This window comes from Dryas octopetala, chromosome 2, assembly GCF_963921425.1.
Source record: "Dryas octopetala chromosome 2, drDryOcto1.1, whole genome shotgun sequence".
In the NCBI taxonomy this organism is placed as follows: domain Eukaryota; kingdom Viridiplantae; phylum Streptophyta; class Magnoliopsida; order Rosales; family Rosaceae; genus Dryas; species Dryas octopetala.
The window spans coordinates 692,391-836,569 of NC_141367.1; the positions used below are offsets into that span (position 1 = coordinate 692,391).

General features: G+C 36.1%; 6 protein-coding genes, 3 long non-coding RNA genes and 5 pseudogenes across 20 annotated transcripts; 9 read left to right on the top strand and 5 right to left on the bottom strand.

Annotated features, from left to right (window-relative positions):
• Positions 1-2,736: 2,736 nt before the first annotated feature.
• On the bottom strand, positions 2,737-8,562 carry LOC147292321 (uncharacterized; annotated as a pseudogene). The gene is made up of 8 exons (XR_015120839.1): positions 8,430-8,562; positions 7,995-8,054; positions 7,698-7,879; positions 7,464-7,589; positions 4,697-6,967; positions 4,447-4,599; positions 4,093-4,180; positions 2,737-3,243 (listed from the first exon to the last, which is right to left on the bottom strand). The product of XR_015120839.1 is annotated as an uncharacterized LOC147292321 (transcript).
• A 10,280-nt stretch (positions 8,563-18,842) lies between these two features.
• LOC147292322 (uncharacterized) lies at positions 18,843-19,817 on the top strand (annotated as a pseudogene).
• Positions 19,818-20,255: 438 nt separating this feature from the next.
• Positions 20,256-21,410, top strand: LOC147292323 (uncharacterized; annotated as a pseudogene).
• Positions 21,411-38,380: 16,970 nt separating this feature from the next.
• Positions 38,381-49,929, top strand: LOC147292324 (Protein kinase superfamily protein). The gene is made up of 13 exons (XM_086231907.1): positions 38,381-38,785; positions 39,413-39,562; positions 40,250-40,420; positions 40,730-40,873; positions 42,390-42,495; positions 42,630-42,778; positions 42,925-43,050; positions 44,013-44,156; positions 45,102-45,189; positions 47,554-47,927; positions 48,343-48,654; positions 49,257-49,484; positions 49,606-49,929. The coding sequence occupies exons 1-13, from the start codon at positions 38,477-38,479 to the stop codon at positions 49,738-49,740; spliced, it is 2,436 nt and encodes an 811-aa protein (XP_086088033.1). The 5' UTR covers positions 38,381-38,476; the 3' UTR covers positions 49,741-49,929.
• A 5,951-nt stretch (positions 49,930-55,880) lies between these two features.
• LOC147292325 (Ankyrin repeat family protein) lies at positions 55,881-62,739 on the bottom strand. Its single transcript, XM_086232970.1, has 2 exons — positions 60,176-62,739; positions 55,881-56,608 (listed from the first exon to the last, which is right to left on the bottom strand). The coding sequence occupies exons 1-2, from the start codon at positions 61,790-61,792 to the stop codon at positions 56,267-56,269; spliced, it is 1,959 nt and encodes a 652-aa protein (XP_086089096.1). The 5' UTR covers positions 61,793-62,739; the 3' UTR covers positions 55,881-56,266.
• Positions 62,740-64,684: 1,945 nt separating this feature from the next.
• LOC147292326 (uncharacterized) lies at positions 64,685-67,609 on the top strand. Of its 2 annotated transcripts, XR_015120616.1 has the most exons (4): positions 64,685-65,029; positions 65,126-67,001; positions 67,131-67,270; positions 67,351-67,609. It is a non-coding gene; the product is annotated as an uncharacterized LOC147292326 (long non-coding RNA). The 2 variants fall into 2 exon arrangements; XR_015120615.1 differs by having other exon boundaries at positions 65,126-67,270.
• Positions 67,610-68,262: 653 nt separating this feature from the next.
• Positions 68,263-78,940, top strand: LOC147292327 (uncharacterized). Of its 2 annotated transcripts, XR_015120346.1 has the most exons (8): positions 68,263-68,843; positions 69,978-70,066; positions 70,150-70,251; positions 70,629-70,684; positions 70,873-70,932; positions 71,036-71,138; positions 78,137-78,360; positions 78,492-78,940. It is a non-coding gene; the product is annotated as an uncharacterized LOC147292327 (long non-coding RNA). The 2 variants fall into 2 exon arrangements; XR_015120345.1 differs by lacking the exon at positions 71,036-71,138 and having other exon boundaries at positions 68,267-68,843; positions 78,318-78,360.
• LOC147292328 (uncharacterized) lies at positions 71,870-77,361 on the top strand. The gene is made up of 15 exons (XM_086234465.1): positions 71,870-71,886; positions 72,292-72,321; positions 72,735-72,840; positions 72,942-73,012; positions 73,360-73,429; positions 73,840-73,902; positions 74,130-74,151; positions 74,376-74,399; positions 74,607-74,633; positions 75,053-75,304; positions 75,399-75,469; positions 75,668-75,742; positions 76,147-76,254; positions 76,590-76,706; positions 76,845-77,361. Exons 1-15 carry the CDS (start codon positions 71,870-71,872, stop codon positions 76,911-76,913), a joined length of 1,122 nt encoding a protein of 373 aa, XP_086090591.1. The 3' UTR covers positions 76,914-77,361.
• Positions 78,941-85,273: 6,333 nt separating the features above from the next.
• On the bottom strand, positions 85,274-88,087 carry LOC147292329 (polyketide synthase 5). The gene is made up of 2 exons (XM_086233675.1): positions 87,807-88,087; positions 85,274-86,468 (listed from the first exon to the last, which is right to left on the bottom strand). The coding sequence occupies exons 1-2, from the start codon at positions 87,982-87,984 to the stop codon at positions 85,471-85,473; spliced, it is 1,176 nt and encodes a 391-aa protein (XP_086089801.1). The 5' UTR covers positions 87,985-88,087; the 3' UTR covers positions 85,274-85,470.
• Positions 88,088-108,306: 20,219 nt separating this feature from the next.
• On the top strand, positions 108,307-115,907 carry LOC147292330 (uncharacterized). Its single transcript, XR_015120183.1, has 3 exons — positions 108,307-108,380; positions 108,532-108,658; positions 115,800-115,907. It is a non-coding gene; the product is annotated as an uncharacterized LOC147292330 (long non-coding RNA).
• Positions 109,754-114,393, top strand: LOC147292331 (uncharacterized). Of its 9 annotated transcripts, none has more exons than XM_086233736.1 (8): positions 109,754-110,129; positions 110,217-110,245; positions 111,023-111,101; positions 111,464-111,513; positions 111,636-111,728; positions 112,533-112,594; positions 112,709-112,825; positions 114,219-114,393. In XM_086233736.1, exons 5-8 carry the CDS (start codon positions 111,714-111,716, stop codon positions 114,337-114,339), a joined length of 315 nt encoding a protein of 104 aa, XP_086089862.1. In that variant the 5' UTR covers positions 109,754-110,129; positions 110,217-110,245; positions 111,023-111,101; positions 111,464-111,513; positions 111,636-111,713; the 3' UTR covers positions 114,340-114,393. The 9 variants fall into 9 exon arrangements, 8 of the variants coding, with proteins under 8 accessions (XP_086089862.1, XP_086089864.1, XP_086089863.1 ...); XM_086233738.1 differs by having other exon boundaries at positions 109,754-110,077; positions 111,023-111,106; XM_086233737.1 differs by having other exon boundaries at positions 109,754-110,077.
• Positions 115,908-116,229: 322 nt separating the features above from the next.
• Positions 116,230-123,881, bottom strand: LOC147292332 (uncharacterized; annotated as a pseudogene).
• A 3,257-nt stretch (positions 123,882-127,138) lies between these two features.
• LOC147292333 (uncharacterized) lies at positions 127,139-129,593 on the top strand (annotated as a pseudogene).
• A 1,148-nt stretch (positions 129,594-130,741) lies between these two features.
• On the bottom strand, positions 130,742-133,733 carry LOC147292334 (putative helicase MAGATAMA 3). Its single transcript, XM_086234360.1, has 6 exons — positions 133,559-133,733; positions 133,303-133,386; positions 133,039-133,213; positions 132,803-132,935; positions 131,591-131,733; positions 130,742-131,150 (listed from the first exon to the last, which is right to left on the bottom strand). The coding sequence occupies exons 3-6, from the start codon at positions 133,192-133,194 to the stop codon at positions 130,887-130,889; spliced, it is 696 nt and encodes a 231-aa protein (XP_086090486.1). The 5' UTR covers positions 133,195-133,213; positions 133,303-133,386; positions 133,559-133,733; the 3' UTR covers positions 130,742-130,886.
• Positions 133,734-144,179: the final 10,446 nt, after the last annotated feature.

A 144,179-nucleotide genomic window follows, 5' to 3' on the forward strand; every position in this document is an offset into this window, starting at 1 on the left:
AACACTAGACACTTCTGCTGAGTACTCGGCGGATGTTTTTGTCCTGAAAAGTAAGTACTTGAGCTGGTTGTCCTTGTACTTATTATTAGTGATCGAACGCTATAAACTAACGCACCCATTTAATTATCCTTCGAAATTCTACCCCTAAACTATAATTAAATTTAATCGTAAACCTACCCTTAAGTACCATAAACGTCTATCCCCTAAACTAAAACATTACGTCAATTAGTTATCTAATACTAAGTCGAATTCCATACAACATATCCGAATAAAAAAAACCATTCCATACAACATATAATATTATGTCAATTTTGGTTACTAGTATTTGTGAAACATTTTATTAATTTGCAGTGTTCTGCACATCTCTGAAGGTCAAAAGAATATATACGTACCATACGAACTTTGTAAATTTTCTTCCTTTTCTATTTCTAATTAACTAACCTTATATTTTATACATTGGAAGTGCCTTAATGTTTTCAAGTCAAGCTTTGGTTTTATTTTCTCCTCATTCATTTAAGAACAACAAGTTCTGACCTATTTTAACTTTACCATCAAATCAAAGTACAATAGTAAATATAACTAAATCAACACATATTATGCACACAAATCACTTTATCATATTGTTAATGATCATTTTAGTTTAGTGAATGATACCTAATTTTTCTTTGTCGAAGAAGTCCAATTCAATCTCATGAATGACAGTTAATTAATAAATGAAAAATCACATTTTCATAAGATCAGTTGACAAATTAATAAAGACTGAATCCAGCATGGCCTTTTTAGCCTTAATTAATACATACTTTCAGTAAAGTCAAGTGAGGTTCTTATCAGCATATTCTTTGTTGCCGGCGGCACCTCCGTGATAAATCCATTTGTCTACTAAGGACTCATTCCAAGTTTGATTATTTACAAGTCTTGATGATGATCACCAAAAATGAAAAAGAAACAAAATAAAACAAAAGGCACACTGCACACTCAAAGAATTTAAACATATTTACCACCCATATATGCAAATTAATCATGTAGAATTTTTAATGGCTCCGTTTAGTTCATATATATGTATGAGATTTTTACCTTCAAGTAAGAGAGATACAATGATAGGGGTTATTGTGGTCGAATGACGGTAATTGTCCATTTGTCAGAATTCTTTTAAGAATCATTCTTAACAAAAAAAAAAAAAAGATTAGAAATTATTTAACTGCTTGATTATCATTATAGTCATTGTACTGCTTATCGAAAATATTGTGTGGATTATTAAATTATGTAGCAAGATACACTCCACAATACTTATCTTGTTTTAAAGTAAGGGATCACTTACTTGAAGCCCCCTATGTAAGACTAAGGTTTGGACATTAGTTAGCATCAAAGTCTAGCAATATGGTTAATAAGTCGAAATGCAATTTGGTGGGCTGTGGAATTTGAATTGAGAAAGATGTGATAGTTGCCATTATATATTATAAAGTAGTCTCATTATTTTATATTCTTTATGCAATTCAAAATGTACTCCCATAGTGTATGTTGTAATATGGTGAGTGGGTCAATATTGACGCATTACATATAAATATTCCTTTTGTAATTGCTAAAGAAATATTCTTTTGTCAGGTATGCCGTATGCTAAATATCTAGCATTTTAGGCTTAATTATTGATTTACTACCTAAAACTGTAACTCATTCTCATTTTACCACTTGAAAGTTTTTTTGTCCCAGATTACCACCTGTAACTTACATCCATGTCCCATTTTACCTTGTTCCGTCAACAATTCCGTTAATGCTAACGATCTGGCCGTTAATGCTGACGTGGCGCGCTAGATGTGCGCCACGTGTCGCATCCTTTTTTTTTTCGCATTTTTTTTATTTTTATAAACTTTGAAGATTAATTAAAAATAGCTCTGAACTCAGAAAAATATACGAAAAATTCCTACGGACTCGTCTTGACTAGCACTAATTTACTATAAGGTTAAATTACCAATTTTCCCTCTAAAAATTTCCAAAAAAAATTAGAAAGTCCAAATTCATTTCTAAAAAAATTAAAATAAATTTTCCTCTATTAAATAAATTCTAGAAAAAATTCTAGAATTTTCGTAAATCCTTGGAAAAATTCTCAAAAATATTTTGAAAAATTACCAAAAGCCTGTTTTAGAGAATTATTTCGAGACTTTACAGAAATTCTAGAATTTTTCTAGAATTTATTTTATAGGGAATTTTATTTTTCTCTAAGACCAAGAGGTCTTTTGGGTAGCAAGTGTTCACGAGAAAGGTATTGTTAGTTTTTAGAAGACTAACAGTGCAGACCTCATATTTTTTGGAGTTCGGGAGATTATTCTATGAATTTCCAAAGAGTCTAGAGTATTTTAATTTTTTAGAAATAAATTTGGACTTTCCAAATTTTTTGGAAATTATTAGAGGGAAAATTGGCATTTTGACCCCATAGTAAATTAGTACTAGTTAAGACAAGTCAGTAGGAATTTTCCGTGTATTTTTCTAAGTTCGGAGCTATTTTTAATTAATTTTCAAAGTTTATAAAAATAAAAAAATACAAAAATACAAAAAAAGATGTGACACGTGGCGCACATCCAGCGCGCCACGTCAGCATTAACAGAATTGTTGACGGAACAAGGTAAAATGGGACACGGATGTAAGTTACAGGTGGTAATCTGGGACAAAAAAACTTTCAGGTGGTAAAGTGGGAATGAGTTACAATTTTGGGTGGTAAATCGATAAGTAAGCCAACATTTTATATAGTCATCGCAATAGCAAAATAAAAAGACTTCCCTCATTCTATTTAATCCCTCGAGATGATTTTGCCTTATATCAAAGTCACTTTTTGTTAAGCAAAGCATCTGCCAATGAACTGGATCAAAAAATACAAAAAATCCTAAAATGAAGAAACCGATTTTGGTCCTTTGCTGAAGTGGATCTTCACCCAAAAAAGAGTATGTTTGGTTGGGGCTGGCAAGCGGCCGATGCTGTCAGCTTTGTCCCTTTGTTTTTTGGGAGGTCTAGCTGCTTTTGGAAATAACCTGCCTTTCTTGTCAAACCACTCAGGTTGTAACACACTCTTTGAACAGACCCACCTGCAGCTTCAACTGCTTCCTTTGCCCTTATAATCTCATTTGCGAGTCCAGTTTTGTGTTTCCATGCATGCAGAAAAGAGGAAGATCATGTCCTTTGCATGTAATTGACAACAATGACATACAGTGCACTAGGTTTTACTCCACTCAATATTTAGGTCTTGGACATTACCTGACAAACCAGCACAAAAAATAAATTGTGGTGATAAATCCCAAAGTCTGATTGACATGCATCATTGCATATATATGTCTAAAGTAATGAGCATTTTAAAGTATTCACCAGCCCAATACGTTAATCAATCAATAGTCTAGCTGCAAACTACTTTAATATATAAATTTTAGATCAAAGTTAATTGTCTAATTTTCATTCAAATATGTTCATGTAAAACAAATAACTTTTCGAGTCATCCCAAAATTGCCACTTCTGAATATGAACAATAAACATTTCCCATTCATTTCATGGTCCTGTGGTATCAAAGTGAAGTTTGAACTGCTATCATTTTTAGAGTTTGATGCAATTTATTAAGGGTAAAATCAAGAAACACACACTCATTTGTTTTAAATGATCATGTACACCTGTGCAGTCCTCAAAAATCAGGAAACACTCAAAAGGATCAACATAGATTACAATGACATCATCACACTATTGGATTAGCAGTAACAGCATCATATAAAATTTAACTGGCATCACCATTCCTTGGTTCAAAAATCATTCCTGGGATCCCATCTTACCAGGTTGACATGAAATTAATCATGTCATCCAAAAGTGCAAAGGCATACCAAAAACATTCCTGAGCAACATAATAAATAAGTCAATGCCATGTAGAAATCCCAGATGAACATATACGTCCAGATGAATTGGCCACTTGATATGTTCAGTACCAATGTACCACATCCTATCTTACTCCATCTTTTATCTGCATTCCTATAGCCCCTGTATCCTATTCTAATGATAATTACGAGATTGAGCCAAAGTCGATGAAGAAAATGGTTCAGTAGTCCAAGACGGAGTTTACTGTACCTTAAGTGTTGTCATTGTAATCAATTAAGGAGGAGTTTGCTTACTCTCACACTCATGGACAGAGTTTGATTGTCGCCTGCCCCTTCTCCTGAATTAAAAAAAAACACTCATTCTTGCTAAATGGATAAATGTATTAAGAGATAAAAAGGCATAGCATAATAATAGAATTGCAATGAAGTGTTGGATGACATGAAGGCATAATGAAACGAAGGAAAAAGACACTAGCAGAATGGAAGACCGCATATATTATTGAAACAAATATGCAAGTCATGTATGAAACTAGAACTGTGCATATGAATACTTTGCAACTCTTACACGCTGTAGATTAATTATATATGCAAAGCTGTATTATACCTAGTCATGATTGAATTCCAGGTGACTTGCCAACAAAGCTTTCTTCTCCAGCTAGGGGTGGGCCAGGTGTCCCAGTGTACTGTGTACGAGGCTCCCACCAATGCGGGCTCTGGGGAGGGCTAGATGTATACATATCACAGGACACCCTTCCAGCTGTGGAATCAAATTTCATCCATCAAAACGAAACAACAAAAGCTGTTCATTATGCAAGCCAAACAAATTACCTACATTATTTAATAGCAAAAGTTACCATTGGAGACTTCATTGATTCACAGATCATGGGTTAATTAATCCTTATCCAGGCACTGGTAATCAACAGAGTTTCTTACTTCCGAAACTGCACCTTCTTGGCTTTTAGGATTCCACAGTGTAGAGCCAAGCGTGTGCGGGTATCTGGAAATATTCCCCTAAAAGACATATCATTAAAGAGGGTTTCAGCCCTATCCCAATCTCCCCTATTACAACAGATGGACAGAAGAGCTGTGTACGTCACTGTATCAGGCTCTAAACCTCTGTCAATCATTTGATCAAAGAGTGCAATAGCATCCTCAAGGTTGTCTGTCTTACAATGCCTGTCTATCAAAACAGTATAACAAATTACATCAGGTCTTATTTTCATTTCCTTCATCTCAGTCCAAATAGTGGAAGCATCCACTGCTTCTTCCTTATTTTCCCTTGCATCTGGAGGGGAGCGAATCCTTCTGAGATTTTTTTCAAATAACCATCAAGCAATACTGTGTAAGTGATGATATGAGGTTGAATCCCCTTATTTTATATCATAGAAGAGCTCATGGGCTTCCCAAAAACAATTCGCCCTGCAGTAGCTATTTATCATCATTGTGTGCTTAATGACATCAGGAGTTAACTCTCTCTCAACTAAACTATCAAAAAACCACCAGGCCTTTTTCACACCTCCAGCCTTGTGGAGAGAAGCTATGAATTCATTGTACAAAATTTTTCTAGGTTCTACATTTAAGGCCAACATTCTGTCAAGCAACAAAATAGCTCTGACATTATCACCTTCCATACAGAGATTACTAAACACTTTAAACCAGGCACCTTTTTAACTAAAGTTGGTAGCTTTTACAGCCTAGAATTTCATAGGCCTCTCCTGTATGGTTGGCTTGGCAGTACCCAGTGGTCATGGCAGAATAGGTATCACCACTCTTATATTCCAATCTATTTTGAAATTCTTCAGCTTCTTTGATCTTTCCTCTTATGCATAAACTTTCAATCACCATGTTGTAAGTAGTAATGTCTGGCTTCAGACCCTTTTCTTTCATTTCCTCCAAAATATTTAAGGCATCATCAACATTCCCTTGGACAAAAGTAGCCTTTAATCAATGTAGTGTAATGAATAATATCTAAGATCATGTGCTTATGCTTCATCTCTTCAAGCAATTCTAAGGCTTGTTCCATTTTCCCCAATTTGCACAAAGCATCCACTGCAATATTGTAGGAAACCTCATCAACATAGATCCCCAAGCTCTTAAATTCTCTAAATTGATCCACCGCTTCAGAACGCATGCCCATCTTACACATGCAATGAAGTATCAAACTAACAATCACGCAATTTTTTTTTTATACCACATCATATCATAATGGAGAGCCAAAGCTTTTACCAAATTGCAATTCTTGCAGTAGCCACGGATCATTGCTCCATAGGTACATGAATCAGGGACTGCCCCTTTCTTTTCCATGTCAAGAAAGATGCTTTCAGCTTCATCAAATTTCATCTCATCACAGAACCCATGAAGGACAGTGGTATAAGCATAAACATCAATAAGGACATTTTTTCCATTGCATGCTTGGAGGACTTCGTATCCTAAAGCCGACATCCCATGGGTGCAAAGCCCTTCGATATATACTGTGTATGTAAAGCGAGGGGCTACCCCGGCTTGCTCCATCTCTTGAAAGAATTCCACGGCCTCTTCCAAGCTACCTTTCTTGCAGAGTCTCATTATAACAAATGTATAGGTGTGACCATTAGGGCACAAACCAATCCTCTTCAACTGCTTGTATATAGCCACAGCCATATCCACTTTATCATGCTCGAGTGGTTCATTAGAAAATTACTAGTAAAGATATGAGGAACAAATCCACACCTTTTTGTTTGGAACAAAACATCAATAGCCTCATCAAGCATGCTAATAATGGCAAAAGACTTGATCAATGCATCAAAGCTCGAACCATTAATGGGGAAACCTCAATTCCCTACGCTAGCATTTCCAACAAATTCGAGAGTTGAAATCCAAGATCTTTAGAGTCATCAATAAGGTCTAAGAAGAGATAATATAACTTCCTATTCAAACCACACGAGCATTAGATTCTAATAAGCCCACAATAGGTGGAGACAATGTGTTGGAACCCATCTCCCTTCAACTGGTGTAAGAAGGAAAATGCCAAATTGGGTGCACTTTTTAAACTGTTGAGGATGTTAACAGCCACCAATGTATCTAAGTCAGAGAACAGATCACACAACTCCAAGCTTTGCCTGGATGGTATCACACAAATACTGTAACTGTCATCAACATAAACCCTTTGATTATCAATCACAGTCAACAAAACCACAGGAATATTGGATCCCTTTGCACATATAGCGCTGCCATACATCTTTAAACAAACATAAATCTACTAAATTTGGATATTATCAAGCCATCTATAACCAGAACCACTTTGGTTTTAGATTCCTCTAAAAAAAGAGAACAAGGGAATAATCCCAAACACTGCTCTCTTTATATCCACAAGAATGAATACATTGGACCCTGATTCACTTTCTCAATTTGGATATCAACACTACTCTTTAGAATAATCTGTATGAAAACGCATAACTTCCAGTAAAAGCACACTAATGTAAATTGGAGAATATTATTATTAATTAAGAAATAATTAACTAAAAGTTTTTTTTGGGTTTACCATGCAGCTCCGAAAGATTAATAGCTTTTAAGTGCACATATCAACTGTAGTATATTCCATACTATAACAGTTTTCAGAGGGGAAAAGAAAAAAGAACTCACAGTTTTTCCAACAGCATATCAGTCATTTCAATCCGATAGGGGCCGTTTGCGTTCAATTGCTTCAAGATGTTCACCAGCTGCTGCACCATCCGGCACACAACCGAATATCTATTTTCCAATTTTAATCTATAAAAAAAAAAAAAAAAAAAAAAAAAAAAAAAAAAAATCAGTATTAGTAGATTGAATGACAAATAAAACACTAAAAATGACATAAAATTCAGAAAATATACTTACTTTATGTAATCGTCCCAAACGGTGACCTGGTAACCTTGCAGAACCTGAGCTTCTCTGTGACCTCCCTCTCTCTTCCAATCCAAGAAGATTACTTTCTTCAACAGCTTATTCTCATGGAATTTGAGCTTCCTCATGGTTTGGTGATGAGATGTTTCTAAAAACATTCCTAACCAGATTTTTACCTAGCATTGCAGATATGTTTCTCTTCACCAAGAACACATTACCCCAAGTAACGAAAACTATTAAACATGAACTGCAGTTTGGAATGAAACATAAAACTGAAGAAGGCAAACTTACTGAGGCAAAGGAAAAACAGATCAAAATTTGGAAATTTGAATCCAGCATTATTCATCATGGCTTTACAAGACAAATAGGCTTGCAAGTCAATTGCTCCACCAATCTAAAATCACAATTCAACATTTTGAAAGGCAAAGGAACATGTAAGATAAAAAAAAAGTATCCAAATTAAATTTTCAACTTTCTTCAAGCTGCTGAAGTTGTTGCAGCAACTAAAACAGAGAGGCACTGCTCAAACTTCCAACTTGAATCTTAAAAGAAGAAAAGGTATTGATATCAAAACGGATACAAAAACAACAAACCCAACAATCATGGTTTAATTGCTTCTACATCTTTCATTTTTTTTTTTTCTCTGACTTGTAATTCTAACTTTTAGCCATTATCAAACAAAAAATCATGCAATAAACCAAACACAGCAAAAATAAGAGATAATACGATATTAGGAAGCGAGCTTAGCAGGTGTAGCACGAGTTGGGAGACGCAGAAGGTGCAGCAGCTAAGGCAAAGATTCAAGAACATGAGGCGCCAGGCTGCCAGAGTGAGAGAGGCCCGTCGTGGCCTACCTGAGCTCGGGTCGGGTCAAGTAAGCCTAAGTTATTCTGTGCTACTGTGTCCAAGTATGAGTCCAGTCCACAATTGTTGTAAGCCCACAAAACATGGACTATGACACTTATCCGTTTTAATAGTAATAAATCACAAATTTACAACTATATTGTTAAAAAAAAATAACATGGGAATCTTTATGAAATAAGCATATTTGATGTCACTTTTACTTTTTAAATCCTTCACTTTTACTTTTATTTTTCTAAACATAAAAAAAATATAAAAAATTATTTCTAACTCTGACCAAAAACACAATCTAGTAACAATAAATGCAATATTTTTTTGGGTTTTTTTTTTTAATTTTTTAAACTCAGTTGAAAAATAAGGGTGATAACCTAGCCCACGCGCTATAGTGCGCTCCCAGTCTAGCCCACTTTAATGAAAGGCATGCAATACGGAACCTACTGAACTCTTCGTACTGTTTACCAATTGTTTGACAATTACCATTGTGCAACAGTAACTAGCTGAAACTGCATAAAAATAATACTTATATATATACCTTATGTCTTTTATTACATAAACTTGTCAAAAGCTAATGAAACCAATATAAAACACAAAATTCAAGCTTATAGAGTCACATTCACCCGCATTATAACGTAAAAATCACTGTTACTAATTGTCGTTACGTTGTTTGACAATGAATAATTGCTATTATTTGACAGTGGCAATCGGCCCAATTTCAAAAAAAAAAAAAAAAAAAAAAAAACATGTCGAGCGCTTAGCAGAGTGGCGAGCGCTCGGCACAAAAAACACAGAACCTGTTATAATGTGAGTTTATTTGTCAAAAAGTGGAAAGAGTTATCCTCCTGTTCCTCATCGAAACTCCCCTTATCCAGGCTTCAAGTTTCAATGCGAGCTACTCGATCTGAAAGTTATTGAATCATCCTCTTAATTTCCTCCATGTCGTTGTCCTTGTCACGACCCTCCATTCGAAAACCTCCTTGACCACGCCTATTGTGAGCCATGGAAATCACCTTGACTCCACCACACATCAACTGTGCTCTGATACTAATTTGATGGGTGAGGTATCCGAACACAAGCTGAACAGCAAAGATCACAAGACACCAGAAAACAAAAGAACCAGTGCACCAACTCTCAAGTTTAAATAACATTCAATCGTTAGAAAAGTCCTTAATACAATTACAAACCTTGCTTAAATAACATCTCAACCCTAACAGAAATAGGAAAATATATAAAAGAGTAACTAACAAGAAATCAGAAAATAAATTGCAGAAAATTAGGAAAATAGGATAGCTAGGATTATTTGCTGACATAATCCTTAAGATGGCTTGGGGCTTCCGACTTTCTCTTGGGCTTGCTTGACTCTTTGGATGCACCTGCATCAGACTCCCCAGGTTGGAAAGGAATCGCCCTCGAGTCTAAACTAGTAACCCGTTTTCTGTATGATAAATTTGCAAGTCAGAAACATTGAATGTTGTTGAAACCCCAATATCATTAGGGATCATTTTTTTTATCTCTTCCTTGTCATCATTAGAATTGTTACAATTGCAAGCCTTCATACGATCGTATAAGAAAAAAGTCAATTGGCGATCGACAAACTATTTCGTCTTTAAAAATTGATATTTCATCGCCAAACCATATAGGTCACAAAAATATTTCGTCGCTAGTTTTGTTGCCTATAGGGCGTCGCTCATGAAAATTGGCCATGAAAGACAGATTTCATCGCGGTTTACTTATTGAGATGATATTATGTCGCCGAATAACATTATTTTGTCGCCAATGTGTCCATAAGAATTGCGCGAGATTTGAATTTTGGCACCAAACTTTGTCGCCTATTGTATAAATTTCATCTCCAAGTTTCTCGGGGAATGGCGCGAACTACACGTATTTGGCGCAAAATTTTGTCACCCATTATGTTCATTTTGCTGCAAAATGATGGATGTGTCAAAGGCAAGGAAATCAACTTTTGACGCTTATTCCTTTTTTTTCATTACTATTTTTCTTTTGGTATTATTTAATTTTCTTTAATTTTTGGATTCATTCAATTATGTTTTAATTTATAAATTAATAGGCATTTTTTATTCACATTATAAACTATAAATGTAATTTATGTAAAAAATTATATGAAATAAACATAAGATAATTTTAGTTCAGTTTTTTTACAAATCACCCACCTGAACTATACCTCGATTTGCAAACTACCACCTAAATTAAAAATTGAATCAATCTGCCATTTGAATTAAAAAAAAAATTTACAATGTTACGCCTCCGTCCTATTCCGTCAATATATTCGTTAAAAATAAGGGTATATTGGTCTTTTCAAGTAAATTTTAAGGGATATTTGGTCTTTTAATTTGAATCTCCATGAGATATGTTTAAGAGTGATACTATTCATACCCTAAAATATTCTTCTCATACCCAAAATTTTACTTAGTATATATACCCACAAATAAAATTTTATAAACTAAAAATATAATTTAAACAAAAAAAATTACAAAATAAAACAATCACATCCCACCCACCGATCCCTATCACCCAAACCTATCCCAACTTCATCCATACACTAGCACTTCTTTTCTCTCTCTCTCTCTCTCTCTCTCTCTCTCTCTCTCTCTCTCTCTCTCTCTCTTTCTCTCTCTCTCTCTCTCTCTCTCTCTTTCTCTTTTCCCCTCAGTCTATAATCTGATAGGTAACTTAAGGGTTTGATTCATGTTTGCAGTGAATGACCCATTTGTGATGAAGGCATGGGCTAAAACATACCTTGAGAACAATGTCATTTTCCTTGCAGGGGCGGGGATGGGCTGGGTTTGCGGGGGTCCGGGGGAGAGAGGCGGGGAACAGAGGGTGCAGAGGGTGGCTGGTCAGTGGTGGTGGGGTCAGAGGGAAGAGATGAGTGGGGGGAGGGGGTGGCGGTGGTGAGTGGGGAGTTATTGGGTTAATTTTTTCTGTTTTTTCATTTTTTATTTAATTATTTATATATTTAATAATAAAAAAACTAATTTAAAAAGACCAAAATACCGTTATTTTTAATATAAATATTGATGGACTTAGACGGAGGCGGTACATTGCAAATTTTTTTAAATTCAAGTGGCAGATTGATTCAATTTTTAATTTAGGTAGTGACTTGCAAATCAAAGTATAATTCAATTTTTAATTTGGGTGATTTGTAAAAAAGCCTTTTAGTTCAAATGTAACATATATACAAACTACACAAGCACAAGTGTTTGAACACTTCAAAAGGACCAAAGGATCTAAATATATACATGCCTAGGTGATGTGGAAAGAGAGAGTCAATCAAAAGAAATGAGGTTTTTTTTCTTTTGGGGAAAAGTGAAAAAATAAGAAAAACTTATGGAAAGAGGCCTCGTTTTTCAGCTTTTAAGAAATCCCTGCCTAATAATCTATAGGCAAATAACTATTATGTGGCCAAATTTTATTAGTTTCTTTACCAATGAGTTTACAAATTAGTTTTCCAAACATAAAATCATAGACAACGAAATAGATATTTGGTCGTCAATTGCAACTATAGGCGATGCAATTTACGTCGATCACCCAAAAAGTCATTGCTAAAATGTGGTTTTTTTGAGGATGAGAAAGAGTGATGTAGTTATGGAGTTCATTGTTCAAACCACGCATGGTGTCAGTTATAGAGTTCATTGTTCGAACGCCGGCCACCCAACATCAATTGTGCTCTGATACCAAATATTGATGTGCTCTGACACAAGAGTAAAGGATAAGACACTCTAACCAATGCCTAAAATAGCTGCTGTATTTTTCAATTAATTATTAATAATATGTAAAAGACATGCTTAAATAGCCTAAGGTGTAGCAACCCGAATTTTTCATCTTATCTTGTGTTGACACATGTTTTTCAAAATCTTTTGCAAGTTATAGTTTGAGTTTTCTTTAAACGAAATGGTGTTCCATTTTTCTTTTGTGAAGTTAACTTGTAACAACAAATTATAAGATTTATTAATTTACTATCATAATAAGTAAATATTTTGCGATGGCATACCATCACCATCATAAGATTTATTACATTGCGACAACATACTATCACCGTCGTATGTCCTTATGCCAATTGACATTATCATATGAATTTTCAACCAAGCTTCATGAAGGTGAAGCACGTTGTTATGAAAATGAATTACTAAATTTTCTAATTGATAGATGTTGAAACAAAAAGATACAATTGCTAGTTTTTGAAGACCTAAATTATAAGTTGAGGAAAATGGTACCTTATAAAAGGCTTTGTAAATGTCTTTAGATGAAGACAAAGGTGAATACTAGTCACTATAAAAAAAAAATAACAATTGTATCAGAATTTTGTAACCACAATTTACCGTCATAATAAGTGAATATTTTGTGATGACATACTATTACCATCGTAATATTGAATACATTGCGACATCATACTATCACCGTCGTATGTCCTTATGTCATGCTACAAAATGTTTAATAGATATAAATATTAGTTTAAATGTAACTGATGTGGTAAATTTTATAATATCATTTTTTTTTTCAAAAACTATTATGTAAACTATTATGTAAACTATTATTCATATCGCTAGGATTTCCAATAAGATATCTTAAATTTGACAATTTAACTAACCAATCTTTAAAACCGATATATAATATACCAATTGATGTGTAAGTTAATGACACGGAAAAAACACGCTAAAGTTCACTAACTTAAAAAATATTTAGGAACTTGAGATTAGAAGTGGAATCGATTAATTCGGTGACCGAAGCGAAAGCCCACAACCGAACATCTTCCGATTTTGATCAGAATGCCAAATTTGACACTGATATCGATTTAAAGCAGTCGATTTATCGACGATCGATTGTACCGACCACTCGATTGATATCGTCGTACCACAAATAATAAACCATTTGGTCCATTTCACAAAGAAACATATAACAAAAACAATAAAGCCATAATAGATGGCCATGTTGTTCGTCTCCCCCATAAGTTCCTACACTACAATTTCTGCATCCAACACAAAATGAGCAGACCTCTTGCCTTTGAGGTAGAAAGCCTTTACACATGCAGTTTCCATACTTACTGAAAAATAAAGAACATTTTTTTAGAAGAAAAAAATTGGGTAATCGTGATAGAGTTAAAGAACTTAATAAAGAACAGAGAGAGAGAGAGAGCACCTGCGGCGGCGGAAAACTAAAGAAAAATAAAGAAGAAAATGAGAGAGATAAGTTGAGAGTAACCTAAAATATTAAATTTATCAGCTAATTTTGGTATAAATATATTTATTGGGACAAAACTAACAAGAGCTTACTGGTCCCGTGGATAAGGCATTGCTTTTGAATCATAGGAATGACACTTGTTTACCTTCTTTTTTTTATTGAGAACACATTATTTCATTTATGGTCGGTTCGGTTCGGTTGTATCGGCAAAATGAAAGCTTCAAACCGCTGCCGAACCAGACATCACTGGTTCGATTTCTTATCCATTAACTCATATAAATTGAAAATAACCAGATCGATCGGTCCATTTCGAAAATCGATTTGCGATTTAAAAATTCCACCCCTAGTCGTGATATTTCTATAACTCCTATTCTCTCTATATTCTTTTTATTGATTTTTGAACTTTTTTTTTATTATATCATTTTAATTACAATTGTACCCTTATTTTATTAGATTTTTTTGTTTAACAAAAGTAATTTTTGCGAAGGTTGGAACCCTAAATTATATAAGCGCATCTTGGACGCAGATTGGCTCAGTCGACTTAGTGCGTGAAACTACCTATCAAGTTTAGATTATTCAACATCGTCTTCTCACTACTCAAAGCCGTCAAAAAATTCAGTTATGCTGATAGAAGGATAACACATTAACATGTGAGGAAGACAATCATTTATTCCTTAGAGTTATGCCATACTACAGTGTTAGGGGATATGGTCGGAAGTGCAATTTGTCACCTCGCTACATTGGACCATTTGAGATTTTGGAAAGAGTTGGTGAAGTGGCTTACCACTTAACACTCCCTCTCCAACTCACTTGAGTTCATAATATTTTTCATGTGTCTATGCTTCACAAATAAAAGCCTAACCCATCACATCTATTAAATTAAGAGGATTTGGATATCTTAGAAAAAGTTTCATTTGATGATGGAGCGATACAAATTTTTGACTCACGAGGCCAAGTACTTTGTGGAAAATCCGTTATAGTCAAAGTGTTAAGGAGGTATTGTGGAGTAGTAGAGGCTACTTGGAAGAAATAGGTTATCATGCAGAATACATACCTTGATTCGCTTCTTGTCATGGAAAAAATTAAGAAGTACTCTTGAGATATTCTTTTATTGTGGAACTAATTCTTTGAGTACTATTTGTACATGGGTTGAGAGATTGGTTTTATTACAATAAATCATGTATAGCTATCTAAAAAATTAGTTGAATTAACTTTGATTTGAAGTAGAGTAATTGATGAAAATATTATTGAGAGGGAAAATACAAAAAGATGTGGATCATGATTTTGATTGAGAAGAGGTTATATATGCCCGGTGAATTATTTAAGAAGGGATTGTATCTCCCAAAGGCGAAAGATCCAAATTAAATATGTTTAGAGTCTGCTTGTGCAGTGTACTCGGTGGCTAAAATCTGAGGCGGTTGCCATGACCAATGAATAGAGCTCGTGAATACGACAATGGGCACTAACCAAGGAAATGAAAATATCGCTTATATGCTTACAATGACTTGAAAAATGCATTAGTGTGGAAAGGAAAATTTTATTTACTTAAAATTTGAATTTTCTAGAAAAAAAAGGTGTTTGGAGTTCAAGTTATTTTAGTTGTGGTTAACTTAAGTATCTTTTTTAGATCAGTGTATTGTATTTGATTCAAACACTTGAAATTATTTCCTAACTCTTTAAAAGGGAAGGATCCCTGACACCTTGTTTTAACGAAATTTTTGGCACAACTTTCGAACCCTCAGATTATATGGTTTGCTTAGATTTAGTTTGATGTGGCAAATTATTTTCTTTCTCTTAAACTACTTACATATTGACAATGAGAAAAACTTACCTATCACTGGTGCATACACTTATGTGTCTATCTTTCTCATCACATGCTAGTTGACAGGTCACGTGAAAGTTGTACTCCATTAAAAATTATAATCTAACAAATTTTTAATTAAAATGTTCATTCTCTCTCCTCTCTCTTCCCTTTGAGGATGATAGCACTTGAATCCTTTATGAGATGGAGAGTCTCCCACAAATACACACTTTAATGCACGCTTGTTGTTGGACATAAAACATATCTTCTTTTTATACACTAACTCTTTAACTTAGCTTGCAAGAACTTGAAATTTTTGTATGTTTTTATGTGTCTTTCTGTTTTTTAGGTTTATGAAGCAAAAGTGAGGAATTGAGCTAAATGGATCTAATTTGGAGAATAAACAAGCTATAAAAATAAGGATAAAATAAAATTGGGCCTAGACAGCAACATAAGCCTTGAATCCAAGCTTATGTCGTTGCCTAGAGTCTCACAAAGGCCACAAGAGGGTGCAGCCCATCAAAAGAGGCGTAAACCATTAGGAGGCCGCACCCTTGAAGCACACCTAATCCACCATGCAAGGCCCTTGCGTGCACTCAAGCAGCAAGCACAAGGCTTGTGTTGCCGGCCCAAACTCACACTTGCATTTGCTATATTTTCCACTATGTATAGTTGAAAATATAGTTTTAGCATAACAAATGCTAAATATATTCATGTCATTGTAGTGAGTTTTTTTTTTTATCAATTCCACCATATATGGCTTTTAGCATAACATTTAGCCATATCATTGTACATGCTATTAGTACAATCCAATTTATCAAGACTAATTGGCGAAGAGATATCATGATTCAAGAATGGTGGAAGAGAAGAATCATGCAGCCACAACCCTCCACTTAATTCTTAGACTAGTACCTACCCATCATCGAAAGAGCCGCCCATGCATGATGAAAGACTAAGGAAAAACAAGCAACATAACCCACAAACACGAACTAGTATAGTACCAAGCGCTCGCTAGGCACTGGTATATGATGGGTGATAGAGAAAATTGATGACCTCTTGTAGCACAACGGAAAAACAAATGCCAAGAGCAATGCAAGATACATAATTTTCAGAAAAAAATTCTTTAAAACCAAAGGTAATTAGGGTAGGGTAAAAGTATGTAGGGTACTCCAAAAACCAAGATCAAAGGCCGAAGGTTAAAAACCTAAGTTCTAATACGAAGTCAAAATCTAGGTTTAGGAAAAATAATTCAATCACTTTCTTCTTCCCAAAATGGGCTATATATAGAGTTTACAACAGTATATCCTTATGTGACAAGGAATACAATAACGAAACAGAATACATACAATAACGAAATAGAATACATACAACAACGAAACAGAATACTAAACAGTATATCCTTATATTTTTTCACTAATCTTTCATGCTATTTAATCTTAGAGTTTTATATTTTATCTTCTGTTCTCTTCAAAATCACTTGTTCTGTTCTTATTTTCTCTCACAAACCCATTGCACTAATCGTTCCTCAAATTCTGAATTTGGAAATCCTATTACTAATTTTGTATTTTGTTTGGATTTAATTTTTGTGTTCTTGAGTGGTTTTTTTTATGCAATCGTTTGTTTGGTTCACAAGCTGAAAATCAGTAATTCAGATTATCTATTATTCTATTTGGATATGAAGCTTTCCTTATATTTGAAAATCTTGGCATTTTGTTTTTTCCACACACACCACATACGCTTCAGGATATTCTCAATTATAGGAACTTCTGAAGAGTAGCACAAGCCCAACATATCAAAGTAGCTTTTATGCAACTTTTTGGCTTCCTTGTTTTTGTCTTTTTGGGCAGCAGTCCTTAATAATTATCTCTCAAATTTGTGTGTGTGTGTGTCTGTGAGTGAGAGAGAGAGAGAGAGAGAGAGAGAGAGAGAGAGAGAGAGAGAGAGAGACATACAAACCATCAACAAAGAGGAGGACAGAGAGCTAGGCTTGTGAAAGTCAGGAGGTGTATGTTTTAAGTTGTAGATCGAGATATAAGTGTTGATTAGTCTATTGGGTAAAACTCAGATTTAAATGAATTGTAGACAACACTATATATCTTAATCATTAGTGGTGGACATGGTGATTCCTCATCTTCCACTTTCTTTTTCTCTGTTAGTTTATTGTTTGATTTGATTGAAGTTTGATTGAATTCATTGAGAATTCTAAGAGAGAGAATCACTGGTGCGATACTCACTGGTGGTAAAAACAAAAGTAATGACAAGCTTACTAAATTACTGTAATATAAAGAAGTAAAATGTCAATGGAAAAATTGCATAAATTATATTTCAATTATGAATTTTTTCCTCGGTAACAACTAGATATGTATGATTATCCCAAAACTAAAATGTTAATTAAGCATATATGTTAAACTAAGTGATAAGTTGGACGCCACATAAATTGTAGCAAGTTTGATTTTGGCCTATTCCTGGTACAGTAGTTTCCAGCCTTCATGCACAAAGTACAGGCTTAAGTATTCAGACTAGCCAATTTATATGAGAAATGCCAAAGAATATGAGTGGATGATATTTACCACTACTGTTTACTGAGGCCCTTATGACAATTATGCATCTTAATCAAATCTCTTTAGGAAAGTCATGATATTTTATACAACCAAAAATATATATATATTTAAAATTTGGTTGTAGGATAATCAAAGATTGAAATTCTTAATCTTGCTTGAAAGATATTTGATCAGTTTAATTTCTTAAAGACCTTAGACAGGGTTCGAACTGAAGGGTCAACTGAAATTTTAGCATACAGACATGTAAGAATGTGTCTAAAGTCGAAAGTAAACAATTCATGTGACTAGTAACATTATGCCCTTGAAATGCTTAAAATTAGTTGTCTAGTATGTATCTTAGATTGTAGTACATAATTCAAAATTTGGAAACAAAAGAAAAATTAATCTTTAGTTGTTTATTTGTATTTTCTTAGGAGTATAATTGTTGTTTATTTTTAAGAAACATTCATCTTACGTTCCTCAAGAATAATAATGTGATTTGTATTCAAATAGTGCATCCATAAATTTTTGGTCCTCTTGAGTCTTGATGCATGATTTCTAATTTTTTTTGGTTTTGTTCTTTGGCTTTATTGAGTTTTGTTGGTTTTTGTTTTGGTGTAATTATTTAATGGGTTTATGGTGTTGACTTTTGGCAAATCTAGTGCTATACCAACAAAAATGTTCCTACTTCCTACCAATAATTATAATTAGTTATCAATACTATATTATATACACACACAAATGGGAAAGAATGATAATAATAGCAACACTACTACAAATGTGAGAAGTGGATCCCGAACTTCGGCAATATGGAATGCTCAAACTATAATTAGATTCTGTGATCTGTGTATCAAGGAGGTGGATGTAAGAAATCGTCCTGGTACTCATTTTAATAAAATTGGATTGGAAAGGTTGGTTGCAAATATTAATAAAGAGACAAGAAGACAATATGATAGATCACAATTGAAAAATAAGTGGGATGCACTCAAAATTGAATGGAAACTGTGGAAAGAACTAATTGGGAAAGAAACCGGTCTCGGGTGGAATTCGACTAGTAATATTGTTGATGCATCTGATGAATGGTGGCAAAACAAAATTCAGGTGTGTAAACTTATTACTTTTTAATGATTTTTTTTACTATAGTATGAAATATGAATATGCAAAATTTCGAAAGGAGGACATTAATTCTGAGATGATAGAGAAGTTAGATAGGATGTTCATGAACACCACTGCCACTGGTAAGCACGCTTTCCCAAGGATGATGTCTTTGCAGTTGAAGATAGTGGTGATTCATCAGATGAATTCATCAAAATTGAAATTCACGATCAAGCTGTGAAAAGTATTGAAGAAAGGGGGGAAAAGAGATCAACCAATCCAAATGATACACAAGCTAAGAATGGAAGGAAAGGTAAAGGAGTTGTTGTAGGAGGAGGGAAGGTGGGAGGTGCTGCAAAATTATCTCAGCAAATTGATTGACTTGTTTATGTAGTTGAAGGTAGAAGTGCTCCAGTCTCATTGAATACAGGTTTACATGGCAGTACTATTCCTGAAGTGATGCAAGTAGTTGAAACTCTACCTGGAGCAGAGCCTGGTAGCAAGTTGTGGTAGTTTGCAACTCAGTTATTCATATCTCAAGAGAAGAGAGAGATGTTTTCTTTCATGAAAGATTCTGACCTCAAGCTACAGTATCTTAATCATGAATTAGCTAAAATATAAGTAGGAGAGATCGACTATTTTATTTTCAGGGCCCTTATTTTGTGTTTATTTTATATTAGGTTATTGACATTATTGTTTGAATTGGCGATTTTTATTTGGATTGCTAACTTATTATATTTGACTATTATTTAGATAATTTTTTTTTTGTTTTGCTATTATCTGTATGATCATTTTTTATATTTCTGTATTTAATATTTGTATTCATGGTGGAATGATGTTTCATGAAAACATATACAACTTGCAGGTTTATTTTAGGGTATGAACATTCCTGAAGATGAAGTGACAAACCAAATTATATGCGTATGTGCCCGAGCTATTGAACTTTATTATCTAAAATGTCTTTATAAAAATCCTTGTATGGATTCTTCTCAAACAGGTAATATTTGGTTGATGGGAGTGTTAGAAGGAAATGATAGTCGTTGTCATAATCTATTTAGGATGGACAAAGATGTCTTTATAAGATTATGTGATGACTTGCAAATCAATTGCGGGTTGAAGGGTAGCAGGAGAATGGGTGCTGCTGAGATTTTGTGAATGTTTTTACACATTTTAGGACATGGTGCAAGAAATAGACTAGCACAAGAATGATTTCAACATTCTGGTGAAACTGTGAGTAGATATTTTGGTATTTTACTAGATATTGTATGTCGTATGGCTATAGATGTCATAAAACCATTGGATCCCGAGTTTAAAACAATCCCACTAGAAATAATGAGAGATTCCAGATATATGCCTCATTTTAAGGTAATTATTATACTTTTTTTTTTCATGTAAATTAGGGTTTATAATTTTATTTGAAGCCTTTCTTATTATCATTTGTAGGATTGCATTGGTGCTATTGATGGAGTACATGTGCATGCCTCAATATCTCCCTGTGATCAAGTACCATATATTGGAAAGAAGGGAGTACTGACACAAAATATAATGGCCGCATGCAATTCATATTTGCATGTGCAGGTTGGGAAGGCACTGCTCACGATACAAGGGTATTCCTTTCGATTCTACGAGATCATACTTTGAATTTTCCTAAACCTCCAAATGGTAATTTTTTAAGAAAAAAAATGTGTACATAATTTAATTTCTTGTTCAATTTATAATTAAACATTTTATTATAAACCAAATATATCTTGTATTTTCAGGAAAATATTATCTAATGGATGCAGGATACCCACAAATGAAAGGTTATTTAAGACCATATAAAGGTGAAAGGTATCATCTTCCTGATTTCCGTAGGGGTACTCAACCAATTGGCTATAAAGAAGTATTCAACTAAGCACATTCTTCTCTTAGAAGCGTTATTGAACTCACTTTTGGAGTGTGGAAAAAAAGATGGAATATATTACGAGACATGCCTAGTATCCATTCAAGAAGCAAGTGAAAATAGTTATTGCAACCATGACACTTCATAACTATATAAGAAAGCATGCCCAACGTGATTATCATTTTGAAGAAAGTGGAGATGACCCAAATGACTTCCTAAGTGAAGAGATAGGAAGGGAAGCTCATGCACAAGAAGATGGTAGGGTAGCACAAGAAATGGAGGCATTGAGGAATAATATTGCTGCAAGTTTAATGAGTGCATCATCTATTTAGATATTTTAATATATATATATATTTATATAGGAGTAGTTTAGTTATTTTTATAAACCAAAATTATTTAATATTTATGTTGTATGTAGGATTTAACAGTCAACATTGGTTAGTATTCAAGTTTCATTACTTATTCAATTAAAATTATGGTACTTCAATGTGCCATTGAAATTATGGCACCGTATTTGTATTAATAAATTTTAATGTTTTTTTTTTTGAGAAATAAAATTATAATGGTTTGCAATTTTTTTCCAAATGTAATTTTGAAACGATGCCAAACATAATAAGTTTATTTGTCTATGGTTGGTATATATTTATAAATATATATATATTTTTTGCAAATTGGAAATTATGAAAAAACTTAGAACAAAAAAAATGTATAAACGTAAGTAGAAGTTGTTTTTTAACCAAGTAACTATAAAACACTTTCAGCCTCATGTCCATGTTATTCATTATATACAGTCAAAGCACTTTTAACACTAATATTTATCAAACATATAAGAATCGTTTTTTGTACCTACAACACTTTTCATAATACAGTTGAACAAACACTCAATTGTTTTATTTCACAGCTGATTATAATCACAACACATTTGACAGTGATTATTTTCACAGCATAGCAATACCAAACTAGCCCTTGCTTACTATCAGCATGAATGGCTGCCATCTTTTCTACCAAATGGTTAGCGGCTGCAATAACTCCAGGTAGTTTGGGAAAAGGTACCAAGTCAAGAGTGTGCTGAGGGGTTCTGCCAAACACTATTTCAAATGGTGTTTAATTTCCCAGTAGAACAGTTCACCATATTGTTATAGGCAAACTCAACTTGAGCAATAGCAAAATCTCACTGCTTGGGTCGATCACCAGAAATATAATTAATAAAATTGCCCAACGTCCTATTCACCACCTATGTCTGACCATTAGTTTGTGGGTGACAAGTGCTGTTGTACTGGAGTATAATGTCAAAACGTCTCCATAAAGTGCGCCAAAAGTGGTTGAGAAACTTACTGTCATGATCAGAAGTGATGGTTTTAGGTATGCCATGGAGACGAGCAATCTCACGGAAGAATAAATTAGAAATATTTGTGGCATCCATGGTCTTTTTACAAGGGATGAAGTGCGCCAATTTTGAAGAGCAGTCAACTACCACAAAGACATAATTCATGCCTCGTTGGGTTCGAGGAAGACCCAAAACAAAATCCATTAATAAATCCTTGATCCCATGGTGCATTAGGTACTAGTAAAGGAGTATAAAGGCCAGTATTTTGAGATTGGCCTTTGGCTGCTTGACAAGTGTAGCACGGATGAACATAACGACCAAAATTAGTCTTCAACTACGGCCAGTAATACCGCAGCTCCACCAGAGTTATACTTCTATCTTTTCCCAAGTGACCAACCAATCCTCCCCCATGTAATTCTTTGATGATGTGCTCCCAAAGAGAACCTTTAGAAATGCAAAGACGAGTTCTTGTAAAGAGGAAACCATCATGTAGCTGAAATTCTCCATTATTTCGCTGATTAGTGGTGCATTTCAACAACTCATCCGTGAAATCTTCATCATCTGCATATAAATCCTTCAAATAATCAAACCCAGCCACCTCTTATTTTAGAGTGACCAAGAAAGAAACTCTCCTACTCAAGGCATCTACAACTTTATTCTGCTGCCCGACTAAATTTGTGTTTTAAGACAAAAGTAAATTCTTAGAGAGTTGATATCCATCGAGCATGCATACGATTTGTCGTGGTGGAGCTGTTGATAAATTTCAATGCTTGATGGTCTGTGAATAGAATAAATTCTCATTGCACTAAATAATGCTTCCAGTGTCGCAAAGCACGAACCACAACATACAATTCCAGCTCATATACAAACCATCTCTTTCTGGTTTCATTGAGCTTCTCATTATAAAAGGCAATTAGCCTCCCTTCTTAAGACAGAACAACTCATATGCCAACATAAGAGGTTTCACAATCAACTTGAAATAATTTTTCAAAGCTGGGAAGAGCTAACACTGGGGCAGAAGTCAACTTTTCCTTGATGAGCTAAAAATTTTCTTTAGCCTCCTTGGACCATGTGAATTGTTATTACTTCAGACAGTTTGTAAGAAGAGCTGCAATTAATACTACTAAGATTCTTGACAAAACGCCTATAGAATGTTTCCAATCCATGAAAGCTACAGCGCACCTCATGGACTGATTGAGGTGTAGGCCACTCCAGGATCGCTTTAACTTTCTCTTCATCTATTTTGATGCCAGAATTGGTCACCACATAACCCAAGAATACAAGGCTATCTTTTAGGAAGCTGCATTTCTTTGGTTAATAAACAAACTATTTTCACTCAATATAGTGAAAACTTCCCAAAGATGTTTGAGGTGTTCTTCTTCAGTTTTGTTGAAGTTTTGTTGAAAATATCGTCAAAATAGACAACAACAAATTGACCAATAAATGATTTAAGTATCTAATTCATTAACCTCATGAATGTACTTGGCATATCCAAAAGTCTAAAAGGCATCACTAGCCAGTCGTACATCTTTTCCTTTGTTTTGAAGGCAGTTTTCCACTCATCTCCTGGTCTGATGCGGATTTGGTGGTATCCGCTCTTCAAGTCTAGTTTAGAAAAGACTTGTGAACCTTCTAACATGTCAAGCATATCATCCAATCTTGGAATTGGAAATCTATATTTAACTGTAATTTTGTTGATTGCCCTACTGTCGATGCACATCCTCCAACTCTCGTCTTTCTTTGGAGTTAACAAGGCTGGACTACACAAGGGCTCATGCTAGCCCTTACAACACCTTTGTTGATCAATTCTTCTACTTACCCCTGCAAAATCTCATGCTCCTTAAGACTCATTCGACAATCGAGCAAATTGGGTAGGGTAGCTCCTGGAAAAAGGTCTATATGGTGCTGGATGTCTCGCATGGGTGACAGTCCATCTAGTAAATCATAGGGCATGATCTTTTGAAATTCTGCCAGCAATGGTTTCAACTTCTCTGGCACAAGCTCGGTGTTGACATCAGCTCCTTTCACCACCAAGGCATACAACTTCTTCTTTATAAAATTTCTCAATTAAAAAAGAAATGCAACACCTTTTAGTTACTTTAGTTTCACCAACCTGTTTGATCCAGCCAATGGTGTAAGGGGCATGGTGTTTCCTCATCTTCAATTGAAGTTAACCATAGTCTTAAAGACAATGTTCTCCCTTATGCCGCCATCTATGATTAAAGTACAAACTTTCTGGTTGAAAGTGGACCTTGTCTGAAAAAATTTATGGCGTTGAGAATTGAGGTCTTGCTTTGGGATGTATAACAACTTGCACACCACTAGTGAAACACCTTCATCTTTGTAAATCACCTCAGTGTCACTTTGATAATCATCTCCATACTCTTGCAGCGCCTCATTATCAACATCTTCATGAGTGACCAGATTTACTTTACGTTAAGGAGAAGTATTTGAACGATGACTTGGTTGTCCACATTAGTAACATTTGATTGGCGGTGGTGGGGCATAAGCTAGGGTTTGTTGATGCATTCCTTGGATTGGCTCCTCCGAAAACCTTGGTATGGCTAGTTCCAAACTCTAGATTTGTATTAGGTGGTGGATTGCTACTTTTGGTGACTGCTTTACCATTGCCTTGGTCTTGGGTAGGAAGACTGTCTTTTCCAGAATATTGTTGTCATGTATTTGGACGGTCAAGCTGAGCTTCAACCTTTGTGGCTAGCTGAACTGCATCTTTGAGAAAATAGATAGGTTGTAGAGCAACACAATCATGTATAGTTGGCCTTAATCCCCCAATAAACCTTGCAACTTGTTGTATTTCTATTTCTGCCAAATTATTTCGAGCAGAAAGACGATAAAATTATGTAGCATATATAGTACGTCCCGTACTATTTAATTGCCTTGACAACAATTCTGGTAGTGCTTAAATAACACCTAATCATAATCTGTTGGAAGAAAGTGAGAATAAAGCAATTGCCTCATACGTGGTCAGGTCCTTATTGCCTTTTTTCCCTAATGCATTCTTGTGAGTTGCAATTGTTTCCACCAAACTGAAGCTCCACCTTTCAACTTATAAGCCACAAGCTTAACTTTTTTGTCCTCTTAAAGTTCCATATAATGAAAGAAACGTTCTACTTCCGACAGCCAATCAAGAAAGTCTTCTATGTGAAAATTACCATTGAAAGAAGGAAGGTCTACCTTGATTCGATAGTCACGGTCTTGGCCATCCTTTTGGTTTTCGGGCAGTAGATGGATATTGTCTACTTCTTCATCGCTAGAATCATAATCATATACTGCTTTGTGATGGTTTCAACTTGAGGCTTGCGATTCAAGGCTTGAGTGATCTATGCAAGAGCGTTTTGCATCTCTTGTTGAAAGGCTTCAAATGTAGCTTGAGTAACTGGTGCGTTGTCAGCCCTAGAAACAAGGATAGGCCATGCTCTAATACCAACTTAACGTAGGGTGAACAACAAGGGAAAAATCACTGTCTCAACCTTAATGAGAAATAAGTAGGGAACATAAATAGGGAGTAAGAAGTGAAGGTAAACTTGAATTCATTCTGATATCTTAGCAGAGTATAAGACTTTACTTATAGGAATATAGATTCATTCCCCTTGACTTAAGACTTAAATATAATTACTACGCTTAAACAATGAATTCTATAAATCATCAAATTACAATGAATCATTATTAATTATACTTATCCAGTCATAAGTTCTACATCACTCACCCTGATTCTCTCTCTCATTCATATTAATATGTTCATTGATGCCATGTTTACTCAAAAGGAATGAGAGTGAAATGAATAGGAGTCATTCTCAGTCCACTCCAATCATGTGTTTACTTACATTTAGGAATCAAAAAGTAAATGGGCCCCACTCCAAAGTAAGAATCACACTCCTCTTTTTAAAGAAATCACAATCTTTGGGGGGACTAGGTATTGATTCTCATTCCACTTGGAGAATGTTTACTAAACTGAAATCAGAATAAGCATAAATCAAGATAAGTATAAATCAGAATGAGTCAAAATCAGTAATTACCATTAACGTATTTACTAACTGTTATGAATCAGAATAAAAATAAATTTGATTCTCATAAACATGTTTACTAATTGGCAGGAATCGAAATCAAAATCTGTTTGATTACTAAAATGCCCCCATACAAAATTAATAATATTTATGTCAATTATTAAATAATCATAATTTTTATACTTTTAATTATAAGTTATAATATTTTAGAAATATTGATATGGTGTAAAAAGAAAAACTATTGAGCATGGTGACATCTTATGATTTTTTTATTTCATCTATAGAGGGTATTTTTAGATTATCAAAAAATATGTGAGGGTGTTTTGGACATAAAATTTTCATTTTCATTCCGGACCCCCTATGGAATCCAATTCCTCCAAATTCATGAATCACATTCCTAATTTCATGTGGGCCCCACATCCATTCACGTTCCCGTATATGTTAATGTTTACACTGTAATTTGGTATTAAGCCAAAGGCATGACCAAGCTTAAATTCACTAAGGCCCAATGACCAGGCCCAGCTCATGTTCAAATGTTGGCCTAACTCATGAGTCCAACTCTTGAAGAAGTCGCTATGTGTTGTCCAAATAGAGGTGCCACGTGAACAAAGATCATGGTAAGTGTTTTCAAGCAAATCAAACAGTTCCTGGCAAAATCTCTCTCGCCGAAAGAGCAACATTTCAAAAATTACCAAGTGTTTTTTCTTTTGGACCGGAATAACTTCATCAACTCTTCGACGAACAGCAAAACAAAGAAGCATCTTTTGTCAGAAGTCAGAGCTATCAACGAATGTCATGCGATAGATTGAGCATAAAGTATTAACACAGATCCCAAGAAGCAAAATGACGGCCCCAGATGATGGAAAGTGACATTTTAGTTAGGAACAAGTTTCAAAAAGAATATATGTGAGACTGACACTGTTTGAACAAGTTTCAAAGACAACTTCCATTGTTGGACATGCAGAGTTGGTCAGGAACAAGTTCTCATGACAGGCGGCACAATTGGAGCGTTCACACTTAGAAAATACAAGTATAAAAAGGGGAAAAATCTAACATAAAAGGGATCCACGATCAACACAAAAACACAAATCTTGAAAACAAGACCCAACCCCTCAGCTTTTCAAGTTCATCAACCTTTCTTCAAATTCTTAAGATCTTCAACTTCTCAACCTCTCAACTTCTCAGCCTCTCAGTCAAATACTCAGAAATTTTAAGTATTTGATTAATTTCAAGTTCTTGAGTTTTTAGCATTTCTTTTTTGTAGTTTTGCTGAGGTTTCCTCCTTGGTATTGATTTTCCTTTAAGTTTCGATAGTTAAGTTTTATGTATTTATCATAAGGTTCATTGTTAGAACTACCATTGTATCTTATTTCCAAGAAAACCAGATTGTGCATATTTTTTTTATTAAGGTCTATTATTGCATTATGCATCCAATCACCCAGCAAAATATCTATCGCACTTATGAGTTTGAAGCTATAGTCATAGAAACTTTTGATGATTAAAAAGTCCTTAAGGATCAAGACAGTTTGAACCTTTGGTAAGTCCATGTTTCTTGCTTGCCATACAATTACTTGATTAAAAAAGAAAGATCTGCTGCAACTCATACAAACTAATCAAACAAACAATTTTTGTTACTGCCATCTCGGCTGAGGACAGTGGCACGCCTTCGCAACTACTACGAATGCAGTGCTACCTGTCAGGATTCCCAGTGGAATCTCGCCGTAGGTTTTGAGGATAACAGACCTTTTGTTTTCCCTTGGCTAAAATCGAAGATCCAAAACCTATACCCTTGATTTTTTCCCAACCTCAGATCAAACCTCTCTCCCTAAAGTCCATAACCACTTTAATCTCAAAAATTGCAAAATCCCTAATCGATTCAAGAGTTTAGTGAAAAAAATTGGGAAGATTACGTACTCGGGTTACGACGACATCGAGGCAATATGCATTGGAAGATTCGCACCGACGACGACTACAATATTCCCATATATGGTAAGAACCATTTTTCTAGGTACAATAGAAGGATTTTTCTGGGTATATGATAGATACATTTTTTGGGTATATGATAGATGTATTTTTCTTGGTTTACGATATCTCTAATTGAATTTTCTGTTGTGTGTGATGGGTTGTGTGTTTGGAAGGAAAATTTGTATTTTGTGGGCGATTTATACTAGTTTAGTGTCTGGGGCTTTTGGTCTGGGAACAAGTGCATGTGTGGTTGAATAGTTGTTGTGTATTACTAATCTACTACTTTGTTTAGTAGTGTAATACTTTATTGGGAAACTTTTTGGATGATTGTTGGTGGAATATTAAAGTGGTCGTTCGGTGTTTGGTGGTCTTGGAAAATATATGCATTTTAGTAGGTTAGTGGTCCTACTTGCTCCCTGTGAATACAAATTAACAAGTTGTTGACAATGTCAAGGCTATTGCTTAATATTTAAGTGCATGTGTGTGGTCATAGAAGGAATTTCACCATTGCTTTACAGTGTGTGCATGCCTTATCTTTACGTGTGATCTTTTACTATTTTGTACAAATATTCCTGAAAGATTCTCAATACGTTTGCATCATGGTGGACAATTAACAAGTCAAGACTATAAATGTGGGAAGGTAACATGGGTTGATCAGTGTGATAAAGAATTGATGACTTTAGCTGAAATAGATGAAATTGCATATGTTTTGGGATATAGTGGAACCTTTGTGTTTTACTATTACAAAGAGCCTGGGGTTGACTTTGAACAAGGAATTAGGTGGCTGGAGTGGGAGAGGGATGTATTGAGGATGTGTGCTTATGTGCATGAAGAAACAACAATTATTGACATGTTATTTGAGCATTTGTGCCCTCTGGATGCATATACCAGACACTAGGAATATGTTGAAAGTTTGTATTAGGTGATTTATCTACTTAATTAACTTGATTAAAACCACAGTCAGTAATCGAATCCCAATTTTTGTTTACATGATGACTCATCAAATAGACTTAAATCTGAAGTCACAGATTGACACTTGTAAATCAAAATACAACTTTTGTAACAAACACAAATCAAAACACACCAAAGGATCAAGTGACAACCTATACACTCAAATGACCCATCAAAGTAGACATTCCAGTGTTATCCACAACTACAGTGGTGTGTGATTAACAAGACAGTTTCATATGACATATAACAATATCAATCATATATATTCAATGCAATGTGTTTAAAAGTTGAGTGAGTCAGTAAACATAACAACACAAAATAGAGACGAAGACACTCAAGATGTTCACCCAAAAAAACCACAGATGGTAAAAATGGGGGTCTTCTTCAGCTGACCGGGCAATCCACTATACAGGAGATTTAATACAAATGGAGCATACAGCACACAAGCTCAATCACTAAGTCCTAAATTAAGTGGCAGCTTCTTACCCCTTTATGCAACTTCCAAAAGCATGGTAATCAGTCAATCATGAAGAAGACAGCTCAATCTCCAAGCTCATCAACCTATAACACCGATTCATACCAAACACAACAGATTCTTCAATATATGAACATGATATGCAGATTTGGATTCTTTAAAAATCAACTTTCTCAAGCAAGAGACATGAAAAAGCTAATGGAGAATCTTAGATCTAAAATCTAAATGATAGTGTTTATAAATTTGTGAAAAACTTTAGAACACACTCAAACACATTCAGATTTTAGATGATGAAAAACAAGTTAAGAAAATCATTTAGTTTTCAACTTCAAAAAACCAGTTTCTTACTTGAAAAGATGAGCACTCACGCAAATAACCCAAGCAAACACTCAGCAAGAATATGCAAGGAAAAATGCTCATCAACCCACAAAGAAAATGTAGACCATTACACCCATATACCCCGTACAACACACACATACACCAACCATGTTTTCTCGTGCCACATGAAAACCAATCAATAGCTGTCCGCAAGAGATAAATAAAGGGCATATTCTTTTTGTCCTAAAAAGGTATCCTAGTATAGCTGTGGATAAGAATATGGAGCTGTAAAATCAATTATTTCTTTATTTTGCAAAATTTAGAAAAAAAAAAAAAGGAAGAAGATGAATAGTGTTAAGGAGTGTGTGAGTGCGTGAAGACTAGCTGAAATGATAAAGCACATGTCTTGAACAGATTGATTCAATGAAAGAACCAGTTCATGTGCTGTGCACATGCATGTTTAGAAAACAGGAAATGAGCTTTAAATGGAATGGGCTTTAATAACAAATCACGAAATGACCCACTAAAGTGACACAATCATTTAAGTGTTAAAACTGCATGTGCATTGCACGTATGAAGAAAATTGTCCTTATGTTCAATGAGTTACTAGTCAAATAGACACAATGAGAGTCTACAGAGCATTTAAGCAGGCTCAAAACATCATAGAGGATACTCATGATGAGCAATACATAAAACTGTGGGACTATTGTGTTGAAATTAGGAGGACAAACCCGGGCAGTACGTACTACCAAGATACAGTTGAAATGTGACAATTTTCTAAGGATGTATATGTGCTTAGGTGCTTGTAAAGAGGGGTTCAAGAGAGGATGCAAACCATTGGTAGGTTTGGATGGATGTCACTTGAAGAGTGTGTTTCGTGGACAATTACTCTCTGCAGTTGGAGTAGATGCAAATGAAGAGACATGAGTCATCGCATATGCAGTATGTGAGATCGAGAACAAGGATTCCTAGATGTGGTTCCTGTGTTTGCTAGCTGATGACAATGACATTGTGAATCAAAATGGATTCACTTTTATTTATGATCAACAAAAAGGCCTCATGCCAGCTTTGCAGACTGTTCTTCCCAATTCTCACCATCGATTATGTGTCAAGCACATGAACACAAATATCAACATGTCATACAAGGGATTGGCTTTAAAGAATGCAATGTGGAAGTGTGCAAGATCAACCACACCTGCATATTTTAGGTTTGCTATGGAAGAGTTGCAAAAAATGCATGACAATGCACATAATTGGTTACTCGAGAGGCCAGTTGAACATTGGAGTAGGGCTTTCTTTAGCACCTTCCCTAAGTGTGATATGCTGCTTAACAATCTTTGCGAGTCATTTAACTCTATGATACTCAAGGCTAGGGGGAAGCCAATTCTTACAATGCTGGAGATGATAAGAACTATGTTGATGAAGAGAATTCAGGTGAGGAGAGATAAGATGAGGGCATATGTGGGAGTCATATGCCCAAAGATTAAAATGAAATTAGAGTAAAATAAGGTGGCTAGTGCTGAGTGTCTTATCACTTGGAATGGAGATAATAGTTACCAAGTGTGTGTTGGAAGGATTAATCAGTTCACAGTTGACTTAGATAATTATACATGCACCTATAGAAAATTTCAGTTGACTGGCATCCCATGTGTTCATGCATGTGCAGCTCTCAGATTCACTAGGAAGCAGCATGAAAAGTTTGTAGATCCATGTTACACAAGAACTAAATATTTTGAGGTTTATAATTGTCTGATAAACCTAGTGAGTGACATGATGCTTTGGGAGCCTACTAGTGGACCAGAAATTTCTCCTCCCTAGTATAATAGACAGCCTGGGAGGCCAAGAATGAAGAGGAAAAAATGAGTTTATGAGGTAACAACTAGAGCACAATCAACAAAGGATGAAAACCTTGGGAGAAAAAAACAGGCCACTGTGAAAGGTAGCCATTGCAAAAAAACTGGACATAATGCTAAGACATGTCACAAACACAAGCCCCTAAGGGAAAGGTCAGCAAAAACAAGAGTGCAAAGTGCCACTACTGAGGTATATGAAATAATTTTATGACTTAGTTGTTGCAATGTATTAATGAGATATTTTTTGCATCATAAATTAACTTTGTCCCTTCATCTCATGTAGACAAGCACATTTGCCCCACCAAGCACCACTGCCCGACCAAAAACCACTACAAGGCCAAAGGCATATGTGTGATTTAAACATGTTGCTGATAAATTTGACTTATATTTAAGTTTGTTAGAAAGAGAGTATGTGATATCAAATATATTGAAAACTTGGATTAATATGCAGGCAAGTAAGAATTCTCAATCAAACACCATTTATGCACCAGCAGCTACACCCTCCTCCCAAGCAACCATCTCATCCGCACCAGTACCCACTCAATCTTCACAAGAAACTACAAGCAACACAAGGAAGAATTATACAAATCAGTGATGAAGGCCTCAGCTATGACATATTTTGGAAATACCCTGGACTTATTTTGGTTTTGAGTCATATGCATTGTTGACAACTTTGAATTATGGGATAGGTCATAGATATGTATTTTGGATAGACCTTTGCATTTTGGGCAGACTATTGTTAGTTGGACTGACATGAAAGGCTTCTTAGATAGTTAGATATGTATTTTGGACAGTTGTGAAATGTTTATTTTGGTAAACTATATGTAACATTGGCGGGTTAGACGTCGTAGGCTTTTATTGGCCTTGTTATTTTGTATTATATTGGCCTTGTTATTTTGGCTGGATATGACTCAATTATATGGATAAGTTTCATTATTTTGTCTGCCACCAAACTTTTAGATATTGCACATGATGTTATTGGAATTATTTTGGAATTATTATGGATTATATTGGCCTTGACATGTTGGCTAATTTTTTTTTCCCTCTTTTACCTCTTATATTGATTAATTTGTTATTCCAGGTTAAAGGATACCACAATTGTATCGACTAAAACAAAAAAATGATATTGTCACTTCATTCATTAGGATACCACAATGTGGTTGAAGATGTCATACAGCCAACCTTCAAACACCAGGACTAGGGAGTTTCAAAACATACAAAGCCTACAAGAGCATATTTCCCAAGTTCACTACTAACACTAGTACAAACCCATAATTTCCAACCCCCCAACGCGAAAGCTTCAACCTTTTCAAACTAACAAAATTTGGCATAAAAAGAAGAAGAAGAAAGAAATCAATCAAGAAACACCATCGAAGCCCAAACACTTTCTTTGTCATTTGAGTCTTCATTAGATCATCTTCGACCTTTGTCAACTTCTTCAACAGCCTTGGAATGATAACCTTTGAACAATCACACATGGGGGGGTCAATCTAATCGAAGAACTGACAACTTCCTTTTTGCTGCATGGTAAAGAGTACATAGTAAAGAGAAAAATGGTGAGATTACTAATTAAAGAGGAGAGAACTTCCATTCAAACATCAAACACCCAAAGCATCGCATACCCCATATCTGGGACAATGAAGGATACGTCTCATTGGGTTCAAGTCTGTCCAAGAGGTCAACATGACAGCTCTACTACCGCATCCACATGATACCCAGTCCATTTTAGCCACTGTCGAGTTGAAACAAAGCGTGAGTGAGTGTGTGTGTGTGTGTGTGTGTGTGTGTGTGTGTGTGTGAGAGAGAGAGAGAGAGAGAGAGAGAGAGAGAGAGAGAGAGAGAGAGAGAGAGAAAGAAAAGGAAGGACTAGAACCCTAGATCTAGATTGGGGCTTCACATTTTCAAAGTAACCAAACGACCATAGATCTTCATCTATTTTGGAGAGTAGTGGAGAAGATAGACCTAGTGTATGCTCTTATAGTGGTTGATTGGGATTGATGGGTCAAGCATGTTTCAATGGCGTATAGTTTCGAGAGAGGGAGAGAAGAAGTAAAAAGGCGATATGCAGCGTTATTTCAAATCAAATTTCTGTTTTTGCAACTTTTTTTATTTTTTGTTTAAATTATTTTTTTATAACATGTGGTGGTGTGTCAGTCCATGTGGCAGTCAGTCGTGGCCAAGTATATAGTCCGCGTGGACTACGTCAGCACCACGTCCTCAGATAACGGGCTTCTTAACAGTCTGAGTAACAGAGGTGCTAACTTGACACGGAAATGAAGTTGAGGTACATATTTGCAACTTTTTGAACTAGATGTATGAACTTGAAAAACAAAGTATAATTGAGGTATGAAATTGTAATTTAGCCTAAATATTTTTAGTAATTAAATTAGTTTTTATTCCGATTTATGATCATTCATAAACACATGAGTGAGAATAAACTTCATTTTTGATTCCATATTATTAGTAAGCAACTTAATGAGAATGACTCATTCTCTCCCCCATTCCTTCTCACTCTCATTCTTCTTCTCTCTCATTTTTTTTTTGCCATCTTCTTCTCTCTCATTAAATATTAATAAACTTCACCTGAGTGTAGTATAGTTAGGGGTCACTAAAAATCCCAAGGCCCGAAGTCCACCCGAAGCTCGCCCGACCCATTGGGCCCGAAGCCCGATCTGGCTCGAAATTTGGGCCGGCCCGGCCCGAATAGTCATTGGGCTGGGCTTGGGCCATCCCCTTGAAGCCCACTGGCCGCACAAAGCCCGACCCGCTTAGGCCCAGCCCAAAGCTCATTTACACACAATATATCTTTAATAAAAAAATATAGGATTTTGGCTATGTTGTGAATCGAACATAAGATCTCAAGGAACAAACTTCAACTATCAACTAACTGAGCTGATTTATTTGTCTAATTGGTGAATCAAAACATATTTAATAGGTTTTTCGTTTGTATACTCTAATAAATTATTAATATGCTTATTAAGTTATTATATAATACTATAATCATATAATGTTAGTAAATAATAATAATATAAACTGTGTAATACCATAAATAATAAACTTTTAAAATTATATACAACATTACAAATTTACAATTATAGTTATTAAGGTCCATTGATTTTAACTACTAAATTTCAATAATTTTTTAGTTTAGGTACCAAAATTAAATAGCATTTTAGATTAAGTACTAGTTGAAAAGTCAAATAAAATAATAAAGTAAAAGGTATTACAATTTACAAATATTACATCACATGCCACTACAATAAAAAAATAAAAATAATATTACATCACAAATATTACATTAATTTATACTATATTGTATTTTAAAAAAAAATCAATTCAGTCACAACTTAACTGTGACTGTCTTGGTAAATTGAAAGCGACAACTCACACCACTATACTATGTATTATTTTGAGTAAAAATATTGTTTGGACCTCTATTTATACTATATTATAGTATAATTTCTCTAAAAAAAATTCAATTAAGTCACAACTTAATTGTGACTGTCTCACAACTTAGATGTGACTGTCGTTCAGTCACAACTAAATTTGAAGTTGTGAGTGTCGTACAGTCACAACTAAATATGAAATTGAGACTACATTAGCAAATTTTCAAGATAATATAAAAGCCTCAAGGGCAATTTTGTCAAACCTTATAAATTTTAACTAACATCCATCATATGTGGGGTAAAGGACAAAAATGTCAAATGGAAAAGGCTCAAATCAAAGGGCCAATATGTTTGTGATCCAATCTAAAAAACTAGATTTAAATTTAGTAGTTCAATTGAAATATTATATGGTCTTCATGCTATACCAAAAAATTATTAGGATTTGGTATTTAATCCTAATTTTCTATAGTTATTAAAGTTATTATAATAAACTTTTATAATACAACTATAATTAAAGTTATTAAACCACGATCGTTCATTGATTCAACGATCTAAACCGTTCATTTTATATGTTGATAGTCAAAGATCATCCTTAAAAAAAATCGGCCAAATAGGAATTCATCTACCCGTTCGAATGTTCGATTATCATTAGAAAAACCACGATCATTCATTAATTCGATCACCGTTACGTCACTTTTACATTTCCGATTGAGCTAATTTTTTGTAAGGATTCTCTTTGAGTGGGGAACTAAAGTTTGAACGGTTCGGATCGTTGAAAACGCGATCGATATGTGAGCTTCTACATATAAATACACTTTAAGAGTATAATTCTAATAACTTTCCCGTTGAAATCTTGTCGTTTCCATAATTATGAAGACCATAATGTGATTTCAACAATCTGACCCGTTCATTTTCTATGTTCATAGTCAAAGATTATCCTTACAAAAAATCGGCCAAATTGAAATTCATCTATCTATTCAATTATCATTAGAAAAACCACAATCGTTCATTAATTCGACCACTGTTATGTCACTTTTACATCTATGATTGAGCTAATTTTTTGCACGAATTATCTTTGAGTGAGGAACTAAAATTTGAACGGTTTGGATCGTTGAAAACACAATTGCATCATTTGTTTATAAAAATATGTAATAAAATATATAATAAAACATATGTACATTTATGTTTTATTATAGTTGTAATGTTGTATATTATTTTAAAAGTTTATTATTTATGGTATTATACTATTACTAACATAATAGCATTATATAATAACTTAATAAGCATATTAATAATTTATTGAAGTAAACAAACGAAAGAGCTATTAAATATATTATAATTCACAAACTTGACAAATAAACTGGTCAGTTAATTGGTTGAGAGTTGAAGCTTGTTATGTGAGGTCTCATGTTCAAATTACAACATAGCCAAAATCCTATATTTTTTTATTGAAGATATATATGTGTCTAAACAGGCTTTGGGCCCATTCAGGCCTAGCCCGGCCTGGCCCTCCAAGCTCGCAAGCCAAAGCCCGATGGGCGGACCTTGGGCTTGTGTATTAAAGCCCAAGCCCAGCCTGACCTGGACCGAAAATCCTATTGGGCTCCTATAATTCAAGCTCGAGCCCGGCCCAAACCCAAAAAATTTAGGCTGGGCATTGCCGATCCCTGAGTATGGTCGTAAAGGTGCCCTAAATTTCGAACAAAAAAAAAGAGTGTTGCTGTTTGCATACCTTTTTTTTTTTTTTTCTTTTTGCACACCCCTATTAAAAAAAAATTAAACAAAAAAAAGAAGACTAAACAGCCCCTCCCCTCCTTGTTTCCCTTTTTTTTTTTTTCTCTCGTTCAGACCCCTTCCTAGCTCTGTTTTTTTTTTTTTTCCTTCCAAGCCCGGCAGCCCCTCCTCGGCTCCTCCCTTTCTCCTTTCCACTCGCCTAATCACCACCTTCCTCGCACCACCACCACGCGCAGGACCACCCGAGCCACCACTAACCACCATCTTCCTCTCTCTCCGCATGCACCATCACCACACCACCCCCAAAACAGCCACCACAACCAGCTCGGCAGCCCCTCCTCGGCTCCTCTCTCTCTCTCTCTCTTCTCTCTCTCTCTCTCTCTCTCTCTCTCTCTCTCTCTCTCTCTCTCTCCTTCCCTCTCTCCTCTCTCCCTTCTCTCTTCCCTCCCTTTCTCTGTCACTGCGGTTGGTTCGGTAGACAGCCACCGAACGAAACTAACGGCTTCGGTAGATGACTGCCGAAAGAACCCACCGGTTTCGACGGATGGCTGCCGAACGAACCCGCCGGTTTCGGCGGATGACTGCTGAACGGCCTGCGAAGCTCATCCTCTTGGCTGGCACTGCAGCGTGGTCGTGCGAGCTGGGCAGAGTTGTCGGGCGCGAAGGAGAGAGAGAAAGGAGCTGGGCAGTGCTGTCGGGTAGAGCAGTAGGGAGGAGAGAGATAAAGGTGTAGAAGGTAGTGCTGCGCACGGTGGTGGTACGAGGAAGGTGGTGCTGTGCGCGGTGATAATGCTGCGAGGAAGGTCCGGTGGTGGTGCTGCGAGAAGGGTGGTGGGGAAGCTGGTGCTGCGCGGGTGTGTGTTGACAGAGAAAGAAAGAGAGGGAAGGAGAGAGTGTGAGAAAGAGAAAAATGGGGTGTGTGAGTGTGTAATGAAATGATGGTATTTTGGTAATGGGTTAGGTGTGTATTGAGAGATTTTGAATTTGAGATGAGTGTGTGAGATGTGTAGAAGAAAAAAAGAGTGAAAAGGTGCGAAAAAAAAAAAAAAAACGTGCAAATAGCAGCACTAAAAAAAAAAAAAAAAGGTGCCCTAAATTCCTTGATGCGGATTCCGCACTTGGCATTCCCACCCGAACGAGGATAAACGGGTGGAAGAGTTAAAACTTAAAACAAGACAAGACACTACTAACTACTTCACTTGCTCCGCATCGTGCCACGCGTTCCTCCAACGGCCAGTAAGCTTCAAAGCTCAGAGACATCTTCTGAGCCAGGGCCTGTCTCTTAACTCCACCCACACACACTCTGTCTCTCTCTCTAAACTTGCTTATTTTCTCTCTCTAAAGGAGTCTTACGGCTCCGTCCAATGGACGCAGCGCCACAGCTCGCCTGCTGCGGAATCGAAGCCCTTCGTCTTCGTCGCACCTCCGTCATAACCAAATATTCATTTCCAAGCACTAGAATTCGGGTCTCCAGACGAATCAACCGGGTTTTGGCGGTTGCCACCGAGCCCAAACCCGCTTCCTCCGGTTCGCCAACCACCGTCAATGGCTCTTCACGGACTCCGCACTCAAAATCCGTCAATGGAGTTCCTAACGAACCTAAACCAGCTCGGACCGCCGTCAATGGCTCCTCGAGGTCTCCGCCATCAAAACCTATCAATGGAGTTTCCACGGTGAATTGGATAATTAAATTAATCTTCAAACTAGCTATTGAATCTTGTTGTTGGTTTTTTTGTGAATTTTTTCTTAGCTTGGATTGGTGTTTTCGTGTGGGGAAATTTGATCATTCAAATGTCTGCTTTTATAGTGCTGGGTATTCAAATGTCTGTTCGGTTTCTTAGAAACTGGAAGAGAAAATGAACTGGCAAGAAAAAAACGTCAAAGAATGTTTTCTAACATGAATAGAATAGTTGAGTCAGCGGAGGCATATAGTTGAATTCAGTTTAAGAGAGTCGAATTTCATGTTTTCTTCAGGAAAATATGGTTTCAATTTGCAAATAGATTGAATTCAAAACTTTCATTTTTTATTTATTCATATCTTTTGATGAAATTAATTATCGATATATTATTAGTAACTAAAAAAACTGGTTGCATAGCAAGTTGTTGGTGCTTGAAACTCATTTAAGTTTCGTGGTTATGTTGGAGTCTATAATCTACTACCTCTTTCTGTCCCTTACGAACTAATCTAAGGTAGGTTTAATGGCTTAACTAACCGAGCCATCAATAATTTCAATATTAATAGATTGGTTCATGCAATTTTATTCCTTTACTCATACATGATTGGTTTTGGATATTGGCAGAGAATTGGAGATGTTTCAAAGGAAATTAAAAGAGTGAGGGCACAGATGGAAGAAAACGAAGACTTGGCAATACTCATGAAAGGTCTTCGGGGACAAAATTTAAAGGATTCACAGTTTGCTGAGGATGATGTTGAGCTTCGCCTTGTTGAGGTATATATGATAGCTATTCAGTGTGTACTCTATTGGCTAAATGATATTGAAGTTTCTTTTTCTGCGAAGTCTTGTGAAATGGTTTCAAAATATAATCATTGAAAATCCTTCGTGTGCTAATATATCAGACTCTAGAAATGATGCTGAATTTTTTTAAAGAAGAATGCAGCAATTGGGTACTTAGTGGGAAAAAACGCAAGTTGTTATGACTTGTGAGTTATGAGGTGTTACTTTCTAGGAAATAGGCTAATTAGTAATTGCTTATATTGCTATTTGATAACTAATAATCTTACAAGTCCTGGAGCCATGTGCTACACTTTTTCTCTTGGGTGTGGATGAGATTGGAACTACATGAATGTGAAGCTCTGGTAAAATGGAATACAAAAACCAGTTCCGAATGAGTGTTAACATTTCTAAGTCTTCTAAGGGGTTATTGAGCTTTTATTGTGGATGACATTGCTTAGTTAAATGAGACAATGATAAGCTGCAATTCATTGGGAGCTACATCCTTCCAGTATAAATTAAGTGCCCACATTTTACTATGAATGGATGTATATCACTTTGGTGTTCCTTAATGCTCCCTACAACTGAAGCCATAAATGACCAAAGCTTTCTATTTGGTAACCTTGTATAGCTTTCGTATTGCTCTATATTGGTTTTGATGTTATGTAATTTTTTGATACATAGGTAGACGAAAGCAGTGAATTTTTGCCTTTGGCATATGATCCTGCTACTATCTCTGCTTATTGGGGAAAACGGCCACGAGCTGTTGTGACACGTGTAATCCAATTACTCTCTGTTGCTGGTGGCTTTCTCTCCCGACTTGTGTGGGATATTATAAACAAGAAGGTCAAAGAGGTGAGTGTTTGTTGCCCTGCTGTTGAGATATTGTTGGTTGCCTACGATCATTTGAGAGAATTAAACAATTTAAGGACAGTAACTGTTCCATATGGTTTTAGAATTTATTTGAGTTATTAATCTCTAAAAGTGGTACTTCCTTTTTTTCTTTAAATCTTTAATTTATTGGACTTGCTTGTTCCTTGTCCTGTTGAAATGATTTTCCACATTCAACCTATACTGGAACTGTGTTTTGCACATTCAACCTATACATGCACTCATCATTGCTTCCATCTGATATATTGATTTATCCATGTTTTTTTTAATCAGAATGAAGTTGCTAGAGCCATTGAATTAAGGGAAATTGTAACCTCTTTGGGTCCAGCATATATCAAACTTGGGCAAGCATTGAGTATTCGACCAGATATACTGTCACCGGCTGCAATGACTGAGCTGCAAAAGCTTTGTGATAAGGTAAAGTCATTGGTTCTTATACCTTTTTGATACTTTGGGTTGGCATTATTGTTTTTAACAAAGTTGCTCTGCAATAGCTGTATAAGCCCCGGGGAGGGAGAGAGAGAGAGAGAATGGCCCATAGTACAGTGTTAACATAGTAGGGCCATTGTCATGTGATATATTAGGTGTTATATTTATAGTATCATGTGAGATATGTCAGTGAGGATATTTTATTAAATGCAGTGGAAAATTTTGGGCGTAAGAGCTATATAAATAGAAGCTAAACCTCCAAGGGCAAGAAGATGATCAAAGATAACATGTTTTTTTGTTTTTAGAGATAAAATGTAAATTGAAAGTTGTCATTGTAATACTGTCCTTCTTTAGTTTCTTACATTGTGAGGTTAGAGTAGGAAATTATGTTTCCTTTCATTTGAAACTTTTTGGATAACATAATGATTGTAATTTTCTTTGCAACGAAACTTCTTGACCTAACTTTGAAAGCAACATTCATGTAGTACTTTGGTATGCCCACATAGCATGTGAAAATTTGGTGTGTATTGATGAATGCTGCAAAGATTTAAGAGTGAAAGTTTAGGAATTGGCATATGTTCTATCATCGATATGAAGCTGTTAAATTCAATCTTTATTACTTCACCATGCCCTTCTATATCCTTTTCATATAACTTTATCCTGCAATTCTGTCCTTGAAGTCTGTCATAATCGCACAGCAGAATTAATGTTGGATAATTATTCTTAGATTTATCATATATTAAGAACCAAACGTAGTATGTATAATTATGATTTCAAGATTTAGTCATTCAATCTTTTATTGGTTTTCTATTGCATGAGGCCTTAATTTTCCCATTAATTTGAAAGATACATACAAGACTCTTTTAAAATGTGACAACATGATATGATTTTTTTTCATGTACTGTATGGGTGGAAAGCCATTACTTCATTTATGTATTGGTATTTAGCAATATGAGGGGGAAAAAAATTTATTCTGATGTATTCCTTTTCTTCTTCTTCTTCTTGGGGGAGGTTTAGGTCGTGTCTACAAACCTTTGATTGCATGAATCTAAAATGTTGGTGTATGCGGCTTAAGTATAACCTTCTGCAGCCTTTGAAAATACAGTTGCAAAATCTCACTGTTTGGATATTCATTGATATAATATAGAATGATCCAAGGCCGGTTTAAAAGCTTCACCAACTTTTCATTGCAGCCACCCTGGTTAGGTTCATCTTCATGAACTTTCGACATCACTTCTAAAACTTCGTTATTTTATTAACTTTTACCGTACTCCCAAACTTTAATATATCAATCTTGATACGGAAGAACCTCTTTGATATGGTGCTGCTAACCTACCTCACAAGCTTGAGTGGATATTTGGACCATTTTATGTTAAAGTAGAAACAGCACCTAGATATATGTACGTGAAGTAGATTCAGGTTGGTTATTGCTAGTCATGTCATCATATATATAGTTGATGTTATCTCTGTCATAGCTGATATTTCCATTTGATGATATGTGAAGGTTCCTTCATTTCCAGATAATGTAGCTATGGCTCTCATTGAGGAGGAACTTGGTCAGCCATGGACTAACATCTATTCTGAGCTTTCTTCTTCTCCAATTGCTGCTGGTAAGAACCATGATAACTATTTAAACATAAGACTAGACACTTTTTTACTTTCCAGTCATTTTATCAACAGCATCTAGCTTCCGAATTTCTGTGCTCTTATAGAATTTAGCCTTCTCTTGCAAAATGTATGGCAGCATCTCTTGGGCAAGTATATAAGGGCCGGCTAAAAGAAAACGAAGATCGTGTGGCTGTTAAAGTGCAGAGGCCTTTTGTTCTTGAAACAGTAACTGTTGATTTGTTCGTCATACGGAACTTGGGTTTGGTTCTCCGGAGGTTTCCTCAGGTACATCACTATCACAGACTTATGGTTTTGTTCTTTATTCTTAAGATTACCTAGCTTTCTTTCTAAGCGGTGAATATCATGGCACTAAGTGATTTTACCTCCTTCCCTCTCTTCCTCTTCCTCTCGCTCTTCCCTTATCTTTCCAGATCTCTATAGATGTGGTTGGATTAGTTGATGAATGGGCAGCTCGTTTTTTTGAAGAGCTTGATTATGTTAATGAGGGTGAAAATGGAATACTCTTTGCTGAAATGATGAGGAAGGACCTTCCACAGGTGAGTCTGATGAGTTCTAGCATCGCTTTTGTTATATCTGGAGAAGTTCTTGTTGATTTTTGCCTACCAAGTTTGGTTTTAAATCATTGTTTTTAAATTATAATCACCAGGAGGTTAGATGGTCGAAGGTTCAACCCAGACTATGCAATAGCTAGAGAAGTTGCAGTTACACACACTCACACAACATAAAATCTTTATTCTAATTTCAAACCAAACTCTAGGTGTATATTTCACATACCATCTTGACTAACAAAGTAGTACACTTTCTCCCTATATGGATGGAATTGTTGTCTCAGTATATTTTTTGCAGCCTCTATTTTGAAATGTTAACATGATTATGAAGCTTGTTGGATTTTTAAGTAGCTCCATTCAAGCGCTGGTCTTTTTAGTATTAATTGATAGTCTAGATGGCAAGCAGCTCAAAGTCTCCAATGTCAGGCATCATATTGAATGCAGGGTATGGCATTGGGCGTTGCCTTCAAAGGCATTTGTGCTTGGTCTGATGAGGTGTTGAGGCAGGGTTGGGCTCACTTGTGGGTTAACCTAGGAATGGATGCTGGAAAGATGCTGATCTTTTTGTTACTCTGTTGGTGTTTTACTTAATTTTTCTTTTAACCTTTCCCTATTCCAGGAAGCAACAATGTTGGAGACTGGAACCCTTTAAAATTTGACAAAATGTCTGATATTGCTTGTGGATGCGATTTGACTGAAATAATTGTGCCTCAGCACCTCGCTTATACAGCATCTATTCTCTTCAAGGCCCCCATATTTCAAACATAACATTGAAAAATTATAACTAATCGGACTGGCGATAGGCTCTTTTTCTTTTTGTTAAATTTTTCTGATTCAATCATACAATTGCCCAAACAGAACTGTTCTCCCTCTAGTTGTAATTTGTTTAATATGTAGTAGTATATGCATGAGAACATGTGTGATAGTCAGTATGGATTCATGTTATTCAGGTAGTTGTACCAAAAACCTACCCGAAATATACTTCAAGAAAGGTTCTTACTACATCATGGATAGATGGAGAAAAGCTGTCACAAAGTACTGAAAGTGATGTTGGAGAACTGGTTAATGTTGGAGTCATATGCTACCTGAAGCAGGTAAAATACTACATTAACAAAATTTGTAGTCTTGTAATTTCTAGAGGCATATAAAAAATAGACTTTTCTTCACAGAAGGTTTTCTCTTTTGGTGATTTTTTTCTTCTTCTATGTAAAATATGATCATGAAATAGTTGCTTCCTTTTTTTCTTATTGCAATTTTAGCAATATTTTGCCTACTGTTTTTTTCTCTGTACCTGCAATTAACTACTGTAATTGGTTATATGATTAATTGATGTTTTCTCTCTGGCTTGCTAGGACTAGAACTCATGATTCTTTAATTTGCACCTAACCAATTCCACGACCCTAAATGATTGTCTATATCAAATGGAAAAATGTCCTCTGCCAATAAGTTTTTGATATGTTTTAATGTTCTCATAATTGGCTTCTATGGAAAATAGTGAAAGATGAGTAGTCTTAACTAGAGAATAACCATTCCTGGCAAAAAAAAGAAGGAACAAACAAGAGAATGACAATTTTATTCTTCATTGGTTTTACTTAATCATGTTCTATGCTGTGGATGATGTGGATATGATTTGGGGTTTTGGAATACAGTATTACATGAGCACACTCCTCGTGCCCTTTCAAACTATTGGAGATTTATTGGTACTAATCTTTATCTATGGTTGATTGTACTTGTTTTTTTTTTATATGTGAAAGTTCACGTTATCTTGTTGTTGCTCACTGAGATGATTTTAAGTAGATTAATTTTTTAGAAATACCATTGATTACTAGAACATGATAAAGGATATTATTGGTGTGGTCTTGTGATCGCTTTTCTACTTTTTTGATTGGTTTGTGCACATGTATTGCAAAGGCTACTTTTGTTTCTTTGCCAATTCAATGTACAGGCTACTTAGCAGTTATCACCCTTGTATTGATAGGTTTTAGTCTGACAAGCGCCTAGTGAATGCTAACCAACTTTATTAACTACATTATTCACAGTTGCTTGATACTGGCTTGTTTCATGCTGATCCTCATCCTGGGAATTTAATTCGCACTCCAGATGGGAGGCTTGCCATACTTGATTTTGGTAATATTCTACTCCTTCAGATTATTTGCTGAAAGCTCATTTTTTTCACCTGGTTATAACCATTGTATACATACTCTATTAAATTACTTAGTGCAAACTTGGTTCTGCATTCTTCTATTTACTATGTTTAACTTTTATAAACAGAAAAAATGATTAAAGAGTATCTTATGTCATATATCAAAAAATAGAAAAACACATTAATATGATAAAAGAGTATACACAAAGTAGACGAAACCCTATTATTGTTAACCTTAAACTGTGTGTCCTATTACTATAAACTTCCGAGCTCAGCTCATAACCACTTATCTAAATGGCTTAATTATCGATAGGGGTGGGCATAATAACCGACGCACCGAAACACCGAACCAAACCAACCGTAAAAAAACCGAAAAAACACCGAGTTGACCAAAAAGTCAACACCGTAAGAGAAAACCGAACCACACCGTATATAGACGGTTCCGGTTCCGGTTTCATGCTCATATTACCCGAACCAAACCGAACCAAACCGTGTAATTTTTTAAAAATATAATTATATATTTTTATGCATATTTTATACATTTTTATACACATTTTATACATTTTTATTTTAGACCCTAAAATATATTTTATATAACCCTATGAGTTTAATATTATATATATAATAATGTTTTAGTATATAATTTTAGTTATATCTTATATAATAAAATTAGTATACTCTATAGTCTATATAATAATGTTTTATGCATATAGAGTTATATATAAATTTAGTATATAACTATATAGTTAGTAACTTAGTATAGTTAGTTATATAGCGGAATTTAACGGAACAAGGTAAAATGGGACACGGATGTAAGTTACCACCCAAAACTGTAACTCATTCCCACTTTACCACCTGAAAGTTTTTTTGTCCCAGATTACCACCTGTAACTTACATCCGTGTCCCATTTTACCTTGTTCCGTCAACAATTCCGTTAAATTCCGTTAATGCTGACGTGGCGCGCTGGATGTGCGCCACGTGTCACATTTTTTTTTTTTTTCGCATTTTTTTATTTTTTTATTTTTATAAATTTTGAAAATTAATTAAAAATAGCTCCGAACTCAGAAAAATACACGAAAAATTCCTACGGACTCGTCTTGACTAGCACTAATTTACTATAAGGTTAAATTACCAATTTGCCCTCTAAAAATTTTCAAAAAAAAATTAGAAAGTCCAAATTTATTTCTAAAAAATTAAAATAAATTTTCCTCTATCAAATAAATTCTAGAATTTTTGTAAACTCTTAGACAAATTCTCAAAAATATTTTGAAAAATTACCAAAAGCTTGTTTTAGAGAATTATTTCGAGACTTTACAGAAATTTTAGAATTTTTCTAGAATTTATTTTATAGGGAATTTTATTTTTCTCTAAGACCGAGAGGTCTTTTGGGTAGCATGTGTTCACGAGAAAGGTTTTGTTAGTTTTTAGAAGACTAACGGTGCAGACCTCATATTTTTTGGAGTTCGGGAGATTATTCTATGAATTTTCAAAGAGTCTAGAGTATTTTAATTTTTTAGAAATAAATTTGGACTTTCTAATTTTTTTTGAAAATTTTTAGGGGGCAAATTGGTAATTTAACCTTATAGTAAATTAGTGCTAGTCAAGACGAGTCCGTAGGAATTTTTCGTGTATTTTTCTGAGTTCAGAGCTATTTTTAATTAATTTTCAAAGTTTATAAAAATAAAAAAATGCGAAAAAAAAAAAAAATGTGACACGTGGCGCACATCCAGCGCGCCACGTCAGCATTAACGGAATTGTTGACGGAATAAGGTAAAATGGGACACGGATGTAAGTTACAGGTGGTAATGTGGGACAAAAAAACTTTCAGGTGGTAAAGTGGGAATGAGTTACAATTTTGGGTGGTAAATTGATAATTAAGCCTATCTAAATACATGAGAAATATTAAAGCATTCAAAGTGAAATTCTCAAGTCAGGATCATTTTTTTTTTTCAAATTGGAAGTCTTGAACTATTATAAAAGTAGACATGCCACAATCAAAACCAAATTTGAAAGGATTCAGAATTACCATTGGCATGTATAAGTATCCCTAATATGAACATATGTTTCCTTAACAAGATGCCTTCCAATTTGTCACAGTGATTTGGTATGCTTTTTCTTCAGCTCATCATCAGTGATTAGGTATCCCAAAGTTAGAAATAGCACTCCAAATGTGCTGGCAGTCTGACACATTTTCTGTCTTTTGAGCACAACTCTAAGGATCTCCTGTTGGCTCCTTGACATTGTCCTAGCTTGAACACTAAAGAAAATTTTGTACTGATATGTGTAATAATTTCTTCTAGCTGTTGAGCACAATTCATGTTTACTAAAGTATACTTTTGTTTTAATAGGTCTTGTCACTAAACTAACTGATGATCAGAAGTATGGAATGATTGAGGCAATTGCTCACCTTATCCATCGTGACTATGGAGCCATTGTCAAAGACTTTGTTAAGCTAGGATTTATTTCAGAGGGGGTTAATCTAGAACCTATTTTGCCTGTTCTGGCCAAGGTTTTTGATCAGGCTCTTGAAGGTGGAGGAGCAAAAAATCTCAACTTCCAGGAGTTGGCAGCAGATTTGGCTCAAATCACATTTGACTATCCATTCAGGATACCCCCTTATTTTGCTCTTATAATTAGGGCAATTGGGGTCCTGGAAGGCATAGCTTTAGTTGGAAATCCCGATTTTGCAATTGTGGATGAGGCCTATCCGTATATTGCCCAGGTATTGATATTCTCTGGTGTATACAAAATTGGTGATAACATGTGACTGGCAAAGTAAATAAGCAAAACATAAAGAACCTCTTGGGATACCTGGATTCACTAGTTTGTGCACCCTTTTTTTACCTCAAGGTTTGAGTATTTTCTAAAAGTTATAAATTGATTTTGTAAGCTAACAGATTTTAATGATTAAAATTTTCCTATGCCACCAACCACAATGTGCCGTGCTACTTCGTGATAGCTAGTGAATGTGTTTAGATAACAGTAATGAATCAGTTATTCTTGAGTCAAATTTGCAGCAAGAATCCTAAATGGTTATACAACTTAGCTGCAACATATTTGTTGTTTCTTATGGTGTTTTTTTTTTTTTTTTTTTTTTCTCATATCTTTGTCTAAATTGAAATTCCTGGCACTCTTAGAGGCTCCTGACTGATGAATCCCCACGGCTGAGGAAGGCTTTACGTTACACAATATATGGGAAATCTGGAGTTTTTGATGCAGAGAGATTTATTGATGTCATGCAAGCCTTTGAAAGTTTCATAACTGCAGCTAAAAGTGGAGGTGGAGAAGAACTGAATGGTGATATGGCTGAACTTGGCATTTTGCAAAGTCAAACAGAGTATAACTTTCCCGGATTTCTATCAAATGCGCAGCCAGTTCAAACAAGGGCAGCTTTAGCATTTTTACTGTCTGATAAAGGGAACTTTTTCAGAGAATTTCTTCTAGATGAGGTATTTCTAGAAATTAATTATAGAAATAATGAGCATATCATTTGATTTGCTTCATATCCTTCAAGTGCAAAGGCTGTCGTTCCCTGTTGGAAGTTGATTGGAGAGTTATTTCCCTTTTGCAACAATACATAATGGGAAAGGTTATAAATTATTGAAGGGGATAGTTCATGTACACACCCATTATTTGTTAGCAAATCAAGGTGGGCATAGGCATTTTTTAAAGATTGACAATCTCTTGAAATTTGTTATGTATAACACCTGATAGTTGAGTAAAATTTTATTGGTATTGAGAAAAAGGATTAGATTAAAACTTTTGACTGGGGAAAAAAGCAGAACCTTTTTCTTCTCCTCTACCTCGATTTGTTTGTCTTCTCGCCTTTAAGGATATGGGATTTCTCTATTCTTTCTAACTCCATGGATTTGCCTTTAGTTAACAGCGTTCTTGTCCGATACCCGAACAAACTAGAGGTCTATAGCTATGGTGTCTTAGTATAACATATCTAGTGAGCACTGTGCTTGGTTTGAGTTGGAATTCAGATTGCATTAGAATGTTTGTAAAGCACAAACAATGTCTTAACCTTTGTCTTTTACATGCAAAACAGATTGTGAAGGGCATTGATGCAGTTACAAGGGAACAATTGGTTCGTATAATGGCACCTCTTGGATTTGGGAATGCTGCCCCTGTTTTCAGCATGGCTCCTGCTTTTGGGTCATTCAAGCCAGCAGGACTTGTACCAACAATAACCGAGGAGGATAGAGTTATATTGAACAATGTCCAAACAGTAGTTGAGTTCCTGGCTCCAGGAAGTTCAATATCAAGATCAAATCAGGTAAAGACGTAAAGTACAAGCCTTATGCTCAACCTTTTAATTTTATACTTCTTGGAAGCATGTGGCATATGGTGCTCCTTCAAGATGCTAATTTTTTATCTGTTGTTGTGGGCATCTACAGGGTTTAAATGTGCCTCAGGTTTTCCAAGAGCTTCTTCCAGTTTTGCCGAGCATCTCTTCCACAGTGCTCCCTGAAGTGCTCAGTCGATTATCTTCGCGGGTATTAGCACGTGTGATTCGAGATACATTTTTGTAATAAACATGTTATAGCCTACCTGCTTGAACCCCTCGATTGTGCATATATTAAGAAGCATCAGATACAAGTCAAATATGTCTAGCCTAACCTTGTCTTAGGTGCATTTGTTATCCTCAACAGCTGCCAAGAACCCAAATTGTTGTATATAATATTGTTAAAGAAATGAACACAAACTAATAGTTGGGTTCCTTTCCATAAGGCAAAGGCTATGTTTTTACTTGAAAGTAGAAAAGAAAAGGGTAAAAGTTGAATTCCATTAAATTGAAGATATAGTTGAAGCAACTTTGCATTTAACTGTTCAATTATTGTTGGATCTGAAGTATAAGTTATATCGATGGGAATAGTTATATTGATGCCTATGATTTGGTTAGAATTATGCCCAGTCTTGTCCAGACTCCAAGAGGATGGTAGGATACCGCAGGTTGGCCATCCTAGCGAAATATTTTTGGGTGTGATGCAACATTCATATGGCATATTGATATAGTGTTACTAATTCATTTACATTATAACACATGTATAATTATTAAGAATATTGTTTAGACAAAAATGCTCTAAAGATAATCAGTTAGCAAATTAATAAAAAGTTAATCATCATTTTGGGTCTACTGCATCATGTAATTTTATAATATAAACCCTTTATTTTTTAGGTCTTATTTTAAAGATTATCTTTGTAAAACATCTTCAAAATTAAAAGTCATTTAACCATTTGATTATAATAATAATTATTTATATGCATTTATCGAAAACAATGTTCGTCTATTTATTTGATCATAGTTAGATGACTAAATGATTCCTAGTCTAGTTAATTATTTGCAATGATGATCTTTGAAGTAGAACCTAAAAATGAACTATTCAGATTATGAGAATAGTTTTTTTGTGAGCCCAAAAGGATTGTTAGCTTCATATTAACTTGTTAACTGGTTAACTTTAAAGCGTTCATTTTGTTTAGAGTTTTATATATTAATTATTGCACATGTTAAATTTGAGTGGGTTTGTTTGGTTTGGGGCCTACGAAAATGGAGGGAGGTCATTGATTGTGAGGTTGGTTTGTTTGTTTGGTTGTGTTGTCAAATGTACTAACTCATGATGATCTTTGAAGTAGAACCTAAAAATGAACTATTCAGATTATGAGAATAGTTTTTTTGTGAGCCCAAAAGGATTGTTAGCTTCATATTAACTTGTTAACTGGTTAGCTTTAAAGCGTTCATTTTGTTTAGAGTTTTATATATTAATTATTGCACATGTTAAATTTGAGTGGGTTTGTTTGGTTTGGGGCCTACGAAAATGGAGGGAGGTCATTGATTGTGAGGTTGGTTTGTTTGTTTGGTTGTGTTGTCAAATGTACTAACTCATGTATTGGTACAAAGTTACAAACAAATGTACCAATCCACGTATTGTTTCATACGAGTATTGGTACATTTAAAATTTACAAACTTGCGTATTGGTAAATTTAAAATGTATCAATCTGCGTCTTTGGTACAACTAAAATGTACCAACCCAAAAACTGGTATAAAAAAAAGTACCAAATGACATATTGGTCCAAAAGAAATGCACCCAAGACTTTTGAAGGGGATAAGGTTCGGGTTTATGAATTAGGGTGTAGGATGCGCCTTTTGGAGCTTCTAATTTAGGCTTTAAAGTCTCAGGTTTTGGGTTGTAGGTTTTAAGCACAATCAAGTATACATTTAGGATTAAGGATATTGGTTTCAACTTTAGGGTTTAGAATTTAAGGTTTAGGGTTTAAGTTTTAGAGTTTAGTGTTTAGAATTTAGAGTTTAGAGTTTACAAATTAGGGTTTAGGGTTTAGAGTTGAAATCTCAAAAATATCATAATTTGTGAGATTTATACAATTTGAATTTCATAAATGGTAGGATTTAAATCCCTTAAATTGTGGGATTTAAATATATACCTCCAAATTGTGAGTTTTAAATATCATAAATTATCAATTTAAAATATATTAAATAATGAAATGGGCAATTGAAAAGGATTTAAGGCTATAACCTAAAACATTTTGTCTAAGAAGGGTTCATATTTTCCCAAATTAAGTATTTATATTAAAAAATTAAATTTTGTTCATTGTTTAGTACAGTCCAGTGCTGCACCAAAGTCGTGTCTTAACAAGTCTTGTCACGCCCTATCTTGTCCCGCCTTCTAAACGAGGTTTGGGGCCAACCGAGTTGGTGAAATGTAGGGAAAATTATGGACGCAAGACAGTAGACAATATGGGGCCTACAACACTATGGTCTCATAATTAACATTGCAAATACCAACTCCTTTGGCATCAAATTTGTTGATAATAATTATGAAACCATTGCTATGCCTTTGTGCACAAGTCCACTTTGACCGATGCATCCGGACTCTTGAACACCTGTATATAAAACATTTATTATTTTTAAACCGATATACATAATTCATAAGTTAACAATATAAAGTGCACGTTTATTTACCTCGTTAATTGGTTATGAACTCATTAGTATAGTCCAAAACACATTATGTCCCAACACCACTACTTCGGATGGAAGCACCTTCTTGTTGCTGAAAAAGAATGTAGGAAGGTCAAAAGTTCTAGTGTTCGGTGGGCGAGGGATGAACATAAAGTGGGAAGGGAGTGTTGTGAGTAAAGGGTGTATAGTTTTTTTTTTTTTGGCCACGTAAAGGGTGTATAGTTGAAATATTAGGGTGTGTAGATTTTTTGTTTTGGTCAATATTAGGATATGTAGATAGAAACATTCTTTTTTATGGGTGCTTTAATTAGGACAAAAATCATAATGTTATTAATCACAAGGACAGTTTGTTACGATATTAAACTCTAGGACAAAAATTATGGCTGAGCATTTGCAGTTACAACATTGCAGCTACATTATATATTTTCAATAAAAAAAAACCTTAATTTTAAATCTTCAACTAATAACTCTTCTAAAACACACTATAACAAAATTTAATAAACCCTACTAATATTAAGATTTAAGTAGAAAATCAAGAAAGAAAAATTGAGCGGAAAATACAGATGTAGATACAGATGCAGCTGTCGAGCGCTTGATAATCTATTTTACGTTGACGGATGAGCTTAACACATACAAATTGTCATTTAGCTTAATTAAATTATGTTATGGGCTGTATCCAAGAAATTAAATTTTGGATTTTGAAGAAATTTCTATGGAAATTTCGACGAAAATTTTGAAGATTTTTAAATTTCGACAAAAATTAGACATAAATTGCTATCAAAATATGAAAATTTTTAATGAAACTTTACCATATGTTTATTTAACATATTCTCTACTAAATTGATAAAAAACATTAAAGAAATCAAATTATATAATAGGTTTCATGTGATATAAGTTGAATATAATACGCGCTGGAGCAAATACTGCATGTTAAATAAAATTAGTATAATGAATAAGCAAAATTAGTATATTCTTTATACTGTATAATTTAATTATACACTAAAATCTAAACCTTAATACTCTATATATTCTATATACCCTAATACTCTTTATACTCTATAATCTATACATTAAACCTTATATATTCTTTAGGATATTAGGTTTTAGGTCATTTAGGATACTTTTAATTTTTTTTATATAGAAATATATTAAAGTTTAAGGTTTAAAATAACTAAACGAAATCCCAAATCTTTTTTTTCTTTCCAATTGCCCAAAGGCCCCAAACCCCCCCCCCCCTCCTTTTTTCTCTTTTTTTTTTTCCTTTTTTTTTTTTAATCTTTCCTTCCTTTTTTTTCCCGTGCCTCTCACCTAGCCAAGCTTTGTCTTCATTTAGTGTAACAATCCAAATTTTGGCTTATGGTAATTTTGTTACTTAAATTTTTCAAATTTGTTTTAAGGTTTGTTTAAATGAATTAGAAATTTCTTTAAATTTATTTTAACTAACTTCGACCTTTGGTTGTAGTTCTAGAGCTTAGTTGTGTAGAAATGAATTTTAGAAAATGAAAAATCAAAAGTTAGGCGATTATTATTTTTTTCAGAATTAAATTATAAGAGAAGGATTTTTCATAATTTGTTTGAAAGCAATTTGACTATTTTTAGGTTATAGAAAATTAGTACTCATCAATACGAGTCTGTAGAATTTTTCGGTGAATTATTTGGAGTTTCGATCGATTTTTGGTAAATTTCTGAAGTTGAAAAAAATAGAAAATATGAAAATTTCGATAATTTCAATAAATTTTGGTAAATTTCGCCGAAATTTCGAAAATTTTGAAAATTTCGGTGAAATTTTCCCGAAAAATTATTAAACATGTGTTTTGATTTCAAAACCCTAAAAAAACGAAATTTTTATACCTTGGCTGTATCTATGGTTAATATAAGAGTTTTTTTTTAGTAATGAATTCTTTTTTCTCTAAAGCATTGGGCTAACCGGCTAAGAATAAATAAGTTGGGCTAAAATCTGCACTCGTTTTTAAATTAAAGCGGGATGGCTATCAGCACTCGTTGTTGTTGTTGTTTGTACTCTGAAATCGAATCCAATTCCAATTAGAAGTAACTCGTAAGTAATCATTCCTTATTATTCTTTTTATAAGAGGCTGAAGGGTCGTCAGAGTTAATTAATTTGCAAAAGTTGTTTTCTTTTTGTGTTTTTCTTTGTGTCCTTCCTTTCCCTTCCCTTCTCTTAAAGGTTGGAACTTGGATCGAACTTGTTCGTTAGTTATGTTCTGTTAGTTGCTAGTGGTTTGTTTGTCAACCAGTCTCTTTTCCGAGAGACTGCTTTGCTTTGGTTAGTTGCAGATCCGTATTTAAATTTTGATTTATTGAATCTTTTGTTTAACACTGGTATTATCAACCAACCAACCGAAAAAAAATCAGTTTAAAAATTTGTTTTACGTTTTACCTAACCAATTGTTGCATCACTTACCCACATGCTACACCTTTGGTGTCATCCAATACTGACAAGGCCCAATCTTGAATTTGACATTCCAAACATTTTTGGGAGCAGATATGTCGGACCCAAGTTATCTCCTTTTTATGCAGCCATTCATCCTGAGTTGGAAAGATAATTAACAAGACAAGACTTTTTATGTACCCCAAAGTGTACCAGCATTTAGAAACCTCATAAACTGGAGTTGACTACCCAGACATTTGAATCATTCTGGATTGACAATGATCTCGTGTGGGTTCTGAATCTCCTTTTGGAACAACTTGTAATATCGGTTAGTAATAAACATCTTGCTTGCTGTTATTCCTAGTCTATATCGAATGTGCGGACAAATCAATTATTTTAACATGCATTTTATACATCCAACAATATATAACTAGACAAGATCTTTTTGATGATGTTATTGTAGGTAAGTGGCCGGACTAGGGTTCCATGAGAATCAACGAGAGATAAAAAATCTTTCTGGATTCACATTTGATCATTTGAAAAGAGTTAAGATTCAGAGATTCCAAAGTCATTCGTTCGAGATAGAATTTGCTATTTGTATTTTGAAAATTGCAACAGAGCTTAAGACGATGGTAATTGACCCGTTTGGAAAAATCTATATATATGGAGAGTGGGAGGAGGTTGTCTACATAAATGGTTCAAATCCATATTGGGAAGAAAAACGTAGGGCTTTTGTCCAAGAAAAACTAGGGAAGTAACGACTGATGCTCGAGTTATAATTCTATAAAGTTGGTAGTTCAAGAATGCCAATCTAATTAGCTTAGGCCAATAGCTTTGATGTCTATCTATGATGTAACCATAATTATAAAAGCAACCATATAAGTAGGGCAGTTGCTTTGTCTGTCATCTTTTTATTGCTTTGCTGTCAGCCTGTCACTTGGTAGCCTTTTATACCATACGCTTAATGTTCATTTCTCTTTGTTTAGATATACTTGGGGTTTTAACTGATTATTGGAAGGTGGTTGGATAAATTTTGATTGACCAAAGATGTTTGTCATTTGAAGGAATTCAAAAAACGAATTGGCGCACTCTCTCTCTTTTCTTCTTCTTCAACCCCCATCATCTTGTTGGATAATATGAAGGTAGTCATTGAACAAAGTCCTCGGGGTTAATTTTCCCAAATGTTGTTCATGGTTCAATTTTTTTCAAACTTAATTTAAATATCATAACTTTGGCATGCCTAAGAAATAAGCATGTAAGTTTGGCTAACAATGCAGTGAAGAAAACCAAAAAGAAAAAAATAAAATAAAATAAAAATCAATCAGCAGCTGAATACAAGGCACAGTAGCCACTTAACTGTTAAAACTTAAATGACAAGTCCCATATATGCAAGTGATCAAATGAATTAAGTAATCAAATGGTGTAAGCATCCACCAAATGTCACTAGAATCACAATATTTTTCTAATTTTTTTTTTCCCACCCCCACAATGATTCAGTAGAATTTTCCTTGATAAAGGATGATTCACTTCTATACCAATGCCTTCTCTAATTATCAATCTTTTTTCTCCTTACAGTGTATCACCAATTCATGGATTAATGAAATACTATTCTCTATCTGGTATCTGCTGAGTTCCTTTTGTGAGCTAAATCCTCTCTTTACATTCGGGTCTTCGGTCTCAACCTTGACTGACCTCATTTGTGGTGAAATTTCCCTTTCCTTGATTTGTTCTTCTCCTGCATTTTCTTTTTCTTCGCTTCAACTGTAACCCACGTATAATCTGGGGGGATTGCAAATGGGTCTTGAATAGTTTCTATCCTACTGCTAGAACCAGTGGCGGACGAGCCAAGGCGTTGGTAAGGAGCTTTTACCCACTGAAACCAAGATGAACTTGAGGAATTCGTCATAGCTGGGCTCTCCCTGCCTGAGGCAGGGGGGCTCGATGGGGGTGTTGCAAATTCATCCATTGGCGGTAACTCTTCAACCTTTGTGAAAGTGACAATTACTCTGATAGTAGGAACCACTGGGATGGCAACCTAGATGTAACCAAATGGAGACTATTCAGAAAATAGATTAAAAAGAAAAAGAAATGATTAGAGTGAAAACAGCAACAAAAAGAAAGTGCTACCAAACAATCACCATGTCTAATGAATTTCTTATATTGGGGGAAAAGGAAACTAAAATAAAGGAACCATAAGAGCAACAAATTAATAAGTTGTGCATCAAAATTTCTATATTCTCTCAAAAAATAAAGATGAGTGCAGAGAGTTGAAAAGAGATTTTGGCAACAAAGAGGGCTACCATGGTCTTCCCATCATCTTACCATACGCTGAAAAAAACTGCAATCATATTTTTCTCAACAAAGCATGCTAAATAAATATCTTTCTTCCATCACACAGAAGACTACAATAAGATAAAGCAACATGCAATGGCACAACCAGAAGCAGTAATCAGACTATGTCACTTGCTCTTCTACACGTACAACAGGAGTGTTCAGGCACATACCATTAAGTGGTTTAATAACACACCTACCATGCTCTAACTTTGGATGAAAATTCAACAGTTGATAGAACAAAGGCTTATATGTAAGTAAAACGACATGTTTTCTATTTATTCATCCAGTAGCTTAGAACATAGTATGTATCTAAACACACACATATATATATATATATATTGGGATCCATATATATTATATGGAAACCTTGTAATTTAGAAGTTTGAATGATTAGAATTTAGAAGCAAAAAACAATTAAGTGAATATTTAAAAATTCAACCGACTCAAGGACTTTAGATAACTCAATACTATTAAAGTTGGATAATACTATCAGCACTTCATAACATTAGGAGTGCACTTCAAAATGATTATTTTATAACGTTTCTGCATTCACAAGATGGAGGAGCAAGAAGCCATAATAGAGGGCCCATAAAGTTGGCATTAAAATTAGCAAACTTCAAAGAAAGTCAAAAAGCCTGTTTACATCTTTTACTCAATAGTCATTCCTAATTTATCCAGCATAAAATTCTTGGCATGAGAATCTTTTACATCTCTATATAGAATCATGTACTTTCAACATTCTATAATCCTTTGATTCCAGAATAAAAGAGTTGATGGAGCACAAGCGCACACACATTTTTTTACAATATTAGCATTATGTTATCGATAGATGTTTGTATATCTTTATAGCTTGAGCTCAGTCCAACAACAATACATGCACAAACAAAGTCACCCTCAAGCTTACATGCACATAAATTGAACTGTGGAAAAAATAATTGAAGAGAGGGAAGAAAGAAGGTAACAATCACTTATGAAAAAAAAAAAAAAATGGTAACATTCCCAATCATGAAAAAATGACCAAAAGAACCCACCAGTGCCATTACTGGAAATAAACAACAGAAACAAACAGAGAGGAAAAAGAGAAGGAAGGGAGGGGAAGATTTATTGATGCCCATTATATTTGATTTCAAACTCCAAAACTCGGATGCCCATTAACTGTTAAGAATGGCCAAAAATTATAACACAAAAGTCCAAGCCCTAGAAGAATGTAAAGGTGCATAAGAGTTCACGTCAAAGGAGCAAAACTGAATATTTCAAATCAAAGAGCCATTAATGCAAAGGAAATCAAAGGTCAAATCCAAGGGATAAATTAGCCTACAACCAAGTAAGGAAGTTCACACGCCCTAATTCCTAAAATTGAAGAAAGTACAACCAGAGCAAAAAAGGCAGAAACCAAAAAGATTTCATGTGGATCCTAACATGGTATTAAATGTCAGTGCACAACAACCTACTATGCTAAATGAAAAGTCCAGTTCAAGCTTTGCTCATTAGCTGCAAAACTTGGAATAGGCTAGCTGTCAAGTTCAAACTATTGACGACGGGTCAGTTCAAGTTGTTCAATGAACCCTAAATCCTAAAATTGAAGATAGTAGAATTAGAGCTCAAAGGGAAGAAACCAGACAGATTTCATGTGAAAATCCCCACATATTATTAAATTCCAATGTCAATAACCCACTATGCTAGTGAGTAGTCCAGTTCAAGATTTTGCTAATTAGCTGAAAAACTTGAAAAAGGCTTCCTATAATGTTCAAAGTGATATATCCCTCAATTTTGAGTTCTACCAAGTCTAATCTCTAATCACTATCATAAGAGGGAGGCAATTGAAAAACTCACCTATTAAACCATCATGGTACTTTTTACAAGTGCTAATTGCTCAATGCTTTCCTTCTAAGAAAAAAGAAACAGATCCATTACATTGACATTCACGAAATCATGACTCAAGTGAACATAACACAATACAAGTATTGACAGGTTCATTGATGCTTCATTGTTTCGATATAATTGATTGATTTTAAAAGGACTCTCACTGAGATGGAAGTGGAGGAGTTTGCTGTGCTTTTGCTGTTATTGGAGGCAGTGCGTCTGCATCCATCTAGACCTGATGTGAGGGCTTGCAGACTAGAAGGTTCAGGGCTTTTCGTGTAAATCATATAGCAGTTTCCTTTGTGACAAACCAGATATTTGTTCTTTTCAACCTTTCAACCAGATCTGGAAAGAATTCTGGCATGGTTAGTGGCTAACAGGAGGATAAAAAATTGTGTTCCAAGTCCAAAGGAGAAGGCTGTATTTATGTTTTTCCCCACATTGATGTATCCTAATATAAGAATGGGCAGGAAAGTGTTGATCATGTATTACTCACTGCCCTTTTGCTTTACAATTGTCGTGAAAGTTTTTTGGGGAAGATAAAGCAGCCTGGGTTCTTCCAACGAATCTTTATGATCTTCTGTGCAGTATAAGGTTTTGGGAAGGGGAAAGAAAGAAAAAGTGCTGGGGGTTTCCATGGTGTTAGCAATAATTTGGGTTACTTGGCTGGAGTGAAATAGAAGAATGTTTTAAAACTACAAGAACTTTGGGAGCGTATCAGATTTTGGTCAGCTCTTTGGGCTTCAGTTGCAATAGAATTTTGGGAGCTTTCTTTCTATTCTATAATGTTCAACTGGAAAGCTAATGTGCACTGATGTTGTGGTTGTCTGTTTTAGGGAAGTGTTTTAGCTATACTGTACAGGATAGATTTTGATCCTCAACTTAGTAGAAGCTGAATGATGTAGTGCACTTCTTGTCCACAGATTCTAATATATTTTCTTAGTCAATTAAATTTTGTTCTCTTCGTTCATGTGGAAAATATCAGGTGGTAATCAGACAATCAGATTCCATATTCTACGACTATATATAGATTGTAGATAACTACAGTTTTTATATGAAAAAAATTTTACTTTGCAAGACCCTATAGTAATAGTCCTCATTTCTTAAGAAGTTAACATGCCATCCACAGTTAGACTCACTAAGAAGGTCAAATTATGGCACATTTGCACAGCGTTTCAGACTCAAAATCCAAACCCCTACAAAAACAAATGATTCCTTCAAGAGAGGGCACATCCTACTCTTAAGACAGAATCAGGCAGGCAGATAAAAAATAGATAAATCTAAGTGCAATAAAAAAATCTGAATAAATTGGAAAAGCAAAAACAGTGCATCTATGGAAATAACATAATGCACCAACTAAAACCAAAACAGGGTAACAAAATGATGGGGTGGGGGGGACGCATACCTTGACTGGAAATGTTCCCATTGGAAGTTTGGTCGTAAGCAGCTCCCTCAGACGACGGATTGCCTTAACCTTGTTCGCTAAAATATCAAGCAATGGCAACAGTTCCTCTGTTTGTAGTGGAAAGTTTGGGGAAAGCCAGAGGATAGGCCTTAACCCTTTCTTATACTCATTCTCCTTGCTTGCATCCTTGTGACGATTTCTGTTATCAGAACTCGTAGAGGAAGATGCTTTCATTTCCCTTCCTCTTCGAGAATCATCCCCCCTCACAGCAATCTCCACATTTTGTCTTCCAGGTCTGCTTTGATTTCTGGAAGGAGAATCCCCAAGCAGATCACTCACCTTCTCATCTACACAGAGAGAATTTCTTGGGGGAACAATCTTCTTCTGCCCTTCAACTTTAGTATCCCGTTTCCTCCATCCACCAAACCATCCTTTCTTTTCCTGCTTATTCTCTCCATTTCTACAATTGCTTACATCTTCAATAGGAATCTCCCTATGCTCATAACAACTATGACGATGCTCAATAACCCCATCACCATTCTCATTGGACAATTCTGATGAATCCAATTTAAGTGCATTTTCTAGTTGCCTCCTCTCATCCTCTGTCAAAATGTCATCAAGTTCCTCACTTTCAGTTTCATTTTCATTGCAAGTTGAGAAAAACTCATCATCTGTCATAGCCCCAGGGACCCTCCTAGATTTGATACTCACAACCACATTATGCATATCATATACCTTAGCCTTCCATGGGCCAACCATTTCTGTTTTCTCCTGTCGCCTCCAAGTCAACTGAGGTAAGAGAACTGCCTGAGTCACATCAATCCCAGGCCTGAATATATTAGTCTGAGACATTGCAACCACCTCTTGTCGGACTTCTTCATCAGTTGCTTGAGAACCAGCACCATCCAAAGCATTCATCACCTCCTTATCCTTGTGCGAGATCATGCAAAGTGACCCCGGAGGCACTTTACCATCCTCAGACCCATCACCAAGAAAAAGAACACTCTGATCAGAACGCTGAATTCTAAAACCATCAAAACCGGCCAACGTCATATCTGCTCTCAAATTTGCACCCCTTTTCCAGATCTTGTAAGTATCTGATGGGGCAATCCTTGAAATGAAAGGAATCACAGAACTCTCAAAGTGGAATGTAATTTCCATGTAGAAGTCCCTCATCCTCCGCATAGTTCCAATTAAACGAGGCAACCTTCTGCACCATTTTGCCCAAGCCAGTGGCTGGTAGTGCCTAACTATAATCATGGAAATTGCTTCTTCTCTGTTGCAAATTGCTTCCTGGAGTGCACTCCACCCCTGTTCATTCTGCAAGCTCCAATCCACCCCAGCAACCATAAGCATTTCAGTTGCTGTCTGGTCACCAAGTTTTACAGCCAAGTGAAGAGGGGTGTCACGGTTTGGGACATCTCGTCGATCAATCACAGCAGCGATGGCATCAGCCTTCTCTTCCTCAGCTAATGAAGCTGATTCAGTGCAAATCTCAGCGGGGTTGCACAGCCGCGGGAGACCTGCAAGAATCCTCCTGAGACTGGCATAATCCCTCATGACTATGGCCTTGTGCACTGGGCTATGAGCATACTTCACAGCATCAATTCCAGCCATGACTCAGGAGAATATAACACCAATCGAACTAATATACACAACCAATAACCGAAACAATTACCCAATACTGGAACACGGTCAGATAACGCAGATGATTACTGTCCCAGAATACAACTCAAACATAGCCCCAAATTTGAACTAAAAGCCATATATATAGAGTACAATCAGAACCCAAAAACTAATTGTCGATCCTGAGCAGTAAATCCAACAAACGAAACAGAACCAGTTCACAATTGTTCAAGATATTGATTAAATTCCTTGCAATCTTTCCCAGAAACGAATCAGACCCAATTCAAGCTACAGACAGATAGCACAAGAAACAGCAAGAAAGAGACAGTTGCCGCCTCTGCCCGAGACCCAAGAAAAGAATCTGGGGTGGGGGCCAAGGCAAGGACCAAAGAGGCCAAGAAATCTCACCTTCTTCTTCTGCTTCTTCTTCTGTGACCCCCCAGAGAGACCAAGATTGCACCAAAAGAGACTCAGCCACTAAACCCCACCACAATTCTCTCTCTCTCTCTCTCTCTCTCTCTCTCTCTCTAACTATCTCCTCTGCAAGTTAAAAGAAAAAAGAACAAGATACCCTTGTGATCCAATCCAGATCAGACAAACCCAAGAACATGCATGTGGGTGAGTGAAACAAAAAAAATGCTATTATTTTTTTTTTTAGAGGTAATTAAGAAGAATAAAAGGAAGAGAAGGAATCTGAAAAACAAAACAAAAAAAAATAGAATCAAGAAAGGAATACAAGAAAGCAACAAAACCCCACCACCCAAGCAAATGAAACAAACTGTTTATGTTGAAAAGGAATAAGAAAAGAGGAATCAAAGTGAAGCACACAAGGAAGAACCCATTTTATGGAAAGAGAGTTGAAAGAGTTTACCACTTTACCTCAAAAAGTAAACAAGGAATGGGAAGGAGGAAGGTCTAAAATCAAGAGGAGAGCTGGAGAGGTGTCATATTTTAATTTTAATTTTTCTTATTATTATTATTATTATTATTTATGGAGACAAAGGGGGATGTCCCCAACTTAGATTTCATTGGATTTTAAAAGTCTAATGAAATTTAGGTGTCTCCAATTTAGATTTTAATGGATTCCAATGAAATTTAGGTGTCCTCAATTCAGATTTTAATGGATTCCAATGAAATCCAGGTGTCCTCAAAAAGTCATGGATTTCATTAAGTGAAGGATTTAGATGGATTTGGTTAGATTTGAATGCATTTTTTACACATAACAAATTCCATAAGAATTCCACCCAATTCCATAAGAATTCCACCCAATTCCTTTGGATTTTGATAGATTCTATGGATTTTAAAATCCATTAAACTCTTTTAAAATCTGAGTTGGGGACACCCCCCAAAGAAAGATAATGGATGAAAATTATAAAGGTGAGTGAGTCAGAGAAAGCCAGAGAGGGTCCGAAACAGGAAGGCAGCATGTGAGTGACGAGAAACAAGGAAGGCGAGGGAACTTGCTTTCCTATTTCCTCTTATTATTTTTTTCCTTTTTTGGGAAAGATTTAATATTTATTAATGAAATGCTCATTTATTATCATCTAAATAATGTTATAAAATATAAAAACTCCAAAATCTGGGTATTTATTTAATATTAATTGAATTGAATAGGATTTTTAAACGGTAGAATACTGTAATGGACTAGTAATAGGGGAGTAATAGCCATCTAGGTAGGCCTTCTGCCACTCACTCAACTCAAGACGGCCAACTGCCGACTACTAAGGCAATGGACCCATGATCATGAGAGAGACAAAAGGACTTTTGGTTTCGGGCCGATGTTTCGACCCGGTTCTTAAGCCCATCTCAATTTTTCAGTTTTGAATTTAGTATTTTGTTTCTTGAGATAATGAATAAAGATTATAATAAATTTTATGGTTCGATTTCCTCCTATTCCTATATAACAAAGAAAGGGATACAAACCTATTACTACCTCGTACCCCTATCAAAACCAAGACCCACAAACAAAGTTAGCAAATGGTTTGATCACATGAACAAGATTGGTTCATCATGTTATATATTGCTTTAGGTTTACATACAACTATATTGATCTTAATACTTTCTACAAGCGCTTTACCTTTCATTATCAGAACTAACGTTATCACAAACTTTCAAGTTTTTAAAAGAAGATAAATTTGGACTAAGCTTTAACAATACTAAAAACACTAGATTGAGCTTAATTTTTGGTAACCGAGAGTATCTTAGGCCAGCTTTCACGCACCAGACTAATCTCTTGGGCCGGTTAAAGGTAAACAATCTACACCGAGCCTAAGGGATTCACAAGGGATTTTACCTCCTTTACTGCCTGGTTCCAAGGGTCGAACAGGAGACTCGAACTCGGGTGCTTGGGTTTATAGCTACACCTCCGAACCAACTCTTCCAACACCTGGGAGTTAGACTGAGCTTAATTTAACCAAACCATCAAAATTAAAATTGACCTAATGATCCTAAGAGTAGGAGTAGTAGGAAGCTATGACGTCTCTTATAGGGCTGTAAATCGGCTCGATACAGCTCGAGTTCGGCTCGGGCTTGATTCGTTTAAGCTCGGCTCGTAAAAAAAAAAAAAAAAAAGCCAAGCCGAAGCTCACTCGTTTAAGAAACAAGCCAAACTTAAGCTTTGGTATGTTCGGCTTAGAAAGCTCGTGAGCAACTCGTATTTTCCTATGAGACAGCTCGTGAACAAAGCTCGGCTCATTCGTTCGAATTATAAAGCTTAGATATTATATTGAATAATTATATATTAAAAATTAAATATATATTGTCCAAATTACCAAAAGCAACAAAAAAAAAGGCCCAAAGAACAAAAGCCCAAAAGAAAAAAATAATATCTGACCATTATTTGGTCCAGTACAACCATGTACATGAGTTATCCAAACCAAACGACACCCTCAGCCTTCAGAAGACAGTCAGACTCTCAGTCTCTTAAACAGTTAAACTCTCACCTGCTGATGGCGTTTGGTTTTCCCTTTTGTGCGTGTATCAATCTAAATTGCTCCACCCAACTATCAATTTAATACCTAGATTCAAGCCAAGCAACAATTCCCCACACAATATTTACAACTAAAGAACAATTGAGTTTTCGATTGTAATATCAGATGTCTCACCTCTATTTATATACAACTCCTCATTTCATATATGTACTCTGCTTTCTCCTTACGCTCTACCTTCAAGTAAGATTTGTTGAGTTGTTGGGGGTTTTGAATCTACTACACCATCTCAATTCTCAAGGTATTTTCTCAAGTTTTTTCTCTACAATTAATTTTTTTAGTTTTTTTATTTAATTTTTATTTTATAGTGACCTATTTGAAATTTATGTAATTTTAGGTCTAGAGCGAAAGTTCTATTCTCTCTTATGGAGTCGATTGTAGGTACTCAATTTTATTTAATTTCTTAAATTTGATTCGCGTTTATTATATTTCTTATATTTTTCATATGAATTAATTGACTATCTTTTAACAAAGACACAAAACGCTAAGATTACACATGTCCTGAGCAAAGAGATTTTGAACAACCTAATTCAAGAATTGCTCAAGTTGATGGCAAAAGCAATTGTGCAGAAGAAAATGAAAATGATTAACCTCAAGAGGAAAGTAAAGGTAAGAAGAGAAAATCGAAAGTTTGGAATGATTTTACGATTTTAACAATTGATGGGAAAAAAAAAAAAAAAGCTCAATGTAATCATTGCAAAAATAAGCTTTCTGTGGTTGCTGGTGGTTGCACAACTCATCTTCTTAGACATTTATCTAATTGCATGGCACGACAAATTGGTGGTAAAAAGCAAAAGGAATTAGCTTTTGAGTCTTTTGGTCTTGAACTTGGAGCTGTCAATAATCTTACAACTTACAAGTATGATAAAGATAAGGTCAGAGAAATTATGGCAAAGATGGTTTTAGTCCATGAATACCCATTTCGTTTGGTTGAACATGAATTGTTCAATGTGTTGCTTAAATCACTTAATCCCCGGTTTGAAAAGATTTCTCGTGTCACAATGAAAAATGATTGTATGAAGATTTTTGCTGCAGAGAAGAAGAAAATTAAACAGTTGCTTGCAGGTGTTGACAGGGTGAGTTTAACTTCAGATTTGTGGACATCTAACCAAACAATTGGTTAGATGTGTCTTACTGGACACTTTTTGGATTCTGACTGGAATTTACAAAAGAGGGTACTCAATTTTTGTGGTTTGGCACCTCCTCATACTGGAGTCGCTATTGCTGATTCTATTTTAATTGCCTTGTTGATTGGGGTATTGAAAATAAAGTGTCTACGATAACTTTTGACAATGCTTCTGCAAATGATTTAGTAATTAGGAATTTGACAGATAATTTTGCATTGAAGGAAAAATTATTTTTCAAGGGAAAGATATTCCATGTGAGGTGTGCTGCACATATTTTAAATCTTATGGTTCAGGATGGTTTGAATGAAATTCAAAGCATTATCTCAAATATTCGGCATAGTGTAAAATATTTTAAAATGTCACCATCACGACTTCATAAGTTTGTGGAGATAGTGAAACAGTTGCAGCTGCCAACATCAAGACATTTGATTATGAATGTTCCTACACGTTGGAATTCAACATATGCAATGCTAGAAGCTGCTTTGGTGTTTAAAGATGTTTTTCCAAGATACAAAGAACGAGATACATACTACAAGTGGCTCCCATTTGTAGAAGATTGGATAAAAGCTAAGAAGGTATGTAAGTTTCTAGAAATTTTCAATTAAGCTACTATTATATTTTATGGCTGTGATTATCCAACTGCAAATTTACTTCTTCCTGAAATCTGGAAAATAAAACAACTTTTGAAAGAGGCAGCATTGGAAGAATGTGATTACATGTGTGAGATGTCTAAGAAGATGAGTGTGAAGTTTGATAAGTATTGGGGATATTGCAATCTGTTAATGGCTATGGCAGTGGTTTTAGATCCTCGATACAAGATGAAGTTTATTGAATTTTGATTTCCCAAAATTTATGTGATTTATGATGCTGAGAAAAATATCAAACTTGTGTGTGACTCTCTTTATGAGCTTTTTGAAGAATATGTTGTTGTTCATGGTTCTAAAGAAGTTTGCAATTCTTCAAGTGTTATTGGTGCTGGTGGGAGAAAAAGCATCACAAAAAGTAGAGTTGAGTTTGATCTTTGGGCTCAACAAATGGATACAATTAATCCTATTAAATCTGACTTGGATGTTTATCTTGAAGAAGGTCGGTATGTATGTCCAAGTCTAATGGATTTGAAATTTAATGTTTTGGATTGGTGGAAGGCAAGTACCCTTAAGTTTCGAATTCTTTCAAAGTTGGCACGTGACATATTATCTATTCCCATCATCACAGTTGCATATGAAGCTACATTTAGTGCTGGAGGGAGAGTTATTGATCAGTATAGGAGTTCTTTGAAGCCAACTATATTAGAAGATTTGGTTTGCACTGCAGATTGGCTACGCTATGATTTTGGAATTTCCAAGCTACTAGAGGTAAAACAATTATTTTCATTATGTTTTCAGTTTCTTTTTGCATATAAATTTTATTTTCTAAATTTATTTTTTCCTTGTAGGTTGATGAATAATCTATGCAAGAAGTTTGCTTGAATGAAGGATCTTTTGAATGATAAGTTCAAAAAGTTGTTGGGAATAAAGTATCAATGTTTTTTTTTATTTAGCAATTGACAATTGCTTTTTTATGATTATTTGCTACAAACTTGTTTGTGTTTGGAAGTGTTCTATTTTGTATCTTTTGCTTGTCCCTCCTTTTCCATAGCTTATATGAGGGCTTGCTATTTTTATTTCCTAGTTTGTTTTTATATTGTTTGGTTATGAGACTTCTACTACCTTATGTCTCTTTGTCTCTTTTTTAATGAGAATTTTTACAAGTATTATGTTATGAATGTTTAGATGGAAATTAGATTTTTTTTAATATTTTTTTAAAATGGTAGCCAATAAAATACCTAAGATAAAATTATATAAAAAAGCTCAATATAGCTCGAGTTCGTATCAAGTTCGATTGTTTTTTAGCTCGTTCGAGCTCGGCTCGTATAAGAACCAAGCCAAGCTAAGCTCAAGCTTGAAAAAATTATAACAAGCCAAGCTTGAGCACAATGGTATTCAGCTCGGCTCGGCTCATGTCGTTTACACCCCTAGTCTCTTACTGTTAATTGCCACCAAATTATGTCCTTGGTCAACTCCATTAGTTCTTCATCCACTACTACAAAAAAGTTCATACATATCACTATAATAATATCAGTTTTAAAGGTATTCGATATAATATGATTTTTAATATCATTTAAAAGTTTTTTTTTAAAAAAACTGATATATAAAGTATTTTACATATCATTAGAATTTTGAATGTGATATATTATGTTGGACAAATTTATTAACTCTGCTTTAAAAGTGATATCTATACAAATAAATGATGCGAAAATTTAAGAATTGAAAAAACGCGGTACTGTTCACCACTTAAAATTTTTTGACAACCCGTGTTTACACACACCTACACTCGCACACCCACACTCACATCCAAACTGAACCACGCCCAGACCAAACCGACACCGACACCCACACCCACACCCATACCCACACCCTAACTCATCATCTTCTTCATTGATCTCTGACGAAGATATATGGATTGAGCTCGAAGATTAAGCTAGCTAGCTGGGCTTCCAATCCACCCAGCCTTAAGATGTTGAGAGCGAAGGCTTATAGATCGAGATCGATGGGTTGAGCACTCGCGAAGGCTTGCAGAGCTCATACTTCCCGATCTGCGAGTCGTGCCTCGGCGACAACCCCTACGTCGGCTTGACGCGCACTGATTACGGCAAGGAGTGCAAGATCTGCACGAGCCCCTTCACCGTCTTCCAGTGGCGGCTCGGCCCCGATGCCCTGTTCAGGAAGGCTGAGATTTTCCAGGCCTACAACAAGTTTAAGAACCTCCTGTACCTCGAATAAGGCCTCTCAGTCTAGGTTCGTGACACCGCCTTCGCCATCGACTCCAACAACTCCATTCCCAAGAGCGATGTGAACTGAGTTCTTCGCCAAGGAGCATGACTGCAAGGTTAGTTTAGCGTAATCTAATTTTTGTTTTGGATTAATTAAGGTTTTGGATTTTGGGGGATTTGGTTTTGGGGAGTGCAGGCTAGGGCGGAGTTTGATTATGAGTCTTGGACTAGGAGCCTTCAGATACTTCACAATGGACAAATATGCTTGTGTTTGGTATCTCTCGTACAAATTTATCTTTTACTTCTTTAAGCCAGTATCCTTGCTGTAGGCAGCGGCAACAAAGTTGTCGAACTAGTAGGAAGTGATAGTAAGATATTAATTTGTTGCTTATTCTACTGTCGGTCTAAATTTTGATTCATTATGGAGTAGGCTAATAAATTATAAGCTAGGAGATCAACTTTGTTTCTTTGGATATGAAAGAGCACACTAGATGGTTAGCATCACATTGTAGAGCTTTTTTTTTTTTTTTTTTTTTTTTTTTTAATCTGAGATTAGGCTTAGAGGATATAATTGTATTTCGATCAATTCTTTTAATTTTAGAAATTAAGGATATAGGACTTATTGATATATGTTTGTGTTAGAGAGGTTATAGAGGTGTTGGTTTAGATATAGGATTCTCCATGAAGGTGATTGTTGTGCTAAATTTTTCTTGCCTTTTCAAGCATCAGTGCTTCTTCGATCTCCATAAATATTTGTTCTCTTTCTCTTTATTTGTTTCATTTAAAAGTATTAAATTTACTTCTTTCTGTAGCTATTTATTAGTTAATCAAATTAGTTTATTTTAATGGTTAAGCTTGTATGTAATGTGTAAAGTAGCAAAGTTATGGACTTGACTGAGATCTGATTGAAATTACTTATGTTTCTTAAATTCTTTGTTTGCATGAGACTTACAAGTCTGCATTTTTTTTTAGTAATTTGTGAATTCTGTAGAGTTGAGTTCCTCAGTTGTTTAGGGTCTTAAGCATTCATACAAACTATTAAACACTTAACGAGGAATTGATAAAGTGGAACTGGAATTGGTCATTGAAGCAGACACATATACTACATGTGATTGAGATTTGTTATGGGGATGTATTTAATAGCTTTATTCATACCACTGACAGTGCTGGTATTTCATTTCTCCAATAGCTCTTATAATTGTTATTCGCACCACTGCAACTATACTGATTTTTTTTTTTTTTTTTTTCAGTGCTATAGGTTTTGGTGCTTATTATTGATGAATTACATGTGGTGCTATGGACCTATTTTCAGTCTAAAGATGGTGTAGTAGATTGCCAGGTTGGATGCATGGCTATGTGTAAAGATGTTTTCAAGAATGATCTTGCAATGATTAGGCTATCTTATTCTTTGGTCTGTTGCAGAGTCCGTATTCAGAGGCACTTGCTAGTTGCTGATTTCAACTCATCAAGCCTGTCTTGTTTTCTACCTTGTTGCCCTTCAAGGCAAGCTACAAAACAACTTAGGTATGAGCTTCAGATTTATTTATTTATACATATTTATTTATTTATTTGTAGATTTATGCACTGTCATTGGTCATCAAATACACTGTCAGAATAGCTTTGTTATATCTATATTATACATATACTACATGTGATTGATATTTCTGATTTGCCTGGATGGTTAATTTGTTTGGGGATTGTGAGTTATGGTATGCCTATGTAATATGATTTATAATATTACATACTAGCTAGCTAGTGGAGTTGTAAAACTCAGTCAACTTACAAGTTAGTGAGTTTTGAAGAAGCTAAAGGAACTAAGTAACTGGTGGTAAGAAAAGACCATATTTAAGATAGAGAAATCACCTTACTCAATTAAATGGACTTACACTTAACTTTGGCAGGGAAGAGAAACAAACTCAAACTCTTGTGTTGTTGCTGCACTCAATGCTATAGAAAGGTATTTAACTTGCTGTGAAATTAAATGTCTAAATGGAAAAATGCTGAAATTTATTGTTTATCTAGCTTAGTATTACTTGTGTTGTTTGTGAAAGGGAAATGACACTCTTGGCTGGTATGAGATGCTTGAATCTGTTGCTTGATTGTGTGAATATGGAAATGTATCTTATGAGTAATTTGTGCTTACAGTCTGACCTTCTAGTTGCGAAGAAGGAAAACAAGCGTTGCTGCCCATTATATTTCACTAAGGTGGGTACGTTTGATGCCTTGAACTCTTATATATTGGTGCATTCTCTAGAGCATCCAGAAGACCAGGGGTTTTTCAACATATTATGGTATTATAAAATGGCAGTAGTACTCTTTTGAACTTAGCCTCCAGTCCAGTGTCTGCTATCATAGCCATGGCAGTACGTGTGGTTCTTTTGTTCGGGGTCTTACTATTCTGCTTTACTCAGGTACACATTGGTTAATTTTTATGATTTTGTAACTTTGTTTTTTGCTCTACACTACTAGGAAATACCCCATTAGATATCACTAAAAATATATCGGTTTTAAACAAATTGATATTGTCAAAGTTTTTTATATCAGTTGGATTTTTAGTTTTCTAAAAATGATGTCTAAATACATTTATATATCGCCAAGTTTTCAAATTCGATATCTAAATTTTTGGGTAAAAATTAAAATTCTACAATAACCGATATCTAAACCATAAACTGATATTAATTGTTTCAACTCAAAATCAAATATAAAAATTTTTGTTACAACTTAAGTGTTTTGACTTAAGTTAGACCCGACACTCCCCCCCTCTATAGCTCAGACACTCCTCTCACACTCCTCTCACCCTGAGCTTTCTCTCTCTCTCTCTCTCTCTCTCTCTCTCTCTCTCTCTCTCTCACCCACGCCCTCATCGTGGCGTCGCCGTTCTCACAGTCCGGCCTTGTCATCGTCGCGTAGTTGACCTTAGCCATATCGTCGGCCCTCAAGAGCTTTCTCTGCCACACTCATCATCCTGGGTTGCAGCCAAAAGGTAAGATTAGTCATCGTCCTAGGTTCTCTCTTTCTCTCTGTCCTCGATCTTCTCTCTATCTCATCTTGGGTTCTCTCTTTCCCTCTGTCCTCTTCTCTCTTTACTGAAATTAGGGTTTCAAAATTGGGCTTTTCTATTGTTTAGGTTTTTCTTCAAATTATGGATTTCTTAGCTAGGTTCGTATGCTTCATGAAATTAGGGATCTGGGAAGATCGCCCTCACCATAATTTATTGCCTATAACGACCTTTCAACATTCTTTGGCAGGTTCTGGAGTAGATTCCCATTTTTTCTTGTTTCTTTCAATTCAATGAGTTCATTCGTTTGGTGGGTTTCTCTGTATGCTGGAATTAGTGTAGGGTTTTGTCTTTACTATATTTCTTCAGTAGCTGTTAGTTAATAGCCCAGATCTTGCATAACTGTTTTCTGTGGTTTTCTTGGCATGATTGATTATGTGAATTAACTTAGGAATTTTGGGTTTTTATTTGTGCTGATTCTGGCTTTTGGTTTCAGCACCACAGGAGCTTTGGTAGGTGTACAGTTTCTGTCGACTTGGGAGCTTGTGAGCCTGAGCGAGCTGCAGCGAGTGTATTGTGATAACGAGCTATATAAGGTTTGCCTTTTCTCTATATAGCTGTATTGTGATAACGAGCTTGTGTATTGTGTTTCTCTAGTAGCTCATTTCATTTTCTCTGCAAGTAATTCCACAGATAGAGTACTACAGTATCAGCAAGATCTCTGCTTTCATGGTTATACCCTTGACACATAATAATTAATAAATTATAATTTAATTCATTACCCTACAGTGAAGAAGTTGAGTGTATGAAATTCCTTTTCACCATTCAGCCCTACCTAACACCATATTCTTTATCAAATAATTAATGATCATGTATGTGTGTGCATGCGCGTGCATGCGTGTGTGTTGCTGCATTAGCATATCATAATGGCTGATTGGGTGGTTCCCTATTCATATATTGTTTTTGGTATTATTTCCAATAAATATCATCCCTTATGCACAAAATTCAGTTCAGCACTTGAGCAGAAGAAAGCAGAGGTAAAAAAGGAATTTGGGGCAATTGACTATGATGCACCTGTTGAATCAGAGAAGAAAACAATTGGACTTGGTACACAGGTACACTTTTTCTTCTTTTTCTTTTGGAACCACATAAATAATGCTACGAATGATTTTTCACAGTACACATATCACTAATTCAAAGTTTTTCATGGAATTAGATTGGAGTAGGTGTAGCTGTAGTGGTCTGTGGTTTAGTTTTTGCTTTTGGAGACTTTTTTCCTTCCGGAAGGTATGACATAGTAGATTAAAGGGCTTTTAAGATTGGAATATTCTTATGTTTCTATTTTTCTTGTGTCTGGCCATGACCACATGATTTATCATATTGCTTCAATTTAGTTACAGGTCATAAAACTGAACCTCTATCTCATGTGTGTGTGCATGTTTGTAAATCACAACTTCTGAAATTTTCTCTAAGAAGGCAAAATTAGTTTCTGGGAACAAACCTGTACTACTTTAAGGGTTGAATCAATTGGTATTTTATTATTGATTTTCTTTTCTTCTTATTCGATCTAGCAGTTGATTGTTGAGTAATTTCTGAGGAATGATTTCATTTTGATATGGTCTTCAAGTTTTCAGTTTCAGTTCTACTGAGGATGCTGCAGTAACCAATAATAAACTTTCTGAAGAAGAGAAAGTGTCCCTTCAGGTGATGCTCATAGGAAATATGTTTTTCCCTTTTTGTTTAGTTTAGATTTTTTGCATAAAAATGATCCTGACTTCAGTATAGATCATTTCTGAAAGATGTGTAAAAGTACCGAAGGCATTAAGCTAACTCTAGATCTAGAGAACTGCTTTTGTTTATGGGATTGTCTATGTGCAATGGTAGCATACTTTAGTATACATGTCATGTAGTAATTCCAAATTTTCTATCACTTGTGTCATCATACTATTTTTGTATCACTTCTGCATTTCTCCACTATTGCTTACTCTATTTTGTTTTCTTTTGCCCAATCCTAATAAACTATAGATTCTTACTGTGTGTTTGAAAGAATCATGAGAAGATCATTAACACTTATTATTGTTGATAAGAACATTTTTACTTTTGATTTGTGGCAGGCAAGGCTGAAAGAATACGAAGCAACACTTAGTAACTCCCCAAAAGATCCAACTGCTCTTGAGGTGAGTCATAGTGTGTTACACAACATAGTATTGTGCATCCTTTGTTACTGAATCCTTCTACTGCTTTTATTGAGGTTTTACTTTGTTTCTCTATTTAGTTATTGTCTATATGATGAAGCTCCTTAGTTTGTTGCCATTCTTACAAATACTTCTTCGTATTCTTACATTATGTTGGGAGATGGAGTGGGGAATCTTCACGGTTGTCCTAATTTGTCCATCATTCTTAGCATGTTAGAAGAAACTGGGGAGGTCCCTCCATTTTCTTTCATCCGTGAGCAGTTGAAAAGGGGTTTTCTTCTTTCATTTGAGAATTATCTCTCCCTCGAGTACTGCTACAGTCGGTCCCAATCCTTCTATTGTGAGTATTGTTTTGATCAGTTTGACACACTAATTCAGTATGTGAAGGTTGATTTTATTATTTTAGAATGTATATTTCTTCTTGAATCTCTTACTGACACTATTGTACTTTGCAGGTTTTCGTGATTACTTGAAACGTGGTAAGTTTGACTAGCTCCATTTTGTGTACTCTAGTATTAGAATAAAGCAAATTGTAATTAATCATGTGAGTTGCACCTTATTACTTTCAATTTGCCCAAACTTGATGTTGGGCTTGTTCTATATATAGCTATCTCACTAAGATTGATTTCTGAGTTCCTTTCCTTCCTTGAACCTAAATCATTTCTCCGTTGATTCTGTTTTCACAGATTTCATAAAGGCCGCCAAGATCACTGGTAAGTCCTTCTAAACAATATATCATGTTCTTTACAAAAAGGTGAAATTAAATTGAAAAGAACATGCAAGAAAAAGAAACAATCTTTTTTTTTTCTTAAAAGTAAAAGTTTGGAATAATTTGATTCCACAGCAGGTTCCGTGGATCAAAACTTTGAATACATTTAGGCAAATATCAATCCAGATTGAACTTCTAATACCTGCATGTACTCTTATGGCAGGATGGACTCTGATCGCACGAATGATACCCGGCATTATTATTTTGTCAATTTTCTTGAGCTACAAACTGTATTGGAAAAAGTTCTTAAAGGATGATGCAGTTGAGAAATTCTCAAATGCATGCAATAATCTTGTGCGAAGAAGGTATTCATATTCAGAATTTAAGAAGATGACAGTTGATTTCAAAGATAAACTGATCCAGGGAGTCTATTGGAAATTTGGAAGATGTTTCTAAAGGCTGTTGAAGAATTCTTAAAAGCATGCAAGAATCTTATGCAAGGAAGGTATTCATTTTCAGATATTAAGACGATGACAATTGATTTCAAAGATAAACTCGGTCAGGGATGTGTTTGGAAAAAGTTTCTAAAGGATGATACAGTGGAAGAATTCTTGAACGCGTACAAGAATCTTATGCCGAGAAGGTATTCACATTTAGATATTAAGAAGATGACAGGTTATTTCAAAGATAAACTCGGTCAAGGAGGTTATGGCTCTGTTTTCAAAGGAGAGCTGTCGAATGGGCATCCTGTTGCAGTAAAGATGTTGAGTGGTTCCAAAGGAGAGCATTCGAATGGGCAACCGTGAAGGGAGTGCTGCTGCATATAAGGTTTCTTCAAAGGTCAGTCTTCTGACAACTGTGCACACTAATAGCTAACTTCATGTAGAAAGCAATCGAAAGAGCTTGGTAGAAGTAGAAATCGAATCATTTATATCATGGAAGATGCATTGATGTTATTAGTTAGTTGATAATATGCATGACTATTACTAACATAAGTTCAATAATGTCGTACATGAATGTTCTGTTGTTCTGTGACAGGTTTCTAAAGATCTCGAATTTGACGTTCTGCGCGGCCTTACAAATGCATTACTTGCTGCTAAAAAACCAGATGAGGTTTTCTATTATTCTTGTGGATTGAAATAAAAATGGCACTAGCCTTCATTTTAAAATATATCTGTGGTAGCATTCTTAACGAGGTCCTTAGGGTCCAAATAATTTAGCATGGTGATGATAATTCTTATGGTAATAAACATGTCTTATAACTTATAAGATGATTTTACCTGTTCTAGATTATGCTATATCATTTTATGAACTCGTCCAATCTGTTGAACTGTGGCTTGACTCTGGGTAATCAAAGAAATCTGGTTGGCACACTGGCACCAACCATGATTTATTTGTCTGATCCCTTATTTAATTATATGTTGTGAAATTCTGAATCAATTGTCTCCTACTTTAATCTGTTTCTTACAACTAGTAAATCAAACTTGTTCCCCCCTCCCCCTCATTTTGGTTTGCAGGCTGTTAAATTTCTTCTTGCTTCTCGAGAACGTATAAATGCAGACAATTCAGATCCGAAGGCTGGAAGCAGTACAACTGGAACAGATTTGCAAGTGGACCCTATTCAAGTGAGTCATGGTTTTCTATAATATAAATATTACATATTTTGGCATCACTGAAATGGCTACTGAACCGTTATTGCACTTTTGTTTTTAAGGTGATAAAAAACTAAACCAAACCAAAAAGATTTGCCAAGTTTAAACAAATCTGTGATATTCCAAATTTATCCCTGCACCACTCTCGCTGTTTCTTCTTTCTAAGTTTAAAATTTTTTTGTTCAATTGTTTTCTTACCATGAGATGTTATTTTTTGGGTTCAAATGCTTCAAGCTATGCAATTTCTGATTCTTTTCTTTTTTTTTTTTTATCGTTTTTTCTTTTTTGGTTATACCATGAATAATCAGGTCGAATTACTTCTTGGAAAAGCCTTTTCAGATTGGGGCCATATCAGTGATGCTGTATCTGTTTATGATCGGCTAATCTCTAGTCATCCAAATGACTTCCGTGGTTATTTGGCTAAGGTTTCATTTTGCTTTCTTGCCTTTAAAAAAAAAAAATTGTTATTAGTCTGTTTTCCGCTTTGTGTACATGTATGTAAATACATATAATCAAAGTCAGCTAATCAAGTTTCTTGGCTAAGTTCTTTAATGCTTATGCAGGGAATTATTTTGAGAGAAAATGGTAAAGTTGGAGATGCAGAGAGGATGTTTATCCAGGTAAATATATGAATGTCTATTGCAAGATGAAGGTATATTCCTGTAGATACACATGCATTATTGATGAAGTCCGAATTGATGAAGTCCGAGTTGAGTGGGGAGACTATGTCACCGAGCATTATTTTTAGACATGCATGTTGGTATACTGTTTTGACGTACATTTTGTGGATATGGTATTAGTGCTGCCATTCCAATCTTTTGTAAAGGAAAAGGCAGAATTTAGAACTAGCTAGCTAGCTAACTAGTGTGCATAATTTAGAACTAGCCATGCCTTATATTTTGTGCAGATTTTTGAAGTTTCTTAGGGGGGTTAAAAATGGATTAGCTAGCTAGGGTTATCCCTACTTGTTGAGGGATTTGTAATTTATTTTTGTTAACTTGAATATGGTTGAAATTGGATGTTGGAAATATTGTATGAGAATGTTGGATGAAATTGATGGAAGCATTTAAATTGCACAAATTGGATGGTGCATGTTCGAATTTTTATATCAAATATTTGACAGGAAAAACTGATATCTAACAATCCATTTTAATTTTGTTTTTTTTAATTAAAAAACATTTACAATATCCGTTCAACACTGATATCTAATGTCTTAAATCTGATATTTATACAGGCATATACATCGGAAAAAAAAAATAATAGCGATATCTAATATAATTTTTATATCACATGGTAGCTCAAACATGATGTTTAAAAGACTTATAATATCTGAAACAACGGACAAACAGATTTCTAATCTATATAGATATATCGGTTTTATTTAAAACTCTGATGTGTTAACAATATTAAATATCGCTTTAATAAAAAAAGTGATGTAACAACTTACCAAACATAGCTTTTGCTGAGTTTACAATATCGAACAATATAACCAAACCGATATGTAATATACACTTTAATGTCAGTTCTTAAAAAACTAATGATATTGAAAGTACATTACATATCGGAATCCATTCATGTAGATAGCGGAAACTTGAAAATTCGATATATATTAATTATTAACAATATCGGAAATTCAATAAATAGGATGTCTAAGTTTTTATAAACATCGGGTAAAAACCGATATTGAAAATAGGGTACATTAGATATCACGTCTGCCCTTATCGGTCGCAAACCTAATAGACATCAGTGTTCCACTGATCTCTAATGGGGTATTTCCTAGTAGTGCTATTAGAGAATAAAATGTGCTCTGTTAGATATTAATTTGACCAAGTTAGGATATGCATCCATGCTGCAGGTTTCATCTGATATCAAGATTGAAGAAGAGTTACCTCATCTTTGCCAAGCAACAAAAAATTCTATTCTTTTCTTTTTGTTTAAAATATTTTAAACCAATTTTTTTTTTTCTATTTTTGTTTAATAATTGTATGATTTAACAGTGAAAAGTGGGTTTTGTTCCTTTGTGGGTGTTATTCCAGCTTGTTGTGAGAGGTGGAATCAGAAGGCTAATGCAAGACATAGGTGGGTCTCTAATATTATTGTGATATAATGCCACAAAATATATATAGATTTTGGACCTGAAAACTAAGTTTTTGAATGGTAAAATTTATGAGTTAATTTGCTGTGTGTCTTGTTTTGTGTTAATTGATTAGACTGTGGAGGGTTGTGCCAGGAGAGGTGCAATGTTCACTCGAGGCCAAACCTTTGCAACAGGGCTTGTGGAACATGCTGTGTGAGTTGCAAGTGTGTGCCACCTGGGACTTCTGGAAACAGAGAGCTTTGTGACATGTGCTACACTGAGATGGTCACCCATGGCAACAAAACCAAGTGCCCCTAGCCCCTAGGCCCAACCAGTGGAGTCTCAAGTTCCTGATCAAACTGGGTTATAGCTGTTTCTTTTTTCTTTGTCATTTTGATCAATTATAACATTGAACTATTGAGCAGTGGGTATGCTGAAAAAGAAAAAGTTAAAAGGGGAAGGCATAGATGCATTGTGTTTGTGTCAGCTATATATGTATGTGTGTAATCATTTTCTCTTGTAGCTACTGTTCAAAAGCCTCTTTGATATATATATATATATATTATTGTTTTGTCCTGAAAATACCCATAATTTGTTTTTTCGTTTTTTCATTTGAAGTCCTCCCTAATTTTTGTGATATGTAGACATAGGTGGATCTCTAATATTTCAGCTTGTTGTAAAACTTTTGGGTCCTTTGAAATATATGACAATTGATGAAATGGAATTGATTGTTGAAATATATGAAATGGATTGTTTAGCTTATCTGTACAGGTTAATTGGCCACTGCCACTAAATAAATATGCAGTAGATAGGTCAATGGTCTTAACCAATAATATCAGTTTTTTGAAAATAAATCCGATATCAAAATAGGTGTTACTTAACACTAATTTTGAAATATATAAGATTAGTTCTGATATAAAAACTGAAATGGTATAGAGTTTAGACATCTTTTTTGTGAAAATATACTGATACCAATCATGACTTCAAAATCAGTTCTACAATAAAAACACATATAATAGACTTCTACAATATCTATTCTTAGAACCAATACCGATGTCTATGGAAATATTTATACCAGTTTCATAATTCAAACACATATAATTCAGATATTCGATATCAGTTATTATAAACAATACAGATGTCTATGGAAATAATTATATCAGTTATACGATTAAAACCCATATTATTAAGATATATGATATCAGTTATAAATATAATACTGATATAATATATTATAAATATATCATTTATTGCGTTTTTAACCATCCGGGAAGGAAAAATATATCGCATTTAAAAAAGGAACTGATTTAAAAACCTCTATAGATATCAGTTCAAAACTGATATGTAAACCAATGAGAATAGATATCACGCTTTCCTATATCGAATTTTAGGGGCCTTAGATATCGGTAAATTACTGATATGTATAAGCTTTTTGGTAGTAGTGATCATATCCTCAGTCATTCCACCAACATCCATCAACCTTGATTTCCTCCATTACATCTTTATTTGCCCCTTTAATTATGTCTCAGTTTTCTCTTTGGTTATCATGTCCTTTCTTAATTGGTGAAATCTTCTTGTACAATGTAATAACCCGAACCTTGAAATACTTTTATAACACTAAGGTCTCACTATTTAGAGAATGAACTCATCATACCTTAAACTTATTTAGACACATGACACTTCTAAATTCATGTTCACCAATATTCCTAATCTAGGAAATTAAACAATTTTAGAAATTTTGGATTTTTGGACCAAATGACAAAAATACCCTTCTACGTATATTATTTTCGTCGCTCCACATGTGACCTACTTACGGGTAGTGAAATGTTGAAAAATCATGTTTCCTTTTTATGTGATTAATTGTAGAATTTATCTTGTTTATTTTAGATTTTATGAAATTTTTATTAAAAATTACCAAAATACCCTCAGTCATAATTCTTCTCTAATTTTTAGAAACCTCTACACTTTCAAAAATATTGTTAATTATGATGCATGTATCTCTCACTCTAGGAGGTTATTTATATTTATAAATTCTTTTAACACAAAACTTTTGCATTTTTTTTTTTAAAATAGAATTGCCCATAAATTGGAGGTAAACAAAATAAATAGGGTTAAATACATTTTTGTCCACGAACTTTGGGCGGTTTTTCAATTTGGTCCACAAATTTTAAAACGTGACAAAAATGACCCCGAATTATCCAATTTGTGTCAATTCAGGATCTTTCGTCCAAATATTCCACAAATTTTAAAACGTGACAAAAATAACCCCGAATTATCCAATTTGTGTCAATTCAGGATCTTTCGTCCAAATATCTAACGGAGGCTAACGTGGCTGTTAAACGCTCACGTGGCGCCCTGAATGTGCACCATGTGTCACATCTTTTATTTTATTTTCAGATTTTTTCTATTTTTCTATTTTTATAAACTTTAAAAATTAATTAAAAATAGCTCCGGACTCATAAAAATACACTGAAAATTCCTACGAACTCATCTTGACTAGTGCTAATATAATATTGGGTCAAACTACCAATTTTCCCTCTAAGTATTACAAGAAAATTTGAGATGTCCAAATTTATTTCTAAAAAAAGTAAAATACTCTAGACTCTTTGGAAATTTATAGGATAATCTCTCATGTGCGCGCTAGAAAATTAAAATACTCTAGACTCTACACGTGGGATGCTGGATGTTCACCACATGTCATCTCTTTTATTTAATTTTCATATTTTTCTATTTTTATATTTTTATAAACTTTGAAAATTAATTAAAAATAGCTATGTATTCAGAAAAATATACATAAAATTCATACAAACTCGTCTTGACTAGTAATAATTTATTATGGGGCCAAATTATCAATTTTCCCTCTGAGAGTTTCCAGAAAATTTGGAAAGTCCAAATTTATTTCTAAAAAATTAAAATAAAAAATTTATTTTATAGAGGGAAATTTATTTTCTTCTAAGACCGAGAGGTCTTTTTGGGAGCAATTGTTCATGAGAAAGGTAGTGTTAGTTTTTAGAAGACCAACGGTGCAAACCTCGTATTTTTTGGAGCTTGGGAGATTATTCTATGAATTTCCAATGACTCTAGAGTATTTCAATTTTCTAGAAATAAATTTGGACTTTCCAAATTTTCTGGAAGCACTCAAAGAGAAAATTGATAGTTTGACCTCATATTAAATTAGTACTAATCAAGATGAGTTTGTAAGAATTTTCCATGTATTTTTATGACTCCGGAACTATTTTTAATTAATTTTCAAAGTTTATAAAAATAGGAAAATAGAAAAAATTCGAAAATAAAATAAAAAAGGTGACACGTGGTGCACATCCAGTGTGTCACGTCAGCGTTTAACGGCCGCGTCAACCTCCGTTAGATATTTGGATGGAAGATCCTGGATTGACACAAATTGGATAATTCAGAGTCATTTTTGTCACGTTTTGAAATTGGTGGACTAAATTGAGAAATTGCCCAAAATTCATGGACCCAAAATGTATTTAACCCAAATAAATAAATAAACCATCTAGAAGCCATACCCAAAAATACCCCAGCTGAGGTCATCCCAAACACATGCAGCAAATTTATATCAATGATCATGAAGATCCGAAACCATCAAATCTCATACACTATTTGCTAACTAGCCCATTTGGAGATCAAACTTAGTTCAAGTGGAACTAAATTTTGGCCTATAAATTAACCCCTCCTGATCTTCACATAACACACTTCAAAAGCCTAAACAGAAACTCTCCTGAAATCACTCAAGCAAAGAAGATATTTAAGTAGAAACCCTCACTCAAGTAGCTTCTACACTTGCACCCAACCTCAACCTCCGAGATTGAAAGCTTAACAAACTCACTTCAGGGAACATTTCCAGTAAGCAACTAAACACTTTTGCATAGTTCTTTTGCCTCTAGAATGCTTTAACTATGATAATTATGAAATATTCTCTCATCACGTCACTCTCAGGTTTTACTCATTTCCATAGTTAAAACTTCGTTTTTAGTTTAAAAAAAACCACATAATCATATTCTACATGAAAAATCGTTCAATTTAGACTCCGAAATCACTTAAAAAGGTTAAGAAATGAAGAAGTTATGCCTAAAATAAGATTTCCAAATTCGGACGACCATTTTCCAGATTTCGGCCATCGGAAAATCGGGTCTTCCACTTATTTTACCATTTAGTACTCTATGTTGCATCTAACCTGCTTAAAATTGGTTATATAACAAGTATATAGTTTTTCAATCAGTTTTAAAACGTCCAAAATGCATGAATATGATATTTTTACAAAACTTTTCCGGCGAACCTCGTCGGAAAAGTCATACAATGTTCATAACTTTGTCAGTTCATAACTCACTCATTTCTTATCTGTTTTTGACGTTCTTTATATAAAATTAAAGCTTATAACATGAACTTTGGATTTGGAAAGTTTGAAAGTCGGATCATAAACACACAAAAAGATATTGACTCCGAAATCTTACTGCCTGTTTAAAATGGCATTTCTATCCGACTATCCAGGTCTATTCTTGGCCTAATTTCAAATAACCTAGAATGAATTTGTAAATTTGGCTCCTCTAGATGAATTCCTTGTGAAAAATCCTTCAACTTAGAGTGTTTACTTGCCCAAATTGGTCCTAAAATGACTGAGATATTTAAGGAGAAAGTTAAGAAAAGTTAAGCATTTCAAGGTGACAGAAATGAACGAAAATGAACGTGCATGAGACAATTTCCGAGAATTTTGACTTTATGACCATTTTGCCCCTGAAGAACAAATTCTAAAAATGGACTATTTCAATACCTGTTCCATTTTAAATTTTTGTCAAACAAGTTTCAGGCTTCAATTATTGTAAGTTATATGCTTATAAAATATTTTCTACTTATATGTGTATATATTTATGTTATGTTAGATTCTATGTAAACATATGTTAATGTTTATATATTTACATACTTGAATATTTATGTATACCTTATGGTTATGAAGCTGGGCGTAGTACTGCCCCGTGCTTAAATAAAATATCATTAGAAGATCAATTAGGGCCCATGTCCCTACAGATAGTGCACTATTATACTTAGTTAGTATTATGAACCTCTACGTATACACACTTTGGTATTATGGACCTTAGTGTGCTGATTTCGTATTCAGTTGTGAATACAACATTTATGATTTACGATAATTTTATCCATCAACGTACGTTTATGATTTATGATGATTTATGCACCAACACTTATGATCTTATTTAATAACTAAAACAATTAAGTTTTCTGTTATAAAGGAAATTAACATACTTGATTATTATTATTTTTATCTTTATGATTATAAGTATTATGTTTAAGTTATTAGTACTTACTGGTTCGTGTAACTCATGATGCTACACATTTTTATTTTCAGGTAACGTCTAGACTCATGGGGAATTTTGGGAGGAATGTTGTTTTCTTTAATAAAGAAAATTCTAAGTATTAATTATATTTTTCTACAAGTGTAATTTATATTTTCCAAAGTCTATGTGTAATCGAACTTTTTAAATAAAGGTTGTATTATGAAGTTTTGCAAAATTTTATTCTTATGAAAATGGAGAAATTTATTTTCTCAACTCACGTCACAAATTCATGTGTCATATTTCAGTACAATATTGACACTAGATTTGGGGGCATGACATACAAAGTGGAATTGGATCCTCTCCTTAGCTAACTAATTTACTAACCTTTCTAAACTTTTTATTATAAGATGTCACGTGTACATTTTAAGATCTTACGGTCTACAATGATTAAATATTTTATCTTTCATTTGATTTGTAAAACATGAATTTAGCTTTAAAAAAAAACATGAGTTGAGTAATTGCCTTCTTGTTTTCTAATGGTGCCGTAAGTCTCCTGCCTAGAACCAACCCTTGGCAGAACAAGGTTTCTCTGCTATCTATAAGCTCTCTCTCTCTCTCTCTCTCTCTCTCTCTCTCTCTCTCTCTCTCTCTCTCTCTCTCTCTCTCGTTAGTGTTATATATGTTGCACTTTTGGAGAGAGAGGCACCTTGTCTGCCATGGTGATCATATTAATTTCACTTCATCTGCCATTATATTGGAAGATCATATGGTGATTGATAGTGTGATTATCAGATTAATTGTTACGATTTTGTAAGCCAAACAAGAAAATGGCCAAAGAATTGGAAGATCAACCAAACAACCAAGACATTTCAAAAAAAAAAAAATTGTACAAAATACAAAATATAAATTTCAAATTAATGAGAGAACTACTAAGAATCATATATTATTTGTCAACAGCTTTTTATCTCTCAAGCTATAAACTTGTAGAGAAAGAAAAAACCATGGTAGACAAGGGTTTTGGAGGAGACGAACATCTCCAAAAGAGAAAAAAAAAAAAAAAAGTTTGAACTTTTTTTCCTCACGTTTTTTATTTTCTTTAATTATTTAATTTGATGCTATAGCCCTAAATTAATATGAACCATTTGATCTTGAAATGTACACATGGCATCTTATAATAAAAAGTTTAAGAAGATTAGGAGAGGATCCAAGTCAGAATAAAGTTATATGCTTTGTACACTATGAGATACTCATAGAAATTACTATATATTCCAATCTTTGAATTAACTCGGACAACCTGAGGGCTATGAAGCAGCGTAAGGTAACATCTTGGGAATGCATCAAAAGTTCTACTTTCTAGCTAACTAAATAAGCATACCAGATCAAAGAAGGCATATATCCTCATCATGTAGCCATTAATTCATAGATTAAACAGAAAATTATCATCTTCAACATCTTCAATAAAATTTCAAGTTGTTGCATGTAGCCCTACTTTTGTGTGTTGGGGCATGGATAAGATCATCGATATATATTGTATATATTTAGATTTTGGTAAATGGCATAGGTAAGATGCATAGTGGAACAGTGGAACTTCTATGATTCTATCATATTAAGAATAAAATAGTTCGTAACTCAACAATTATAATATTTCATCACGTGAAATGGAACATATATTATTCATCATTACACCAAAGTTTAGTAGTTTACCCCATGATGTCCCACACACGCTTCAAAGTACAAAACATCTGAAAGTCAAAACAAGTAGAAATCTGGACCAAATAATACATTGATGCCTCTGAAGTCTAATTAAGCAGTCACACCCACACTGTGAAGCACAACAGTCTCAACTGTGAGGCCAGGTCCAAACCCAAATAGCACACCCCACTCCAGTCCCTCTCCTGTGGTCTTCAGCCCATTCTCCTTTGACTTCCTCCTCACCTCATCTAAAATGAACAACACACAAGCACTTGACATGTTACCATACTCAGATAGAACATGTCTTGTGGCATGTAACTTCTCAGGCTTTAGGCCCAATTTAGACTCTACTTGGTCCAAAATTGCAGGCCCACCTGGGTGTGCAATCCAGAATAGTGAGTTCCAATCTGAGATGCCCAAAGGTTGGAAGGCCTCATTGAGGCTCTTCTCAATGTTCTTCGAAATAAGCCCGGGAACATCCTTGAGAAGGTGAAAGGTAAGCCCAACTTCACGAAGATGCCCGTCGATTGCCCCATCACTATCGGGAAGAATAGTTTGGGCTGCTGAGACAACCTCGAACAAGGGCTTCTCGACCTCAGGAACCGGGTCTGCCCCAACTATAATGGCTGCTGCACCATCACCGAATAAGGCTTGGCCCACAAGACTATCAAGGTGAGTGTCACTAGGCCCACGAAAGGTGACCGCGGTGATCTCCGAGCACACAACGAGAACACGTGCACCCCTGTTGTTCTCGGCTAAGTCCTTGGCCAACCGGAGCACCGTGCCACCTGCGAAGCACCCTTGTTGGTACATCATGAGACGCTTGACGGATGGGCGGAGGCCCAAGAGCTTAGTGAGCTGGTAATCAGCCCCAGGCATGTCCACACCACTAGTGGTGCAAAAGACCAAGTGGGTGATTTTGGACTTGGGCTGGCCCCATTCCTTAATGGCCTTGGTGGCAGCTTCTTTGCCAAGCTTTGGAATTTCAACAACCACCATGTCTTGTCTCGCATCAAGTGAAGGTGCCATGTACTCACACATACTTGGGTTCTCCTTCAGAATTTCTTCATTCAAATACATGTAACGCTTCTTGATCATAGATTTGTCACCTGACAAAATGAGAATGCATGTCACTACAAACGTTACCACACGTATTCATACACATACACACATATATATAGCTAATTTAATATGCTTATCCACCACTCTGAACAAAGTCTGAACACAATTAATGACCCACTACTGCAATGATTTTCTTACATTAATCTCATAAATAATGTGTCATATGACCCACAATGGATACCTTGTAAAAATTAAATGTTCTGTGGCATAACTACCAAAATTATTAAATATTGTTCTGTAAGACTGTAACCTAGATTTAGATTCTGTTCTTACATTGTTTTAATTTGAACTATTTATTAAAAATTCATACTTATTCAGTTATTCTTATGTGTTTCAATTTTAATAATTTATATTACAAATTCAAGAGTAATAAATGTATAAATATAAAAATGGTTTTTTTTAGAATGATAAATTGTGAAGATTGAAACAAATAAAAACAAATATACTTGAAAATTCAAATTAAATTTATAGGTTATAGTCTTATAGAACATTCAATCCAAGTATAGTAAAGAATCCTATACGTTTCTAGCGGTACACACTCAAAAAGTGTTATATATAGTAGAGAACTTTAATCAATTTTTTTAGTTCTCCTCCATACCTTACACATACGGTTCATATTAACATTTAGTCCGAATTGGATCCTATAACTTAATTTACCTGGCTAAATATTTAAAGTTGTATACATTCCTAACCAAACCTCCATCAACATCATTTTTCTTTTCTCCCATTTTCTTTTTATATATTTTTGATTCACAGATTTGGAACTATATATCATGTAGTATAAAGGATTAAGTCATATCAGTCCAAGATTAAAAAGGACAAGTTAACGAACACCCTCCCATAATGAAAAACAATGAGTACATATAGCAAATGCACATATATAATAAAGAGAACACTGTTTGTGAACTAATTATATATATATATATTGGTCAGATTTGTCAACTAATATATATAAAACTGGCAAAAAAAACCAATATATATCATATATGAAATGTAAATTTATTCATATTACTTAAACTGATAATAGTAATAAATAGATTTAAAATATAAACATAATAGAGTAAAAAAAAAATTTGTAAGGATATGGTAATTAATACAAATCATTCACTTTCCACATTCTAGCTAGCTCCTACTTTTACTCGATCTCCTTCTACACTAGTTCACTGTGATAATTTTTCTCTCTTTTGTTGTTTGGTCATGAATCATGATAATATTTCTATGTGCTGGAACGTAACAACAATTTTTGCACCCAGATGGAAAAAACAAAAAGCTAGCCGAAGAAAAACAAGAAGGAAAAAAAGCAGAGAAGATGAAGTAGTACTTACACATGCGCTGGAATTTCTCTTTGAGCTCAGTTTTGTGCTCACTGTTGGTGATACGAAAGTAGTAGTCAGGGTATGTGCTCTGGTCCACGCAATTGGGTGGAGTTGCCGTCCCGATGGCGAGGATGGTGGCCGGACCCTCTGCCCGTTGAGCCTTGCGAACTTCCTCCACGGTCACCATAATTTTTCTGGATCGTCAAGAAAGATGAAAGACGAGGAGAGATAATTAGCTGCAATAGTAGAGGCGGTGTTGTTGGTGTTTTAGTGGCAGGTGTGACAAAATGTTTATTACAAGTAGTTATATTTATATGAAAAGAAACTGAAAGAAGGGGTAGGTGGACTTTATGATCTTTGACCAATGCCTTTGTACCCTCCAATCTCCAACTACCTAAGCCTAAGAGGGCAGTTGGCACGTGGATTTTTGAGGTTCATGTGGCTGCCTATCAAACATTCACTTCATATTTGGAAATTTGGAACACATGCACAAAGGATTTGTTAGGACTCATCTCTATTTTTTTTTTTTTGGTAAGACATGTCTCTTTTTCTTTGCAGATTACAAATTATGAGTCATTTCACATTACAGATTACAAAACACTTGTTTACTTAAAAGGATAGATTCTGTTCTTAGGAAAGAGAGAAATAGACAAGTGTAGCTGAACACCATTATTTTAGAAAAACTGTCAAAAATACATAGCCAAAATTTACATCCCTAATAAGAACTATCAATTTTTTTAAAAAGAAATGTTACTTGTACTAATTTTTTTTTGTTAAATCCCAATTTATGTGACACGTGCATACACACCACGTCAATAAATTTGTAAAACAGATATAAAAATGCCATATAAATTAGAAAATAGACAATAAATAACATTGTCTTTTCCGGCAAAAAAAAAAACGGTCTTTCAAAAAAACTTGCATTCTAACCGATATTTGATTCTCAAACCCCGTTTAAGTAGCACTTAGTATACTTAATCCCTTCAAATAATACTTGAACTTTAAAATATTAAATTTTAGGGCAATGCTACATCTACAAAATCTGTTCACCAATGATATGTAGCGGTGTTTTATTTATTAAGTATGCATGAGCCCACTTTTTATTCCATAAAAAGAAAAAGGTATAGGCCCAATTTGTGTATTATTTAATTCTTACCAGACATCTGTCCTGACATATCATTTGGTGAGTAAATTTGGTGTCAAAATCATTTTCTTAAATTTTATCTAACTTTTCACTTTAAATAAATGTGATTATTTTTTATTTGGGTTTGGCTAGCTAGTTTTGAATCCATCCCTTATTTTATTTGTTGTTTTCTATCGGAAGGGTAGGTTTTGTGTTGAAAAGGGTGTGAACAATAATTTGGGGTGGTAGCTAGGCGAGTATCACAATAGTTGGATGAGCATATGCCAACTATGATGAAAAAGATAGCTTAGGATTTCCATACAAACTGCGTTACTTGAGGGAAAACATAAAGCTTATGAGCATTTCACTTGTAGACTTGTAGCTGTGGATGTATAAAAACTGATGAGGTAACATAAATGAATTAATTGAAACACAAGTATTTATATACTTCTGTTTGTCCCCGGTCATAACAATCTTAAGTATGCTTTAAATTTGGGACATGAAACTGCCAAAAAAAGAGTAAATTAGTTCCAAGCCATTAAACTTAGGGGTGTGTATTCAAACAAGATTTGAATGGATTTTAAATGACTTTGGTGGAATTCAAAAGTTTGGTAGTATTCAATCAAGATTTTTAAAGAGTCTATAAAAGTCTGGTGATATTCTCTCAAGACTTTTATAAAGTCTATAAAAGTCTGGTATATTCAATATGAACTTTAAGAGAGTTTATCAAAATTGCGTGGTATTCAAAAAGTCATTGACTTTTACAGAATTCAATAAACCCTGAAGTTTAATGGAGTTTTGAGTGTGAGGTATAAATATCAATTCTACAGCCTCCTCCCTAGAGATTTCTATGGAATTCACGTTAAAACAAATTTCTAATGTCAAAATATAAGCAGATTTGCAAACCCTTGTCAAAGTCGCTATCTACCATGCTATACCCACTGCTTCGGCTTCTAATTGCAGATCAATAGAATATCTCCTAGCATATCTTTTCAATTTACATGTCTCTATGATATAACCAACAACCAATTGCATTGTATTCTACTATTTTATGTCCGTGTTTAATCAACTGTATATTTTTCTTTTAAGCAAATTACAATTTAGTACCTCAACTTTACATGTTGTTTCAATTTAGTACCCCAATTTTGAAAATTTGCAAAAAGTACCTCAACTTTCATTTTGTGTCAAAATAGTAACTCCATTAGTTTTTATGTCAAATAAATCGTTATCTACTGACGTGACATGAGTATTTTTGTCTTTTTCTCCACATTTAAAAAATAATAATATTTTAAATCTTTTTAATAAACAAATTTCTTAAAAAAAATCAAAACATTTAAAAATTTAAAAAAATTGGGGAGGGGGGCTGGGTGGGGTGGGGTGGGGTGGGGCGGGGTGGGGCGGGGCTGGGGCTGGGGCTAGGCGGGGTGGGTCGGGCTTGGGTAGGGGAGGGGGTGGGTCAGGTTTGGGGGGAGCTGGGTGGGGTGGAGAGAGGTGGGTCAGGGCTGGCCTGGCTAGGCGAGGGGGAGGAGTGGGTCGAGTCTGGGGGGAGCTGGGTGGGGAGGAGCTGGTCTGGGGGAGGGGCTGGGCTGGGCTGGGCGGGGCAGGTCTGCGTGGGGCGGGGTGGTACTGGGTGGGGGAAGAAGAAAGAGGGGCAAGGAGGGGCTGCTGCTGGGTGGGCGTGCGATGGAGCTGGGTGGGCGGGGCTGGGTGGGCAGGGTGGGGGCTACGACGGGGCTGGGGCTGAGGGGAGGGAGTGCGACGAAGTTGGGGCTGGGGGGAGGAGGTGTGACGGGGTTGGGGCAGGGAGAGGGGGAGAATGGGTGGGGGCGGGCTGAGGAGGGGCTAGCTGGGTGGGGGCGGGCTGGGGAGGGGATGGGTGGGGCGGGGAGGGGGAAAGAGGGAATGAGTGGAGGAGGGCTGGGATTGGGTGGTGGGGGGGACAGAGCTGGGGATGGTGCTGCATGGGGCAAGGCTGGGGAAGGGGGAAGGGTAGTGCTGTTAAACAAGGTTTTTATTTAACAATGTTCTTATTAAATTTTTATTTTAAAATTTAACAAGGTATTTATTTTAAGAAATTTGTTTATTAAAAAGTTTTTTAAAATATTATTATTTTTAAAATGTGGAGAAAAAGACAAAAATACCCTTGCCACGTTAACAAATAACAGTTTATTTGACAGAAAAACTAACGAAGGTATCGTTTTGACACAAAATGAAAGTTGAGGTGTTTTTTTGCAAATTTTCAAAATTGGGGTATTAAATTGAAACAACACGTAAAGTTGAGGTACTAAATTGTAATTTGCTATTTTCTTTTCTTTTTTCTTTCTATTAGGGCTTATATTATTGATTCTTGTTTGATAATTTTGGGGCTTATATGTATTAGGGCTGTTTGTTTCGTGTTTGATCTATTGCATACCTTTTTTTTTTTTTTTTTTTGTTAATGGTTAAACAAAATTGAGGCGTGCTGGGGGTCCAATAACCAATAACCAATTGCAAATGTATTTCGATTTTTTTCAACATTCAGAGTTGTGTATGATTTGGATAAGCATGCCAGTCACCTTGTTTTGATCTGCCTTCTATTTACAATTGCAGGGTTTCTTTATTAGCAGTCAGTAACCCTATCAAACTCTATAAAAGAGTTGAACGTCCTTAGTCTATTAAACTCTAATATTTAAAAGTCTACACAAATCCATCAAACTTTATTAGAAAAGTTTAACAAACTCTATTAAAATCTATATAGACTGTGACCAAAATCTACGTAAAGTTTATGAAAGTCATTAAAAATTCATAAACTCTACAAAAGTTGATGACTTAAAAATCTCAACAAAAGTCAGTTAAATTCTATATTGAATACACCCCCCTTAGACTCCTATTTACAATATTGCTCCAAGCTAGTCATGTAAACGGTGGGATTTGACTCTTATTTACAATAGGACAATGCTTGCCTCAGACCATGGTATGAAGAAGTCCTTAGTTCCTGCCTAGGTGGCACAATCATAGCCACTTATCTCTTCTTTTTTTTGTTAAGCTAAATAACCTTTAACCTACTTTTTAATTGTTGGGTTAACTTTTACTATAGTTAAGACAAAAAGAATTTCAAACAAAAAAAAAAGGTGGGTTGGAATTTTTGTACGTGTTCCTTTCTTTTTCACGTTGTTCTCTTCCTCCCTCTTCCATTTTTCTCGTAATTCAAATAAATCACCCAACCACTTGTTGTCCTTGAGGTTATACTTCTCAAGCATATCATTTCATGCAACTAACCACTCATTTTCATCCTCATGCTCATATAAACATCTGCTAAAATCATGTGCAAATTCTTTTGGTATGAGAAAAATGAAAGAGGGATGAAGAGAACAACGTAAAAAAGAAAGGAACACGTACATAAATTTCATAATGTAGTATGATGTCAATTGTTTGGTTGTTTGGTACAGAAAAGGAGGAGAACAACGTCAAAAGAAAGGAACATGTACAAATGGGGTTGTTTGGTCTTGGTTTTATTTGAATTACGAGAAAAATGGAAGAGGGAGGAAGAGAAGTGAGAACAACGTGAAAAAGAAAGGAATACGTACGTAAATTTCGACCTAATTTTTTTTTTGTCTGAAATTCTTTTTGTCTTAACTATAGTAAAAGTTAACTCAGCAATTAAAAAGTTGGTTAAAGGTTATTTGACTTAAAAAAAAAAAAGAGATAAGTGGCTGTGATTGTGCCACCTAGATAGGGACTAAGGGCTTCCTCATACCATGGTCTGAGGCAAGCATTGTCCTTTACAATATTGCTCTGACACTCCTACTGATGATGGTTCTAACTTGATTTCCGTTTATGCCATTATATATATGTCTTTCTCTTTTTGACAATTATAATTAAGAATTTCATCTTATATATAGTACATTATGATTATCAAAAAAGATTCTTATACTATATTATATTTTTATAAAATTATGATTTTGCAAGTTCTTTGGTTTTTTTTTATTTGAGTTGGGGGAGGGGGGTTGAACTTGGGTGCATTGTGGATAATTCTACAACCCTTCCAACTGCATGTGCTACCCAATAGTTGCTTGCAAGTTCCTTGTTAGGTGCCTTATAAAAGAAACTAAGGCTACATACTATAGTATATAGTTAAGGCTGGGTTTTTTTGCCGAATAACTGAAAATTACCGACTACCGACTGACTCCAATACCGACAGTTCAGTATAGTTTTGTGATTTTTTGGTATCAGTAGGATAATCGAACCGCACCGCTACATTCAGCGGTGTTAGTCTCCCCAATACCAATACCGAACCGATACCAAACACGGCCAATGTCTTCTTCTGCTTCTTCTGGTTTCCCTTTTTCTTCCTTCTTCTTTCTTCTTTCCCTTCTTCTTTTTTCTTCTAGTTTCTCTTTTTCTTCCTTCTTTTTTCTTTTTGTTTCCCTTTTTCTTCTTGTTCTTGTTCTTCTTCTTTTGCTTCTTCTTTTGCAACCCATCCCACCCTTTCCTTACTACACCTACCCAGCCCCTCCCTCCTCCCCCTTCCCCCCAACCATCTTCATCTTCCCCCTTCACCCGACCCACCAACCCAGCACCCAACCCAGAAACAGCACCACCTCCCCCTCCACCCATCGTTGTCGCCTCTCTCTCCCTCTTTCTCTCCTTCTTTCTCTCTCTCAACTGAAACCGACTGTTACCGATTGAAACCAACCGAAATCGAAACAGTTGGTAACTGACAGCCATTGGTACGGTGGCGGTCCTGTTTTGTGCCATTCCGCATGAGTCGGGTCGATGGTCAGTCACGGCCCATCGATTTGGTTACTGAACTGATTCCACCCTTATATATAGTCATGGATGACTAAAACATTTGAAACTCTTCATTTCAAAGTTCAAACAACATTTTTAAAATATTTATATATATTTTTCCTTTATTATCTTTTTATCTTTTTAATTTTTTTATTCTTTGGTTTTTCTTTCAGAGCCAACTATAGAATATAAACTCTAAACCAAAAAAAAATCTAAAAAGAAAAAAGATAAATAGATCAACTAAAGTGCAATTCTAACTGATAATTCTAACCGAGTTACACTTTGGTTTGGGGTTGATTAGTTTAATGTTGTGGAGTTTGGGCCGGGGAGGGGGGCCGTTTAGAGTTGGTTGATTACTTTATGTATATGTTTCAAATTAATTTAGAGCCTAAAACTTAAGCACTATTTTCTAAATGGAATCCAAAAACAGATCAATTGATTAGTATAGGGTATTAGGGTTTTAAGGGCCGGGGGTTGATTAGTATAGGGTATATAGGGTTTAAAGGGGGTTGATTAGTATAGGATATATAGGGTATAGAGCTAGCCTAAATGTTAAACTTTAAGTCTTAAATGAAACTTAAAGATATAAATAAAAAAACCAACTGATGTGTAATTAACAAGTTACATTTGGGGTTTTGTTTGCCTCAAATTTACTGAGTTACCTATCAAACAGGTCAAAATAAAAGGAGCAAAAGTCCTTCTTAATTGGGGTGTGTTGAGCGTGCCAATACACAGTCATAGGCCAAGGGGTGTGTTGAGCGTGCCAATACACAGTCATAGGCCAAACGTACAATTATTGATTTTACTCATATATCCGATTTCGGACCAAACAATTGTGGCCAAGGAAGGAACGAATCCCAGCCGGCTTTAAGTTCTCACTGCCTTGTTGCAAAGACTTTTGGGAGGCCTTAATGATTTGGTGAGTGAATATGGATGATGAGTGTAAAATTGATGAAAATAAAATTAAAATAACAATTAAAAGCGTGTAAATCTCAAAAAAAGAAAAAAAAAAAGGCATGTAAAGTAAATGCAGAAATTTAAAGTACGATAATTAAAGGTGAGATAAAAATGAAGTTGGAAATTTAAAATTGCAAGGAAATTAAACTGTAAGAAATTAAACAATGATAAATTAAATTGCAAGGAATTATAGGTGTGATTAAATAAAGAGCGAGAAAAATAAATCTACGATTAAGCATAGCATAAAATAAAGTACTTTGATTGAATTAAAAGACAATGAAAATATCTTCTCGAAAAAAAAAAAAAGACAATGAAAATTAAATCTATACTCAAAATCATGAGATTAACCATGGAATTAACATCAACAACGATCTCACAACTACAACAACAAATTTAAAATAAAACTAAATCATAATCATAAGATAAAGAGCACGTGGTATGCTTGAAGATTTTGAAAGAGACTGATTTGTGTGTATTTTTTGTTGATTGTCCTTTTTCTCCTGTGAATGCCTCCATTTATAGAGGTACAACCCGAAAAACTATACACTTGGCCTCCAAGTAACGCTCTTCTTCTAGAGAATCATGATATTCTTTTGACGCTACTTTCCTGATTTTGTTAAATCTTTGAAATATTTTGAAAATTCCTTTTTTTTTTTGCCACTGATATATTATGAAATTCCTTAATTCCCAAGCAGCCAATCAATTAATATTCAAGAAAATTATAAATGAATAAAAACAAAATATTGTGGTAATACCACAAGGATAATTATCATTAATCATCTTGATCTCTTTGATATTTTTCCATAAATTCCATTAAATCTTCATCCAACGGCCTAAAATCATCTAAGCCGTATGAGCAAAAAAGAGGCCCAAATATGCTAAAAATGGGTGCAAATAGGTTAATTCTAGTAGGATTTAATGTAATTTGATGAGTGTGCATTTTGCATCACTTTATGATACTAATTCCTTAACCCAGAGTGTTAGAACTCGATATTTTGTGTTTCTTGTCTTGTTTTTGTGTTTTCAGGTCAAATGAAGCAGAAATAGGAAAAAGGAGCAAATGGAGCCGTTTTGGGACATTTCCTAGTCAAACTAAGAAAATGGATCAATTCCTGGTCAAACTAGGAAAATAGCAGAAATCCTAGTCAAATGAGGATTCCTAGTCACACTAGGAAACATCAAGTCCAGAACCATCATTGTCGAGCCAGAAATGAGAAATCCTAATTGGAACAGGAATTCTTGATTGAACTAGGAAACCCAACCCTACTAGGGAAATACGAGAAGTCGAAATGGATAAGGAATCCTTTATTTACAAGAAATCCTAGTTGGACTAGGATTTCTTGTAAATGAAGGTTGGTCAAAGTCAACTCTATCAAGTCAAGGTTCCAGAAGCTTCTAGAAAGTGGTGAACATCCATGGAAATAAATGGAGGAAAGAAATGAATTCGAATCCAAAGGGAAATGAGGGGCGAAATGGGAAGTAAAAGTCAATGGTCAAGAGTCAACTATGACATGTCATCAAGTCAAATGGGCTATGGGCCTATGTGAAAGTCAATGCAAGGTGGTAGCCCATGCATGCATGCGCATGCCATGCAAAGCCATGCGCCTAACCCTAGCAGCCCAAGCCCAATGCGACAAGACCCAAGTGGCAGCCCATTCGCATGAAGGAGAGAAACCCTAGGAGGCCTAGGCGTGAGTCACTTAAGCCCATTGCACAAGCCTTGCCGCAAGCCCTGATTCCCTAAACCCTAGCTGCTGCCGCATACCAAGCCTTGCTTCACAAGGATTTCTCCCTCAACTCTATAAATATATCCTATTCTCTCATTATTTAGGGTTCCCATATTTTCAAATTTTCAGAATTCAGATAGAGAGGGGGAGGCCGAAAGTTAGAGAGAGAATGAGTGACTAAGTGGTGTGACAAGCTAGAGAGAGAAGGAGTCCAGCCTTGCCGCAAGCCCTAGCTCACCTTGCCGTAGGTTCCTCCAGCTTGCTAGGTGTCCTTCAGCCCCTCTTCTTGCCACAGCCACCCTAGTGATGTGTCTCTTGGTTTTTAATTTTCTTTTTGTCTAGAATTCTGATTTTCTTTTTAGTTTGTGTTTCTGAATTTATTATAAGTATGGATATACTGAGATTTTATTTATTTAATTCAGATTTTTTTTATGTTTTAATTATGTAGTTTATTATTCTATCTTGCATGTTAGTCGTAGGTTGATTTTCAGAAATGTCATGCTTTAACAAATCGTTTATCCGTCTCTTGATGAATTAATTGATGTTTGCATGTATATAATTCTCATTATCTGATCCGTCACTAGTTGTTTGCGTCCTTTGACTGGCCACTTTAGGATAATTGCATCTAGTTTATTTGTTAGGTTCAGCTGTGGACTAATCAAAGACACTAAATCACAAAAAATAAGGGAATAAGGGATTATTCTTGGTAATGGTTTTGTGCGACCTCTATAAGGAAATAATCAAATCTTGTATGTTGTGCATGTTTGACGTTCTCATAGATCTTAATGACTCTTGCATGGATAACAGTTGCCTTAAGTCCGCTTAGGGAACATGTAAGTTAATTGATTATGGGAGGTCTAAGAAGCTCTTAATATATGCCTCAGGAGAACAATTGCGAGAAAGTAACTAATCAAACCTTTTTAGCAGTCAAACTTTGATACATTGTGTTTGAATTGATTTGTCATTAGCCTTGGATGGTTAGAGTATGCATATCTGATTTGAAACTGAAAACTTAACATTGCAAGATAGGATAATGGGTGTGTGCGTGTGGTGATGTGTGTGTGAGTTCCAGACTTCCTAAACCCTTCATTTAGTTATTCATTTGATTGATTGAATTGATTTGTTGTATATTAACCATTCCATGTGGGATCGATCTCGTGCTTGTACGCTTTGGTACTATTGCGATTCGTGCACTTGCGAGTATACTTAGAATGAGATGCATGTTTATTTTGTTCTAAGAAAACAATCAACAAGTTTTTGGCGCCGTTGCTGGGGAATTGTGTCTAATATCAATGAATTGGTTTAATTAGTCATTGGAATTAGGTTATATTAGTTAGTTTTTATTTTTGGTCAGTTTTTAGTTTTTAATAAATGCCATGCCTTTATAAGCATTCTTTCTATTGATTGTGTGTTTGCTCTTGATTAGGTGTTGTTTTATGAACCCTGAAGTTGTTGTAAGGTTAGGGAGGCTAAAAAACGAAGCGTTAGGAACTTTACACATCAGCCCTCAACCTAGTGCATCTGATTCGAGTAGTGAGGACATTGGAAGCGTCGAAATGGCTGAAGCAAATGAGAATGTGCTGCAGCCCTTGAGTCACTTTTCAGCACTTTCGTTGCCCACTCAATCGTCATGCATCCGTTATGTAACAATAGCTACTGATTTCGAGATCAAGAGTGGTCAGATCCACTTATTGCCGAGTTACCATGGTCTGAATGGGGTGGATCTGATCCACTTCCTATAGGAATTTTCTAGGGTATGTGAAGCCGCACAATTGAGGGGATTGAATGTCGATTAGTATCGTTTGAGGATGTTCCCTTTCGCGTTTAAAGACAAGGCAAATAGGTGGTTGTATTCACTGCCTAGTGCTTCCATTTCGACTTGGGATGATCTTTCGAATAAGTTCTATTCTATTTCCAAGACCAATTCGATTAGGAAAGAGATACTTGGATTTGTGCAAAAAGCTGATGAGCCATTTCATGAGACTTGAGACAGATTTAATGAGTTGCTTACTAGCTACCCGCACCACAACCTATCCCCTTGGTATGTGATTTGTTGTTTTTATCAAGGACTTTTGGAGAGGGATCAAGCTAAGGTGGATTCGGCATGTGGTGGTGCGTTTATGTCAAAAACTGAAGATGAGGCTATAGAGTTATTGGAGTCACTCTCTTTGAGTTCTCAACAATGAGATTCTAATCGTTCAAGAAGAGGATCAAAGAGAGGATTATATGAGGTGGCTGATGCACCAAACACCATGGAGGGACAGATTGCTGAAATCAAGACTATGGTGCAGAAGTTGTCATTGGCTCAAGAGAAGTTGATGGGTGTGCAAGCACAAGGGAATGATGTGGAACAAGTGAATCAGATTGGGAACTATCCTAGGGTGCCGTATGACCCTTATTCCAACACTTACAACCCTGGATGGAAGAACAACCCCAATTTTAGGTGGAGCAACACTAATGGACATCAAGCTAGTGGGAGCAACAATAAGTCATATGTGCACCATAATGCCGAGAGGTCTAGCTTGGAGGAGAAGATCGCTTAGATTGCTCAAAGCACCACTTGCCTAGCTCAAAGCACCAATGCCTTCATGAATCGGACCGAGCAGCAGATGCAAGCCAACTTGAAGGCTATTGCAAACTTGGAAAGTCAAGTGGGTCAGATTGCTACTACTTTGGGTCAAAGAGAGAATGGGAAGTTGCCTAGTCAGCCCGTCATCAACCCGAAGAATAAGGAGCATGTGAATGCCATTCTGAAGACAACTCCAAGAAAGAGAGTGAGAGTAATCAAGACTAAGGAGGTGATTGAGATCATGGATAGTGAGGAAGAGGAGGATCCGATCATGACTAAAGAGTATGAGGATACACGTGTGATTCCCCTCATTCCGGACATCGATGTCACCAAGTTTCCAGCAACCATAAGGGAATTGAAGTCAATTGAGAAAAAAAGGTTGAGGAGCAAGGGCATAGTCACAACGTTCCTAGGAAGATTTGTGGTTATCTCTTTGCAATTTATCCAATCAAAAAGAGAGATCCGACCTCGTTGGTCATACCTTGCAGCATAGGGGAGTATGAGATTGCTAATGCCTTAATTGAAAATGGCTCAGCTATCAATGTCATGCCGCTGGTGGTGTTCAAAAAGCTTGGGTTTGTGGAAGCCGATTTGCACCCATTTGACTCGAACATTCGCTTCGCCAACTCTTCGGTCGAAAAAGCCTTTGGTATGCTTGTTGACGTTTTGATTAGATGTCGTAATTTACTAATTCCCTCTAATTTCATAGTGCTAGATGTTCCGAGACATCTTGGTGACGTGTCTATCCTTCTTGGGAGGCCATTCTTGTGCACCTCTAACATGGAGTACAAGGCAATGGAGTGCTTAATGAAGATTCGTCACAACACCAAGCAAGAGGTGTACCGACTCACTTCCGAGCCTCCGCAAAGCTAGGAGATCACTTTTTATGGAGATGAGAAGGCAGAGATGGAAAATTTCTTCAGCCCGTTCTTGGGGGATGTCAAGAGTAGCAATGGGAAGAAGAAGAAGAAGAAAGGACGCAAGTAGAAGAGTGGCAATGTCAGGCTGAAGACAGAAAACCAAGCGCTGATTGGGAGGCAATCCAAGTTTTTGTTTTGAAGAATCTAGAAGAAGCCATTGAAGACCAAGGAGGCCACGCTTACCCTTGGAGTGTCCACGCTTGCATACACAAGTAAACAATTTCCTGATTTTGCTTTATAAGACAATTTTCATCCGGGTAGTATCCAGCTAAACTCGAAGTAGCACGTGCACGTCTTCTTGCAATTATTTCAGCTTGCTTTGATCCCCAATACTCTCTTTGCATGTCATTCATATTTGTCAAGTCTTTGTCCATAATCTGACATTCCTCCCACTCTATCGCTCTCTCAAGCTTCACCTGTTCTCTTGCTTCCCTCGCCCTTTCTCTTGCTTCCTTCACCTTTTCTATTGCTTCCCATGCCATGTGTCTTGCCACTTTTCTTTCTTGTTTCGCCCTTTCTCTTTCATGTCTCATTTCCTCAGTTACACGTGACCTATCATATATTCGTCAATTGCCTCCAACATATGAATTTGGTGGGGATCAGCAGCCTTGGCCCGCTTTGCTTTATTTCTTCATATTGGCCTTGGGCGTGACGGACCTATTGGTTGCCATGATGGTGGGTCATCATCTGTATCAAGACAAGTCTCATCTTCATCATTCGGTGTGTAATCGGTCGGTGCTTCCTGATCTTTGACCCGCACAGTTGAATTTGTAGCTGAGTACTTGACGCATTCTTTTAAATCCTTCCAAACGTGGAGCATGCTAAACTTTTTTCCATTGTTCTTGTCCTTATATATCTCAAGTGCGTCCGTAAACTACTAAAATTATGACACATGAATAAATTATCAAGTATTAACAATGGAATAAACATACAACATTCAATTAAATATATACATTCATAAAAAATAACTTACAACATCGTCTGAATTTGACCGCTTTGACGTCTCCTTTGGACATCAAAAAACGAGGCATAAAATTTGTTGCAAAAGGCGGCAATGTCCTTCCACCGTGATCTAATTGCGCCCATCGTTCTGCCCTTTGGTGTGCCCAAATTACGCTGAAAAACAATGTAAACTTCGGCCCATAATACATCATTTTTTTGTTGTGCACTGAGTTCCGAATTTGGAGACTTCTCTAGCCAAGCTTGAACTAGAGCAATATCTTCATCTTTGGTCCAACCAAGACCTCTAACCATATTGAATTTACTAAATTTGATGAAAATGTGGTGTAAAGAGAAAAAGATGTGAAGAAAAAAAATAAGAAGAATGAGGTTTATATAGAATTTTTGGTGTACTAGCCGTTATAAAATTAAAGGGCATTTTCAAAAAAATTTCTGAAATTTTTCAAATTTTTTGGACATTTTTTTTATTTTTCTATATTTATTATTATTATTTTTGTTCAAAAATGACATTTAGTCATTCTGGGCCGTTGATCTTCAACGGCACACAGAGCCCCACCGTCCAAATTGAATGGCAGGGAGCCGTTGCACTGTGGAGCTGCAGGGGGCTTGTCTTGGAAGTAGTGTCCAAATTTTTGGTGTACTTGCAGCTGATATACTAGATTGTGGAGCTGCAAGAGTTGTTTCCTTCATGTCAGCCATGGGTCTCGCATGCATGTGAATGAGAGAGAAATTGGTTTTTTTATTTTTGGTGGACCAGCAATGAGTTTTTGTTTTGGGGATTAAAAAATTTTGGGGTTAAGATTCCGGCCCATTGTAAATGGGTTATACCCAAATTATATCCAAAAAATAGAATTGGGGATCAGATACAGCCCCCACAGTAGAAGGCCTAATAGCGCACTGTTTTATGAGGTGAGAATGATGGTACTTGGGCATCTAGACTTGTTTTAAGTAAATTATGAATATATATTCGAAATCCATTGACCACGACCACTTTCATTTATTCTGTATATATTGTTTGTGGATAAATCCACATGAACTTAACAACCAATCATGGGTTGACACGTGGCTGGTCAGATCCAACCTCAAACTTTGACTTTTTAATGGTCAAATGGGTCAAACTTGGACCTCTATGTCACCATACCAGCTCAGCAACCTTTCACTGTCAGTTCGGATCCGCTCATCTCAACGGATCCTCCAAATCCGATCCGAGCCAATCTTAGGATCTTCTAAGAAATTGAGTGTTCATCTTTTCTTGGATATCCCAGTTCGGTTCGACTCGGTGCCTGGTGATCATCTTCTCAGGAAGATCCAGTGACCAACAAATTGTCGTCGAATGGCGATTGTCACACTATACGTTGGACCCGTCTGAACCAGTTCATCCATGTCCGATCTGAATACGGATATGTTTCATACTTGCGTATACAATATCTGTGTTCAGCTCGGCTCGGACACCATCGCCATTCTAGAAGGTTGGAGTCAAAACGAACCGCCTCACTCGAATATCTCTGACATAACTCTCTGACAGATGAGACATCCCAGCTCACGGCCATGACTATTAGGGCATCCCACTTGATCTTCCATACCTGCATTGAATGCAACATTAAATGTAAGGAGATAAGTAGCTGTGCATGCTACTATTCATGGCCGAACACGTGGCCTCCTCTCAACCATTCACCCTCATGCAAGTAACTTAACCTTCACAACTTCTTTTGCCTATATAAACTAACTTATGTGTACAAAAAGACAAACAAAATTTTACTCAAAAAAGCCCACCAAAATACACACAACCAGCTGAGAATAACCCAGAAGATCTTATATTGTTCTTCCATATTCTCCCAAGTTCATCACTTGTTCTTCCTTGTTCTTACTCAAAACACCTTCAAATACACTTCACTGACTTCATCATCAGAGCGTATTTGGCTGATACCATACCGGTCCTTCTCCTTTGATCTTGTGTTCATGCAGGAAGATCTCATCAGCTCCAACTAGCAATCCAGCAAATCTTGATAATCTCAAGTCAACATCCACCTCATCATCCAACAAGGCTTTCAATTAGCCAGATCATCCACTTTAAGTTGTTGCATCTCTCTTACGAATTTTTGCATCAACATATATCTTCTTTCATTTCTTTTTTCTTCTTTATCTTTTATTGTTTTTGAGGGGGGTGAAGTGGCGTTAAGAGGGCAGGAATTCTGTTTTAGTGAGCTTATCTAATTCACCTCATACGACTGCTTCATCTATGATATGAAGTAACTCTTTTTACTTACCCAGTCAATATATTATTTTCCTGATATTTTCCATTTAAATTATGTAGCCATATGCTGATGAGCCTCATAATTATGGCTTACAAGTGACAGATAATGAAAGTCTCTTCAACCTAACCTTGCAGTCAGATAGATTTGGGCTTCAAGTGTTGTCCCATCCCTTTGGAATCCGTTTCTACATTACTGTAAATGTAATTGCACTTACAAAAAAATAAATGTTCTTTATATTCTTTCAGGTTGATATTCATGCTATAGGTGATAAAGCTAACAACTTGATCCTTGACATGTATGAGTCGGTGGTTTCTAAGAATGGAGTGAGGGATCAAAGATTCAGAGTAAAGATTTTTGCCCAAAAAAAATAATGGTTCAACTGTATCAATAGTATAAGTTTTCAAATGTTATTTTCCTTTTGTCTTTTAAAATGAATGATAGAGCTAATAATGCTTTCAGATTGAGCATGCCCAACATCTGGCACTTGGGTCACCAGCCCGGTTTGGTTAACTAGGGATTGTTGCTTCAGTACAGGGATGATCACAATAGTCTTTTCCTTTTTTGATTAATGTTTCTTAGGGTGATGTGGCTGTTAGCATGATGATTTGTGGGAATTATATGAAATGACTTAAAGTTCTCATTTCAACAGCATTCCGATCATTTGCATTGAGTGTAGCTACCTTTTTTCAAATTGCTACCCTGTTTATTTTTTATGGTTAGCAATTTTAAAAAATTATTTAAGCTTGTTCTCTGAGTGTGTGTGGGAGCTGGGGTTGGGGAATTCTGGTTAAATTGTAAATACAAAAGAGAGGCAAAGATCTATGCACACTGAAAGTGGATCACATGTTACTGCACTTTCATAATGACATTTGTATCACATAGGTATGAAGTTTTTTGTGTAAACTATTCAAAACCCACTAATTAGAGCTTAGTTATTTCAAAACCTCCACCCTTATTACAACTAATTCAAAACCCTCTATTAGTCACTTAAACTCTCCCAAAACCCCCTGGTCAACTAACATCCACCTATGCTTGACCCACATTTTTTTAAATATTCCTATTATAACCTTGTTATTCAAAATCAGTTTTCTTTTTTAATTTCTCTCATCCTCTCTCTCTCTCTCTCTCTCGCACCTTCTCTGTTCTCTCTCCTCCGTGCGCGGTGATCGCCCGCGCGTGTGGCGTCGTCCGGAAACGGTTGCCAGCAAGACCACCACCATCAGCTTCGTCTTTCTCTCCTCTTCCTCCCTTTGTTATCACTCGCCCCGAATCAAGCCCAAACAGCCCAGATCGCCGCGACTACGATCGGTGGTGCTCGCCGGCGATCTGCCTTTTTCGGCAGAGTTGGAATGCCAAACCACCCAAGCCTTTTTCCTCTCGACGTCCTGAGCACGATGGTGTTCTCGGATTCTCCATCCGATCAACCACAGCGGTAGATCGAAGCCATAAAGGCCGCGGCTTCTCCGCCGGCGATCTACCTTTTTCGACGGAGTTGGAATGCCAAACCACCCAAGCCTTTTTCCTCTCGACGTCCTGAGCACGATGGTGTGCTCGGATTCTCCATCCGATTTGCGACAGCGGCAAATCGAAGCCACAATGGCCGCGGCTTCTTTGCCGGCGATCTGCCTTTTCTGGCAGCCATTTCTGACGAGTAAGGTACCTATCTTCTTCACCTCGTTGTGCTCTTCAATTATATGTATTTGGATTGGTCCAATTGTTGAAGAAACAAGAAAACCCAAATCAAACCTCACGACCACTGCGGCTGCTCCGCCGTGAGTGGTGGCGATTAAAACCTTATTTTATTCATTTTTTAGTGTGTGAAAATTCAGTTTCTTGGATAGGGAAATTTAAGCCTACATTTATTGATTAAATAGTTTCAGTTCGTAAAACATGAGTTTTAAATGAATTTTGAATGAAACTATGGTTCTCAAATATGATGAATCAAATTTGCAGGTAGAAACAAATCGAGGCAATGGCGACTGTCGTGTACTTGTCGCGTGTGAGGTGATCGGACGACGTTGTCTAGGGTTTCAGTTTCACTAAATTCAATTTCACTGAATTCAATTTCAGTGCATTCAATGAACTGAATTTGAATTTAATGAATGCAATGAAACTGAATTCACTGAAATTGAATTCAGACTGAACTGAATTTAGTCTATAGTGAAACACTGAATTGATATAATTGTTATTTTTGATCAAGTAAAGGTGTAACTGTTTTAGTGAAGTGTAATTGTTTTAGTGAACGTGTAATTGTTTTTTAATTAAGGTGTAATTGCATTTTAGTCAAGGTGTAATTGTTTCATCACTTAATTCAGTTTCAATAAGTGAATTCTTCAATTCAGTGTAACTGAATTTCTGAAATTCAGTTTCTGTGTAACTGAATTCTTGAAAATCAGTTTTAGTGTAATGAAATTCAATTTCAGTGTTTGATTTTAGTTTTAGCGAAATATTGAGTTTTAGCAAAAACTTCAATTCCAGAAAAAAAAAAAAAAAACAGTTTCACCAAAATTCAGTTACAATGATGTCAGCATGCGTCAGCATATGTCAGCGCGCGTCAGAAGGGTAATTTAGGATTATAAGTTATAGGGGGTTTTAAAAGAGTTTCTAGATGGGTAGGGGTTTAGGCAAATTTTATAGGTGATTAGGGGGTTTAAAATTAGGCACTAAAGTTTTTTCTTCTTTCGTACATAGGTCCCCCACGTTTGCAGTTAATAATTTATGAGGGTTGCTATTTGCACACCCTTTTCTTCTCTTTGCACACCCTTTCTTAAAAAAAAAAAAAAAAAAACTCAAGGGAAAAGACCATTTGGCCCTCCCCTCACCCACACACCCCATCCCCATCTCCCACCCTGTACACACCCCATCCCCATCTTCCCCCCCCCCCGGTACACACCCCTTCCATCCCCATCTCTCCGGCACACACCCCACCGTCGAAGCCCACCCCCACCCTTTCTATTCGGCCCACCCCACTCTCTCTCCTTCCCTCTTACCCCGCCGACCACCGCACCCCCTTCCCTCTTGCCACCTCCCCCTCCTCCCTGCATGCACAACCCACTCTCTTTCCTTCCATCTTACCCCGCCGACCACCGCATCCCCTTCCCTCTTGCCACCTCCCAATCCCTCCTCCCCGCATGCACCACTGCCCAAGCAGACAGCACCACCACCCAAGCAGACAGCCAAAAAAAAAAAAATTGCAGCGGGTTCGGCGGACCAGTGCCGAACCCGATGGTTTCGTTCGACAGGTACCCGCCGAATAGAATAGGATTGTTCGGTGGGTACCTACCGAACGAAACCACCGGGTTCGGCACTGGTCCGCCGAACCCGCTGCAATTTTTTTGTGGGTGTGGGTGTGGGTGGCTAGCCGGTAAGGGGTGTTCTGGGGAGTGATGGCCGGCATCTTGGGAGTGTTTTCCGACCGGTGGGGTGACTGGTGGTGGCTGGAGGAGGGAGAGGGAAAGAGAGAGAGTGGCCGGGGCCGGGGTTGGGTTTCAGGGAGAGAGAAAGATGAGGGGATGGGGGTGCGGTGGTCGGCGGGGTAAGAGGGAAGGAGAAAGAGTGGGTCGGGCCAAGGCTGGGGTGGTCGACGGGGGTGGGGTGTGTGCCGGAGAGAGGAGAGGTGGGGATGGGGTGTGTGGGTGAGGGGGTGTGTACGGGGGGGGGGGGGGAGATGGGGATGGAGTGTGTGATTTTTGGGTGTGTGTGTGTGTTTTTTTTTTTTCTGTTTAGGAAGGGTGTGCAAAAAGAAAAATGGATGGGGTGTGTGGGTGAGGGGAGGGCCAAATGGTCTTAACCCTTGAGTTTTTTTTTTTTTTTTTAAGAAAGGGTGTGCAAAGAGAAAAAAAGGGTGTGCAAATAGCAGTCCTCTAATTTATCTACTTAAGATATATTTTAAAAATGGCTTAAGTAGATGAGATCAAGGTGTTAAATTTCGAAATTTTCAAAATATCGGCGAAATTTTCGGCTTGAGCCAAGGAGGCAGTGACCAGAGGGAGAGATGGGAGGAAAAGGAGAGCCGGCCTCGTCGCCTGTCGTCGCCGGGGAGAGAGAAGAGAGGAGGAAGAGATCGGTGCGGGGAGAGGAGATCGGCGCGCAGGGAGATCCGGGAGGGAGAGGGAGGAGAGAGAAGAGATAAGAGAAGGAAGGATAAACCTGGCAGGGACTAGGGAGTGACTGACTGAGGGAGAAAGAAAGAGAAGATGACTAATGAAGTAAAGAGAGTTGAGAGGGAAGATGACTGGAGAAGGTGGAGAGTTACGGGAAAAGGAAGGAAACAGGAACAGCAAGGAAAGAAAGAAGAAAGAAAAGAAAGGAAGGAAAGAAAGAAAAAAGAAAGGAAAAGAAAAGAAAGAAAAGAGAAAAGAAAAGAAATAAAAGAAAATAAAAGAAAATAATGAAATGAAAAGAAATAAAAAAGGAAATAAAAAAAAAAATTAGGATTGATTGGGATTTGGGGCCTTTGGGCAATTAGAAAGAAAAAAAAAATTTTGGGGTTTTGTTTGACCGTTTTGAGATTTCGTTTAGTTATTTTTAAATCCAACACATTTTTATATAAAAAAATAATTAAAAATATCCTAAAAAGCCTCCAATATCTTATATCATATCTTAAACAATATAAAGTATATAGAGTTAGTGTATAAATTATAGAGTATAAAGAGTATTAGGGTATATAGAGTGTATAGAGTTTAATATTAGGATTTAGCGTATAGATTATAGATTTATAAAGTATAAAAAATATACTAATTTCATTTATTTATTATACTAATTTTATTTAACAGTATTTGCCTCCAGCGTGCATTATATTCATCTTATATCATATGAAATCTACTATATAATTTAGTTTCTTCAATGTTTTTTATCAATGTAGTAGATAATATGTTAAATAAACATATGATAAAGTTTTATTCAAAATTTCCGTATTTTAATAGTAATTTCCGTCGTTTCCGTCTAATTTCTGTCGAAATTTAAAAATCTTCAAAATTTTCGTTGAAATTTCCTCGAAACCCGAAATTTTATTCCTTGGATGAGATCCGTTTTCTTTTATTTTTCTTGTTTTCCCCTTTCTTTTGACTTAGTAGTTCTCAAAACCTTTGAGCAATTATCTTTATTCCTTTTTTATTGTGGATAAAATTTGTTTTAAAACTCAAACGCCAATTCTCAATATAGCCAGAGCACCTCTTGGGTGATGCGGAGTCTGCAACAAAAAAACTTGGGATAGACAGGGCTCATAACTCAGAAGGGATCGTATTTTTTCCAGTCACTCTTGGCTAGCAATGCACAGTTGGCATTCGGTTATGACTGGCCTGTAACTGATCCTCATAGATATATTGAGGCATAACAATTATGCACAACCAGTCAACCACTCGAATATATTTTTAAATTTCCTTTAAAAAAAAAAAAATATATATATATATATGATATGCTTTGTAAATTTTCAATTGGTGCTATTGTTGCAGGTTGCAGGTTGCAGATCGACATTAATCCTTTAGGTGGTATTAAGACGGCAATGAAAAGGATACCCCCTGCTTGGGATATTGCTTGGGTTCCATCAGAGAGCCTTTCACTGAATGACGCATTGAAAGTGTAAGCAACATTGAAACATTTTCTTCAGATATCCTCTACTTCTTGGCATAGTTTGTTCTTTGGAATGTTATTTAGTATATTCACAATATGTGAGTCCGAGACCTAAATTCAATAAGAATGTGTCAACTTACCTAACCATATAGGTGATATACTTATGATGCAAACACTACTAGGAAATACCCCGTTAGATATCACTATATAGATATCAATTTTAACGAAATAGATATTTTAAAAGCTTTTAATATCAGTTGGGTTTTTAAATTTATAAAATTGATGTCTAAACATATTTATATATGGACAAATTTTAAAATCTGATATCTAAAATTTTTGGTAAAAGTTAATTTTATGTAAAAACTGATATCTTTACCCTTAACTGATATCTTTGTTTCAGCTAAAAAAAATTAGAATAAAAATCTGAAGACAAATTAAATGTTTTGACTATATATATTCCCAACACTTCACTCGATGCTTACCCCTCAAGCACAAACAACTCTCAGACTTTACTCACACCCTCACTGATTGAGACCACACTCACCGTCCTCTCTCTTGAGCTTGTTCTCGTTCTCACGGTCGAAGTCGCCGTCGCGTGGTGGACCTTGGCGTCGGCGTCAATGGTCAACTGCGCGCGATCTGCCTCATCGTCTTGGGTTGCACAATCCAAAAGGATTAGTCATCTCTCCTGGGTTCTCTCTTTCTCTCTATCTCATCTTTTCCTTTTTTCCTTCTGAATCTCTTTCTCACCTCCTATTCATCTCTCTTCAATCTCACAGATCTAATATCTCTGATCTGTCGTTTACATAGCCCAGATCTACTCTCTCTCTTTGGGTTTTTGGTATAAAAACTTTGATTTTCATTTAAAGTTTCTCCAGCCATTGAGCGACCCACCATTCTACCATCGGAGCCACAACCATTTTTGGTGATTTTTTTAATTTCTCATTTTTTTATTTTCTGACAATTTTTTCTTTTTGTTTTCTATGTAGTATTTATTTGTTAATTTTAGTTTTTATTTTATGCAGGTTGTTGATCGTGCTTGCTTGAGGTAAGGAAATACTATCTTAAATATTTTAGTTTCTCTGAGGTTTTCAATTAGTTGCTCTGTATTCTCTATTTTATTGTTGTTTTGGTTACCAATTCACAGAATAAGTTTGATTAGTGAGGAATTTCTCAAAGTTTTTCCTCTTATTTTTTGAAATAGGGTTTTGAAATGTGGAGAGGGAATGGAGAGCTCTGAAGCGTTCTCCCAAATCCCGCCGACAACAACAACCACATGGATCACCATCGCCACCACCACAATCCTCCTACTCTCAACCAATTCATTCATCCCTTGAAACACCCAGCACCCTTTGTTCTCTCTGTTTCTGTCACTCTCTCACTCCCTCTTTGCCTGATTCATCCTCTTGGTCATTATCAATTTCTGAGGTAAACCCTAACTCCCAATTTCTAAGGTAAACCTTAACTCCCAATTTCTGAGGTAAGTGATTTCTTGAATTCAACATTTTGTCTTTAATTTTAGGAAACCTAACTCCCAATTTCTCTAACTTCTCTCTCTACATCTCAGATCGAAAGAAATATTATAATCTTTCTCAGGTACTCTCTGACCCATTTTCGTTCTTTCTTCATTTTTTTTATTTAATTGTTTTTACTTAATTAGAAATCTTCTAGGGTTTGTTTATGCTTTTGCATGTGATCTTAAATAGCTATGAATGAATTCCTTAATACTATATTTTGAGAAGCCCATGGCAGGGTATCTGAATCTCCCAGTTTCCAGGACCAGGTCCACAATAATTTTGCTAGGAATAATATATCATTTTCAACATCAACTAGGACTATACATTAAGTAGAATCTAAAGTAAAGCTCCCCACTTTTTGGGTATTTCGTACCTCCCAACATATTTTTGAGGCCATAATTTGTTTGATATTGATAATATATGGTAGAAGCTGAACTTAGTTTTGCAAATTTATCTTTTTAAAACCCATCTATAGATCCCAGCAGAGCACCAGAGCATCAAAACGCTAAACGCCCTAAATTTGCAGGGGAATATCAAATATATATGATTTTCTTTTACTAGAAGTTTCATATGCAACCTCTAAATAAAAGAAAAAAAAGTACAATCAGACTTTTCTTATTTTGATGTACACCTAGTGTCAAAAGTTATGTGCATATTGCACCCAAATGGAATTTTCCCCTCTCCTCCCTCTTGTTAATGCATCAAAGGAGAAAATTGTAGTGGTAAGATTGAAATGGAATTCATTTTAACAAGAACACTAAGGCTTCAAAACCCAAGAAGGACTACAATTAAGTATCGTCATCGGTATGTGCAATTTCATCCTTACTAAATGGGCTATATGGTGTTTAATCAACAGGTTGGGTCAAGATAGAGGGTGCAAGTTCAGCTCTCATAAAGCATAAAGGCAAGCCTAAAGACAGAGATAAGATATATAAGTAAGGTGATTACTTGTACAGTATTTGTTCATTGCTGGTATAAATTAGAGTCTTATCCTTGTTTTGTATCTTTGTTCTTTGTTTTTAATAGACATATGAAGATTAATCATGACAAGGTTAAATGTTTTATATAAAATGTGTATAATTCATATCTATTGCTTAGAAAGTAATTTTTTGGGTGTTGTTGGTGTTTAATTATTTTAGGTTTTGACATTCTCTCTGTATATGATAATTTTGTGGTATGCATGTTAGGGTAAATTTTTGTTGTTGTCAATTTTCATTAACAAAATGTTATGATGTGCTACTTGTCTTTGTTGATATCTGGAGCTTCTATCATATTTCATTTTTCCCTTATTGCTCAGATTTTCATTGGTGAAATTTCAAAGGCTCTTTCATCGAAAATGGTAATATGGTATGATGTTTATGATGCATTTATTTCTCTTTACTTACCAAAATCGCATCTTCTCGTTTAATTTTTTTCCCCTATGTTCATCAACCTCTTTACTGATTAGGCCTTTTATGCTGCTTTTCTAGCTTATGGAGATTGTTAGTGTCTTTGGATGTTTAAAGGCATACCACTTTGCGGCCGATCAATGAGGAACTTAATGAATCATGTGTTCTGTGGAGGTAATGAAGCACATGTTACAACTCTTGTTAGTTTTGGTTTGTCGTAAATTCACTAGAATGGGTCCCCTGTATATGATTGGAAAAATAGTAATGACCTTTTGTGCATTAGAAGTGTTCACTGTTTTTATGGTAGTTGACATTATGCCTATGGTTTAGAAATGATCTTTTGTATAGGGGGAATGTGGGGGGATGTATGATGTAATCTAGATTGGCAGGGTGATATATAGCTTTATGATCTTTATGAGAGGCTGTGTGCCATGCATCATGAGGAAACAATGTTAGTAATGGTTTGCCACTAACGCTTTATGACCTTTGTGCCACTAACGCTTCCACAAAACAGTAATGGTTTGATTCATTTAGCATTGGACTGCCACATTAGTTGGCTTGCTAGTTGTCTACATCAATGTCAGGTTTGATGAAGTTAGCCAACCATACTATTTTTGGGGGTGCTGAAGACCAATAGCCACCCCATTTTGTACAACCATCAGCATTGTAGTGACTGCATGTATAGTGGCAATTGGTCTAGCCAACTCAATTTAGTTGCTAATGGAGCAATAGATGTAGGAAAAAAATGGTGAGTGATGCCCATATTTGTTATAGTGTATGGCCTTGTTCTCTAAGGCAGCAATTGCCTAAGGAATGAACCCTTTTGTGTTTGTGGTTTATCGCCAAGCTTTTGCCTCCATAGCTTTGGCTCCATTTGCTTTCTTCTTTGAAAGGTATATATTTAAGTGAATATTGTTTCATAAACCCACTTCAATTTAAGTGAATATTGTTTAATTTTTATTCTGAATTACTTTGCAGGTCGAACGAAGTTCCTTTTTCCTACACCCTGCTCTGCAAGATTTTCTTGTTTCTGTATTTGGGTATGATTATGAACTTGGTTTTGTGCCATAATTAATTTCAGTTATCAACATTTCAATTACGTGCTCTAGTTTTGTTCTAGTTGCAATCATTCACACTGATAAATTTAATTTTAGGATCACCTTGAGTTTAAATCTTTACTATGTTGCAATCAACTACACCTCTGCAACATTTGCTGCAGCCATCACCACTACAATTCTTGCAATTACTTTTGTCATGGCAGTTTTACTAAGGTAATAATTGGCAGTTGACTAGCAAATGCTTCTTCTTTTTTGGATTGAAAATGAAAGAAACTAAAATGGGAACACCAATTTTTTATCATCAGGATGGAAAGCGTTTCAATAAAATGGACTTGTGATATTATTGTCTCCCAGGCATTTGAATATTGAAATAGGACAGTCAATCAAACGAACACAAGATGATCAACTAATTGATTGAATTCTTTAATTCAGAGAATAAAACTAAATTGGAGTAGTTGTGATATTGTTGGCTATAAATATTAAATAGTTTGCCCTTCTCTGTTTGGCTATGCACAGATCTGCAAATCAAAGAGGAGGGCATTAATATGATTGTAGATCTACAGATCAAATAGGAGGCTTTGATCTGTACGTAGATTTTTTTAGGAAAATAAAATTGCAGCAGTAAGCCAAAAAAATTATGTTTATCTTACTTTGCAAGTGTTGTATTTGTGTTCTGTTTATACAAGAAGCCTGCCAAACTGAACTACTGAATCCCAAGTTTAGTCATTTTATTCTTTGTATCATTTTGTTTTATTGCTATGATTGGAAATAGTTATGCTGGAAATGTTATATCAGTTGCTTTACATTTGTTTGATTGTCAACTTTAAAAGTAATCAGCTAGTTACTGCAAACATACATATGTTAAGGTCTGCAATCAGTATATCAAATGTCTAATAGCTGACATTTTTGTGGTTATAGATATCATCAAGTGAGCACTTTCTTGGCAATATAATGCTAGAAGTTAAAGTGGCTACCCCAAAGGTTTTATAAATTCAGCATTGCATCTTTCCTCATATATTTCACCATGCCAGCGCCATATCCACGTCGTATACACTGGTGGATTTATAAAACTAGAGATATCCTGGCTTGAACTGCCCTGCATATATTTATCCTTTGCATGAATGTTTGCAACTTTGCATGTTGAACTTGGAACTGCCCCCTGCCATATTGAATTTCCAACTCCATGCAATGACTTTTTTTATTTCATGGATATGCAGCTTAATTTATAGGAAACTAGGATATGGTTTTGTTAATCTTTAAATTTGAAACTAGTTTTGGATTGGTAGGAAGCTAGGATATGGTTTTGGTTGTTGTAAATCTAGTAAATTGAACTTTAAAGCTTGCTGGACCATCACATGTACTTAAGCTTGTTGCTGGACCATCACATGCAACTCTTCCTTTTGGATTTTGGATTGCTATCAGCTGTCTTCTTTTTTTGAATAATTGCATGTCTAGGCGGCTGTGATAGCATGCAACTAGCCTTGTATTATTTGCCCTCAGCCATGTATAGGTTTTGGGATTGCAGCAAGAGCATAACTTTATCATTTGAATATATAATTGCATATCTTTTGGTGGCTGATCATGCACTTGTCTTTAATGTTTTCAGTGGTCTAAGTCGAAGAACAAGCGGACTGGTTACACCTAAGCCCAGATTGGTGAAGTCTGAGTTGAATGGGGAGACTATGTCACTGAGAATTATTTTTAGACATGTTGGTATGCTGTTTTGACGTACATTTTGTGGATATGGTATGAGTGTTGCCATTCCAATATTTTGTAAAGGAAAAGGCAGAATTTAGAACTAGCTAGCTAGCTAACTAGTGTGCATAATGTAGAACTAGTCATGCCTTATATTTGTGCATATTTTTGAAGTTGCTTTGGGGGTTATATATGAATTAGGGTGATCCCTACTTGTAGAGGGATTTGTAATTCATTTTATTTTTGTTAACTTGAATATGGGTTGAAATTGAATGTTGGATGAAATTTATGAAAGCATTTAAATTGCACAAATTGGATATTGCAGGTTGGAACTTTTATATCAAATATTTGGCAGGAAAAATTGATATCTAACAACTTATTTTATTTTAATTTTTTTTAATTAAAAAAAATTTATAATATCAGTTAAACACTGATATCTAATGTCTATTAAATCTGATATTTATATATGTATATACATCAAAATAACAAATAACACTGATATCTAATATTATTTTTATATCGCATTATAACTCAAATATGATGTTTAAGAGACTTATAATATCATAAACAACGAACAAATAGATATCTAATGTGTACATATATGTCGGTTTTAGTTACAAATCCGATGTGTTAAAAATATTACATATCGTTTTAATAAAAAAAGTGATGTAACAACTTACCAAATATAACATTTGATGAGTTTACAATATCGAAAAATAGAACCAAACGGATATTTAATATACCCTTTAATGTCAGTTTTTGAAAAAATAATGATATTGAAAGTATATTACATATCGGAATCTGTTCATTTAGATAGCAGAAATTTGAAAAATCGATATATTTTATTTATCAACGATATCAGATATTCAACAAATAGGATGTCTAATTTGTTATAGACATCGGCCCAAAACTGATATTGAAAAAAGGGTACATTAGATATCACGTCTGCCCTTATCGGTCGAAAACCTAATAGACATCAGTTTTCCACTTATATTTAATGAGGTATTTCTTAGTAGTGAAATCCCACTCAAATGGGCCTTGTCTGCATATATCAGTCCCAAAAATTCTGACCTACAAGTTCACTATTTTTGGATGGTTTAGGGAAAATCCTTGTAGTCCAACCATATTTTGTATTGGTAAATTTCAAGAATTTTCAGAAGCATATTATGTCCTGAGTGAAAAGCTTATCCATTATATCATATACTGACTTGTTCTGATTCTCTCTTTTCTTGGTAGAGGATGTTAGGTTGATTACATAAACTCCAGCGCCAGGCAAATAGAGTAAAGAACCAAATTCGTTTCTTACCAATATTTTCTCATTAGTAGAGTGGTCTTTTTTCTCTTGATTTGGCTAAATCATATTGAGTAGTTCCAACTGTTAATTTATCTGTTTCTTTGTAGATTTGCCAACTGATCAAAGTTGTTTCAAGTTTCAACTTATACTTAGAACTGTATCGTACACTTGCACCTGATGCATTTTCAATCCTCACAGGTCAGGTACACTATTTCAGCTGCTCTGAAGAGCTGCTTACTAGTTGCTGCTCTGAAGAGTTGCTAATTAACAGAAAAGAGAATAAAGCAGTGTAGACTGTGTAATGTAAGGCCAACTTCTTTATTTGGTTGTGTCATTTCCATTTGTCTGGAACTGAAAGAATAGTTATTATTGCTATTTCATAACATAAATGATAAATCCTCCCACTAAATCCAAAGTAGTGGGACACTTGGAGTATAAATACTTACAAGCACTTGTGTGAGTTTATGCTAATGTAATAAGTGAAAAAGAAAAAATACAAAAAGCAGCTCTCTCACCTTCTACATATAGAAACTTTCTTTTGAATGATAAATGTCCTATATTCATATCTGCTAAATCTAATCAAGATGCGGTTCAAAAAAGTTTACAATGAATAATTGGTAGACGGTCATCACATAACATGGGCACAATCACTAGCCTCGCATATCATAGCCGCTGTCTCTTGGTTTAACTGACTTGCGGAGTCAGGTTGGAGCTTAGAATACTCTTCCCAGACAAATGCTGCAGCTTTAGCCACATGCTCAGTGTCTACAAGTGCAACACAACATCCTCGAAATCCAGCGCCGCCACTGCCACTGAACCGTGCTCCAATTACACCAGGAGCCCTTAGAAGGACCTCACGCGGTTGTATCAGTGGTTCAAACCTTAAGCAATCACAACAACAAAACAATTGATGGTCATTTATCATCATGAGGCTGTGAGACTTGACAGCACTTTCAAGCCGCAACAAGATAAACCCCATTGGCCAAGTTCCAAATGCAAAGGATGGTACAAGAAATTTATACTCATATATCAAAATCTAGGCACAAATAATTTAGTTTATATTTCACTTAAAGAAAGATAATAAATAATACCTCATTCATAGTTTTGAATAGAACTTAGGCCAGATTATGTAATGAGCATTCCAAAATCCTTGAACCTGCCTGAAGCCCAAGCGTTAATTCTTGAAACAATCACATTATGTTAAGTAGCTAGAAGTTAATAAAGCAAAGAACAAAACACAAGTTAGAATGACAAGCCCTTTTCAAGTTAGATTATTGTACATAAATGATAATACCTTTGATAACACGCATATTCTCTGAGAAATAATGCTCTGCTCTCTTGGCTAGATTAGGTTCTAATATGTTCTGCAAGTATAAAAATGGTATTTGATCTTATGTACTTTTCTGTATTACAATAGATGTACATATATAGGACAACCAAACTTGGTGACCAAGACAGATCCACAATCAGTGGGGAAGAATCCTATATACAAATCTTCTAATAAATACAATATATACATAATAAAGGAAAGATTATAGACTTGATTCTCAACACTCCCCCTCAAGTTGGAGAGTGAATGTTCTGAAGTCCTAACTTGCTACTCAATGAGTCAAATCTTTCCTTTCCCAATTCTTTGGTGAAGATGTCTGCCAATAGTAAATGAGAAGGCACATAAGATGTAGAAATCAAGCCATCTCGTAACTTCTCACGAACGATGTGACAATCTATGTCTATGTGTTTTGTTCGTTCATGAAATACAGGATTTGCAGCTATGTGAAGGGTCGCCTGGTTGTCGCAGAATAATGTTGCAGGTCTTGTGTGATCAACCCTCAAATCCTCCAAAATATAGTGTAACCAAGTCAGCTCTTGACAAATTACCGCCATGGCACGATATTCAGCTTCTGCTGATGAGCGAGCAACATTGGGTTGTTTCTTGGACTTCCAAGAAATTAAAGAATTGCCTAAAAAAACACAATAACCTGAGATGGACTTCCTGGTAGTTGGACAACTAGCCCAATCTGAATCGCAATAGGCCTTCAAAGTGAGATCATTTGTAGCAGGAAAAAAAAGACCTTGACTTGGTGTTCCTTTGATGAACTTTATGACATGTAAGGCCGCTTCTAGATGAGGTTTTCTTGGCTGGTGCATGAACTAGCTCAGTGTACGAACTGCGTATACAATGTTCGGTCTTGTCACCGTAAGGTAAATAAGCCTACCCACTAGCCTTCTGTATCTTGTGGGATTATTGCGTATTTCTCTATCTGTAGGTGTAAGTTTCAATTGTTGCTCCATGGGAAATTTTTCTGGTCTTGCACCTGTAAGACCTGCATCTTTAAGAATGTCCATGGCATATTTGCGTTGGGAAATCAAAATCCCCTTCTTGGACCGTGCTACTTCTATTCCCAAAAAGTATTTTAGGTCACCGAGATCCTTAATACGAAAATGCTCATGGAGAAAACCTTTGAGAGATCTTTTTTCCTTTGGGTCATTTCCTGTGAGGAGGATGTCATCTACATAAATTAGAATTGCATTAAAAGAGTTGCCATGAACCTTTGTGAAAAGTGAATAATCAGCCTTAGACTGCTGAAAACCTGCAATATGAATGGCATTAGAAAATTTGGAGAACCAATTTTGAGATGCCTGTTTAAGCCCATATAAGGATTTTTTGAGCCGACATACTAAGTTCTCCCCTTGTCGATGAAGTCCGAGCGGAGGAACCATATAAACTTCTTCTTCAAGATCGTCGTGGAGAAAAGCATTCTGGACATCAAGTTGATGAAGGGACCAGTGGCGAGAGGCAGCAACGGCGAGAAGACAACGAACGGTGGTAAGCTTGGCCGTGGGTGAAAAAGTTTCAGTGTAATCGACCCCTTCGATTTGGGTATAACCCTTGGCCACAAGTCGAGCCTTGTAGTGCTCGATAGTCCCATCAGCGTGGTATTTAATTTTGTAGACCCATTTGCACACAATGGGTCATTGATCAGCAGGTAAGGGAACAAGAGTCCAGGTGTTATTGTTCTCCAAAGCCTCGAGTTCAAGAGCCATAGCTTGTTGCCATTGGGGATCCTATTCGGCTTGTGCAAAAGTAGCAGGTTCTGTATGTCCTGAAATGGCAGCTAGGAAAGAACGATGCGAAGGTGATAAACAGGAATAAGAAACATAATTACACAAAGGATAACGCGTACCTTTAACAGGAAGTAGCTCCGAGTCAGACAATAGAACCTGAGTGTGCAGCATGGCAGTAGATATTTGATAGTCTTGGTGCCATAATGGGGCTTGGCGAGTGCGCATAGAAAAACGAGTGGGAAGTGGTGGTGGTGGTGGTGACGGTGTGGGAAGTTGTGGAGAGGAGGACACCGGCTCCGACAGTGCAAGAGAGACAGAAGTGGAAGGAGACACAGGCTCCGATGGTGGGCTGGAAGGAGCTTGTGTAGAAACAGGAACATACGCTGGTATAAGGGATGATGGGATGACTGGTGTGTCTTATAGTGGAAGCAGAAGCACAGTTGAATCTGATTTGGAAGCACAGCCTTGAGATGAAAATGGAAAGACCGTTTCATGAAAAGTGACGTTTCGACTAGTGAAAAATTGCTTGGTCGTCATATCATATAAGCGTATCCCTTTTGTCCGTAAGGATAACCAACAAAGGCACAACGTCGAGCACGTGGATCAAACTTTTGGATATGATTGACTGTGGTAGCATAGTAGAGGCAACCAAATACCCGCAGATGATCAAAAGTGGGTGAACGATTATAGAGTAGTTGATAGGGTGATTGTCCTGCCAACAATGGAGTGGGTAATCTGTTAATGAGATAAACTGTAGTTAAAACACATTCAGCCCAAAAAATTAAAGGTAAGTGGGCTTGAAAACGCAAAGCACGAGCCACTTCGAGAATGTGGCGATGCTTTCTTTCAACAACCCCATTTTGTTGGGGTGTGTAAACACAAGAACGCTGGAAGATAACACCATGTTCAAGAAAAAAATATTGGAGCGAAAGAAATTCACTACCATTATCTGTTCTAATAGTTTGAACAGATTGTTGAAATTGAGTGTGAACAAAGGCAAAAAAATGTTTTAACAAAGATTGGGTCTCAGACTTACGGCGCATTAAAAAAACCCAAGTGCATCTAGTGTAATCATCCACAACAGTAAGAAAGTAACGAGCACCAGAATGAGAACTAGTTTTATGGGGACCCCAAATATCACAATGTATTAAAGTAAATGGTTCATTAGAAACAAAAGAACTTGAAGGAAAAGGGAATCTTGTTTGTTTTGCTAATGGGCAAACATCAAAATTATTAGTAGGAAAAGAAATGGAAGGAATTAATTTAGAAACTAATTTGAGCCGAGCAAGGGAAGGATGCCCGAGACGCTGATGCCATAAATCTAGGGTGGCTGTGATATTATGAATGGTCGGATTGGAGGAGGTAGGAGATATGTAATAGAGGCCACCACGCTATTCACCCTTGCCAATCATCTTCCTCGTAGCCAAGTCCTGCAAAAGACAAAAATTAGGGAAGAATAGAGCACAACAATTCAAAGATTTAGTAAGTTTACTTATCGACATGAGATTGATATCAAAAGAAGGGACACAGAGAACATTTTCTAATGAAAAATTTGTGTCAAAGGAAATTTAACCTATTGACTCTATAGGAGCAGTAGCACCATTAGGTAAATTGACAGGAGGAAGATGTGAAACAGACGGTTTAGATAAAAAAGAGGAATGAGATGTTATATGGTATGTCGCACCACTATCGAGGATCCATTTAGGAGTAGAAGAAGAGTTACTAGAAAGAATAGGATTAGACAGACCTGCTGCGTTTGCATAAGACTAAACATTGTCTGATGGCTGATTTTGTTTGTTTATCATGGCTGCAATCTGTTGGCATTGCTCAGAAGTGAGGTTGGGTGCAACACTTTGAATGTCTTGCATAGTCGAAGACTGAACATGATTAACGGCAGAGGTACTCCTGCGATTTGAAGCACCAGAATGCATACCAAGATTTGTAAAATTCCCTTTGTTGTTTTCTTTGTTATTGTTGCCCTTATAAAATCGATGTCTAGGAGGGAAACCGTGCAATTTGTGGCATGTATCAATGGTGTGAAAATCTCTATAGCAGTAGGTACAATGGAGTGGAGTCTGATTATTTGGACGAGCAGGAGTGCTTGGTTTGCTGAACTTGACTGCATCCATCATGGAGGTATTATCGAGAACAGAGGAACCCAATTGTCGTTGCTTATCATCTTGCAAAACTAGAGAATAGGCCTTACGAACGGTTGGAAGAGGCTGCATAAGAAGAATCTGTCCTCTAGTTGCTGCATATGATTCATTGAGTCCCATGAGAAATTGCATAAGCTTCTCACTCTCACGCTGCTCAGTCAAGGTTTTCATAGCACCACATGAACAAGTAGGTGAATCCTTGTAAGATGAGAGCTCATCCCAAAAGCCCTTAAGCTTTGTGTAATAAGAAGATACAGACATCTGATCTTGTGAATGAGAGGCGATTGCCTTTTGGATCTGATAAATACGAGGGACGTTGCTTTGTGAGAAGCGTTCTTTGAGGTCTTCCCACACGTCATGTGCGGTTTCGGCATAAAGAACACTGTTAGCAAGATCGGGCTCAACAGAATTAAGGATCCATTATAAAATTGTAACGACCCGACCCAAATTTTCACTAGAAATTTAATTTTTTTATTTAACTATGTTTTTAAGAGATTTTTTTTTAGGGTGTGGAATTGCATTTTAAAGATTATGAGATTTATTTGGAAAATAAAAAGGGGTTTTGATTTAAATATTTATTTTTGTTTTAATTTAAGCTTGACCAAAAGTTGACTTTTAAAATAAATGGGTTTTCGACTTTGACCTTGGGTCCGTTAGATAGGTTTCGATCCCCCGAGTTCATAGACACGTAGCACGCTTCGATCCGAGTTACAGATTGGAAGATATGGGCGTTTGAAGCGAGGGGCAATTTCGTAAAATGACAAATTGGGGTTTAAAAATCAGATTTTCTAGACTTCTCTCTCTCTCTCTAGAACCTTCTCTCTCTCTCCTTTATATATCTCTTTCTCTCCCGTTTTCCTCCACTCCCGCACCCCTCCCTTGCGCCCACGACCCAGCAACCGACCACCACCATCACCCAGCTCGCCGTCGACCACCACTCGCCGACCTGGCCTCTGGCTCCGGCGAGCTCCCCCCCCCCCCCAGACGCCGAACACCCCCCGGCCTTCTCTCTCCCCGAGTTCTCTCTCCCTTCTCTCTCCTCTGCACGGGGCCAACCCAGCCAACCCAGCCACTTTTGGCGGCTGTTCCATCGACCCCGACCACCGGCGATCTCCCCCGTCGGCCGATCAGCTCGGCCCGACCCTCCTCCAGTCAGCCCAGCTCCCACACGCGCGAGAACGAGGCCAGAGGAAGCCCAGCCCGCCGCCACTGCTCGCCGGATTCCGGCCAAATCTCAGCCCATTTCATCCATATTTTTGGCGAGACGACCGTGGTTCGTGACGATCCGGCGGAGGATCGAAGCTAGGGCTATCACTGTGAGTGGACTTTTGTTTTAAAAACATTTTGTTTATTTTATGGTTGAATTTATTTGCTTATCCCGAGTTTTATTTGAGCATGGATTGAGTAAAATATTTTGGGGTTGAATTTGTTATAAGTGATTATGATTTTCAAAGTTTACATTTCCGTTAGTTTGACTAATGTTTTTACTTTAAGTTTTATTAAATGATTTTTCATACGAGATTGACGAATAAATGTGGTTTTAAGAGTCGATAGAGATATACGATTTCAAAAGTGATTTATACAAGAATTTATTGAAAGGAAATTGATTTCAAAGTTTTGAGAAAGCCTTGAGTTGATAGCAAAAGGTGTGAGAATCTCATTGGGACTTTTCATTTTTAAGAAATTATTTTGCGTGGCATTGAGATATAAAAAAATGGTTTTCAAACCACCTTTGCAGTACCCTCCAGGTTTCAGATTTAAAAGGTCTTTGGGACCCATCACGATGCACATATAGGCTTTGGGCCGTGTGTTGGGATGTTTCGCCCTTTGGGGGCCGCTCTGCGTGCACGTAAGACAGAATTTGTGGCTCTGCATGCGTATGACAGATTCTCGGCTCTGCGCATGTATGACAGATTATTTATGGCTCTGCATGCGTATGACAGATTCTCGGCTCTGCGCATGTATGACAGATTATACGGGTAACTGACTGGTGTGTGTTTTCAATTGTTAAGTATTTTAAGTGATGATCTTATGACAGCAAAGGTTTAAGTAAGACGGTTTCAGTTGAATAGTTTATTGATTTTTAATATGTTGAGAATGTTTGAAAAGAAAGTTTTCAGATCAAGTTATTTATTTATAAATTGACAATATCGATTTCAGTTTGAGAACTTGGATTTTCGAAGTTTGATTTTCAGCTCTAGATTCTATTATTTTACTGAAAAATGGTTTTAAAAACTGGGGGATTTCAAAGGACATTCTAAGGTTTTAGAGTTAAACGTGTGTAAAAGGGTTTTTCTGAAAAGATATTTAATCTTTGATTTTCGTCTCCATTTTACTGTCCACTCACTGAGCCTATCTCACCGTTTTCTTGTTTGTCTTAAATTGTCCCCCAGATAGTAGATTTGGTGGAGGTCGAGCCAATCACGTCGAGGCAGTTGCAATCATCTCCTTAGTCGGACCCTGTAGGCGCCATTTAATTTTTTGTAAAAATTCCTTATAATAGAATAGCAGCTCTGATAACCACTCTGCAAATTTTAAGTTGGATTTCTGTGAGATTGTTGGGTCTGAGACCCTATTTGGTTGCGGTAGAGGTGGTTGCTGTATAAAAGTGCTTTTTAACAGGTTTGAAATTATGGGTTAGTCCATTTTCAGGGAAGGTTCTACCAAATTTTCGGTAGGATTTTCCTTGATTTTGGATTCCCGCAGGACCTCTCCAGATTTCAGGATGAAATCCGGGGGCAGTCCTGTCAAAAATCATATCATTGCAGCATTTCCAAAGGGAGAATTATGCTAGATCAGTCTGTGAGGAAGGATGTTCAAGAGTGCCATCAATAAAACCACTTTTATTTTTAGCGCTGAGAGCTATGCGCAAAGATTGACTCCAGGTACCGTAGTTTTCTCCGTTCAAAGGCTTTGAAACAAGCGTGAGACCAGGGTGGTCTGAATGATGGATAAAAAATGGGCTTGAGGTATCAGTACCAGTCCCTAAGCTGCCATCATTGTTTTTTGTTGGTACAATATCTTTTGTTGGTACAACATGTGTGATTGTGTCCTCCATGATAGATGGTGAGAGAAAGTAAGGACAAACACTCCTTAAAAGTTTCTATCACAAAGGAATGGAAGATGGCATTTCTGTAGACAATCAGAAAATTGAAGCAGTGAAGAATTTGCCCAAACCACGTACTATCCACGATATCAGGAGCTTTCATGGTTTCGCTTCTTTTTATCGAAGGTTTATTTCTCATTTCAGCGCCATCATGGCTCCGGTACTAGAGTGTATGAAAGGAGGCAAGTTTTCTTGGAATCAAGATGCCGACATTGCCTTTGAAGATATTAAGCAACGACTGAGTTCTGCACCGTTACTTGTGTTGCCTGACTTCTCCCAGTTGTTTGAACTTTCTTGTGACGCTTCTAAAATTGGTGTTGGAGCTGTGTTAAGTCAGGGGGGAAGCCAATAGCATACTTCAGCGAGAAATTGAGTGGTTCTAGGCTGAATTACAGCACCTATGACTTGGAGTTCTATGCGATTGTTCAAGCTCTTAGGCATTGGAGACATTATTTGATTCATAAAGAGTTTGTTTTGTATTCCGATCATGATTCTTTGAAGTATATCAACAGCCAAGAGAAGTTGTCAGCCACACATGGTAAATGGGTGGCCTATTTACAAGAATTCACATTTGTATTGAGATACAAAGCTAGTGTACATAATCCGGTGGCTGATGCCTTAAGCCGCCGATCATCATTCCTTGCTACCATGAGGGTGCAGGTAGTGGGTTTCGATTCCTTTCAAGACTTGTTAGCAACTGACCCTTTCTTTTCTGTTATACTTGAAGATGTTTTCTGGCCGTCCATGCGTAGAGAAGTGTATCGACTCGTGAAACGGTGCCGAGTTTGTCATGTTTCTAAAGGAAAAGCTACAAATGCTGGCCTATATCTACCTCTGCCTACCCCAACAAAACCATGGGAGGATGTGAGTATGGATTTTGTACTTGGTTTGCCTAGAACATAGCGAGGTGTCCACTCTATTTTTGTGGTCGTTGATCAGTTCTCCAAGATGGCTCATTTCATAGCATGCAAAAAGACAACTGATGCTCTAAAAGTTGCTCAGTTATTCTTTCGTGAAGTATACTGACTTCATGGTCTCCCAAGTTCTATAGTTTCTGATCGGGATACTAAGTTTATGAGTCACTTTTGGGGGAGCTCGTGGAAATTGGCCAACACCCAGCTGAAGTTCAGTAGCACCTATCATCCTCAATCAGAAGGGCAAACTGAAGTTGTGAACCGTTCTTTGGGAGATTTATTACGTTGTATGGTGGGAAAAAATATCAAAAGTTGGGATCTTAAACTTTGTCATGCTGAATTTGCTTTTAATCGTTCTGTCAATCGAAGTACTAGCATGTGTCTTTTTCTTATTGTGTATGGCTTGATGCCTAGAGCACCACTTGATTTACTTCCAGTTCCTCACAAGACCAAACTAAATGGGCGAGCTGAAGATTTCATTGACAATGTGCAACACTTGCACCAGCTGACTCATACACGCCTTGAAGACACCAATCGTAAGTATAAGGCACATGCAGACACCAAACGACGTCTTATGGAGTTCAGTGTTGGTGATTTTGTGTGGGCTGTCTTGACCAAAGATCGGTATCCAGCTGGGGAGTACAACAAGTTGTCTGCACGCAAGATTGGTCCATTTGAAATTGTGGCAAAAATCAACCCGAATGACTATCGTTTGAAGTTGCCTAGTCATATCCGCACGTCCAATGTGTTCAATGTCAAGCATTTGGTCCCTTTTCATGCAGATAGTGATCCTCCTGACATTCCAACTTCGAGGTCGAATTTTCTCCAACCCGGAGAGGATGATGTGGATACCATAGCATCTACATTCATGAACCAATGAGATATGAAGCATTAAAGGATCGATGGAAAGGTTACTTGGAATAAGAAAGGTTATTTGGAATAAGAAGCACTAAAGGCTCTAGATTTTATTTCTCTGCGTCTGTTTGTGTCTTGAAGGGTTTTATTCTATTTATTAACTTATTTATTGGTCCAGTGAACTTGGTTTTTGTCCAAGTTACTGCTCTTATATTTATATGTCTTTGTCAGTCATGAAAGGAACGGATTTTACTTTGATGAAATCAATCTACAATTAAAGTGAGTTTATCTCTCTTGTTAAGTGTCTTTCTCTTTTAGAGTTTGCTGCTTGTTCTTCTAGTTCTCTGTTTTACAGAGTGGTACTAAAGACGAAGCACTTGGGGTTTTCAGGTCTCTCCTTGCACTTGGAGACAGTGTTTTCAAAAGCGAGCTTCAGGTGCGCCTCAAGGCGCTAGTCATGGCGAGGTGGCGGCCGATTGCTCACGACGTCGCCGGACTGTGTAAAATGACTGAAAGGCGACGACAAGGTGCAGATAGCGTACGCCTCGTGACGGAAAGGCGTTGAAGGCGTGAATGGCGACGCTCTGCGGGATTTAAAAAAAAAAAAAAACTCTCAGTCCCAAAACGACCTCGTTTTGGGCTGAGAGTTTAATAAACTCCTTCAGTCTATCAGTCCTTCCCCTTTCAGCTGTTCTCTCAACTTCTCAAGACTGTTCTCTGTTCTGGGTTCTATCTTCACGACGACACAGTGGCTGGGTGGTCTCGGACTTGAATCGATCGAGTCATCTCTGTTCTGTAATCGATCTCTCATCAAGTCTCAATCTCTGTTCTGCGCAGCTAGCCAGCAAGGAGCCCTTTCCTCTCTCAACTCTCAAGTCTCAATCTCTCTGACAGAGTCTCTGTGCGCAGCAAGGGGTCTCCATCTCTCATTCTCGACAGCAGAGGTAGGACCCAATTCATCTCTGTGCGCAGCTAGGAGTCTCGAATCTCGATCTCTCATTCTCGGTAACAGAGGCAGGAGAACATTCATCTCTGTGCATAGCTAGGAGTCTCGACTCTCGATCTCTCATTCTCGGCAGCAGAGGTAGGACTGCAGGAGCCCATTCATCTCTGTGGCACAGCTATCCTGTATGTTTGTTTCTAACTTTCTTGATTTCTTCTCATCTGTATAACTGAATTGAATTTGTGATTATGTGATTATGTGAATAACTGAATATTGTGAAATTCATGGAATTGTAAAGTGCAGTGAATAATGAATATGTGATGTGTTTTGGGCAGAGTATTGTGAATAGTGAATACTGAGTATTGTGAATTGTTGTGAATTTTTGCTGGTATTATATTTGTGATTCTGTGAATATTGTGTGTATTGTGCATTGTTGTGACTTGTGAGTATTGTGAATATGTGATGTGTTTTGGACAGATATTTTTTGATAAAAAATCATGAGTTGAAAGGATTTTGCTTGGAAGTATGCAAAAGAGGTTGGTGGAGAAAAATATATATATAAGGTGCAAGTATTGTGATCAACAATGCAATGGGGGTATTTCTAGGCTGAAAGAGCACTTAGCTCACACTCATAATGGAATGAGACCTTGCAGCAAAGTCCTAGATGTTGTGAAGTTAGAGTGCTTTGGAGCTTTGAAAAAATTTAAGGATGCAAAAGCAAGGCAAACTGAATTGCTTCGTGAGATTGGAGAGGCTCATGGTGGGTAGAGGGGAGTATAGATTTGGATTCTCTTCATTCAAAGAATTATGGAATTTCAGGAAGTGGGAGTAGTCCTACTTCTGGGATTCGTATGGTTCAATCTAGTGCTGAGCAAAGGGTCAAAGGACCCATGGATAGGTTTGTTGTTACGAAAGCACGACAAACCACTTTAAATTCGGCATATAAAAAAGAAGAAAGAAAGGAAGTTGTGTCGAAAGATTGGGCGCTTTATTTTCGCAAGAGCACTTGCCTTTAATGTTGTGAATGATCCTTATTGGCTGCCTATGGTTGAAGGGATTGCTGCTTATGGTCCTGGGTTCAAGCCTCCTAGCATGCATGAATTGAGGACATGAGTTCTTAAGGAAGAGGTTGCAGATATTACTATGTTGATGAATGAGCATAAAAAAGCTTGGGAGCAATATGGATGTTCCATTATGTCTGATGGTTGGACTGATGGAAAAGGTAGGGTTCTAATTAACTTTTTAGTTAATAGCCCAAGTGGTACTTGGTTTTTGAGATCGATAGATGCATCCGATACAATAAAAAATGGGGAATTAATGTTCAAGTATTTGGATGATATTATTGAAGAAGTTGGGGAGGAGAATGTGATTCAAGTAATCACGGACAATGCTTCGGTTTACAAGAATGCAGGAAAGAGGCTAATGGAAAATAGAAAGAAATTGTGGTGGACTTCATGTGCGGCACATTGCATTGACTTGATGCTAGAAGATATTAGCCAATTGAAAGTTTTTGATAATACAATCAAACGTGCCAAGCAAGTGGTCAAATTTATTTATGGACATTGTTGGGTTCTTGCCTTAATGAGAACTTACACTAACAATAAAAAGATTGTTCGTCTGGCAATAACAAGGTTTGCTACTTCTTATCTTACTCTTCAAAGTATGTATAAGCAAAAGCAACCTCTTATGACTATGTTTAATTCCAAAGAATGGTGTGAAGGTCCATTTGCAAAAAGTCATGAAGGTATTGTGGCTCGTTCAACTATATTCTATAATCCTAACTTTTGGTCTCATCTAGCATTTTGTATCAAGAGTGTTGTTACATTTGTATCTGTTTTGAGAGAAGTTGACTCAGAGGAGAGACCAGCCATGGGATATATCTATGAGTTGATAGATGCTGCAAAAGAGAACATTGCAATCAATTGTGGACAAGTGGAAAAAAGGTACAAACCAGTATGGAAGAAAATAGATAATAAATGGGCTCCACAACTTCATCAACCTTTACATCCAGCTGGTTATTATTTGAACCCTCAATTCCACTATTCAAACAAATTCTCAAATGTTGAAGAAGTGAAGAATGGTTTGTATGCTTGCATGGATAGGATGTTGGATGGTGATGAACGTATTAAAGCCGATATCCAATTGGATTTGTATGATGCTGCACATGGGGAATTTGGAAGTCAAATTGCCATCAAATCTAAGAAATTGAGATCTCCAGGTATTGCATTTAACATATAGTATCATATTTTATTTTATTAAGTGACATTAAATAAATATCAAATTGAATGACATGATTTTATTAATAGCAAATTGGTGGCTGCGTTTTGGGAGAGGGACACCCGAGTTGATGTCATTTGCGGTGCGAGTACTTGGCCTTACTTGTAGTGCATCTGGGTGTGAGAGGAATTGGAGCACTTTTGAGTCGGTAAATTTCTGTTTTTTGTGGTGTGAAAAAGTGAATGTGTCAAAAGATTAATGTGCTTCTAATATTTATATTCTTATGTTTATTCTAGATTCATACAAAAAAAAAAAAGGAATAGACTTGAACATCACAGGCTTAATGCATTAGTCTATGTGAAGTATAATACTTCTCTCTCTTTAGAAGGAGAGCGAAGATGGACCCGATACTAGTTGATGACATTGCTTCTGATGATGAGTGGATTGCTAAGGGAGAAGAACCCACTTCCAACCAATCTTACTTGGCTTAGTTCACAATAACTATTTGAAACCGATGCCATAAGAAATGTGCCAATTGTGACCTATGAAAGTATATTAGACCGAGAGTCCATTCCTACTCCTCATGAATTCATTCCTACACCTCGAGAGTCCATTCCTACTCCTATTCCTGAGCCTACTCCTAGTGAGCCTATTCATGATGTGCCTATTACTCATGCTAGTTCATCTTCAACTTTAAGGAATCGAAGAAGGTTTGAAAGCTTATGTAAGTATTAAATTTAAATGTGAACTATGGAGTGAAGGCTACATTTGATGTGTACTTTTTAGTTTTTAACCATTATTATTATTTGTTAATTTGAAATTCCAATTAAATGTGTAAGTAAAGGTCGTGGAAAAGTCAAGGCCCTTCTCAAGGGTCTTGTGAATGATCTTGTTAGATCAATATGCTTGTTTGGATTTCTATTTAATTTGAACAATATTATTGAATTTGATATGTAATATGGATGATTTTTATTTATGAATGACAATTAATGTTATTTTTTAGCTATATAATTGTTTTTATAATTTTTTTATTATTATATTTTCTTTATGCCCCAAAGGCTTACGCTATACGCGTCAAGGCTTACGCCTCGCCTTGCGAGACTGCAAACGCCTCACGTGACGCTTTTGCGTCTGAAAACACTGCTTGGAGATAGTGGACCCAATCACACAACTTCATTTAGATATTTCCCCTTTGACGCCTAACGCTGCATCAAAACCCTACCCTAAAATCTGTACCGATGAAGAAGCCCAAGCCGAAGCCCATGCCCGATGATTGGGACCTTTCTAAATACAATCCAGATGAAATAGAAGATGGACGCGGTGACAGTGAAAGCGACGAAGATGATGAGTATAAGGAGACCATCGAGCGTGAAGTGAAGGAGTATACGGAAGAGCCAAAAGAGGATGACGGCAGAAGCTTTGTTTCTCCTGAATTATCTGATGATGAACTTGATCGAAGGTTTGAGCTCGACAAGAAGCTGAGGAAAGAAGAAGCAGCGTAGAAGGAAGAAGAAGACGCAGCAAAGAAGGAAGAAGAAGTATCAAAGGGGAAGGAACAAGAAGAAGCGATGAAGAAGGAAGAAGAAGCATCAAGGAAGAGGAAGCTGAACAGTGAGGAAAAAGATGGAAAGAGGAGCAAGTTCAACGCTGATCCAAAGGAACAAGTGAACGACCCTGCTGATCCAAAGGAACAAGCCTCTGTTAGCGCTGAAAGCAACTGAGTGAAGACGATGTTACTCTAAATTTTTCTAAATTCATCTTTTGTCCTTTTATAAACTGAAAGTTCATCTATAAACTGAAACCCAAAGTTTCATACTTTTAATCAAGAACAAGAAGAATCTTGATTTTGATGTGAACCAAAATGATGATTGAACTTAAAGTTCAAAATCTTCAATTTTTATTTTATTTAAGGGTCCTACTATATGAAATCCTCAACATCAAACTTGAACATCAAGCTTGAACTTATGATCAATGGAGTCAAAATAAAAAACATGAATTTTCTAAAATCGTACACAACAAAAAGAACTATCAACAAAAGGAAAAACATGCACCAACAGATATGAAAATTATTAAGAAAAGCAGTACCTTTGAGGTGTAAAAGAACCTGTCTGCATCACTAATTGAAGTAACCAAAGACTGCATTCTCCACAGCCTTGGACAAGATTTAACTGCATCTATATTCAAATTCGTGACTTCTCCTGCCAAATACATTCTAATCCTAATAGAAATTTCTCCGCAACTTTCAACCAAAGCAAGTGCATAGATTGTTGGGAGTTTTGTATCCCCTTGAAGCTGCAATAAGCAATTTCCTAAGTGATTAAGTAACCAAAGCAACATAATATAAATTACTTTTTTAAATAAACAGTCTTTTTTGGTTGATGAAACCTAAAGTGAAAAACTAAAACCCATCATTCCCATTCACCAGGTCCCCAAAGTATGGATACCTCAAACCATGTCTTGTTAAAATATAACTATGCCCAACTACTTCAATTTTGCAAAACAAAAACAAAAGGCAGCATCTCAAAATTTATTTTCCCTTTCTTTTTCATAAAAACAAAGACAACACATTGTAGAGAATCAAAATGTTTCCAAACTTGTTATACTAATAGAGTAGTATTGTGAAAACGAATTGTTTTTAATGATATAAGAGTTTAATAATTCTCGGAGAGCACTATGCGATACATGCAAGAGAAGCAATAAAGAATTAAACACAATGAGTTTAATTTGATTACATTTTGTTTCGAAAGAAGCAAAAGATCATCCGTTGATATTGATTCCTTGTCCTCCATTTCACTCTTCTCATAGGTAAGAGTTGCTAAGTAAAACCCATCAACTTCAGTGCAGTCCACGACCAACTTTCTCTTGGTGTCTTCTACTGCAATATTTCATACAAATAAATTATACGCATGGGGAGTGAGAGTATATTTAAAATAAATAAAAAAAATACCTAATGCTATTAAGAATGTTGCTGACTTTTGAGACCCAAAATCAGCATAAAATTAAGGGCATGTTTGCTAAACTGGGATCGGATTGAACATGAATCAAAATTAGAAGGTTTCAAAATGAGTAGGAATCAGAATGAGAATGTGCAGCGGTTGGGATTTTGCCATTCCGACCAGGGGTCGGTCGGTAGGCGGTTTGGGACTGGCAGGTCGGTAATCGTACCGACCCCAGCCCTAAGAATTTTCATTGACTTGTTTACTAAATATCATGAATTGGAATGAAAATAATGTTGATTCCTATAAAAGCAATTCCTAACTAACATGAATCAAAATTAAAACCAATTTGATTACTAAAATTCCCTTGTGCAAAACAAATTATGTTTTCTATCAACTGCTTTACTAATCACAATAATTCAAAAGAAAATTCTATTTATAGTCAACTAAATACTTTCAGAAGCCCCATGCTTAAACTCAAATTGCACGATGAACTCATCAGATGAACTACTACAGGAAAGAAGACAAATTCGAAAGAAGACCCACTTAATAAACCCTAAACTAACTGTTGTTACCCAATTAAAACTTTGTTTTTCGTTAAATTATTTCGTGTTTTTAGATTTATTTAGTTTTTTTAAGTTTATTAAATTGTATTTAGTTTTTTCAAGTTTTATTAAATTTTTTTATTTTATCCCTTCAATTAAAATTAATTTTCTTTATATTTAGAGGACTTTTTTTTTCAGAAAAAATGGAAGGGTATTTTTGACACTAAAATTTTCATTCCGATTCCCCCTCTTCCAAACCGGACCCCCCTAAGGAATCTCATTCCCCCAAAATCAAGAATTAGATTCTCATATGTTAGTAAACACATGAATGGGAAAAGGAATGATTCCCATATGTTAGTAAACATATGAATCATTCTCATTCCTGGTTAGTAAACATGCCCTAAGTGATAAATTTTCTTGACAAACAAACAAAAAATGAAAGAAAAAAAGAGAAAAATAATACATTTATTAATAATATGAGCTTTGACTTCTTCAAAAAGTAGAGGTTCATAAGTAGAGATATAGTCATCGACATCTTCGTAGGTGTCCTTCACTCTTCTAATTCCCAAATCATCCACTGTCTTTCCCTTATTTTTCTGCTTCCCAAACCAATTCAAATGCATCAATTTCAATGTAAAAAATAATAAATACTCACATACATATATATACATATATCATAGAGAAAGAAATAGAACTTACGTTGGATTCTTGGAGGAGGAAGAAATAGTCCCAACTGAGAACAATTTTGTAGAAACGGACAATGGAAGTGTCTTCTTGAAGCTGACTCGAATCCTGGACCTGATCTTTAATCCTACACGGTTTAATGATGGGATGGGAGCCTTTGTACACATCCATTGAGAGAGAGAGAGAGAGTCTGATATGGAGGTCGATTTTCACTGAGAAACTTTCTTTTTTAAAAATAAATTTCGCATTAAAACAAACTCTGAATTTCAACCCCTTCACCTTCCAAGAAGAAAAATGAGGTTACAGCCTTTGTACACCGGTCAAGACGTCTGACGGCGCAAAACTGAGGAAGAAGAGAATCACCTAATATCTGAAATATATTAGGGGGTGTCTCCTAACTTGATTTTCTGAAAACTGTCTTGTAAATTGAAAACCCGAAATTAAATCTTATACTTTTAACATCTGAGAATGTGTCTGATTATAGAATATGAAAACAAAACCTAAAAGAAAAATAAGAAATTAATATATGAGTAACCTGAAACTCAGGGTGACGGCGCAGGTACCAGAGAAGATGAACGACACTTTCCTTCCAGGTTGTTCCCAGGTACTAGGGCTTCAAATTCTCCCAATATAGATGTGACCTAGGTTTTTAGAAAGAGAGATAAGGATTGCGAAAAGGAGAGATACAGAGGGAAGTAAAGAAACGGTGAAAGAAGAAGATGAGAGAGAGATGGAAGAAATCTAATCCCAGGGATTCGCAGAGATTAAGTGGGTATGGTAATATTATCTCCGTCCCGCCTTCCCATATACCTGCTTAATAAAAATAGGCAAATTACACAAAATACATCAACTAATCACTCTATTTCATTTGAGTACTTCAATAAAAAAAGTTGTTCGTAGGTACTTCAATTATTGATTTTGTACACTCAGGTACCTCCGTCAACTTTTCCGTCTAGGTGGCATTAACTGTCCACGTGGCACACTGACATACTTTAAAAAAAATGTCACATGAACAAAAAAATAATAAAAAATGAAATAAACTTTAAAAAATGAAATAATTATTTTAAAAAACTAAAAAAATTAAAAACACAATAATTAAATTAAAAAAACAAAAAAATAAAGAAAAAATGGAACATTGTTGCAGCACCCCTCCCTCTGCCTCCCACCCCTCCCAGCCACCCACCCTTCCTACCCCAGCCACCACGCCGTCGACCCCAACCACCACCACGCCGACCCACCTGGCCATCCACCCTCTCTTTCCTCGCCCTTCTCCTATCTTCTCTCTCTCTCTCTCTCTCTCTCTCTCTCTCTCTCTCTCTCTCTCTCTCTCTCCTGAAACCCTAGCTATCTTTTTGTCCTCCCCCGCCTCAGCCACCCAACCCACCCACCTCCATCCCCCTCTCCGGACACCAGCTATACCCCTCCCCCTCCCTTCGATCCCTACCACCATCACTGTAGATCGCGTTGGTCACCCAACCCACGTGATGCCCAAGATCGCGTTGGTCACCATCTTCTTCCTTCTTATTCTGCAATTCTCCCTTCTTCTTCTACAATTTTCACTAATCCAGCAATTCCAAGATGCAATAACCCAACCAAAACTGCAACTAAGTTCTTAGAGGCCTCAAATGCATCCCTAAAACATTAATCAAATAATAAATTAAACAAATAATGTAACAAAACACCCGGACCTATTTGTTAGTCTGGGAATAATCCACCATATACTCATAGGCATCATCCTGAGCATTAACCCTAGTCTCAGTCCCCTCAATTATTTTTGCAACTACCAAACAAGTGGGTTCTTCCATTTCCATCAAACTTAATATCTCAATTCAGGTTTTTTTTTTTTTTTTATATATATGGGTAAGGAGAAAAAAACTCAAATTTCAAGAAAAAATAATTGAATTTCAGAAGAATACCTCCTTGGTGCAAGCCCTAAGAAGCCATGAGCATGATCTTGGACCCATTGGTGACCTCAGACTCCCTCACTGTCATTCCAGTGGGTTGGGTGGCTGACAAGGAGAAGGCGGAGGGAGGAGAAATCGGGGCTGCACACCCAGATCTGAGAGTGAGTGAGAGAGAGTGTGTGTGACAAAAAGAGAGAAAGAGAGAGAGAGATGAAGTTGGTAGCCGGAAAGGGGGAGGGAGGTGTGTTAGTTTCTAGGATTTGTTATATTGGCTATGTTCCTTGTCAAAACAATTGTATTAATTTGTATTTAATCACTCACAAGCTCTAGGCTAGATTTAGGACAAGTTCTGCTGCTTTGAAGAAGTCAAGAATGATCAAAGACACAAGGTATACTGCACTTCATTCATTTCACGAATTTAACAGATTTGTGTCTATTTGACTAGTCGTTCACTAATCATAAAGAACACTGTTTTTCACGTACAGTGACTGTCATTTAAGTCACAGTAGCTACAGTGGGTTATTTCGGGTTTTTGCTTTTTAAGCCCAATTTTTTGAAAGCCCATATTCTGTTTAGTATTAGACATGCATGTGCACAGCACATGACTTGGTTCCCCCAATGTTTTCAAATCAGATCTGATTCATCTTTCCCATTCACGCACACACCTTCACACATCAGCACTATTCATCATCTTCCTCACATTTCTGATTTTTAAGGAAAAATTCCTTTTTACAGCTGATTATTCCTATCCTTAGTAATACTAGGATACCCCTCTAGGACAAAGAGAATATGCCCTTAATCCGTCTCTTGTGGACAGCCATTGATTGGCTTCCACGTGGCATGGGCGAACATGCTTCTTGCGTGAGTGTGTACGGGTATATGGGCTGTTTTGGTTCAGATTTTTTTGGTAGTCGATGAGCAATTTTTAAGCGTGTATTCTTGGAGTTTTCACGCCTGGGTATTTTTCCATGTGAAGTGCTCATCTTCATTAATTTTCAGAAAATGGTTTTTAATTCTTGATAAATCAAAAAGGGATTTTCTGAACTTGTTCTTTGTTTCATCTAAAATTCTAAATGGGTTTGAGTGCTTAAATCTTTTTATACTCTATTCAAACACATTCATTTTAGATTTTAGTTGAAGGATTCAACATCAACTTTTTCCACGCCTATAGCTTGAGAAAGTTGATCTTTGTTATTTGAATCCTACATTTGCATATCATGTTCATGCATTGATGAAACCACTGAGTTTGGTGCGGATTGGTGCCATGGGTTGATGAGCTTGGAGTGGAGCTGCCTTCTTCATGAATGACCATCTGCCTTGCGTATGGAAGTTGCACAAAATGGGTAAGATAGCTGCCACTTAGTCTAGGACTTAGTGATTGAGCTTGTGTGCTGAGTGCCCTCTTTTGTATTGAACTTCTGATTTAGTGGATTGCCTGGTCAGCTGGATAGACCCCCAGTTTTTACCCTTTGTGGTTTTTCTGGGTGAACATCTTGTGTGTTTCTGTCTTCCATATTTGTGTTGTTATGATTACTGACTCACTCATCCTTTAAACACAAATCTGTACTGGAGTATTTGCTTAAAATTGATATATGCCTTATATAACTGTTTAGATAATCACACACCACTGTAGTTGTGGATAACACTGGGATGCCTATTGTGATGGGTCCTCTGAGTGTATAGGATGTCACTTGATTCTTGGTGTGTTTGATTTGTGTTGTTTTACTGAAGTGATTTTTAGTTTTTTAGAAGTCAATGTGGAGTTTCACATTTTGTTACTGGACCGTCTGAGTTGTGTTTGGTTGACTAGTTCGTGAGTGATCACATAAACCAAAAATTGGGGTCCGATCACTGAAAGTGAAATTAAACAAGTTAATTGAGTGAATAGATCACCTAAATTAAACTTTCAATTGGTATCAGAGCGCTACTCTAAAAGCAAATAGAGAGATCCTAGGGTGTTGTTTGTTTTCTAGGTGTGTCTAGATGGAAAGAGATCACGTTGCAGGATCTTGCAACTCTCCTCCATTCTTTGATGGCAGCAACTACGCTGCTTGGAGAGAAAAATTTGAAATTTTTCTTGATGCCTATGATGAGTTGGCATATGAGTATCTCAATGTTGAGTGGATTCCTCCCACACGAACGGTTGATGGGATTGAAACTCCTAAGCCTAGGTCCGAATGGTCTTTTGCCGAAGTCACGGCCTCTAGCTCCAACAAGAAGGCTAGAAATGCTATTGTCACTGCACTGTCTTCCTCACAATTTGCACACATACAACATTGTGTCACGGCTAGGCAAGCTTGGAACAAACTTAGGGTTGTTCATGAGGGGGACAAACAAGTTAGGTCACTTAAGCTTCAAATGGTACATGCCAAATTTGAAGAAATTATGATGAAAGAGTCCGAGTCATTTTCCGAGTTCTATGAAAGGTTGGAAGCCCTCACAAATGAAGCCATGTCCCTAGGTAAACCTTATGAGGAGTCTACCATTGTCCAAAAGGTTCTTAGATCTCTACCTAAGAGATTTCAATCTAAGAAGCATGCAATACAAGAAGTCCAAAATTTGGATGAACTCAAAATTGGTAAATTGGTAGGAAAGCTTAAAACCTTTGAGATGGAACTTGAAATGGATGAAAGGGATAGCAAGAAGTCAAAAGATATTGCTTTGCAAAGTGTCAAAGAGATGAGTGAAAACTTGAGTGAAAAATCATCCATGTCCGATGATGAGGTTGCCCTTTTTGTCAAAAGATTTAGACGAATTCTTAGAAATAAAGGGAGAGAAGCTAGAACTAGTGGTAACAACTTTAAGGAGTTCAAATTCAAACCTCAAGGAGAGAATTCATTTGAGAGAAAACAAGAGAGGAAGCCTAACTTTAAAGAAGAAAGAACAACCAAGAGAGATGTGAAATGTTACACTTGTGGTGGAATAGGTCACATAGCAATTGAATGTGCAAACAATAGAAAGAATCATTCTTCAAGTAAGAATAAAGCCATGAAAATCACTTGGAGTGATAGTGAGAGTGATGACTCAAATGATTGTGAGTCTTCTTCCGATGTTGAGGGTGATGAAGTTGCATTTGTTGCATCAATCAAGGAGATTGACCAAGTAGATGGTGGGTCTGACTCAGAATCTGTTCCTGATGATGAGTCTTACACTGCACTTTGTGATAAGTATGACTTACTTTTCACCGAAACTCTTAGCATAAAGGAAGAAAATCAGAAACTAAAGAATGCTAAATTGAAATTGTGTGAGAAGATTGAGTCATTAGAGAGTGAATTAGAAAGTGTGGCTATCTTGAAACAAAATTTTGAGAGTCAAGTCAAAGTGCTCAAGGAGAGCAACATCTACTTTAAATCTTTGAATGAAAAGCTTGAAAAAGAAGTTCATGAAGCAAATGAGAGCATTGTTGAGCTCACCATTGGGGCTGAAAAGGTTGATAGGATGCTTAGGATTGGAAAGCTTCATGGTGACAAAACCGGTTTGGGTTTTAGTGAAAATAGTCCTAGTGTATCCAACACAAAGACCATTTTTGTCAAGTCAGAATCTGATCATAATGTCAAAAAGGGTCTAGGTTTCATTGACATTGGTCAAAATGCATCTCATTCTAAGTCAAGTCAAGCCACATCAAGTGTCACACAAATTGATTGTTCTACTTCACTTAGAAAAACAAAGTTTGTCCCGGTTTGTCATCATTGTCATGTCAAGGGTCACATTAGACCAAATTGTAACAAACTTAGAGGAAAGAAATCAAGTGAACCAAAGAGAAATGTTTCTCTACAAGAGCAAGTGAACAATCTACTCAAAGAGGTAACCAAAATTGCCTTACTTGTCACCCCACTTCCCAAAAATAAGCCAAGTCCACATCAAAGATGGGTTGTGAAGAGCTCCACTAAATGTCTAGTAACCTTGAATGCTTTTTCAGCCACTAAGAGGAACATTTGGTACCTAGATAGTGGGTGTTCCAAACATATGACGGGAGATAAGGAGGTCTTTACCTCTCTTGCTCCTTATGATGGTGGTAGTGTGACTTTTGGAGGAGGAGAGAAGTCCTATGTGAGTGGAAAGGGGGTTGTACACATACCCGGTATACCCGAATTGAAAAATGTAAGATTTGTTGATGGGCTAAATTCTAATTTGCTTAGTATTAGCCAACTTTGTGATGAATGGGGTGGTGAAGTGTGTATGTCCAAGAGTGGATGTAGAATTGTTGACTCCCAAGGAAGGGAGATCTTGAATGCCCCTAGGTCTAGGGATGATTGCTATGTGTTTGATGGCAATGTTGGAAAAATTGAGAATACTTGCAATAGAGCTATTGATGACACTAGCTCTCTTTGGCATCAAAGACTTGGTCACATTAATGTTCATGACCTTTACAAGTTGTCTAAGCATGAGGTTGTTAGAGGTCTTCCAAAGATAGGAAAGCCCGAAACTTTTGTTTGTGGTCCATGTCAAATGGGGAAACAAACCAAAGAACCACACAAAAGAGTCAAAGACATAGGCACCTCTAGGACACTTGAACTAATTCACTTGGATTTAGTTGGTCCGGTCCAAACCTTGTCAATAGGTGGAAAAAAATACATTCTAGTCATGGTAGATGATTTTTCTAGGTACACTTGGGTGTCATTTCTTAAGGACAAGTCGGAGACATTTCAACATTTTGTCAAGATTGTGAAACTGCTGAAAAGTGAAGGTATGATGAGTCTGTCAACCCTGTCCAGAATTAGATCAGACCATGGTACTGAGTTTGAAAACTCTCAATTCGATGAGTTTTGTTGTCAAATGGGTATTAAACATGAATTCTCAGCTCCAATAACACCCCAACAAAATGGAATCGTTGAGAGAAAGAATAGGGTTTTGATTGAGATGGCTAGAGTGATGTTGAATAGAAAAAATCTTGCTAAACATTTCTGGGCTGAAGCGGTAAACACGGCATGTTACATCATAAATAGAGTCTACCTTAGGCCGGGAACCAAAAAGACTCCCTATGAACTGTGGAAGGGTAGGAAACCTAAGGTTATACACTTTAGAGTGTTTGGGAGTGCATGTTACATCCTTAGGGATAGAGAACATTTGGGGAAATTTGATTCCAAGAGTGATGAGGGTCTGTTTTTAGGCTATTCATCCAACAGTAGAGCTTTTAGAGTCTTCAATTTGCGAACAAATTCTATGTTGGAATCCATAAATGTGAAAATAGATGATCATGATGCATCTATTGAAATGGCTGCAGATAAGGATGGATTGTTCCCACAATCTGATCCTAAAGAGGATAATTTGGTTAAAGAAGAGTCCAAATCAGGTAGTGATGAACCTGCTGATGACTCAAAAATTGTTGAGTTTGATAAGTCAGAGAGCGAACTAAATGACAAAATCTTGAGTGACAGATCTGAAAAACCAAGATGGGTGAGGTGTAACCATGGTGAAGATGTAATTCTAGGTTCTTTAGACCAGCCAGTTAGGACTAGAAAACAAATGGCCAATGAACTTGCTCATGTGTGCTATGTTTCCATTGTTGAACCTAAAAATGTCAAAGAAGCACTCAATCATGAGGAATGGGTGAGTGCAATGCATGAGGAATTGAACCAATTTGAGAGAAACCAAGTGTGGACTCTTGTAGAGAGACCAGCCAACACAAATGTCATTGGAACCAAATGGATATTCAAAAATAAATCCAATGAATTTGGGAATGTAGTTAGAAACAAGGCTAGGCTTGTTGCTCAAGGGTACTCTCAATTAGAGGGTATTGATTTTGATGAGACTTTTGCACCCGTTGCTAGACTTGAGTCCGTTAGGTTGCTTTGTGCCATTGCATGTCATCTTAGGTTCAAATTGTATCAAATGGATGTCAAAACAGCGTTTTTAAATGGTTACTTGAATGAGGAAGTTTTTGTAGAACAACCAAAAGGTTTTGAGGATCCTCACATGAGAGATGGTGTTTATAAATTGAGGAAAGCCTTGTATGGGCTGAAGCAAGCTCCAAGAGCTTGGTATGAGAGACTCTCTCATCACTTGTTGTCCAATGGGTATCAAAGAGGGTCGGTTGACAAGACCATATTTGTAAAAAGGTTGAAAAATGATGTCTTGATTGCTCAAGTTTATGTGGATGATATTGTTTTTGGTTCAACTTCAGATTTTCATGTTAAGAGATTCATTGATGTAATGTCTAGTGAATTTGAAATGAGTCTAGTTGGTGAAATGAATTTCTTTTTAGGGCTTCAAGTCAAGCAAGTAGATAGTGGGATATTTATCTCCCAATCTAAGTATGCTAGAAACTTGGTCAAAAAGTTTGGGCTTGAGTCTTCCAAAGTGGCTACTACTCCAATGAGTAAAAGCTCCAAACTTCATAGGGATCCAAGTGGTAAGCAAGTGGACCAAACTTTGTATAGAAGCATGATAGGAAGTCTCCTCTACCTCACAGCTAGTAGACCGGACATATCGTTTGTGGTAGGAGTGTGTGCTGGGTTCCAAAGTGATCCCAAAGAATCCCATTTGTTTGCAACAAAAAGAATCATCAAATATGTAAGTGGGACTCTTGATTATGGGTTGTGGTATACCCATGATACCAACACTAAATTGGTTGGATTTAGTGACTCCGATTGGGCTGGGTGTAGTGATGATTTGAAGAGCACCTCGGGTGGTGCTTTCTATGTTGGGAATAACTTAGTGTCTTGGCATAGCAAGAAGCAGAATTCTGTCTCTTTGTCGACTGCTGAAGCTGAATACATAGCAGCAGGGAGTTGTTGTACACAACTCATTTGGATGAGACAAATGTTAGCCGATTATGGGATTGATGAGAAAACTTTTCTCATCTATTGTGATAACATGAGTGCTATAGATATCTCCAAGAACCCGGTGCAACATACAAGAACCAAGCATATTGACATAAGACATCATTTCATTCGAGATCTTGTGGAGAGTGGAACTCTTACCTTGACTTTTGTTCCTTCCGAACAACAACTTGCAGACATCTTTACAAAAGCTCTAGAGAATCCAAAGCACATTAGTCTTCGGAAGTCAATTGGCATTTGTACACATGCATGAGTCTTTGTAGTTAAATGTGCTTCATTGTTTAAGTTTTTTTTATTTGGTTAAGTAGTTTTTCGTTTCAAGAAAATAACCACCTTGAAAGGTTTTAACATTATGTGTCACACTCTCTTTGATATTCAAAAAGGTTCTTGCATAACATGAGTCATGTCAATAAGCATAATCCCTCCTTCTTGTCATATGTTAGCCTTGAGAATTTTTTTTTATAAAACACTTTGTCATAATCAATCAAACTTGTTAAATGCTTTTCAAAGAGAATTTGTTTGAGGATGCAATTTAGCCTTTCAATATAATTTCTCCTTTGTGACCTATCTTTAGCTAAAATTTTCCTCATTTGAACAAATGTGCACAATCCAAAAATAACAACAAAAAAAAGGAAGTGTGACCAAAGAAGTCACGGCCCTAGGGAGAAACAAGGTGTTTTTATGGTGTTCTAGGGTAAAGAGTCGCAAAATTGGACCAATTCATTGCACTTAACTTGGGATGTGCCTAAACAAAACAAATGAAAATAATTTTTGAAAAGCCATTGTCATGAGTTGAAAAACTTTGCTTTCAAGATTTGTTCCCAAATTAGAAATTCTCTTGAGTGGTTAAATTCTAATCTCTTGTAGTGGATGAAACTTATTTAACCTCTTTGATTGTCATTGACATTGTTTTACCATCTTGAACAAGTCTTGCATGCTAGCATTGACCTCCCTATATCCCAAATATGCTTATTTTCTTGCACAAAATTTGCAATCTTCATTTTCCATATCTATGAGAGTGTTGACATTGGTGAATAATTCTTTTCAAGTGTGTTTGTTGGTTTGTCAAATTTGTTTTGTCAAAAATAAATTCCCTGAAGCACATCTAACTCATAGATTTTCTTTTGCGTGTCATTGCTTCCAATTCTCTAAGGATTCCTCTATCTTTTTGTTTTATGTTCCAGTACGCAGTTTGTTCATTTTGACTAGTCTAACAATCGTCAAATACAGTCAATTTTCACAGGATTTTCTTCTCTAGCTGTCCCTCATATTACATGTCTATATTCTGCAAGCCCGGTATCGAGATGTTGCATTTAGGGGGAGTTTGTCTTTAGGGGGAGTTTGTCTTTAGGGGAGTTAGCATTTAGGGGGAGTTAGAATTTAGGGGGAGTTAGAATTTTATGGAATTTTCTTTTTGAGCATGTATTTTTCTCTTGCATATCTCTCCAATTTTCTGTGCTTTTGAACTGGATTTTATCTTATGTATGATCTTTTGTCTTTCCATGACAAAAAGGGGGAGAACGTATTGGTTGTTTTAATCTCCATTGCTTGCTGCGTTTGAATTGCATACTATCATATTTTGTGTTGTGCTAGTATTTCTTCTTGCAGGTACATTATAACAAGTGTTGGGCTGTGTGTTGAGAGTCTTGTGAGGTGAATGGGTTGATGTTTTGTCAAGGAAAGCCAAAGGGGGAGATTGTTAGTTTCTAGGATTTGTTATATTGGCTATGTTCCTTGTCAAAACAATTGTATTAATTTGTATTTAATCACTCACAAGCTCTAGGCTAGATTTAGGACAAGTTCTGCTGCTTTGAAGAAGTCAAGAATGATCAAAGACACAAGGTATACTGCACTTCATTCATTTCACGAATTTAACAGATTTGTGTCTATTTGACTAGTCGTTCACTAATCATAAAGAACACTGTTTTTCACGTACAGTGACTGTCATTTAAGTCACAGTAGCTACAGTGGGTTATTTCGGGTTTTTGCTTTTTAAGCCCAATTTTTTGAAAGCCCATATTCTGTTTAGTATTAGACATGCATGTGCACAGCACATGACTTGGTTCCCCCAATGTTTTCAAATCAGATCTGATTCATCTTTCCCATTCACGCACACACCTTCACACATCAGCACTATTCATCATCTTCCTCACATTTCTGATTTTTAAAGAAAAATTCCTTTTTACAGCTGATTATTCCTATCCTTAGTAATACTAGGATACCCCTCTAGGACAAAGAGAATATGCCCTTAATCCGTCTCTTGTGGACAGCCATTGATTGGCTTCCACGTGGCATGGGCGAACATGCTTCTTGCGTGAGTGTGTACGGGTATATGGGCTGTTTTGGTTCAGATTTTTTTGGTAGTCGATGAGCAATTTTTAAGCGTGTATTCTTGGAGTTTTCACGCCTGGGTATTTTTCCATGTGAAGTGCTCATCTTCATTAATTTTCAGAAAATGGTTTTTAATTCT

What these genes read in the sequence shown, in the direction of transcription:
- LOC147292324 (XM_086231907.1), top strand. Translation starts at nt 38,477, where the DNA reads ATGGACGCAGCGCCACAGCTCGCCTGCTGCGGAATCGAAGCCCTTCGT. An exon ending in TGAGGAAGGACCTTCCACAG is followed by an intron (nt 43,051 to 44,012) that starts GTGAGTCTGATG and finishes CATGTTATTCAG; the next exon opens with GTAGTTGTACCAAAAACCTA. An exon ending in GCTTGCCATACTTGATTTTG is followed by an intron (nt 45,190 to 47,553) that starts GTAATATTCTAC and finishes TTGTTTTAATAG; the next exon opens with GTCTTGTCACTAAACTAACT.
- LOC147292328 (XM_086234465.1), top strand. An exon ending in GACTTTTTTCCTTCCGGAAG is followed by an intron (nt 73,013 to 73,359) that starts GTATGACATAGT and finishes TCAAGTTTTCAG; the next exon opens with TTTCAGTTCTACTGAGGATG. An exon ending in TGTTAGAAGAAACTGGGGAG is followed by an intron (nt 74,152 to 74,375) that starts GTCCCTCCATTT and finishes TGTACTTTGCAG; the next exon opens with GTTTTCGTGATTACTTGAAA.
- LOC147292325 (XM_086232970.1), bottom strand. Translation starts at nt 61,792, where the DNA reads ATGGCTGGAATTGATGCTGTGAAGTATGCTCATAGCCCAGTGCACAAG. An exon ending in TGGGAACATTTCCAGTCAAG is followed by an intron (nt 56,609 to 60,175) that starts GTATGCGTCCCC and finishes GGTTACATCTAG; the next exon opens with GTTGCCATCCCAGTGGTTCC.
- LOC147292329 (XM_086233675.1), bottom strand. Translation starts at nt 87,984, where the DNA reads ATGGTGACCGTGGAGGAAGTTCGCAAGGCTCAACGGGCAGAGGGTCCG. An exon ending in AGAGAAATTCCAGCGCATGT is followed by an intron (nt 86,469 to 87,806) that starts GTAAGTACTACT and finishes TCATTTTGTCAG; the next exon opens with GTGACAAATCTATGATCAAG.
- LOC147292334 (XM_086234360.1), bottom strand. Translation starts at nt 133,194, where the DNA reads ATGGATGTGTACAAAGGCTCCCATCCCATCATTAAACCGTGTAGGATT. An exon ending in AGCTCATATTATTAATAAAT is followed by an intron (nt 131,734 to 132,802) that starts GTATTATTTTTC and finishes GAAATATTGCAG; the next exon opens with TAGAAGACACCAAGAGAAAG. An exon ending in TGCTTCTTTCGAAACAAAAT is followed by an intron (nt 131,151 to 131,590) that starts GTAATCAAATTA and finishes TGCTTATTGCAG; the next exon opens with CTTCAAGGGGATACAAAACT.
- LOC147292331 (XM_086233733.1), top strand. An exon ending in TTTCTTGTTTCTGTATTTGG is followed by an intron (nt 112,595 to 112,708) that starts GTATGATTATGA and finishes ATTTAATTTTAG; the next exon opens with GATCACCTTGAGTTTAAATC. An exon ending in GTCATGGCAGTTTTACTAAG is followed by an intron (nt 112,826 to 114,218) that starts GTAATAATTGGC and finishes TAATGTTTTCAG; the next exon opens with TGGTCTAAGTCGAAGAACAA.